Source organism: Budorcas taxicolor, chromosome 2 (assembly GCF_023091745.1).
Source record: "Budorcas taxicolor isolate Tak-1 chromosome 2, Takin1.1, whole genome shotgun sequence".
NCBI classification, from domain to species: Eukaryota; Metazoa; Chordata; class Mammalia; order Artiodactyla; family Bovidae; genus Budorcas; species Budorcas taxicolor.
In genome coordinates this window covers 24,716,496-24,823,993 of record NC_068911.1, presented here as the reverse complement: position 1 = coordinate 24,823,993, position 107,498 = coordinate 24,716,496, and the positions used below count along the sequence as shown (strand labels likewise).

Here is a 107,498-nt window from a genome sequence, read left to right as displayed (position 1 = left end):
AAATGCTAGCATGCTGTCTCACCCAGGAAAAATACAGGGACCTGAAGTCAGGTCTCAGAAGCCCAGAAACGGAAAGGGTGGCTCTGGGCAGCTGAAAGCAACCATGCAGAGAAGAAGCAGGTGGAAACTGACCCTAGTGCTGCTACCTGACTCTCAGCACTTTCATTCACTCATTGCTGCTGCTGCTGCTAAGTCGCTTCAGTCGTGTCCGACTCTGTGCGACCCCATAGACAGCAGCCCACCAGGCTCCCCCATCCCTGGGATTCACTCATTGATCAGTGTTTATTGAGTGCCTACTCAGTCCTGGACTGGGGACACACAAGGATAAGCAAAGCCAACTGGTTGTCATCTGTATTAGTCTACTTGAGCTTTTATAACAAAGTACCATGAGCTGGGCAGCTTTAATGAAAGAGATTTATTTCCTCCATTCGTCATCCTGTAAATCCCAGATCAAGGTGTTGGCAGGATTGGTTTCAGTCTGAGGCCTCTCCCCTTGATTTGTAGGTGGTTACCTTCTCATGGGTCTTCACATAGCCCCTTCTTTGTGCATGTCTGTATCCCAATCTCTTCTTATAAGAACAATAGTTATATTGGATTAAGGACCCAAATTTATGACTTCATTTTTGCTTAATCACCTTTTTAGGCCCCCATTGCGAATACAACTACCTTCAGAGGTCTGGGGGTTAGGACTTCAGCATGTAAATTTTAAGGGGACATAATTTGGCCCATGACACTGTTGTAGCCACACGTTCCAGGAAACAAACTCACTCAGAAGGACAATGCAGATAGTGGAGTGCAGTTTATTACACCAGCGGGTCCAAGGCAGAGTCTCCTCTTGGCCAAGGACCCCGACCAGTTTTTGTGAAAACCTTATATACCCTAGGTGTACATGCCGAAACCCACCTCCCCAAATTCTCAGAAACTAGTCTGAACAAAGGAAAATAAATATACAGTCAAAGGTAACCCGTGATTCATATGCCTTAGGCCTAGGTAGTTAACAGTGGACAATTATCAATAGACCTGTGGTCATACCCTAATAAGCATAATAAAATTTATGATTCTATTCGGTTACACAGATAATTAGGGTATTCTTTTAGGTGACGGAGAGTCTAGGTATGAGCCCTGGGGCTCTTCCATCAGTGGGGGAGTGGGGAGGGGAAGATCTGGTTTTCTAGTTGGTATGTCATTTCCATAGATACTGGGCATATAGATCAAAGTCCATAGTCCAGCCCAAGATGGAGTCCTGCTTTCAAGATGGAGCCTGTTCTGTCTGTTTCCTCCTTCATTCCCCCCTCTTGATACTCTTAACTCATAGTATGAGCATCATTCATAGGGATATATTGCACCCTAGCTCTCCGACCACCAGTTTGGGAGAATGATACCAAGCTTTGGGTTACGAAGCTCATAATACATTGTAAAATGCAGGATCCACAAAGCAGAACTATCAAGGCAACTATAACAATGGTAAATATAGTTTTCCACCAATCACCCTTCACCCAAGATAGGACTGAAGTTCAAAAAGGAATATTACCAGCAGACACAGCTTTTACCTAACCTTTCATGTCATCTAGGGTGGCTGATATATTGCCAGATAAATCAGAAATATATACACAACATTCAACTTTAATTATTAGCATAGGTCCCTCCTTGTGCTGAAACTGTGGTTAGTCTCAAGATGATACCGGCAAGTCCTTGTAGCAGCAGTTGATTGTAGAGCTTCATCTCTTTTTCTTCTTTAAGATGATCTTGGTTTCACAGGGATCAGTGGGGTCCTTTTTTATAGTCCACTTGGCATCCTCCAGGTCTGTGTGGTATGCTCTCTACACCCTCACATTGTGGATCCAGGGAGTGACACCTGCAACTTTAACTGCTATAGAGGTGGTTAGAACAACAGTATATGGACCCTTCCAATGTGGGGCCAAGGAGTTGTGTTTCCAGTCCTTGACCCACACCCTTGTACAAACTTAGTTACCTGATTTATTACCTTACCCAGTTGTTCCATCTGCTGTGAAATCTCATCCCCCCTTACCTGAGGCAAATTTGTTGACACCTCTTTTATTATGGGAGGGGATCTCCCATACACAATTTCATATGGAGAATAGCCATGGGACCATGGTGTCACCCTGAGTCTGAGCAGAGCCATTGGAAGCAAGTCCACCCAGAAGCAGTCAGTCTCTATGATCCATTTGGAGAGCGTCTCTCTAAGTGTCCGGTTGGTTCATTCCACCATTCCAGAACTCTGGGGCCTATATGCTGTGTGTAGTTTCCACTTGATATTTAGAGTTTGCATACCTGTTGAATTAAGTTAGCTACTAAGGCAGGGCCATTGTCTGGTCCTATACTGGTTGGGAACTCGAATCTGGGGATTATTTCTTGAAGCAGACAGCGAGCCACTTTATTTGCTTTTTCAGTTCAGGTGGAGAAGGCCTCCACCCATCCTGAGAAGGTACATACCATGACCAGTAAATAATGGTAGTGTCTGCAGGGTTTCATCTCAGTAAAGCCCACTTGTAAATGTTCACAGGGTAGAGTGCCTGTTAACTGTATTCCTGGAGGTTTTTGTTTACATCCAGGGGCAGCACTGACCTGTGAGCAAGCCGAACAGCCCCAGGATTCCATTCTACATAAGGAGGAAAGTCGTAGAATTAAGAAATATTTTTAAATTAATTCTTCCATTCTGTCATATCCCAAGGGAGTTGCCTGGTGTACCTAAAATACCAGTGTGGGGGCTAATGTCTTGGGTACCAGTAACCTGCCATCCAGCAGTTCCCACCAACCTTTTTCATTTTTGGTGGCTCTTTCTGCTTCAGCCAGCTGGTCTTGGGCTGGGGGATACTGTGGGACTGTCGAAGTTAACTCAGGCATTTTTGAGAGTACAAATGTTCTAATAGATCTCCCACCAGCAGCCCCAAATTTCTCAGCTGTATGTTTTGCAGCTTTATCTGCTAGTCAGTTTCCCCGTGTTTGTGGGGTGTCTTCCTTTTGGTGACCCCAACAATGCATCACTGCTACCTTTTCAGCTTCCCATACAGCATTTAATAGAGTCAAGATTTCTTCTTTGTTTTTAATATCTTTTTCACTAGATGGCAAAAGGTTTCTCTCCTTATACAGAGCCCCATGTACATGTAGTGTGGCAGAAGCATATCTGGAGTCTATGTAAATGTTTGTCTTCTTACCTTTTGACAGCTGGAGGGCCCAGATTAGAGCATATAGTTCGGCCCATTGAGCAGGCTAGTGTGATGGCAGAGAGCTAGGCTCAACGATGGTTTCTTCCATGACTACTGCATATCCTGACAGTCACTGTCTTTGTTTCACCAGGCTGGTGCCATTGGTGTACAGGACCAAATCTGGGTCTTGGATTGGCTGGTCTCTCAAGTCAGGTCTGCTGGCATAAACTTCTTCTAGGATTTCCTTGCAATCATGTGAGGGCTCACATTCTCCCACAGGAAGGAGAGTGGCCAGCTTCAGGGCCTGAAGTATGGCTCAATATTAAATGGGTGTTCTCACATAACAGTCCCTGGTATTGAGTAATCCAGGATGTCAAAAGCCATTTAGAGGGGTTGCCCTCACAAGAGAGTGTTGACTTCATGCAGGACTTACAATCAAATCTTGGCCCAAAGTCAGCTTAGTTGCCTCCCAGACTAGAAGGCAACCACAGCAACTGCCCACCATCCTGGCCACCCAGTGGCAACATTGTTCAGCCGATTTGAGAGATAAGCCACAGATCTGTCCCATGTCCTATAGTCTGGGGCAACACTCCCATAGCCATCTTGTCCTTTTCAGTCGCGTAAACACTAAATGGCTTAACAAGGTCTGGCAGGCCCAAGGTAAGTGCTGATGTAATTGTACTGGGTTTGAGTTCTAGTACCACTGAGACTTGTTGTTCTGCAAGCCCAGGGGGGTTGTCTTCCACCCAGACCTCAGGGAACTGTTGAATTAACTTTCTCTCTCTCTCTCTCTCTCTCTCTCTCTCTCTCTCTCGACTGTTTAGTGAGTCCGGTTTCCCTTCCGGGTGGTTGGGCAACCTCCATTCATCTCAAGGGGTTACTGAGAGTGAGAGTAAATAGGTGGTTGAGCCCACTCGAAGAGTAGATGTTTCATTTGGGGGGGGGGGGTCACTTGTGCCCCCCAGTTTAGACAGCAAGTCTCTTCCCAACAAAGGTACTGGACATTCAGGGATGTATAAAAATTCATGAGTCACTTGGTGTCCCCCCCATCTGACATTTTTGGGGTAGGCTTGAGACACAAAGGCTACATTTATCACCATCTGAGACCCAGCGGCCTCTCTATTGGTGTATAAAGTCTATAGGCTTTGCACAGTCTTTTGTAGAACTCAGAGGGTGATTCAGTTTCCCTTTGAATCACTTCAGAGGGTTTTGCCATATTCATAGGTTTTCAGGCCCCCCTCTTGAGGCTTTGTAAAATAACTGCCCATTATTTCTCCAGGTGGCCCCTCCCTTCCTCTGTTTTACAATCCCATTTGGGCCTCTCATTGGGGGTGGCTAGTTCTGCCCACCACTGCGGGTTTGCAGTACCCCTGATGTCATTTCTCTTAACCATTTTCTGGCCTCAGTTAGGATCCTGTATCTTTCCTCAGTGCTGAAAAGGGAGACTAGTAGTTGAATTATATCATTCCATGTAGGGCAGTGGGTTCAAAAAATAGTCTCCATTAGCCTAATCATGGCTTGTGGCTCCCCCAAGTATGGTGGAGTGTGTGTCTGCCAGTTTAATACATCAGTGGAGGAAAATGGCTGGTAATAATAGGCTACAGGGGGCTGATGGTAGTGCCCACATGTGTCCTGAACTGGAGCTGCTGTAGGTCTCTGAGGGGCATCTGTAGTGGGGTTCTTTCCCCCTGTTCCTTGGCAGAGTGCAGCCTCTGTCTAATTCTTGTGTTTTCTTTCCCCTTCCCATCAGTACTCACCGGGAGAGGTGGATACAATCTAGGAAGTCTGGCTGAGGTAGAATCGCGGGGGTGTTGACCAGAGGTCTCCATTGCTGAGATCAGAGCCTGCTGAAATGGCAGCTCTACGATCTCTGGGAGAGCAGGCGGAGGAGCAGCAGCTGCTTCAGGAACTTCCCCTGGCCCTGGATCGGGCATTAAGGCACCCTCCGGTCCTGGTGGAGCACTGGGTGACAGGGGCGTCATTATCCAGTATGGGGGAAGAGTCAGGTCATCCCCATCCAAATCCTGTAGAATTTCCTTTTTTTATCATCAGTCATTTTTTGTGCCATTAATATTTTTCCCTTTCCCTTCTGGATACAGAACCTTGTCCAAGTAGGATGGTCTTGAGCTAACCCTAGCCATGAGTCAGTATATGGATATTGATCTGGGTGTCCTGGCTCTCCTGTGACTACTGTATAGACTGCTTCCACTATTTTTAAGTTTATGGTGTCCTCTGGTGGCCATCATATTCCCATAGGGGGCTTCGACCTCACAGAGTCTGTGGAGGTGGTTAGGTGTCATCTTCACCCCATAGTCTACTCCAAACCCCTTCTTTGAATTTCCAATCATGCACTCCAATACAGTTGCCTTAGATTTACTTCCCCCCATCTTGCTTACCTTCTCAGACCTTCTACTTTTCCTTTTCATTCAGTCTACAAAGTTCTCTGTACCCTATGTACTTCTGATATTTCTACTCAATGAAACACTTATATTGCCACTCCGCCTCCTTCCTAATTGGGATGAGAAGAGCCTTACCTTCCAGACCCCAGAGGGAGAAGGGGGATCGGCGTGTCTTCACCTGCCAGTTGGCATGGCCAAACCGGAACACCGCGTGGTCCAAGACTGTTTCTCCCTTAACTTTTAAAGTCCATTCTGCCTTGATGGGTTTGATAGGTGCAGATGAAAACACAGATGGGTTAAATGTCCCACATCCCAGGCCATCTCCAGAAAAGCCAATTCGTACTCACTTATGTATCCCCCACCTTCTAGCCTGACAATTCCAAGGGGATCAAGAGTTTTACAGCAGATGGGACACCTCCTTGGGGAGGGCAGAATACGAGCACACAAAGACCAAATTTCTTCTCCTAACAATCCCTTGGCGATCGCTTGGTAATAATTTTCCCTAAGACAGCATGGACACCACCTCCTAAATGACATTCACAAGTTTCCTTCCTAAACCCTAACACGCTCGTCAACCTGTGCACCAAGCAATTGCCACCACCTGCCTCTTCCAGTCTCCTGTGGGTCCATGCCCCTTCTAGTCCCTCCCAGGGGGGTGATCAGGCCCCCTCTTCCACCCTGATGGGTGGGTTCCTCCTCACCTGAGCGCTCAGTTCCCCTGCTGCCATCCACTACCTGCTAACATGAAAGGTCCGGGCATTGAGAAGCAGAATCCTTCCAGAAGGGTGAGATGCCATCCCCCTTCTAGAAGATTCGAGCTGCAAGGCCTTGGAGTACTCCCAAATGGGAGTTTTCTCCTCAAAGTGAGGAGTTTTCTGGCCAATGCACCAAATGTTGTAGCCACACATTCTGGGAAACAAACTCAGAAGGACAATGCAGATAGTGGAGTGCAGTTTATTACACTAGCAGGCCCAAGGCAGAGTCTCCTCTTAACCAAGGACTCCAACCAGTTTTTCTGAAAACCTTATATACCCTAAGTGTATGTGCCCAAACCCACCTCCCCAAATTCCCTGAAACTAGTCTGAACAAAGGAAAAGAAAGACACAGTCAAAGGTAACCCGTGATTCATATGCCTGAGGCCTAGGTAGTTAATAGTGGACAATTATCAATAGGCCTGTGGTCATACCCCAAAAAGCATAATAGAATTTATGATTCTATTTGGTTACACAGACAATTAGGGTATTCTTTAAGGTGACAGTGAGTCTAGGTACGAGCCCTGGGGCTCTTCCATGGGGTGGGGGGGGGGGGGGGGGGGGGGCGGGCGGGTCTGGTTTTCCAGTTGGTATGTCCTTTCCGTAGATACTGGACATATAGCTCAAAGTCCACTGTCGGGCCCAAGATGGAGTCCTGCTTTCAAGATGGAGCCTGTTCTGTTTCCCTCTTCAACACTACCCTTGTGGAGTTTACATCTAATGGTGAGGTTGATGTTATCCATCAAAGAATAATGCAAATAAAGCTTGGATATGAAAAATGTCGTGAAGCAAAGAGTACTGTTAAAACAGAGATTGGGAGACTGATCAAGAATAGAGAGGACTCAGGGTTTCGAGATCAATTTCTATAAGGAAGTTCCCAGTGAGCTGGTATCAAAGGAAAAGTGAAGTAAACTAAGAAAATTAGGAACGAGCTTTCTGAACACAGGATACAGCATGTGCAAACAGCTTGGTTTGGAAAAGACAGGTTTCGTGTTTCTAATAACAGCAGCTCAGTTGAGCTGAGTACACTCAGCTCAATTCTAAATTTTTAAATTCTCAACCATCCTGTCGGGCAGGTATTGATAATACTCTCATTTTATAGATATGTCAATTGAAATAAAAATGCATGTAAAAACTGTAAATTTCAGTTTTATTTGGAGGCTTCCTGAGGATTATAGCTCAGGGGCAGTCTCTCAGATTGTTCTGAGGAACTGCTCAGAAGAGGTAGGGGGGAGATCAGTATATATACGATTTTGGTGAAAGGGTATGTGCACACAAGTGCGCATCTCAGCATAAGATTGCTGCTAGTCATAAGGAAAAAATATCTCAGTTACTGATTCACGATTGATTCAGGATAGTCTGGTTTAGGAATTTTGTTCTTCTGTGAGTGCTAGGGAGACACTGAAGGTTTGCAGCAGAGAAACATACCTCCTAAAACTTCAGTAGTCCTTAAAAAAAGAAAAAACTTGTTTTTATATCTTTTCTTTACGACATTCCTGGACTGGGCAAATTTGCTTTATTATTGTGTGAAGGTGGAAGTTCAGAGGACTTTGGCAATTTGCACAACAGCTAACAGGAGGGGTCACCAGAGGCAAAGAAAACACGCATGTCCAACTCACATCACCAGTGCTCTAGTACTGAGGCTTGTAGTCTTGGTTGGGTGCTCCTGGAATTCCTAATAAGCTCCAAAATGTCAGTTCCCTGAAAGCCTGGAAATCACACCTGGCGAGGCAGCACTTATCATTTCTGTCATTGTGGTTACACTGCTTTCTTCTCTAAGCCTCAGCTGCCTTGCATGCTGGGCTGATGTTCACTGGGCTCCATTTCCCTACACCCTGGGCTGAAGCAGTATGTTCTCCACTTGTATTCAAAGCTCTCCACTCAGGGCCCTTTTCCACACTTCAGTCTGAACTAGGCAAAGATAATAAAAGGTGGAGAAAACTCAGTTCCCTTCCCTTCCCCTTAAGACCACTCACCCTCCCTCTCCTCCAACACAATGAGGCCCTCAGGCTACTCTCACAGTAGCCTCAGTCCAGTTCCGCTCCAAAAAATAAGAAGCAACCTCTCAACTGCCTTACCATAGGGAGCCACCAGCACACTGACTCAAAAATCATTGGTAGTGAGGCAATAGCAAATGTTTTCACTTCATCAGCAATTTATTCCATGCTAAGCATTGTGCTAGAGGCCCTGCTGAAATCCTCACCTCAATCTTTACTCATTCCTATTCTACCATTAGGATTGTAGCTTTAGCCACACACCATCTGTGCTGGAAAGCAACTCACCTTTCAATGCACACATATAAACCATAAGCAATATACTATGCATTAAAAGAGGAGTCTGTAGTTCTGGTAGTTTTTTTTCTAATGCAGATTGTCAACTACAAATTGGCATTTGCTCTCTACTTCTACAAGGGTTAAATCATGTGCTGCTGTGGCTGATGACCTTCAACAAGCCCAAGAGGGAGTTTAGAGTGGAGATTAAGACTGAGACACTCTGTGCTTTGGAAAACTGACAGACTAGGTCTTCAGATAGTTTGATATTTTTAGGAGAAGATTGTAATGAGCCCAGTTCTTGCGTCTCCTCTTATCTGGAAAAGCACTAAATTCCTTTGTTGCAGGGAAAACCCCATTCTGGCTTCCATGTTGGAGCTGTTTCATTGACTTGCTTTCCTTTGCTTTTGTTATTATAATCATACAAAATGTCCTGCCTCAGAGAATCCTGCCCTTCTGCCTGACTGTGGCACTAAAGTGCCTTTTTTTCAGCTCACAGAGAAATAATCTGATCCTGCCACCTGTGAATAGCTGCAAGAAAGAAGAGATTAATACTTCCCTTCCCTGAGGCTGGCTGTTCCCAGAGACATTTTGCAAGACTTATGGCCCTTTTTTCTCATTGTTTCTCTACTTTGCCTTTTGGCTTTATTTTCTCACACCACGCCCCCTCCCCCCGCCCTCCCACCTGCCATCTCTGTTCTATAAAAGAATCTGGTATCCAGCCTCTAGTAAGATGGCTATTTTGAGATACTACTCTTCAATCTTCTCATTCAGCTGGCTTTCCAAAGTCATATTCCTTGCCCCAATTCCTTGCGTCTCAGATTCATGTGGCAAGCAGAGTGAGCTTGCAGAGTGAGCAGAGTGACATCTGCTCCTCATGACTAACTAAATCTTTTGCAAAAATATGTGCTTGATTACATGAACTTCTCCTTCACCAAAATCACATATATATTGACCTTTCCCTGTCTATCTCTTTGGAGCAGTTTCTCAGAGCTGAGTGCTGTCCTGAGACAGCTCTGAGAAACTGTTCCAAATGTTGCAGAGAAGAAGCCAATTCTGACTTCATGTTGGAACCTGTTTCTTTGGCTTGCTTTTTGTTGCTTTTGTTATTTTATAATCATACATGTGAAGTGAAGTGAAGTTGCTCAGTCATGTCTGACTCTTTGTGATCCCTATGGACTGTAGCCTACCAGGCTCCTCTGTCCATGAGATTTTCCAGGCAATAGTACTGGAGTGGATAATCATACACAGAGACTTGCTTAAAAGGAGCTTACCCGTCTACCTATTTGTAAACTAAAGTGCCTATGTTCACCTTATAGGGAGATAAGTGACCCTGCCAAACTTTGAACAGAGGAAATTAACACACCCCTTCCAAAGACTCCCTTGGAGATGTTTTGCAAGACTGAAGACCCTTTCACTTTACTTCCCCACAGCCTCTCCCTCTCTCTTCTGCCTTTGGACTTTAGTTCCACACTGCTTCTTTCTCTCTGACTCACCAAAGGACTTGGCATCCAGACCCCAGGCTATTTTGAGCACTAGCCTGCTATTTTCTCGGTCAGTGACTCCCTGAATAAAGCCTCTTCCTTGCCTCAACCCCTCATCTCTCAGATTTATTGGCCTACTATGTGATGAACACAGTGAGCTTGGACTCGGTAACACAAAGAGGTGAGGGAGTTCCATGCAATCAAGTGTTTCTTTTACAAAAACTTTTCTGTTAGTTAAGAGGAGCTGGTGTCACCATGAAATGATTTAGTGCTTTTCTGAAGAGGAAAAGTTAAAATTTTACATAACCTCCTGCTTGTTCTGCCTCTGTAACTCAGCTTGCTCCTTGCAAAGTCTGGACCACACAGGTCACATAGGCTCAGAAAGTGGGGACTTACAATACTAGGAACTGAAGCTTATCTTATTCACCCTTATCCTGCTCTTTGCAATTGCCCGGTCCCTGCAAACATGCTTAATCATCCCTGTCCATGTAAAGGTCAGGCATGTCCCTCCCCATCTTGACTGCTGCTCCTGAGCGCCAAACCCCTTAGTTTAAAACAGCCTATTGGCAGCTAGTGTTGCCCACTATAGACTGTCTATAAAAATGCTTGGTTCAGGGCTCACAGCTTGGAGTGTTAACTCCTCTGGGCCCACTGGTGTAATAAACCTGATTTCTCCAACTCTCCAAGTGTGGTGCTTGGTTTCTTGATTACTGGTTTCTGCAACAATTCTGGAGGCCCCAGGGAGATTCCAACCATGCCAGCCCCTTGAGCTGCCAAATTGGTGGCTCAGCCCAGGCTGGAGCGAAGGAACCTGAGACAAACAAGGGCCACCTGACAGTATTCTGGGTCCTCTTTCAGACCGGTGTTCTGACTCTCTAGAAGGCTGAGCCCTGACTGGACTCATTGGAGGGATAGAACAACCTACCAGGAATGGCCACAGGATCAGGTAAGGCCCCGGGGCCAGTCCCCAGTTAGGTCCTACCCCAGTGGGTAGAAGAGGAGACTGATACCTCCCAGGAGGTACCTCCCAGAGAAACTGAGCTCCCAGGATAGGAGCATCAGATAGGGAGAACTGAGGACTCAGGACAAGGGAGGCATTGTGACTGATGACCTCCTTGGAGCTCCCAGGAAGGGAGCAACAGTTAAGGAAACCTGGGGACTTGGGAGAAGGGAGGCATTGTGATAGCCACTGCATGATTGTGAGTGTATGATTGCCGATTGAACACAGAGAAAATTTTCCCTTTGGAAACTGCAAAACCAATTCTTTTTGCATATGCAGTTAAAAACAACTAGCTTGTTAAAAGCCCTGCCTAGGAAAAAGCTTGAAGTTAACCATTTCCATGTCCTTGAAATACACAGCCTGCTTTGCCTGAGACCTCAGCCTTGAGCAAATTACAACTTCAAGCAAAGAAAAAAAAGGAGTCAAAGAGATATTTTAAATTTCAAACAGAAAACTATAAGATCTCTGTCTGTCTGTCTGGATTTATGTATGTCTCAGTGTATGTCTTTTTTTTTCTTATAATATTGTTGAAGTTGTACATGAGTTCTAATTTAATTGGCCTAAAGAAAAGTAAGCGCTTACAAATCAAACTATTCTAAATACAAGAAAAATTAACCTAAATAAATTTCAGGTTAATGTAAACTGGGAACTATTCAATATTAAATATCTAGTATTAATGTTTGTTTGCTAATCTAATAAGGAAGTAAGAGGCATGTTTTTAATAAAGAAGATATGAAAAACAAAATTACATTTTAAAAAGTGAAAAGAAAGTAGGTCTGACTTACAGGTGGTTGTTACAGAAAGTAATTAAAAGGTTTATGGAAAATGGACCCTAAAAAAGTTTTGTGTGTGGTTAGGACTGACTAAGGAGAAGGCAATGGCAACCCACTCCAGTACTCTTGCCTGGAAAATCCCATGGACGGAGGAGCCTTCTAGCCTGCAGTCCATGGGGTTGCGAAGAGTCTGACACGACTGAGCGACTTCACTTTCACTTTTCAGTGAAGCTCTTCAACAGCTGAAAAAGTATATCCTTTTAACAGAGACAGGCCAAATTCAAGTTTTGCATCCACTTACTTTAAACTCATTTATAGCAAACACCCTCTTCCAACAACACAAGAGAAGACTCTACACATGGACATCACCAGATGGTCAACAGCGAAATCAGGTTGATTATATTCTTTGCAACCAAAGATGGAGAAGCTCTATACAGTCAACAAAAACAAGACAAGGAGCTGACTGTGGCTCAGATCATGAACTCCTTATTGCCAAATTCAGACTCAAATTGAAGAAAGTAGGGAAAACCTCTAGACCATTCAGGTATGACCTAAATCAAATCCCTTATGATTATACAGTGGAAGTGAGAAATAGATTTAAGGGCCTAGATCTGATAGATAGAGTGCCTGATGAACTATGGACAGAGGTTCATGACATTGTACAGGAGACAAGGATCAAGACCATCCCCATGGAAAAGAAATGCAACAAAGCAAAATGGCTGTCTGGGGAGGCCTTACAAATAGCTGTGAAAAGAAGAGAGGCGAAAAGCAAAGGAGAAAAGGAAAGATATAAGCATTTGAATGCAGAGTTCCAGAGAATAGCAAGAAGAGATAAGAAAGCCTTCTTCAGCAATCAATGCAAAGAAATAGAGGAGAAGAACAGAATGGGAAAGACAAGAGATCTCTTCAAGAATATTAGAGATACCAAGGGAACATTTCATGCAAAGATGGGCTCGATAAAGGACAGAAATGGTATGGACCTAACAGAAGCAGAAGATATTAAGAAGAGGTGGCAAGAATACATGGAAGAACTGTACAAAAAAGATCTTCACGACCCGGATAATCATGATGGTGTGATCACTCATCTAGAGCCAGACATCCTGGAATGTGAAGTCAAGTGGGCCTTAGAAAGCATCACTACGAACAAAGCTAGTGGAGGTGATGGAATTCCAGTTGAGCTCTTTCAAATCCTGAAAGATGATGCTGTGAAAGTGCTGCACTCAATATGCCAGCAAATTTGGAAAACTCAGCAGTGGCCACAGGACTGGAAGAGGTCAGTGTTCATTCCAATCCCAAAGAAAGGAAATGCCAAAGAATGCTCAAACTACCACACAATTGCACTCATCTCACATACTAGTAAAGTAATGCTTAAAATTCTCCAAGCCAGGCTTCAGCAATATGTGAATCATGAACTCCCTGATGTTCAAGCTGGTTTTAGAAAAGACAGAGGAACCAGAGATCCAATTGCCAACATCCGCTGGATCATGGAAAAAGCAAGAGAGTTCCAGAAAAACATCTATTTCTGCTTTATTGACTATGCCAAAGCATAGTGTGGATCACAATAAACTGTGGAAAATTCTGAAAGAGGTGGGAATAGCAGACCACCTCACCTGCCTCTTGAGAAATCTGTATGCAGGCCAGGAAGAAACAGTTAGAACTGGACATGGAACAACAGACTGGTTCCAAATAGGAAAAGGAGTACGTCAAGGCTGTATATTTTCACCCTGCTTATTTAACTTATGCAGAGTACATCATGAGAAACGCTGGACTGGAAGAAACACAAGCTGGAATCAAGATTGCCGGGAGAAATATCAATAACCTCAGATATGCAGATAACATGACCCTTATGACAGAAAGTGAAGAAGAACACAAAAGCTTCTTGATGAAAGTGAAAGAGGAGACTGAAAAAGTTGGCCTAAAGCTCAACATTCAGAAAACGAAGATCATGGCATCCAGTCTCATGGGAAATAGATGGGGAAACAGTGGAAACAGTGTCAGACTTTATTTTTCTGGGCTCCCAAATCACTGCAGATGGTGACTGCAGCCATGAAATTAAAAGACGCTAACTCCTTGGAAGGAAAGTTATGACCAACCTAGACAGTATATTCAAAAGCAGAGACATTACTTTGCTGACTAAGGTCCATCTAGTCAAGGCTATGGTTTTTCCAGTAGTCATGTATGGATGTGAGAGTTGGACTATGAAGAAGGCTGAGCGCGGAAGAATTGATGCCTTTGAGCTGTGGTGTTGGAGAAGACTCTTGAGAGTCCCTTGGACTGCAAGGAGATCCAACCAGTCCATTCTGAAGGAGATCAGTCCTGGGTGTTCTTTGGAAGGAATGATGCTAAAGCTGAAACTCCAGTACTTTGGCCACCTCATGAGAAGAATTTACTCATTGGAAAAGACTCTGATGCTTGGAGGGATTGGAGGCAGGAGGAGAAGGGGACGACAGAGGATGAGATGGCTAGATGGCATCACTGACTCGATGGACGTGAGTCTGAGTGAACTCCAGGAGTTGGTGATGGACAGGGAGGCCTGGCGTGCTGTGATTCATGGGGTTGCAAAGAGTTGGACAAGACTGAGTGACTGAACTGAACTGAAACTGTATTTACCTTTAAAATATTTTGTTAACTTTGGCTAAGTAAATAACTATTATTTCACAGTAACTTTTATGATCTACCTGACTGAGTGTTATAAACCCTTTTGACATTTATTGACAAAACTTCCTAAATATCTTGACTTCTAGCTAACTTTGGGATGCTTCAGAGGGCCCTTGAGACATCCCAAAGAGCTATTAAGCTAGCTTGGTTCATTTGACATGTTAAATTACTTGGTAAGTACTGTTAAATGGGTGATAAATCTTTTCACACTATACTGTATGGTTGATGTTACTAATACAGATATCCTAAAATTAAATGAAATTCATATCGATCTGATATCCCCTGATAAAATATGGTCAACTATAATTCTAGTTATCATGTTAAAGTGTTATAACCATGTTTCTTTGTCAATTGCAATAGAATTACATTTTAAACACACCTTCTATGGTTTTACTCTCATGCCTTTAGAAAAATACTGCTAATTCTTCAAGATTTATGAAAAAGACTTTCTAAGATTTAACAGATAAACAAATTTTGTTATTTATAGTAAGCTGGTACCAGACTGAGATTTGATCTTCTCTCTGTTTAGAGAACAAAGTTTTCTTAAAATACAGCTTTCAACAACATATTATGAATTGTTTGCCTTTAAGTGATTTATGTTTGTTTTTAAAATCTTTTTGTTACTTTGGCAAAGTAAATAAACATTATTTAAGATTATGGTACATGTAGACAAAGCCCATTCTGCTTCAACAACAACAAAAATAACCCATCACAGTTAGACTTTTGCTATCCTGATGTCCTTAAAAGATGGCAATAGTTTGGTCCTACATCAGGAAATTAAAAATGGATGAACAACAGCTGAAAATCAAAGAACCAGGGCTACAGGAAATCCAAGACAACCGCTTGGCTTTTCCTGGCTCCCTGACTGACTGCATTTTTATTTGATGGGAGAAAGCCTTACCTGGCTACAGTGTTAATGCCTTCACAATGAATTCTCCAGAAAAAGAAAAAAATTATGTTTCACTGAATATTAAATTCTAGTTCTTTTAATTAAGGCCTGTGCTTACTAATACTCACTTATGAGATAGTTCTTTGTTATGTTACATTGCTAAAAGGCTTAATTAAATTATTAAAAAGGACACTCATAGATTTTTTCTAAAGCTTATCTCAGTAACCAATCTTTGGATAAAGGTCAGATGATCCATGATGTACGACCAGGAGTTTAACACTTGTCTATAATCATTTAAATGAGTCAGATGAACTGGGATATACTGGTCTATATCCTGTTAAAGTTCTTGACTTAAATAAATTCTTGCTTGTGACTTTACTAATAACTGCTAGCTATATTATTTTCCATGTAGCTTGCTTCAGAAGATTATTTCTTATGTTACCAAATGTGTGACTGAGCCTGTGATAAAATGCTGATATGCAGTTCCATATGAGATCAATAATTGTAATAATGTAACTCTAGATATGGGAAGAAGCAACAAGAGGAAATATTTTCCTACTCCAAGAGGCTAGTTTAAGACAGGTATGGTCCAGAGACTTTTGCTGCTTACAAGGCCTGGTCTAGTGACAATACATTGAGTGGCCTGTTAGTAGAATCTTTGTTAGACCTGGAAATGAGCCTTCCCAGCACCATGGGACACAATGACTATGAAATGCCCCCAAAACATGGTCAAATATGTGGCTATGAAGGGGCCCTGCTGACTGGAAGTTGGCCTTTGCCAGCTGCCTCTACAAAGATTAAATATGACCACTATAAGATGCTGACCTTCAACACCCCCTTGAAAGGAGTTCAGGGAGGAGATAAAAAATAAGGCATTCTGTGCTCTGGGAAAACCCTGGAAAAACAGGCCTTCAGATAGTCAGATGTTTTCAGGTAAAGATTTTTATGAGTCCAAATTCTTGCATCTTCCCATATATAGAGAAACATTAATGTCACAAACCAGTGTCTGGACCTGGTTCTCCTGGCTAGCCCCCCTAGCAGCTTTCCAACTTCTATTAATCTTAACTTTCTTAAGTTTGTTTCTCCAAGTAGTAGTACGACAAGAATACCCCCAGCCAACACCCAGACAGTGCTAGAACAAGCTGCCTTATCATTCTGTGGACTCTCATCTCCCTCTGTAAATGCACCCCAAGGTCCTCAAGCTATTTATCCCTTTGATATCTTACATGGGAGACCACCCCTAATAATAAAAATGCTCAAGGGAGACCACCAACAACTAGCTGAACTGGAGGTGTCCCAACATCTCCAGGCCCTGGAAAAGTCTTCTGCCATATCACCCGAGAAAACTTAGAAAGGACACCCAGTCCTTTGGGCAATTGGGTTCATTCCTATCAGCCAGGAGATGAGGTCTGATTAGAGGATTAAAGGTCTGATGAGGGTTAAAGACTAGGGGAAAAAACCACTTCAGCCAGTTTGAACAGGCCCTCACATGGTCATCCTGGCAACCCCTACTACTGTTAAAGTTATAGGTGTCATCCTGCTGTAGCCACGTGTTCCAGGAAACAAACTCACTCAGAAGGACAATGCAGATAGTGGAGTGCAGTTTATTACACCGGCGGGCCCAAGGCAGAGTCTCCTCTTAGTCAAGGACCCCGACTAGCGTTTGTGAAAATCTTTTACACCCCATGTGTATGTGTCTGAACCCACCACTCCAAATTCCTTGAGACTTACATAAACCAAGGAAAATACAATTCCAATAACCCCATCATTCACTTGCTGTGTGCTCATGTGCTCAAACTGTCAAACAATTAGCCAATAATCAATAAACCCAAGGTTACACTCCGATAGATACAGAAAAATTTATGGCCTGTCTGGAGGAAGGGGTGATAGTGTATGTTTTCTCTTAGGCAATGAGTAATCTAGATATGATCTTCAAGGTTCCCCTGTCTTGAGGGGGTCTTATCCTTCTGTTGTTGTTTTCATAGGCGCTAAACACAGAGTTCAGAGTCCATTGGAAAGGTGGCTGAGCCTAAGATTGAGTCCAGGTCCTATGAATTCCTTCTTCAATCCCTTGGATCCACCATACCAGAGTCAAGAAGGCAGCTACTTCCTGTGATGGACACCTGGAAAGCAGTTTGGGACCCCCAAAACCTCCTCAAATTCCAGTTCTAAAGACAATGGCCCTCATACACGAAGGATGCTGAGCCCTACTCTAGTCACTCCAGAAGCTGACTAGTCAACACACGGCAGAAGCTTGAGGATTCTTCAGCCTTGCTCCAGCCACACTCTGGCAACTGGCTGGTTAACACACGGCAGAAGCTTGAGGATCTGGCTATCGAAATATCGATGGATTTTCGTTGTCAACTCTGGTCTCTATCCCTAATCAGTATTATTGCTGTGCTTTTCATTACAGGACCAACTAGACACCCTGGCTGAGATGGTTTTACAGAATAGGGGAGGGCTAGACCTACTGACAGCTGAAAAGCGAGGACTCTGCCTCTTCTTGACTGAAGAATGCTGCTTTTATGTAAACCAATCAGAAATAGTCAGGGACATGGCCCAAAAGCTAAGGGAACAAATCATAAAAAAGAGAGAGATACTAGCTAATTCCTGGGGTGACTGGAACAATGTCTAGAGCTGGGCATCATGACTTCTCCCTTTAACAGGTCCTCTCTTCATGCTTTTTGCAGCGCCCTTGTTTGGCCCTTGTATTCTCAATGAGATTACCCAGTTCATAACCTCTTGCATTGAATCTATAAAGTTACAAATGATAATAGCTCAATATAGCCCCCTAAACAATGGGGAGCTCTGAATGTCCTACCAAAACATGAGATGATGTTTTCTACAATGAGTGGTAGAAGTACCAAGAGAGGGGAATGAAGAAGAAAAGTTAAAATTTTACATAACATCCTGCTCATTCTGCCTCTGTAACCCAGCTTGTTCCTTGCAAAGTCTGGATCATGTAGGTCACATAGTCTCAGAAAGTGGGGACTTACAATACTAGGAACTGGAGCTTATCTCACTTAGCCTTGTCCTGCTCTTTGCAATTGGCCAGCCCCTGCAAACATGCTTGATCAAGCCTGTCTATGTAAAGCTCAGGCATCCCCCTCCCTATCTTGACTGCTGCTCCTGTGCTCAAAACCCCTCAGTTTAAACCAGCCTATTAGCAGCTAGTGTGGCTCACTAGAGTCTGTCTATAAAAACTCTGTAACCCCTTTGTTCAGGGCTCAGAGCTTGGAGTGTTAACTCCTTTGGGCCCACCGGCATAATAAGCCTAAGTTCTCCAACTCTCCGAGTGTGGTGCTTGGTTTCTCAATTACTGGTTTCTGCAACATTTCTAGATGTAAGAAGACAAAAGGATTAGTTGCCTCATTCTCCAAAAGCATTAGTTGCCTCTTTGAATTCCCTCTAGTTCTTGTTGAAGGTCAATAGCTACAAGAGCACAGGGTTCAATCTCCACAGGGGGAGATGGCAAATGCTCTTGGCAAGTGTCAATTTGTAGTTAGTTGACAACAACAATAAAATAATCATGACCATGAAAATTGCTCTTCTAAAATCCCATTGTGAAACCCACTTTTGGGAAAACTGATCCAATCCAATTTGAACTATTATAAGATGAAAGAAAGAAAAGTATTATAATCTCCTAAGAAGAAAGTACTATAATCTCCATTTAACAGGTTCAGTTCAGTTCAGTTCAGTTCAGTCGCTCAATTGTGTCCGACTCTTTGCAACCCTATGAATCGCAGCACGCCAGGCCTCCCTGTCCATCACCACCTCCCAGAGTTCACTCAGACTCACGTCCATCGAGTCCGTGATGCCATCCAGCCATCTCATCCTCGGTCGTCCCCTTCTCCTCCTGCCCCCAATCCCTCCCAGCATCAGAGTCTTTTCCAATGAGTCAAGTCTTTGCATGAGGTGGCCAAAGTACTGGAGTTTCAGCTTTAGCATCATTCCTTCCAAATAAGTCCCAGGGTGGATCTCCTTCAGAATGGACTGGCTGGATCTCCTTGCAGTCCAAGGGACTCTCAAGAGTCTTCTCCAACACCACAGCTCAAAAGCATCAATAAGGAGCTCAGCCTTCTTCACAGTCCAACTCTCACATCCATACATGACCACAGGAAAAACCATAGCCTTGACTAGATGGACTTTAGTCAGCAAAGTAATGTCTCTGTTTTTGAATATATTGTCTAGGTTGGTCATAACTTTTCTTCCAAGGACTAAATGTCTTTTAATTTAATGGCTGCAATCACCATCTGCAGTGATTTTGGAGCCCAAAAAATTAAAGTCTGACGCTGTTTCCACTGTTTCCCCATCTATTTCCCATGAAGTGATGGGACCGGATGCTGTGATCTTCGTTTTCTTAATGTTGAGCTTTAAGCCAACATTTTCGCTCTCCTCTTTCAATTTCATCAAGAGGCTTTTTAGTTCCTCTTCACTTTCTGCCATAAGGGTGGTGTCATCTGCATATCTGAGGTTATTGATATTTCTCCCGGCAATCTTGATTCCAGCTTGTGTTTCTTCCAGTCCAGAGACTGAAAAGTAAAAGTGAAAGTTGTTCAGTCGTGTCCAACTCTGTGACCCCATGGACTATACAGTGCATGAAATTCTCTGGGCCTGAATACTGGAGTGGGTAGCCTTCCCCTTCTCCATAGGATCTTCCCAACCCAGGGATTGAACACAAGTCTCCTGCACTGTGGGGGGATTCTTTACCAGCTGAGCTACCAGAGCCCAGTTGTTCAGTCACTCAGTCATGTCCAACTCTTTGCCACCCCATGGACTTCAGCATGCCAGGCTTCCCTGTCCTTCACTATCTCCCAGAGTTTGCCCAAACTCACATTCATTGAATTGGTGATGCCATCTCATCCTCTTTCACCCTTTCCTCCTCAAGTCTTCAATCTTTCCCAGCAACAGGGATAGCAACCTGTATAGTTGCATAGCAGCCCCTCACTCTTCCCACCCCTTTTCCTGTCAGGAATTGGGAAACCCTGCCAAGATCCCTTTAAACCTCTCCAGTGGGAAAACAAGACTTTTAAAATTCTTGTTAAAATACAAAGTTTAACCAGGTACATTTGAAGATCTAATTGGCTTTATTCAATGATTCATGAACAGGGCACAATCTCATCTAGCAATCTGGAAGGTGCTCCCAGGGTAGCATGAAACAGGTTTTCATAGGGAAAATGGCGGAGCAAGGGAGCTATTAAGGAAAGAGAAGAAAGGATTATTTTTAGACCAGGACATCTTTTAGCGGAGAAGGAAAGGCAAGAGCAAGCGTTTTGAGAGTGTTAATAGCCTCAGTAGGGAGGCCAGACAGAGGTCCCCAAGTGACAGGAGGAAATAAACTGCACGTGCAGACATTTTTTTTTTCTTTCTCTCTTCTAATCCTGTGTTGTCATGGTGAAACCTGATCCACCTGAACTTAACTTTATCTCATACCTTGAGCTAACGAATGCATTTGTCTCATGGAAATGTCTTCCTTAAGCTATGTTAATGAACTATGTATTTGCTTGGAAATCTGCCTTTCTTCAAGATTCACTTTTGGCTCCAGATGACTCACCTTGAGTGAGTCAATTGGTGCCACTCTCTCAGGTTTGAGGCATTTCTTTTCTCTAAGTAGCAGCTTGCTAATAGGTATATAACTCCTTGCTAAAAATTAGCAAGGGGACACTCCTGTCCCCTTCTGATGTCTACATCAGAAGTTTTCACCATCTCTTTCATACTTTAATAAAACTTTATTACGCAAAAAGTTCTGAGAAATCAAGCCTTGTCTCTGGCCCCAGATTGAATTCCTCTCCTCCTTAGGGCACGAATCCAAGTGTTCATGGCTTGTGGCAGCAACCTTTCAGTTTTATCTGCAGATTCCTCTTCTTCCTCTGACAGGTATAGAAGGCCCATCAAATTACCTCATTGGTGCTGATAAAAAAAATTCCAAACTCATTGGTTAAGATTACATTTCTGGTAAACGTTGAAACTATAATTAGGCCAGGTATTAAATCTAGATTTGGCATCATGGCTTTAAAACAAGTGATGCCATTTGGGGCCTGTGGTTTTTCCCTTTAACAGCCTCTTCCTCCCTCTCAGAGTCTGCCCCTGCCCTTTTCCTACTAAAATTCCCTTTGTTCTCCACTTTTCCTCTTCTTCTACTGAAGGCTCAACTGAACATGTGGTTCAGCTTTTAAAGTCATTCCTCTTATAAAGCTCCCCTGGACCAGCCCCTGTAGGAATCTTCTGGGGATCCCAGAGTACCCTACCTAACTTGATGGTGGCAGGAATTATCATCAAGTCCAAGCTTGCTCTGCTTGCCACACAACAGGCCAATAAATTTGGAGATGAGATTTTGAGGCAAGAAATAACCGAAACAGGAGAGAAGAAGGCAGGGGGCACAGTTTAAAAGAACGACAGAGCCTGAGGACATGACATAAACTGACTAGAACCAAATCAGCCAAAGATGACAATTAGTCTACTTCCACTACACTTTGAACCTCAGTGTAGTCTTATCATAAACATCAGCAAGCTAAACGACGCAGCCATATGCACCATGACACTTCCAAGGCTATCAAAGACCAAAAAGCAGGCACTGGGTAGCCCAGTTCCTGGAAATCTCCATCCTCTCCACAAAATAACTGGAATAATTCTCTCACACATTAGCCTATGAAATTACCCAGCCCATAAAAGTTAATCATGCCATATTTCAAGACCACTCTTACCTTCTGAGATGGCCCACATTCTGTCTGTGGAGTGTCTAAATTCTTTCAGTGATGAGACATCAAGAACCTGAGCTTCATTAAGTCCTTAAACCAAGTGTGTGATCTCAGTTGAAAGATGGTCTTAGCTGAATTTGAGTCCCTGTCAAGTGGGTTCAAGTTCCAGTCTGAGGTGAACAGTTTCAGCTGACGACCGTGAAGGGACTGTAATAAGGTTAGAAAATGTGTAGAGTTAGGTTTTGGTCCTTAACAGGCCTGTGGGATGTCATGAACCAGATGTACTGGGGAGGACACTCTGCAAGTGTCTGCTCATTTTTGACCAGCGGGTCAACTCCATGTGCTTATGCATATCCAACAGCATGTCCAGGACAGAACTGTTACTTTCTATACTCTTCTGCTTGACTCTCAGATTTTTCTCTTACATTCTTGCATTATTGTTCACTCCTGTTCGCTTTCTTTCTTTCCTTCCTTCCTTCTTTCTTTCCTTCCTTCCTTCCCTCCTTCCTTTCTTTGTTTTGTTAACCCTAGAAGATCTGTGTGACAACCAAAATGTACTTTTTGATTGCTTTTATTCCCCTCCCTCTGACCCTTACAATTGCTGACTCTTTATTTCCAACTTAGAGCTAGACCAACTCCTGCACATCATCACCACCACTGGGAACATCTTCTGTGCCATTTATTTGTGACAATATTTCAGGCACTGACACCTGATTGGGAGACTACTTTGAAAAGGATAACATTTAAAATTGTAAGTACAAATTTTGACTGAATTGCATGGTGGATTTTGAATTAATAGTGAAATTTTAGATAGCACAGAAGTTAGAGACATCACCTTAGGGTTGAGTCTAAAATGGGTCAGGGTGCATCAATCCTGGCCAATACCTCTCTGGACCATGTACTCCAGGATGGGGAAAGAGTCAAACAACAGAAATTGAAAAAGAAAAAATAAATATTATGTTATGCAATCAGATTTCACCACAATCAGTTAGGAAATTTAAATAGAGTGAGGTACTGTATGTTCAAATTATCATGACCTTGCATGTAATGTTGGCAATGGAACCCAAGGGAAATTTAAGGCATGTGTGTAGCTTGGAGGGATAATTCAAGAAAAGACACAGAGAACATTTTAACCCTATGGAGACACCCTATGGACCATACATTACACTGGGTGGAAAGAAAGTATTAGTCACTCAATCAAGTCTAACTCTTTGTGACCTCATGGACTATAGCCCACTAGGCTCCTCTGTCCATGCAATTCTCTAGGCAAGAATACTGAAGTGAGTTGTCATTACTTTCTCCAAGTTAGCTTTCTGATTGAATCTAGTTCTCCTGCATTGCAGGCAGATTCTTTACTGTCTGAGCTACCAAGGTACACTGGGTGCAGAAAAAGACATCCCTGAGGCAAACCCACAATGGAATTACCAGTTAATCCTATTGATAGAGATAGATGGGGCCATATGACTAACTGTTTAATAGGAGGTATGAAGAAACTTATGATAAAGTTTACTTATGGTAAACTTATGGTAAATTATTAATTGTAAAAAATGAAAGAGATCCAGCAAGGACAAAATGAAAATCCTGTAGTCTTCTGGGGGAGATTAGTAGAAATATTTAGGAAGCATACAAATTTGGAGCCCTCCTCCCCTGAGGGATAGCCCCTTTTGGCTATCTATTTTGTAGCCCAGTCTGCCACAGACATCAGGCCCAAAATTTAGAAAGCATCTGCTGGTCCTCAGACTCCAGTGAATGATTTGTTCCAATTGGCTAATTTAACTCTCAATAACAGGGGTATGACTGAAAAGACTGAATGCAGCCAGAGAAATATGCACGCAGAACAAACCCCCTTATCTTCAAAGACTTTTCTTTACAACTCTTGTGTGATTACCTCCGGACCTCCAGGAGACATTTCTGAGAACACACGGTTCCCACAATTCCCCTCTTCTTGTTTTCTTTAATGAATGCTTCTTTGATCTTCTTGTCAGAGGAATAGTGTTAGCATCACCTCAGTGTGGATGAGCTGAGAAAACAAGGTAATCAATGCTCTGACTAGAAATAAAACACAAAACAATATTATGAATAAGATGAAAGAAAAACAACAACAAGATTTTAGATTTAGGGAGGAGAACCAGTTTTTTAGGTTGAACCATGTAGCTATATCTGAGAGGGTTCGAATAGTAACATCTCAAGAGTGTTGTTGAAGGGATTGAATCTACTGATGAAGGATGTCTTGTAAATGTAGGACAAAGTCATTAAGTATAGCCTCTGATTTTGGATCTATCATTGATGCAAATTATTCCAGACTTCAGAATAATTACGAGCAAAATAAGGTGTTAGACACACATGAGAAAACATGCTGTCACAGTCTAACTGTGATCGAGTCCAAAGAGCACACTGATGCTCACCAAGCCTAAAACTACAGCTTCCAAAGCTGCAAGTCAAGATAAAACCATTTGATCCATTTCTACTTGTTCAATAAAGTCAGAAGCTATATTAGTCATAAGAGTCTATAGCTGGTTGACAGTTTTTAAGGAAATAGAAAGGGCAGTGGCAGGAGTTGCTGCAATAGCAGTTGCTGAGGTAATGATAGCTTATGGTGAATGATGTCAGATTCATGATCTCGGAAGAAGATTTAGCTTCAGGACCAAGAACCAGGCTTGATCACGCAAGACCTTTTGTGTAGCAGGGTTTTATTAAAGTATGAAGAGAAACAGAGAAAGCATCTGACATAGACATCAGAAGGGGTGCAGAGAATGCCCTCCTTGCTAGTCTTAGAAAAGGGAGTTATATACTTTTTCAATTGGTTATTCAGTTCAGTTCAGTCGCTCAGTCATATGCGAATCTTTGCGACCCCATGAACTGCAGCACGCCAGGCCTCCCTGTCCATCACCAACTCCCGGAGTTTACCCAAACTCATTTTCACTATATTGATTTTTCCGATCCATGAACATGGTATATTACTCCATCTATTAGTGTCCTCTTTGATTTCTTTCAACAGTGTTTTATAATTTTCTATATATAGGTCTTTAGTTTCTTTAGGTATATATATTCCTAAGTATTTTATTCTTTTCGTTGCAATGGTGAATGGAATTGTTTCCTTAATTTCTTTTTCTACTTTCTCATTATTAGTGTATAGGAATGCGAGGGATTTCTGTGTGTTGATTTTATATCCTGCAACTTTACAATATTCATTGATTAGCTCTAGTAATTTTCTGGTGGAGTCTTTAGGGTTTTCTATGTAGAGGATCATGTCATCTGCAAACAGTGAGAGTTTTACTTCTTCTTTTCCAATTTGGATTCCTTTTATTTCTTTTTCTGCTCTGATTGCTGTGGCCAAAACTTCCAGAACTATGTTGAATAGTAGCGGTGAAAGTGGGCACCCTTGTCTTGTTCCTGACTTTAGGGGAAATGCTTTCAACTTTTCACCATTGAGGATAATGTTTGCTGTGGGATTGTCATATATAGCTTTTATTATGTTGAGGTATGTTCCTTCTAGTCCTGCTTTCTGGAGAGTTTTAATCATAAATGGATGTTGAATTTTGTCAAAGGCCTTCTCTGCATCTATTGCAATAATCATATGGTTTTTATTTTTCAATTTGTTAATGTGGTGAATTACATTGATTGATTTGCGGATATTGAAGAATCCTTGCATCCCTGGGATAAAGCCCACTTGGTCATGGTGTATGATCTTTTTAATATGTTGTTGGATTCTAATTGCTAGGATTTTGTTAAGGATTTTTGCATCTATATTCATCAGTGATATTGGCCTGTAGTTTTCTTTTTTTGTGGCATGTTTGTCAGGTTTTGGTATTAGGGTGATGGTGGCCTCATAGAATGAGTTTGGAAGTTTACCTTCCTCTGCAATTTTCTGGAAGAGTTTGAGTAGGATAGGTGTTAGCCCTTCTCTAAATGTTTGGTAGAATTCAGCCGTGAAGCTGTCTGGACCTGGGCTTTTGTTTGCTGGAAGATTTCTGATGACAGTTTCAGTTTCTGTGCTTGTGATGGGTCTGTTAAGATTTTCTATTTCTTCCTGGTTCAGTTTTGGAAAATTGTACTTTTCTAGGAATTTGTCCATTTCTTCCACATTGTCCATTTTATTGGCATATAATTGCTGGTAGTAGTCTCTTATGATCCTTTGTATTTCTGTGTTGTCTGTTGTGATCTCTCCATTTTCATTTCTAATTTTATTGATTTGACTTTTCTCCTTTTGCTTCTTGATGAGTCTGGCTAATGGTTTGTCAATTTTATTTATCCTTTCAAAGAACCAGCTTTTGGCTTTGTTGATTTTTGCTATGGTCTCTTTTGTTTCTTTTGCATTTATTTCTGCCCTAATTTTTAAGATTTCTTTCCTTCTACTAACTCTGGGGTTCTCCAATTCTTCCTTTTCTAGTTGCTTTAAGTGTAGAGTTAGGTTATTTATTTGACTTTTTTCTTGTTTCTTGAGGCATGCCTGTATTGCTATGAACTTTCATCTTAGCATTGCTTTTATAGTGTCCCACAGGTTTTGGGTTGTTGTGTTTTCATTTTCATTAGTGTCTATGCATATTTTGATTTCTTTTTTGATTTATTCTGTGATTTGTTGGTTATTCAGAAGCGTGTTGTTCAGCCTCCATATGTTGGAATTTTTAATAGTTTTTCTCCTGTAATTGAGATGTAATCTTAATGCATTATGGTCAGAAAAGATGCTTGGAATGATTTCAATTTTTTGGATTTATCAATATTAGATTTATGGCCCAGGATGTGATCTATCCTGGAGAAGGTTCCGTGAGCACTTGAGAAAAAGGTGAAATTCATTGTTTTTGGGTGAAATGTCCTATAGATATCAATTAGGTCTAACTGGTCTATTGTATCATTTAAAGTTTGCATTTCTTTGTTAATTTTCTGTTTAGTTGATCTGTCCATAGATGTGAGTGGGGTATTAAAGTCTCCCACTATTATTGTGTTATTGTTAATTTCCCCTTTCATACTTGTTAGCATTTGTCTTACATATTGCGGTGCTCCTATGTTGGGTGCATATATATTTATAATTGTTATATCTTCTTCTTGGATTGATCCTTTAATCATTATGTAGTGGCCTTCTTTGTCTCAATTCACAGCCTTTATGTTAAAGTCTATTTTATCAGATATGAGTATTGCCACTCCTGCTTTCTTTTGGTCTCTATTTGCGTGGGATATCTTTTTCCAGCCCTTCACTTTCAGTCTGTATGTGTCCCTTGTTTTGAGGTGGGTCTCTTGTAGGCAGAATATATTAGGGTCTTATTTTTGTATCCATTCAGCCAGTCTTTGCCTTTTGCTTGGGGAATTCAACCCATTTACGTTTAAGGTAATTATTGATAAGTATGATCCTGTTGCCATTTACTTTATTGTTTTGGGTTCGGGTTTATACGCCCTTTTTGTGTTTCCTGTCTAGAGAATATCCTTTAGCATTTGTTGGAGAGCTGGTTTGGTGGTGCTGAATTCTCTCAGTTTTTGCTTGTCTGTAAAGCTTTTGACTTCTTCATATTTGAATGAGATCCTTGTTGGGTACAGTAATCTGGGCTGTAGGTTATTTTCTTTCATCACTTTAAGTATGTCTTGCCATTCCCTCCTGGCCTGAAGAGTTTCTATTGCAAGATCTGCAGTTATCCTTATGGAAATCCCCTTGTGTGTTATTTGCTGTTTTTCCCTTGCTGCTTTTAATATTTGTTTTTTGCGTTTGACCTTTGTTAATTTGATTAATATGTGTCTTGGGGTGTTTCGCCTTGGGTTTATCCTGTTTGGAACTCTCTGGGTTTCTTGGACTTGGGTGATTATTTCCTTCCCAATTTTAGGGAAGTTTTCAACTATTATCTCCTCAAGTATTTTCTCATGGTCTTTCTTTTTGTCTTCTTCTTCTGGGGCTCCTATAATTCGAATGTTGGAGCATTTCCTATTGTCCTGGAGGTCTCTGAGATTGTCCTCATTTCTTTGAATTCGTTTTTCTTTTTTCCTCTCTGATTCATTTATTCCTACCATTCTATCCTCTATTTCACTAATCCTATCTTCTGCCTCTGATATTCTACTATTTGTTGCCTCCAGAGTGTTTCTGATCTCATTTATTGCATTATTCATTATATATTGACCCCTTTTATTTCTTCTAGGTCCTTGTTAAAACTTTCTTGCATCTTCTCCAGGCTATTTATCTGTGATTCCATTTTGATTTCAAGATTTTGGATCATTTTCACTATCATTATTTGGAATTCTTTCTTGGGATTCCCTACCTCTTCCTCTTTTGTTTGGTTTGGTGGGCATTTCTCCTGTTCCTTTACCTGCTGGGTGTTCCTCTGTCTCTTCATCTTGGTTATATTGTTACGTTTGGGGTGGCCTTTCTATATTCTGGTAATGTGTGGAGTTCTCTTTATTATGGAGCTTCCTCACTGTGGGTGGGGTTGTATCAGTGGCTTGTCAAGGTTTCTTGGTTAGGGAAGCTTGTGTCAGAGTTCTGATGGGTGGAGCTGGATTTCTTCTCTCTGGAGTGCAATGAAGTGTCCAGTAATGAGTTATGATATGTCTATTCTTTTGGAGTAACTTTGAGCTGCCTGTATATTGAAGCTCAGGGGTGTGTTCCTGTGTTGCTGGAGAATTTGCATGGTATGTCTTGCTCTGGAACTTGTTGGTCCTTGGGTGGTGCTTGGTTTCAGTGTAGGTATGGAGGTGTTTGATGAGCTCCTATCGATTAATGTTCCCTGGATTCAGGAGTTCTCTGATGTTCTCAGGATTTGGACTTAAGCCTCCTGCTTCTGGTTTTCAGTTTTATTTTTATAGTAGCTTCAAGACTTCTCCATCTATACAGCACTGATGATAAAACATCTAGGTTAAAGATGAAAAGTTTCTCCACATTGAGGGACACCCAGAGAAGTTCAATCTCTAGTGTCAACCACCATCACACCAGAGTTCTCGTGGAACCGTGCCCTCGGCCCACAGCATCGGCTGGAGGCCTCAGGGATGAAGACCACCTCTCTCTGCAGAGGGTCCTCAGGTGTCATCTCCTCTCCACAGTCAAGCTGCCCTTTCCCATCATGAGCCTTTCCCCTCGGGGCCTCATCAGCCCTTCCTCCTGGCCTGACTGGGGGCACCAGGGCCTTGCTGGCAGCTCTTCATAAAACAAGTCCCAGAGGGCTGCAGACCCACCACACAGTGTGGATACTGGTCCTGCTGGGACAGGTAGCAACCACAGCAGAGCTTTTACACCAGCCTTAGGCCCTGGCGCTCAACAAAGGCTCGCAGTTCCTTCCAGTCCCCTTGCCACCTCACTAAGTCAGTGTAGCATACTGTGCCAGGCCTGTGAGCGGGTTGACATCTGGGCCAGGAACCCAAGGACTCACCTAGCACTCACTAGACTGCAGTCAACATTACAGTGATGGCGAGGAAGATGTTGAAGTTCAGGCAGAGAGTGCAGGTCCCATGCTCCTCAGGGCCTCTGGGGCCCTTCAAAGCGTTGGTAGCCTGCAGCCTGAACCAAGGCCCCAACAGACTGAGGTGAAGCGATACTTGGTGGAGTGCCACAGGAAGGGAGGTGGAAAAGTCTCTCAGACTGCCAGAAAGCCCTGTTACAATCTCTTTTGTGAGCAGAATACCAAGCTCTGGCTTTGAGACCTAGGATCCTGAGAGGCAGTCGCTGCCTACAAAAGCTGGATCTGCTGCCAATAATTTACATTTTAAGATAACAAAATTAGCCATAAGCTTTTCAAGAAGGAGAAACTGTCCTCAAACAGGATCCCTAAACTGAGCTGTGTTGTTATGTAATCATCAGCTCCAGGCTTAAAGAAAAAAAAAATGTTTGTCCTTTTCTGCTTCTTGAGAACCTCAGACCCCTATCTCCTCCTCAAGAACCCCAGACCCCTCTCTCCTCCTGGGGACCCTGGACTTCTTATCAACCTACCTAGGAATAGACTCTCTCAGTAACAACTATTACGGAAACTTTTAGAGCACCTAAAAAATATTTTTTATGCTGAACTAGATTGGAAAAAGTTTGAACAATTTGAGCTAGGAGAGAACTGCCATGCCAGGGTTGATCTAAAGTAACAGGTATCCAAGTTTGGGCTTGTCATTTCAGAATAAAAATACATGAGTGATTAACTAAGAGGGAATAGTTATAACATGGAGTGAGAATAGTTCCAAATGGTAGAGTTAAGGAAAAATTAGAAAGGGTAAACTTATAAGCAAGTGCAAAGATGTATGGTCTGATGGTGGAGATATTAACATGGACATTCAGGTCTGTAAAGTGCCAAATGAAATGACTGTGGTTAAAGGTTGCAAGGCCTTGCCATAAAACCTGTGAGAAGAAAGGAAGTGCAAGATGCCACATGAGGATCTTAGTAGGAGAGTATTGGAGAAGGAAATGGCAACCCAATCCAGTGTTCTTGCCTAGAAAATCCCATGGACAGAGGAGCCTGACAGGCTAAAGTACATGGGGTTGCAAGAGTTGGACATGACAGCAACTAAACCACATTGTAATGGTGCATATTTTTATTGAAGTACAGGTCCTGCAAATCCGGGATTCCATAAAAGATCAGCTTTGTTTTAGTAAAAGGGAAGAAACAATTCCAAATCTGACCATGCCAAGTTCTGTTACTATCTTGAACTAATATCTTTGAGGACCCCAATTTTCTACAGTATAACTATCAGTCAGGAGGAGCTGTGGGGAAATATTGCAAGATAGGCAGACGTGCCAATTAAATCTGTCAAACTGTCCCGTATCCACCCAGGCTTGAGTACATAATGGGATTGATGGTTTAGGGTGAGACATGCCAGATGTTAGGTTTCCTAGGGAGCCAGCAGTAAACATAAAGGTCTGATGTTTAATGGTAAGGATTCAAGATCCTATTTGGGGGGATCTTATCATCTTATTCATATAACATTGAGTGTTGGTGTAAACACATATCTGTGCATTTGTTGAATTAGTTATGCACAAGGGTCAATGTGACGCATTGATGGTCCAAGGAGAATCTACGGTGTGCATAGGTAAAGGAGACGGAGGAGAAAGCTGTTCTCCCCCAGAAATGGTGGTGTCATTGTCAGAAATAAGAATTTCTGGATCTTCCCATGTGACAATAGAGGATTAAAGGGGGGTTCATTAAATGAGCCCAGTATGTATAGTTATTATTAGGTAATGTATGAGCAGGAAACCTAGTGAAAAACAGAAGTAAAAAACTAACCCAAAACAGCCATACCTTGTGGGCAGAGTGAGCAGCTATAGTGGCTAGAAGGGAAAGCAACATGTTTTCAGGAATAATAGGTGTGCCAGTATTAGCAAGAACTACTTCAGCTCTTGAAGTAAGACATTTAATATCACCCCAAGGAATGTCAGCAGCTGGTGGAAGATTATTCCTCAGTCTTTTTGGAGGAGGCATGCTAGGAGAAGTCATTGGGGTGTCAATAGACAAACAACTGGTAATGGATCTTGAAGTCCTTGGCACCAACTCATGATAAGATTTCACACAACGGGCAAGGATCCTAAAGTGAACCTAATGAAGACAAAACAGCAACATATCTTTTTCCCCATGTTAGTAACTTAACAGGTCCTTGCCAAATAGGAGAGGGTGGTTGTTTAGAAAGTATCAGAGGGTATTCTTGAGAACGTGGAGGAGGAAAATGTCTAGCAGCAGCTGATTGTGAAGAATTTTGGGAAACTGACAAGTGATTGAGTGAATAAGGCAACATATAATCATTCCCTAGGAGGCATTAATTCTTTCCTTTTCTGTTTATTTAAAAATAATTTCAGTAGTCCATTTGTGCATTCAATAATGGCTTGCCCAGTAGGGTTGTGAGGAACACCTGTGATGTGTTTAATATCCCATAGACAAAAGAAATCCTGAAGTTTGTGAGATGTATATGATGGCACATTATCAGTTTTAATAGTTTGAGGATGCCCTAGAATAGCAAAACATTCAAGAAGGCGGGCTCGCACATGATGTACTTGTTCTCATTGCGCAGTAGCCCACAAAAAGCCTGAAAAAGTATCAGTAGTTATACGTACAAAGTGACATGGTTTAAATGGAAGATAATGAGTCACATTCATTTGCCATAACTCATTAGAAGAAAGACTGTGAGGGTTAATGCCAGCTGCAGGGAGAGAAGGAATTAATAATTGACATGTGGGACAGACTTCTCTTCTCTCTCTGGCTTCCTGTAGGGTTGGAGCAGAGAAGGCAATGGCACCCCACTCCAGTACTCTTGCCTGGAAAATCCCATGGACGGAGGAGCCTGGTAGGCTGCAGTCCATGGGGTCGCAAAGAGTTGGACACGACTGAGCAACTTCACTTTCACTTTTCATTTTCATGCATTGGAGAAGGCAATAACACCCTACTCCAGTACTCTTGCCTGGAAAATCCCAGGGACAGAGGAGATTGGTGAGCTGCCATCTATGGAGTCGCACAGAGTCGGACACGACTGATGTGACTTAGCAGCAGCAGCAGGGTTAGAGCAAATGGTTTATGTAGTGCCTTGACACCCTGGTGGAAGAATTGATGTGATTGAAAAGCACCAGTAAACAATGATTCTACAAGGAATCGGCTCACTGATTCCCAAAACAAGAGCTCCAGGAAATGGTGTATGTCCTCGAATATGAGCTATAAAAAAGGGATGTTGTCGTTTAGTTAAAAGAGTTTGAACAGAAACAAAGGGAGAGTAACAGTTTATCTATTGAAGTATTTAAGATAGAATCAGGCATCTTGTCGAATGATACTGACAACATGAATGGAATCTGTTAAGACATTAAAGAAAGTTTGTGAGAAAGTTTGTAAAGCAAGCAAGACAGCAGTTAATTCAGAACATTGCGGGGAAGCTGGTAAAGATCTTTTTTCATCCTGAGGTTTCCTTCCAGGTTACTATTCCTTGAGCTTGATTGCCATCTGTATAGAGGGTGAGTTTGATTGCCATTTGTATAGAGAGTTAGGAATAGGATGCTTAGAAATAATAAGATTGTAAAATAGAAATTATTTTATCCATCAGCAAGTTGTAAATAAATTCTGATAAATAAATAAATCTGATAAATAAATAAAATCTGATATGGAAATTTGAAATTGTTCATTAGTTTGATAAAATGATTCCACATTTTCTCTAGATAATCCCATATAAATAGTTTGTGGATCTGAGCCAGTAAGGCAATGGAGATGTAAGCGTCTTTGCTGTAATAGATGTAGTCTTGCCTGCAGATAAGGAAGGATACAGTATTTTGGTTGATTAATGTATCCATTCAATGATTTTTATCTCTTTAGGAAAGATTTGAGCAAGTATTGCTGTAGGAGTATGTTTTGTAGAAAGAAGAATCCATGAAAAAGGATGTGAAGGAACACACCTGTCAAGAAAATGTTTAGCATAAGCAGTGCTGAATTGTAATAAAGCATAATGTTGAGGAGAAAAACAGCGGGGTGAAATAAGGTCTTCATTTCCCTGTAATAATTGAAAAAAAAAGGAAACATTGCATATGTTGGGATGCCTAAGCTAGGTCGTATCCAATTTAAGTGACCCAAGAATTGCTGTAAAGAATAACTTGTTAATGGTTCTGGAACCTTGAAAGAAAATTGTAAAGGAGCAATTGTTTTCTGTAAAATTTGAAAGCCAAAATATTTCCATGGGGACATGCATTGGATTTTCTCTGGAGCTATAATTAATCCCTGTGAATTCAAATATATCTGTAATGAAGAAAGAATTTCTGTTAACTTTTGTGGTGAAAAGTGAGCTAAAAGAATGTCCTCCATATAATGATAAGTATAGGCATCAGGAAATTGTTGTTGTAATGGCTGTAGAATTAGATCTATAAATCTTTGACACATTGTGGGGCTATTCACCATACCTAAAGGCAAGTATTTCCATTGATATCATTGTAAAGGACAATGATTATTTTAGAACTGAAAATGCAAATTTCTGTTTATTCTCAAGATGTAAGGATATGGTAAAAGAGCAGTCCTTAAGATCTATAATTATTATAGCATGATCTTTTGGAATTAGAGAAGGGGTTTAGAATACCTGGTTGTAATGAGCCCATTGGTTGCATCTGAGCATTAATTGCTCTTAAATCATGAATTTAAAGCCATTTTCCTGATTTGGGAGGATAATAAAGATGGCAGTATTCCATGGACTCATGAAAGCCTCTATATGTCCTGCATCTAACTGTTCTTTAACCAATTGTTTTATATGCCTATTTTTTTCTTTAGTCATGGGCCACTGCTCTATCCAGATAGAGGGGCCATCAGTCCAGATAATGTGTAATGCTGATATAATAGTAGTAGCCCTTAGGATAAATTTGTTTGCAATTTTAGTTGACACTCTTGCAATATATCTCATCCCCATAAAGTTGTAAGAATATTCATGACATAAGGATGGTTAATAGCAACATGCCCTTCTGGATCTGTACAGAGTTTTGGAAAGGTGCTTTGATAACCTTCTTGGAATCCCCCAACACCTAACATTTGTCCATGGACCTTTCTTAAAGGCCAGTGGGAGGGCCATTCCTGTTTTGTGATGATAGTTACATCAGCTCCTGTGTCTATTAAACCCTTGAAAGAAAGGTCTTAAATTTTGAGAGTTAATGTGAGGTGGTTTGAGTCAATTAGCATAGTCCAGTAAGCCACATTCATAGATTTAAAACCTCCTTTCCTAACTGCTTTCTCTGTTAAGGGCACAAAACAGGGCAAGAATAATAATTGTGCAAGTTTTGCCCCTTTCTCTACTGCCTGATAAGTATGTGAGAGAGCCATAATTTGCCTATTGTCTGTGTAATTACAATCAATTACTCCTGGCAAATTATGAATATCTTTCATAGTTATGCTGGAGCAGCCTAAAATAATTCCAACTATACCTTTAGGTAGAGGGCTAAAAACTTCTGTAGGAATACACTTAACTTCATTGATAATATCAAAAGTACAACTTTCAGTAATAACAAGGTCCAATTCTGCACTGCCAATTGTGGCAGCATTTAAATCTGAGATTAGTTTTCATTTTGAGCCATCTTGGTGTTCAGAAAGGGATTGTTGGGATTCCATTCTGGGACATTCATATTCCAAGTCTGTTTTTTATTTGTCCCCTGTTTTTGCTGCGGGCCCGTGGTTGGCCTCTTCAGTAGTTTCCCGACAGAGGCTGTCCCTTATCATTGAATTTGGAATGGCATTGACTAGCCTAATGGAAGCCCTTATTGCAATGAGGACATTTTTTAGAAGGTTTTTTTGGACCGGAATGGCAGGTTTTTTGCATATGTCTACATTTGCCACAGTTAAAACATTTTTGAGGAATTAATGCAGTGGCCAGCATAGCAGCTTTATGGGATTCTGTTCCTATATTTTAACAAGCTTTTAACATTTCTGCTATATTAGTTGTTGGCAAATTACAAATGGGCTGCAAGGCTTGTTTACAATCTTCATTTGCATTCTCATAAGCTAATTGTATTACTCTTGCTTTAAATAATCTTCAAAATGGCTTCCCTGTTAATGTAGATATGCTTATGGGAGAAGGACAGTACATGACTGTGGCTGCTCAAACTAATGTGGATGCTCCAACTTTTACACAAACCTCTGAAGCAGCTCGTAAAGCTTGGCTTTGTTTACCTGATCTTACCGTCCCACAGAGATCATTTTCTACTATAAAACAAGGAGCAAATGAACCTTACATGAACTTTGTAGAAAAATTACAAAATGCTATTCACTGACAAATTGAAAATTTGGAGGATCGGATTAACACTGCAATTAGCTTGAAAAGTGAAAGTGAAAGTCGCTCAGTCTTATCGGACTTTTTGCGACCCCATGGACTATACAGTCTATAGAATTCTCTAGGCCAGGATACTGGGGTGGGTAAGCCGTTCCCTTCTGCAGGAAGGATCTTTCCAACCCACGGATTGAACCCAGGTCTCCCACATTGCAGGCAAATTCTTTACCCACTGAGCCACAAGGGAAGCCCAAGAGTACTGGAGTGGGTAGCCTATCCCTTTTCCAGGGGATCTTCCCATGCAGGCGGATTCTTTACCGACTGAACTATTGAGGAAGAGGGCAGATCTTCCTGCAAATAAAGTTCCACTTTTATTAGAAAGAAATAGATGAGAATGGTTAACAGTAGTTAGGTCCACATAATAGCCTCAGAATCTGTTTTTCTGTTTGTTTTCCTCTTTATCACTGCTGCGTCTGTTTAGTTACGTCTGACTCTTTGTGACTCCATGGACTGTAGCCTACCAGGCTCCTCTGCTCATGGGATTTCATAGCCATGGTCACTGTATTGTCCTTCTCCCATAAGCATGTCTACATTAACAGGGATGCCATTTTGAAGATTATTTAAAGCAAGACTAGTACAATAATCTCTATATCCTTGTAACCATAAGGAGCATTGAGCAGTAGGTAAAGTCATTTTTACAAGTGCCTGCCAATCCCAGGGAGTTATTTGGTACCCCCCACCTGTACTTTCTATAATCCCTTTAGTAAATGAACTAGAGATGCCATTGTCATGAATACTGTGTTTCAGTTCCTTAAAAATATTAAAGGGAAGAGATTCATGAGGAGGAGGTTGCCCTGTCCTGAAAAGGACAGGGAAAGCATCAATAGTCCCTTCCATCTCTACACCTTCTCTAACCATGTTTTCTACCAGAGAACATTGAGAAATGTTAGGAAGTGATCAAGCAAGTCCTTGAGTAAATTCATGAGCTGGTAATGTAGTCTTTGTTGATTCTGTACAGTTGGGTTTAGACATAATAGGAGGAGGTGGTGGAGATGCCTCTGGCAGAGGAATAAAATCACCTCAGATAGGCAAAAGACACCACCCTTGTGGCAGAAAATGAAGAGGAACTCAAAAACCTCTTGATGAAAGTGAAAGAGGAGAGTGAAAAAGTTGGCTTAAAGCTCAACATTTGAAAACGAACATCATGGCATCTGGTCCCATCACTAGACTTTATTTTGGGGGGCTCCAAAATCACTGCAGATGGTGACTGCAGCCATGATATTAAAAGACGCTAACTCCTTGGAAGGAAAGTTATGACCAATCTAGATAGTATATTGAAAAGCAGAGATATTACTTTGCCAACAAAGGTTCATCTAGTCAAGGCTATGGTTTTTCCAGTGGTCGTGTATGGATGTGATACTTGGACTGTGAAGAAAGCTGAGTGCCGAAGAATTGATGCTATTGAACTGTGGTGTTGGAGAAGATTCTTGAGAGTCCCTTGGACTGCAAGGAGATCCGACCAGTCCATCCTAAAGGAGATCAGTTCTGGGTGTTCTTTGGAAGGACTGATGCTGAAGCTGAAGCTCCAGTACTTTGGCCACCTCATGCGAAGAGCTGACTCATGGAAAAGACCCTGATGCTGGGAGAGATTGGGGGCAGGAGGAGAAGGGGACGACAGAGGATGAGATAGCTGGATGGCATCACCGACTCGATGGACGTGAGTTTGAGCGAACTCTGGGAGTTGGTGATGGACAGGGAGGCCTGGCGTGATGCGATTCATGGGGTCACAAAGAGTGGACACAACTGAGCAACTGAACTGAACTGAAGGGAGTTTCTCGCTCTTCTATGGCAGAAACAGCATGAATTCCAAGTGTTTACATGCAGTTCATTTACAATACCTACACCATTTCTTAACCAATGATCTACTTGTTCCCAATCAGACATTTTCAAAAAAAACTTCTTGTGGATACAAAGGACAAGTATAAATCACCTTAAGAAGTTTAGTTAAGTCTGAGTCAGAAACCTTACACCCAGCAGCAGTAAGCAGAAAGGAAAGCTGATACTTATGTGAAAGCTGTTGAGGAAAAAGAGAATTAACCATAACAGAAAGAGAAAGTGAAAGTACTGTGCCATCTAGAAGACTTCCTTCCATCGCTAGCCTTAAAGACCATAGTTCCTACCTGGATAAGCAGATATCCTTTTCCCTTGCTGGGGCTTGAGGAACGGGTGTGAAGCAAACCGCAGGTGGTCCCTGTTTGGGCACCAATTGTGGCCATTTGACACTGAATAATTCTCACAAACACACAGGATTATGACGGACAGGACAGGGAGAGCTCCCAGAGAAGCAACTCCCCAAGAACTCACTAAGTACACATTTTATTGGTAATTTATCTGTAGTCTTTAACGAAGAGCAGTAAAGCAAAACAGAGACCTGAACTTAGGGATTAAGGAGACTTCCTCCTGGAGGTCTGGAGGTAATCACATGCAAGTTGTAAGGAAAAGTCTTTGAAGATAAGGGGGTTTGTTCTACGTGCAGAACAGCATCTAACTAATGCTGACATGTGAACCAGAACATCTAACTTAAGGGTAAGGGAGAGAAATCAAGAAAGAAGGAATGAGTGTAATTAAATTCCAGGAAACATTTCTGAGGAAACAGTAAAACATGGTTCCCACAGTGTGGTATTAATAGATGTATGTTGCTGCCAAAATTATTAGTAATTCATAAAAGAACTCTATTCAGTTGGCTGAAATGAACTCAAATGCTTATATAAATACTCAGAAATATAATACCAGCCAGTTGGCTGAAATGAACTCAAATGCTTATATAAATACTTAGAAATATAATACTAGCCAGAATAAGTTTACAGTTCACCAGATCTAGGAAATATTCAACATTAAACTAATACTTGATGTTGAAGGTGGCTTAAGCTTGCTGCTTTGATTTCTATAGATTCACTAATGTAAAGTTACTTCCCTAGTACTTAGGTTTACTGGAGGCCAAAAAGACTATTATGTCCATTGAAAAACTGTTGGCACTAGAAGTAATATGAAATGAAAACAAAGATGTTCAGAAAAGTGATGAAACTGCAATCTGAGTTCTTGTTCACAGAACTGAAGAATAAACTTCGTAAATACACAAACACTCATGGTAGCCAATAGGGTTTATTTCAGACAGAGAAAAGTACAAAACTCTCAGCATAGACACTGAGAGGGGGTGAAGTGCCCCAAAAGGTGGGAGTTGCAGCAGTTTATATCCTTACTAATATTGAGTAGTATACTTTTGATTTGTTTTTACTTTCAACGTATGTCATTTGTAACCAATCAGCTTAAAGGTCACAGTATTTAACTAGACATTTTTACTGCTTCTTCTGGTCCTTGGATTCTTAGTTTTCTTAGACATTAAGTCACCATCTCACAACCTTTTCTCATGACCCTCCAGCCATTTTACAATGGACCACATGTGTGGGGTAAAGATTAAAGATCACTAGTTGTTTTTCCCTCAGGCATATGGAACAGAAGTTAATTACTACCCATTCCAGGATTTGAGTGCTGTTGATTTATCAGACCACGGACACATTCCTCTGAGAGACAGAAATTTGGGACAAAGGGTATAATTTTAGGTTAATGGAATAGGATTTTTATTGAAACAGGCCAAGGTCTCAGAGTTCGTAGGAACTGCCTAATAATGTCTACCTCAGTAAGATGTATGTTTTCAATAAATGAAGGTGGGAGGAATTTTTAAAAATACAAAAAAAGTTGTGAATGATCAGGATTTTCTAAGATTGGGTTAAATTTATTTGGGTAAAGGGATTTTGTTGAGACTGGGTTGAGATAAGACTGGATTTGCTTTCTTCCAGAGTTTTATTGAAAGATTGCTTTTAATAACAGATAAGTATTCTCTCATAGTGACCTATGATTTTATTTGACCAATTTTTAAAACTTTTTGGCAAATTTCACACATACCAAATTTTAATTAAATTTCTTTTGATTTCCAGCTTATTTGGGGATGCTTTAGATGGCTCTTGCAGTAACTCAAAGAGAAATGTTTAACTCTGTTATTTGGTATGTTATGTTATACATCAGTTCAGTTCAGTTATTCAGTCATGTCCGACTCTTTGTGACTCCATGGATGCCAGGCTTCCCTGCCCATCACCAACTCCTGGAGATTGCTCAGACTCATGTCCATCAGTCGGTGGATGCCATCCAATCATCCTCTGTCATCACCTTCTCCACCTGCCTTCAATCTTTCCCAGAATCAGGGCTTTTCCAATGAGTCAGTTCTTCTTATCAGGTGGCCAAAGTATTAGAGTTTCAGCTTCAGCATCAGTCCTTCCAATGAATATTCAGAACTGATTTTGGAGCCCAGAAAAATAAAGTCTGACACTGTTTCCACTGTTTCCCCATCTATTTGCCATGAAGTGATGGGACCGGATGCCATGATCTTAGTTTTCTGAATGTTGAGCTTTAAGCCAACTTTTTCACTCTCCTCTTTCACTTTCATCAAGAGGCTCTTTAGTTCCTCTTCACTTTCTGCCATGAGGGTGGTATCATCTGCATATCTGAGGTTATTGATATTTCTCCTGGCAATCTTGATTCCAGCTTGGGCTTCCTCCATCCCAGCATTTCTCATGATGTACACTGCATATAAGTTAAATAAGCAGGGTGACAATATACAGCCTTGATGTACTCCTTTTCCTATTTGAAACCAGTCTGTTTTTCCATGTCCAGTTCTAACTGTTGCTTCCTGACCTGCATACAGGTTTCTCAAGAGGCAGGTCAGGTGGTCTGGTATTTCCATCTCTTTAAGAATTTCCCACAGTTTGTTGTGATCCACACAGTTAAAGGCTTTGGCATAGTCAATAAAGCAGAAATAGATGTTTTTGTGAAACTCTCTTGCTTTTTCGATGATCCCAGCGGATTTTGGCAATTTCGTGCTGGGCTTAAAGAAAATATATCTTAGGCGAAATAGATTGTTACCATAACAACTTAGAGCTTAAGAAAAAATATCTTATATGACTAAGACGAGGAATGTAGAAAAAAACGTTTGTCCCTTCCTCTTCCTCAAGGGCCCTAGACTCCTTATCAACCTACCTAAGAATTAGCTCTCTCACTTGTCAGGGAGTAAAAATCTCTGGATTCCTGATCTAGGGATCCCAGAGGTAGGATAGCTTTTTTTTTTAAGTCAGTATGGTCTGGAAGGGTCTTCCCTGGTGGCTCAGTGGTAAATAATCTGCCTACCAAAGCAGAAGATGCAGGTTAGATCCCAGCGTCAGGAAGATCCCCTGGAGAAGGAAATAGCAACTCACTTTAGTATTCTTGCCTGATAAATCTCATGGACAGTGAAACCTGCCAGGCTGTAGTCCATGGGGTCCCCCAAAAATTGGACATGACTTAGAGACTAAACAACAACAATGGGCTGGAATCCTCACACGGCTGTCCTCTTGATGTGGAACTATTATAACTGCTTCCATAGCCTTTCTATGAATCTCTTTGATGAGGAAGCACTTTTTTGTAACTGCACCAGAGTACAAAAATATCTATAAATGGTAACAGACTTAAAAGACATGGTTAAGAGAAACAAGGTAAGAGAATCCCAAGTAAGATGGTAGGTGTTGAAAGAGGGCATCAGAGGGCAGACACACTGAAACCATATGCACAGAAAACTAGTCAATCTAATCACACTAGGACCACAGCCTTGTCTAAATCAATGAAACCAAGCCATGCCTGCAGGGCAACCAAAGACGGGTGGGTCATGGTGGAGAGATGTGACAGAATGTGGTCCACTGGAGAAGGGAATGGCAAGCCACGTCAGTATTCTTGCCTTGAGAACCCCATAAACAGTATGAAAAGGCAAAATGATAGGATACCAAAAGAGGAACTCCCCAGGTCATTAGGTGCCCAATATGCTACTGGAGATCAGTGGAGAAATAACTCAAGAAAGAATGAAGGGATGGAGCCAAAGCAAAAACAATACTCAGTGGTGGATGTGACTGGTGATAGAAGCAAGGTCCGATGCTGTAAAGAGCAATATTGCATAGGAACCTGGAATGTCAGGTCCATGAATCAAGGCAAATTGGAAGTGGTCAAACAAGAGATGGCAAGGGTGAACACTGACATTCTAGGAATCAGCGAACTAAAATGGACTGGAATGGGTGAATTTAACTCAGATGACCATTATATCTACTACTGCAGGCAGGAATCCCTCAGAAGAAATGGAGTAGCCATCATGGTCAACAAAAGAGTCTGAAATGCAGTCCTTGGATGCAGTCTCAAAAACGACAGAATGATCTCTGTTCATCTCCAAGGCAAACCATTCAATATCACAGTTATCCAAGTCTATGCCCCAACCAGTAATGCTGAAGAAGCTGAAATTGAACGGTTCTATGAAGACCTACAAGATCTTTTAGAACTAACACCCCAAAAGGATGTCCTTTTCATTATAAGGGACTGGAATGCAAAAGAAGGAAGTCAAGAAATGCCTGGAGTAACAGGCAAATTTGGCCTTGGGATGCGGAATGAAGCAGGACAAAGAATAATAGAGTTTTGCCAAGAAAATGCACTGGTCATAGCAAACACCAGCTTCCAACAACACATGAGGAGACTCTACACATGGACATCACCAGATGGTCAACACTGAAATCAGATTGATTATATTCTTTGCAGCCAAAGATGGGGAAGCTCTATACAGTCAACAAAAACAAGACCAGGAGCTAACTATGGCTCAGATCATGAACTCCTTATTGCCAAATTCAGACTTAAATTGAAGAAAGTAGGGAAAACCTCTAGACCATTCAGGTATGACCAAAATCAAATCCCTTATGATTATACAGTGGAAGTGAGAAATAGATATAAGGTCCTAGATCTGATAGATAGAGTGCCTGATGAACTATGGACAGAGGTTCATGACATTGTAAAGGAGACAGGGATCAAGACAATCCCCATGGAAAAGAAATGCAAAAAAGCAAAATGGCTGTCTGGGGAGGCCTTACAAATAGCTGTGAAAAGAAGAGAAGCGAAAAGCAAAGGAGAAAAGGAAAGATATAAGCATCTGAATGCAGAGTTCCAAAGAAGAGCAAGAAGAGATAAGAAAGCCTTCTTCAGCAATCAATACAAAGAAATAGAGGAAAACAACAGAATGGGAAAGACTAGAGATCTCTTCAAGAAAATTAGAGATACCAAGGGAACATTTCATGCAAAGATGGGCTTGATAAAGGACAGAAATGGTATGGACCTAACAGAAGCAGAAGATATTAAGAAGAGGTGGCAAGAATACATGGAAGAACTGTACAAAAAAGATCTTCACGACCCAGATACTCACGATGATGTGATCACTAATCTAGAGCCAGACATCCTGGAATGTGAAGTCAAGTGGGCCTTTAAAGCATCACTAGGAACAAAGCTAGTGGAGGTGATGGAATTCCAGTTGAGCTGTTTCAAATCCTGAAAGATCATGATATGAAAGTGCTGCACTCAATATGCCAGCAAATTTGGAAAACTCTGCAGTGGCCACAGGACTGGAAAAGGTCAGTTTTCATTCTAATCCCAAAGAAAGGAAATGCCAAAGAATGCTCAAACTATCGCACAATTGCACTCATCTCACACGCTAGTAAAGTAATACTCAAAATTTTCCATGCCAGGCTTCAGCAATACGTGAACTGTGAACTCCCTGATGTTCAAGCTGGTTTTAGAAAAGATAGAGGAACCAGATTGCCAACATCTGCTGGATCATGGGAAAAGCAAGAGAGTTCCAGAAAAACATCTATTTCTGCTTTATTGACTATGCCAAAGCCTTTGACTGTGTGGATCACAACAAACTGTGGAAAATTCTGAAAGAGATGGGAATACCAGATCACCTGACCTGCCTCTTGAGAAATCTGTATGCAGGTCAGGAAGCAACAGTTAGAACTGGACATGGAACAATACACTGGTTCCAAATAGGAAAAGGAGTATGTCAAGGCTGTATATTGTCACCCTGCTTATTTAACTTCTATGCAGAGTACATCATGAGACATGCTGGACTGGAAGAAACACAAGCTGGAATCAAGATTGCCAGGACAAATATCAATAACCTCAGATATGCAGATGACAACACCCTTATGGCAAGAAGTGAAGAGGAGCTAAAAAGCCTCTTGATGAAAGTGCAAGAGGAGAGTGAAAAAGTTGGCTTAAAGCTCAACATTCAGAAAACTAAGATTATGGCATCTGGTCCCATCACTTCATGGGAAATAGATGGGGAAAAAGTAGACGCAGTGTCAGAGTTTATTTTTTGGGCTCCAAAATCACTGTAGATGGTGACTGCAGCCATGAAATTAAGAGACGCTTACTCCTTGGAAGAAAAGTTATGAGCAACCTAGATAGCATATTCAAAAGCAGAAACATTACTTTGCCGACTAAGGTCTGTCTAGTCAAGGCTATGGTTTTTCCAAGTCATGTATGGATGTGAGAGTTGGACTGTGAAGAAGGCTGAGCGCCAAAGAATTGATGCTTTTGAACTGTGGTGTTGGAGAAGACTCTTGAGAGTCCCTTGGACTGCAAGGAGATTCAGCCAGTCCATTCTGAAGGAGATCAACCCTGGGATTTCTTTGGAAGGAATGCTGCTAAAGCTGAAGCTTCAGTACTTTGTCCACCTCATGCAAAGAGTTGACTCACTGGAAAAGACTCTGATGCTTGGAGGGATTGGGGGCAGGGGGAGAAGGGGACGACCGAGGATGAGATGGCAGGATGGCATCACTGACTCGATGGACGTGAGTCTGAGTGAACTCCGGGAGCTGGTGATGGACAGGGAGGCCTGGCGTGCTGCGATTCATGGGGTCGCAAAGAGTTGGACACGACTGAGTGACTGAACTGAACTGAAGTATCTGTTATAGTGTAATTGATAATGAAACTTGGTTACAACCACCAAAATTATAAATGATTATGTATAACATGATCCTGATCGTCCAAAATCACTACAGATGGTGATTGCAGCCTTGAAATTAAAAGATGCTTGCTCCTTTGAAGAAAAGTTATGACCAACCTGTACAGCATATTAGAAAGCAGAGACATTACTTTGCTAACAAAGGTCCGTCTAGTCAAGGATATGGTTTTCCAGTAGTCATGTATGGATGTGAGATTTGGACTATAAAGAAAACTAAGCATAGAAGAATTGATGCTTTTGAACTGTGTTGTTGGAGAAGACCCTTGAGAGTCCCTTGGACTGCAAGGAGACCCAACCAGTCCATCCTAAAGGAGATCAGTCCTGGGTGTTCATTGGAAGGACTGATGCTGAAGCTGAAACTCCAATACTTTGGTCACCTGATGTGGAGAGCTGACTCATTTGAAAAGACCTTGATGCTGGGAAGGATTAAGGGCAGGAGAAGAAGGGGACAACAGAGGATGAGATGGCTGGATGGCATCACCAACATAATTGACGTGGGTTTGGGTAGACTCCAGGAGTTGGTGATGGACAGGGAGACCTGGCGTGCTGCAGTTCATGGGGTCCCAGAGTCGGACATGACTGAGCGACTGAAATTAACTGAGTGATTACACAGCAAAACTACATCTTGTTCAAGGGTGTGTTTTTCCTTAAGCTATCTACTAATGATTGTATAACAACAATGCATCTTGCTCAAGGACGTGTTTCTGCTTAACAGGAAAACTGTCCTTTTGGCTAATCTTGTTATCTTAAGATGCATGTTGTGGAAGTGGATCTGGTAAGATCTTTACAACCTTGAGATTTTTTTTCTTCTTTTGATCTATCTAACCAATTGAAAAAGTATATAAGGCCTTGCTAAGACTAGCGAGGGGGGCACTCTTTCTGCCCCCTTTTGATGTCTCTCAGAATCTTTCTCTATCCCTTCTCACTTTAATAAAACTTTTGCCACACAAATCTCTGAGTGACTGAAGCTGTGTCTTTGATCCCAAAGTGAAATTTTCTCCTTCTCAGAGCACAAATTCAACACTGTTCAATGTAACCTATCACAAGCAAGATCAATGCCCCTACTCAGCCTTGAAGCAGATGGACCATCACCCTTCTACTTCCCATAAGAATATGAGAGTAAAATCTCTGAGGTGGAAATGAAACAGGAGAGAAAGGAGCAGGGCACAAACTTTAAATGTAGCTTGAGGATAGGAAATAAACCAATTAGGACCAAATGGGTCCAAAATGGCAGATAAAGAACTTGAGCCTCAGTACACACTCGTTAACCTTGAGCCTCAGTTATCAATAACACATCAGAAAGCTCAATGACACACCCCCAGGCACAGTGACACTTCCAAGGTCGACTATCAAAGACCAAAAAATGAGTGGTGGGTGGCCAAATTCCTGGAAATTTCTGACCCTTCCCTGAAGTAGTTGGAATAATCCTCCTACTCTTTAGCCTATGAAATCACCCAGCAAATAAAAGCTAACCATACCATATTTCAAGGCCACTCTTGCCCTTTGAGATGGTCCATACTCTGTCTATGGCGTATGGAAGTGGAAGTGTTAGTCACTCATTCGTATTCAACTCTTGGCGACCATGTGAACTGTAGCTCTCCAGGCTCCTATGTCCCTGGACTTCTCCTGGCAAGAATACTGGAGTGGGTTGCCATTCCCTTCTCCAGGGGAATCTTCCTGACCCATGGCTATGGAGCGTTTCTCTCTAAATAGATCCACTTCTTACTTATCACTTTGTCTCTCACTGAATTTCTTCTGCAATGAGACACCAAGAACCTATGCTTCATTAAGTCCTGAAATCAGGTAAGTAAGCTCGGTTGGAAGACCATGGGTTTTGGCTGGGTTCAAGACCAGCTACATGGGTTAGAGTCCCAAGCTGGATTTTGACCAGGTTTGCATCCTGGTACATGGGTTCAAGTACCAGTCTGAGGTGAATGGTTTCATACCAACTATTCAGAAAGCTGGCTGACTGAGAAGATGGCAGACTAGTGTCCCAAAATAACCATTTCATTGGGGTCTGGATGTCAATTTCTTTCATAGAATCAGAGAGGGAGAAGCAATGAGAAAATGGAAAGGCCATTTATTTTGCAAAATATTTCACTGCTTAGTTAGCACTGGGGAGGGGATGTGTTAATTTCTCATTTTCTGCATTCACAAATGGGCAGGGTCAGATTGCCTCTTTGTGAGCTGAGCAAAGGCCCTTTAATTTAATCATCAGGCAGAGGGGCAGGGTTTCCTGATGAATGGTGTAGTAAACACTGACATTTCTTCTGCATGAAATTGGAAATCATTGGTAGTGCTGAGTAGACCTGTGGCCTATCTGACCTCTGACCTACCTTTAACAGTATTTACAATGAACCTAATCATTTTACATGTTATTGGTTGTTTCACATCCACACTGGGAGAGATCTGGCTAGGTTACTCTGTGTCCATCTGAGAGCAGCAGTTAATAAATATTTGTTGATTAATTGACAGGGACAGATATTTCCAGGGAGACAGGGTTTGAATGGCTTATCCTGGGTAATTTGGTTTCACAAATGTCTAAACCAAATGACCCTGTAGGCCCTTTTGCCTCCATTTCTGGGAAGACAAATTACTTCTCTTACAGTTCCTGAGAAATCTGTATGCAGGTCAAGAAGCAGGAGTTAGAACCAGGCATAGAACAATGGACTGATTCATAATAGGAAAAGGAGTACATTAAGGCTGTATATTATCACCCTGTTTGTTTTAACTTAAGGCAGAGTACATCAAGTGAACTGCCAAGCTGGAGGAAGCTCAAGCTTGAATCAGGATTGCCAGCAGAAATATCAATAACATCAAACACACCAATGGCACCACTCTAATGGCAAAAAGTGAAGAGGAAATAAAGAGCCTCTTGATGAGGGTGAAAAAGAGTTAAAAAGCTGGCTTAAAACTCAACATTCAAAAAACTAAAATCATGGCATCCAGTCCCATTATTTCATGGCAAATAAAAGGGAGAAAAGTGGAAATAGTGACAGATTTTATTTTCTTAGCCTCCAAAATCACTGCAGACGGTGACTACTGCCATGAAATTAAAAGATGCTTGCTCCTTAGAAGAAAAGCTATGACAAAACTAGACAGCATATTAAAAAGCAGAGATATTACTTTACTGATAAAAGTTCATATAGTCAAAGCAATGGTTTTTCCAGTTGTCATGTACAGATATGAGAGTTGGACCATAAAAGAAGGCTGAGCATCAAAAAATTGATACTTTTGAACTGTGGTGCTAGAGAAGACTCTTGAGAGTCCCTTGGACTTCAGGGAGATCAAACCAGTCAATTCTAAAGGAGATCAACCCCAGATATTCATTGGAAGGACTGGTGCTGAAGCTGAAGCTCCAATACTTTGGCCACCTGATGTGAAGAGCTGACTCATTGGAAAAGACCCTGATTCTGGGAAAGATTGAAGGCAAGAAGAGAAGGGGATGACAGAGGATGAGATGGTTGGATGGCATCACCAATTCAATGGGCATGAGTTTGAGCAAACTTTGGGAGATAGTGAAGGACAGAGAAGTGTGGCATGCTGCAATCCATGAGATCAAAAAGAGGCAGATATGACTCAGGGACTGAACAACAGCAATCGCTGTTCCCAGGATCACGACTCTCATTCTTCAATTGTGCTGCATCCAAGTGTTCAGCAGGAAAGTTAACACACCCAGGTCCCCTGACCAGGCTGCTGTGTGAATTTAAAGACCCCTTCAAATCACTCCCATTGTGATTTACTAAGTGCATACTATGTGCTATGCACTTGGTTCATTTTTTAGCTATTGGAACTTTTAAATAAAAACTCAAATTTGAATATATGTATTTTTAAAGGCCCACTTAGACCTATTTCAAATCAGACTAGCTCTCCTCTCCAGAAGAAGCCCAGGCTAGCAATTTCTGATACTAGAAGTTTTGTAAACATGGTCATGTGCTAGGTGCTTGATGTACATTATCAAGTTCAATCCTTAGAGGTACTTTAGCCTTATCCCCAGTTTTCAGATGAGAAGACTGAATCTTGTGGTGAGGCAAGGGTAACATGACTTCTTCAAGAGCACACAGCTCAGGAATGGAGGAGCCCAAATTCAAATCTAGACATACTTTAAGCCCCTGATCCCTAATCTTGAATCTTAGTGTATAGTCATGAATGAAGAGATTGGCAACCACTGGAGATAGAGAGCCAAAGAGTATTTGTACACAGAAGAAAGGTTGACTGGTACAGAAGAAAGCACGAATCTCAGGAAGAGAGGCATTTGAGGCACTGAAAACAGCAGTGAGCAGGAATGGACTGGGACTACAGTGAAGTCTGCATCCCCTTCCCAGTGCTTGGAAGTAAGTGAGGCAGAGGTGAGAGGCCTCGCTGTCTCTGATGGACACTCAAGACAGAGTGGGGAGCCTTTAAAAGGAGAGACGACAACAGGAGAGATAGCTGATCATTTTGAGACTCTGGGTGGCTAGAGAGAGCCTGACATTCTCAGGAGACTTCCAGCACTGATGACAAGGTAATCCTTATGTCTTGCCATCAAATTCCTTCAGAAAGCCTTATCTCCCTTTGTAAGCAGATTCACCTAGTTCTTTACAGAGCCTTAGTAGGGACAGCAACTCAGCTGTCTTACTCTGCAAGATCCAGGTCTCCACTCCAAGTATTTTCCTACTGTTTATAGCAAATAAGTCAAAATAAAGGGAGTGACTGGAAAGAAGAGAAGGACATGCACAGCTGTCCTCATGGTCTTGGTGCTCTGAAACCTCTCTGTTGGTAGGTAGTAAGAGGGCACAGAGCAGTGACAGCAAGAGGGATTTAGGGCATACAATGAGGAGAATTCCTGGAAGAGAACTGAGTCTCATGACTGTGATGCTGAGACATTCAGAAATAATTTTTGCAGGGTATTTAAGAAAGGGTTGACACTTTCAGGACTGGGGTTGAGGGCTAGGTGGTGCAATTCTATGAATTTTCCAGAAAGGGTATCTCTTCCCAGGACACAGTTGCTTCTCTATATTAGCAGGTTTTTCTACGTGAATTATTTCTAGGCTTTCCCAGAGAAAAGCAAATTGCTTTGGGTATCCTCTCAAGGTATATCTCCTCTTCTCTCCCTGTTTTGCTAAAAGTTTTCACAATTATCTCAGGTTCAAAGAATTTGGTAGCAAAATAAGCCATTTGTTATAGACAAATAAAACCAATATTTATTAGAGACTTATTTAGCTTACTTTCAATATTACTAGCATTAAAAGAAAAGAGAAACAGAAACAGCAGAGGACATATCAGCAAATTGGGTTTTGCCAACATTCAGACTCAAACAGCACTGGGAAACCCCATGTCACAACACATCTGGAATCCCAGTTGAGCAAAGGTCCCAGGCAGCGTGTCTGCTCCCTGGGTGAGATCTCGAAGATTGTAGTTCTGGTTTCCCACATATAATCCCAGGATGCAAACTGGTATCATCATCAATCTGTGAGCAAATTGCAGCTCTAGTTTCGTGTTAATGCTGTTTGTTTTGGTCTGTAAATCTTGGAATGTTGCTAAATCCGGGGAATGGTTGTCCAGACCTCCACCAGGAACTTAACAAATTGCATGATCCACTTCCTATCTCTCTATTGTGCCTCTCTTCTGACACTCACAGCAGGTATGGCTGACACCCACAGCAGTAGTCAGGGCCGTGGCCAGGTACATCAGAAGCAAGGTCAGAGGCCTGCTCTGCTGTTTTGCCTCTGGAGCCTGAACGAGACTACTCCTATCTGATTTCTTTAACATCCCCCTGGTGTCTCGGAGAGTAAAGAATCTGCCTTCAATGTGGGAGACCGGGGTTTGATCCCTATGTTGGGAAGATCCCCTGGAAGAGGGCATGACAATGTACTCCAGCATTCTTGCCTGGAGAATCCCTATGGCCAGGGGATCCTGGTGGGCTATAGTCTGTAAGGTGGTAAAGAGTTGGACATGACTAAGCAACTAAGCACAGCACACAATGCTCCCCAGACCCTATACCCTGGCTTTGCAGGTATTTAAGCCCCTCTGGCTCCCCTAGTTATCCCCTGATTTGGGTCTCTGTCACTTGTGCCCTCAGCATTGCAAGGTAACTGGCACCCTAGTCTTGCCCCTGGCCTGTTAGCCTCCAACGGAGACATCTGTGTTTTGGGAACTCCCATCCCTGCCTGTCATGGGGCTCTTTTAGTAGATGGGTGGCTGGTAGCCAGCACATTGGAGAAATAACTCAGAGTGGGCATAGGATACAGGGGAACAGGTTAGAAAGCTCTGTGGCATCAGGGAAGATCTGAGAAGATACAGAAGCCAAGGTGGCTGGAGATACTTTTCCTTTGGAGGGTATTCCTGGAAAACAGACTGTCTCAGCATCTCAGAGCCTCCTGTTTTCCAGGTCTAATCTCAGACCCTGAGGATTCACTGTGAGTCAGCAGCTTGAGTGTGTTTGAGTTTAGGGTTCCAGACCTGTGTCTGAGACTGATTTTCTGCAGAGCTTTAAGCAAGTTACTGTTCCGTTCTGAGTTTTTATATTATCTACTCAATGATCTGGAAAGGTCTTTGTTTTTCTGACCCTCTGACTCAAACACAGCTGCATAAGCACTAACATTCACTGAGATGTACAAGGTGGCAGGCAGAGTGGGATACTTCACTGAGACAGAGAAGATGAGGTGCTTAGCTCTGAACAAAGCATGTTTGGCAGGCCTGTTAGACATCTGAGGAGAGAGGTCAAGCTGATTAGTGTGCAGGAGAGAGATCTAGGCTGGAGACACATGAATGGTCATCAGCTAGGCAATTGGGTTTCAAGCTATGATAGCGGATAGAATCATGCACTAAGTGTGAATAAAGGAGATGAAGAGGAATCATTAATAGGGATCAAGAATAAGAGGAAAATCAGGTGAAGGAAAGGGCTAAAGGAAATGAGAGGACAGGATGTACATCAACTCTGTGTGAGTTCTGTTCCTGCCTTCCTGTCAGGAGTTCCTGTTCATGTTGGAGCATGAACCTGCTGTCAGTTTTGTGCATAAATCTCCTTTTGATCTCCTGGATTGAAAGACTAGTTTCTGGCTGGCTCCAAGGCTGTAGGACTGTGAAATCCATAAACATAACTAGGAGGACTGGTGTTATCTCGAGTTAGCCTCAGTTAATGATTAGCTGTGCCCTCTTTGAAGGCTGTAGGGATTCTCGAGCTATCTGCCTGATTAGCTGTGCCATCCTCCAAGGCAACAGGGTTTCTGGTGCTGTCTGTTCAGGAGGGAGTAGACCAAGAGATCTCCAGAGAGACTTCCTTGAAAGGACTTGGCAGGTGAGCAGGTTGTGAGGAATGAATAGATGGAGTCATGCTTCATGATGGCACTATCCAATCTTTAGAAGTCACGACTGGTGAGTAGAATGACAATCCACCAGGAAAAGCAGTCTGCAATCTCTAGGGACCAAGAAAGGTCTGCCAGGTCCTAGTGAGGAGGCAGCAGTGGGCAAAGAAAAGGGAGCGTTTAGCACAGCAAAAGGGAAGGACTGGGGTGGCTGGGAGAAGGGTGGTCAAAATGGGATGGAAATTGGGTGGTAGTCAGGGAAGGAGGCCTCTAAGAGGACGTGAGGCCGGAAGAATGAGAATGAGCCAGGTATGGAAAGAGAGAGGAATCAGCAGGTAGAAAGGCAAAAAAAATTTCCTGCCTAGGAGCTGGTAAGGAAATCTTCACTTTTTGTTCTTTTAGAAAATAAGAGAGGAAGGTCTTTAAGAGACCTTAAGCATTCTGATTGCTACTGCCCAAACAACAGGAAGTGGGAATCTGACCAGCTGGAGGAACTACTGGCTGGATTCCTTGCGTCAAAGGTCATTACACTTAAATTCTGCAGCCCTCATCAAGGTGCGCATGTTGGAAATCAGAGACCAGTAGCTTTTGAACTACTTTTCCTAGAGCCAATGCAGAGACAGAAATGAAAATCACAACAGTTAAAATTTCTAAAGTGATTCTGTTTGTCAGGTCCTGTGTGCTGAATACGCAGTACTCAAGATATCTCAGTCAAGTATCAGTTAAAGAAAACAAATGCTGCTTGTATTAGTCAGTTTTTGCCATGATAGCAATCATCCTGAACATCTCAGATGCTCATATCCAAAAATATTTTCCTGTGGGTCTGGAAATTATCTGTGGCTATACTAGGCTCAGCTCAAGTCCACATGCATTCTGGGACCCAGGCTGGGGTAGGCTCACTTGGGATATGCTGTTCTCATGGCATTGGCAGGAGGACTCTTTACCATCTGAGCCACCAGGGAAGCCATTTTCATGGCAGAGGGCATAAATGCAAGAATCTCTGACCAAGTACACAAGCACATCCACTCATATCTCATTCTCCAAAGCATATCCTATGGACAAGCCAAAGTCAACGAGAGGTGCATACACACTCTTCTCCAGAATGCACACGGAGTTGCTGGTAATAACAATCCAATCTATCACACTGCTGTGTCTTAAGCACAAAAGGATTTATTATGTGGAATTGGGTGTTCACAAAATTGTCAGAGGTGCTGGAAAAATAGGATTTAAAGCAGGTGCTGTGTTTTTGGAGAATGGTACATCAGAAGGTGACTGAGATAGATGCTGACTTCTGGTTCACTCATAATCACAGCAAATTAATTTCTGGAAGAACCCTGTAAGGTTGGAATGGGGCTCCTTAAGCAACTGCTGACAGTACAGAAAGACTCACCTCTGTCTTTTCCTTCCTTCATAGGTTTGAACATGTATTGGCGGCGGCAACTCCAGGCACTTTGCATCCTATGGAGGTCTCAGATGTCCAATCACACTATCTGCATTCATACTAGGCAACTGGCATCCCTGCAGTGGGGACGCCAGGAAGTTCCAGCCAAATTTAACTTTGCTACTGATGTGATAGATCACTGGGCTGGCATGGAGAAGGTAATGGGGTGGAAAAGAGGCATACAGTTGGAAAATTTGGCTGAGTTCACTAGTCCATCCTTTCATTCAATAAGTGTTTGTTAAGTACTTATTATGCGTCAGGCACTATAATGACCTGTGAACAAGATGTCCATCTTCCATTAAGGTGCATAGGGTACGAACAAGAGAACATGAGCTTGGCAGAAAGAAGGGTTCAGGAAACTGATGCATGGTGGAGCAATCTGGGAACCACCACACCTCAGGCAGCTTGAACACACAGCCGACCTGAACATACTCCATGTTCTCTCTTGTGACCTCCCAGGGTGAAACAAGGACTAGCGAGTTGGAGTCATAGAGGAAGTAAATTTGTATTTAATAAAAGAAAAATCAGCATTCTCTTGTTAAATCAGCATCAACCAAAGACTGAGTGGGTCTTCTCAGAAAGTTATGTGTCCTTGTCATTAGGCATACACAAGTAGAATGATTATTAGGCTGGGAGTGTCAAAAGGATTCCAACATGGGACATCAGAGAAGTGAGTAATGCGAAAATTCCTAAATTTTCTTTCCTAGCCTGGACTTCCAGAATTCTGCTCCATTCATTGCTGACACTGTGATTGACTTTACCTGAGTTCAGTGTACCTTTATGGAAGATGAAAGGATTCATCCTGGCTAGGGTAGCAGAAGAGATGGTTCTGTTAGCATGGGCTTAAAAGAATGATGATCAAAGGAAATCATAGTTGTGATGTTGTGATGTCTCAACACCATGACATAACTGTAGTACAGAAATGGCAAATGCCAGGCCTCTAGGCTAAACATGGCCCATGGTGCAGGGCTCTCTAAACAAAACAAAACAAAACAAAAAATTGGTAAACATTTTAAAGTTGAAATTTTTCAGATAAAAATTTAGATTTCTGGCTTTTCTTTTGAAGTTATACTTCTTTAGAATAATGAAAGAGGTCTTTACTACCATGACTCAAAATCTTGAATTCATAAAATAAGTAATTTACTAAATATATGTACACTTCAAAAACAACAAATTTCCATTGAAAAACACACTGTCAGCAAAATTTTAAAACAATGACAATCAGAGTAAAGATATGCAATTCATAAAAGAGCCAAGAGTTAATAGCTCTAATGCTAAAAGAGCTCCTAGAAATCAAGAATAAAAAGATGCAATCAAAAATAGATATGGGCAAATATATAAAAACAGTCCACAGAAAAGCGAACTCACAAGGCCCTTAAATATAAGAAAAAATGCTCAACCTCACTCATAGTAAGAGTTACACAAAAGAAAACTTCACTGAAATAATATATCTTACTTACTAGTTATATAAAAATTTTGTCAACATACTCTGTTGACAAAGCTATGAGGAAATAGACACAGGTACTGATCAAAGTGCAAAAAGAGTCAACCCTTATAAAGAGGAATTTTGAAATACCTAATACAATTACAAACAAATTTTCTCTTTGGCTTGACATTAGTGCTTTCAAACTATGATATGGAGACCCTGAGGATTCCTGAGACTTTTCCCAGGGCAATATGTAAAATGAAAACAATTCAAAACAAAACTAAGACAAATTGAAACTCTTGTGCAACACTGGTGGGAATGTAAAATGGTCCAGCCATTGTGGAAACAATATATTTCCTCAAAAAATTAAAAATAGAGTTACTGTATAATCCAGTTTTTCCATTGTTGTGTATGTACCCCAAAGAATCAGAAGCAGGGTTTTGAAGAGATATTTATACACCCAAGTTCATAGTAGTAGTATTCACAGTAGCCAAAATGTAGGAACAATCCAATGTCTATCAATGGACTAGTGGATAAATAAAATTGGCATATTTACACAACATTTTTTTAAAAAGAATGAAATTCTGATATATGATACACCATAGATGAACATTAAGTGAACTAAGCCATATACAGAAGGAGAAATATTGTGCAATTCCATTTATATGAGGTACCTAGAGCAATCAAATGGCAACCCACTCCAGTGTTCTTGCCTGGAGAATCCCAGGGACGAGGGAGCCTGGTGGGCTGCCGTCTATGGGGTCGCGTAGAGTTGGACACGACTGAAGTGACTTAGCAGCAGCAGCAGCAGCAGCAGAGAAATCAAATTCAGAGACAAAAAGTAGAATAGTAGCTACCAGGGACTTGGGAAATAAGGGACTGGGGAGTCATTGTATAATGAATACACAGATTCAGTTTTAGACAATGAAAAAGTTCTGGAGACAAATGATGGTTGTGATTACACAGCAGTATAATAAATGCATGCCACCAAATTGTGTACTTTAAAAATGGCTAAAATGGTAAATTTTATGTTATGTATATTTTACCATGGGCTTCCCTGGTAGCTCAGTTGGTAAAGAATCCACCTGCAATGTAGAAGACCCTGGTTGGATTCCTGGGTCAGGAAGATCCCCTGGAGAAGGACATGGCAACTCACTCTAGTATTCTTGCCTGGAGAATCCCCATGGACAGAAGAGCCTGGCAGGCTACAGTCTATGAGGTTGCAAGAGTTGGCAATGACTGAGCAACTAAGCACAGCATATTTTACCACAATAAAAAATAAACAAATGCATAGAGATAGATAAATAAATCTAAGATAATATTTGCTTTTCTAATTCTCATTCTCTCATAAGAATACTGTGTCATTTTCCAGAGGCTACAACAAAGTAAATACATAAAAATAAAGGAATCCAAATGTCTTCTATTAAGGAAGATATTAAAAAGATTTGCAAAAATATAAAATGATGCCACTCTTCTCATTATATTTTGTTTGTTTTAGAAAGTATACTTACTTCTTCAATAAAACATATCTTATTTGTGTTAATATATGATGGACTTATTACTGTTATATTTAAAAGCTGAAGCTCCAATACTTTGGCCACTGAAAGCGAAGAGCCAACTCACTGGAAAAGATCTTGATACGGGGAAAGATTGAGGGCAGAGGGAGAAGGGGATGACAGCAGATGAGATGGTTGGATGGCATCACCAACTCTGGACATGACTTTGAGCAAACTCCAGGAGATAGTGAAGGACAGGGAAGCCTGGCGTGCTGCAGTCCATGGGGTCACAAAGAGTTGGACTTGACTTAGCGACTGAGCAACAACAACAACAACAATAATGGATCTATTCACACATGTATACAATTTCTCAGTTTAATTTCTAACAAACATTGAGAGATATTATTAAAGCACTTATAAATAAAGCTCTTTAGGATTGTAATACTTCTTAAGAGTGTATAGGAGTCCTGGGATCAAAAAGCTTATTAAGCACCACTGCAGCAGTTCCAAGATGGGAATTTATTTTACATGCTTGTGTACCAGCCCACCTTAATCATTAGACCTTCTCTTTCTTCAGGCTGGCAAGCGACCCCCTGGCCCAGCCCTGTGGTGGGTGAGTGGCAATGGGGATGAGGTAATGTGGAACTTCAGCCAACTGAGTGAACTCAGTCAACAAACAGCCAACGTCTTCGCAGGGCCATGTGGTCTGCAGCGTGGGGACCGTGTGACAGTGGTGCTGCCCCGAGTGCCTGAGTGGTGGCTGGTGATCCTTGGCTGCATGCGAGCAGGTTGGTGATTGACCACCTGAGCTGGGCACCGTCTCCCTTGTGAAAGAAACTGCAATCATTCCTCCCAAAAGATGCCCCCTCCACCTATCATGTGGTCCCTCGTCATATAGAGACATCACTCTTCTTCCATTTATTTAAGCAAACAATGCCCTAAGCACTATGCTAAAAGGTTGCTAATACAGAGTAAACGAAACAGAGTCTATGTATGGGACTCACAAGTCTCTGGAGAAAGACAGCTGCTTTAAATTATTAATTGCATATACAATTATTAAATCACAGTTTTGATAAGTGGCATGAGGTTCTATAAGAACCTATACAAAATGTTTGTCAAACTATGACCTATAGGGCAAATCCAGCCCACAGCTTGTTTTTAATAAATAAGAAGTTTTGTTAGAACCCAGTCATGCCCTGTTTGTATACTATCTGTGATTGCTTTTGAACTATAATAACAGACTAACATAGTTTGGACAGCGAGCCTCTGGCACATAAAGCCTAAGATATTTGATATTTGCTTGGCTTTTTGTAGAAAAAAAATGCTGATCTTTGCTGTAACAGGAGACCCAAACAGACTAATCTGAGAGGTTTACAGAGGTCTTAGTAGAAGTAGTATTTAGTCTGAGAGCTGACAGACAAGTAAGATTTGACCAGGAAAGGAGGAAGAGAGGAGGAGTGTTCCAAGCAGAGGGAACAGATGAGGGGAGGGAAACCTGAAAATTATGAAAGAACCTGGAATGATGACTTGTGTGCCTACAGCCCAGGCGGCAAAAAGAAAGTAAAGGCAAATGGGTCTGGAGAGATGGACAGGTGCTAAACTGGCAGAACCTCGTAAGCCATGGCAAGGGAAGGGTACTGGGTCCTTATGCAGTGAGGAATGGAAACCATAAACTGATTGCATGACATGACTATTTTCTGAATATAGATGGTGACTCTGGATGGTACATGGAGAATGGGATGAAGGAGGGAAAGAATGGGGTTGGGGAATTCAAATAGGAGACAAAGAATGATAGCGATTTCAATTTGGATGGGGAGATAGAAGTGGAGTTAAGTGGTTGGCTTTGAGAAAACTGATCGCAAGATTTTTTTGATGAATGACATAAGGTAGAGGAAGAAGTCGTGTAGATGGAGAAGTCAGAGTCACTCAGGCAACTGGGTGGATGCAGTGGTCTTTTTCACAGTGAGAAGCAGCTATGGGGTATCAGGGAAAGATGACAAGTTCAAGTTGGGAGCTGTTGAGTTAGGGGTACCCAAGTGATGTTCAAGAAGCAGGGAGAAGTTCTAGTTATAAGATAAACGTGTCGTAGGTATATAATATAAAACACGATCACTATAGTTAACAATATATATTGTAGAGAGTAGATTCTAAACATTCTCATCACAATTTAAAAAATAAGTGTAATCATGTATAGTGATAGATGACATAAGATAGTATTTATTAATTATTCATTTTTATTATTTATTTATTGTGGTATTCATTTATAGTATATAGGTATATCAAATCATTAAGCTCTATACTTCAAATAGATAAATTCTTATATGTCAGTTATATCTCAATTTTTTAAATATAAGGATAAAAAGGAAGGAATAAGAAGTGAATAGCTGGGATTTAAGGGCATAACATCTGAGATGCAGACAGAAATTTAAGAATTATCAATTTTTAGATATAAGAGATGAGAAGTGGAAGCGCCTCAAGAAACACCAGTATCCTTCATTTGCGACTTATCTTTCCTGGCCTTCTTCACACACAACAAGCATTCTCATCAGTAAGGAGGAAAATGTGATTGTGGTAAAAAAAAAAGTAAGAGTTATCAGAGGAATCTGAACACAGCTATAGAAGCAGGTAGTCCATGGGAGGAGTGAGCAGGCCGTGGGAGAAAAGTGACACAAACTGACACACTGACAGATAACGGTCTGAAGGGAAGGAGAACTCAGAGCGGGAGATGGAGGGACAGTTGAGGTGGTAACAGGCCTGCAGTGTGGATCCTGAAGTGTCGAGAGTGGGAAAGAGTAAGCCAGAGGTGGAAACTGATAACCAGGAAGAGCAAGCGAAAGCAGCTTTATGAAAGGTGAGAAACAGTCTAATTATTATCCAGAAGAATAAAGCAAAGTCATAAAAGTCTCATCAAGATAGAAAACAAAAGCCTAGGAGTGCTCTTCCCAAAGAAAATTCAGTGTCCCATGCTTGAGATAATCAGGACCTTGAGCACCGTGGTATCGCATGGACAATTCCAAGTTCTTTTAAGGCTCTAATATTTTAGTTACTATATATGATTGTTTGGATATAGCAAACTTCTATAGGGCAGTGTGTGTGTGTGTGTGTGTGTGTGTGTGTGTGTGTGTGTTAGTGGCCTTAGACTACCAATGGTGTAACATGAGGCAATTGGGTTTCTCTCAGTCTCAGTAGACTCCTTACAGCTCTGACAACTCCAGGGACATCTGTGTTTAAATCAGTCTCTAGTCCCCAGTTCCTTTATTATTGATACTCCCCATTGGTTATCACCACCCCTACCTCCCCTAACCCAGCTTCTCCCCACTGGCTGTTCATATTAAAATTCTCTAGGGGAGAAATCAACCATCATTTCCAGTTCTCTCTCTAAGCCATTTGACTTTTTCCAGGCCTTGTCTTCATGCCCGGGACCATCCAGATGAAAGCCAAAGACATTCTCTATAGGCTGCAGGTTTCTAACGCCAGGGCCATTGTGGCTGGGGATGAGGTGGCTGAGATAGTGGACACTGTGGCACCGGAGTGCCCTTCTCTGAAAACGAAACTACTGGTGTCTGAGAAAAGCCGGGATGGATGGCTGGACTTCAAGACACTACTGTGGTGAGTATCTATGTGTCCTGTTGTTTAGTCACTAAGTTCTGTCCAGTTCTTTTGTGACCCCATGGACTATAGCCCATCAGGTTCCTCTGTCCATTGGATTTCCCAGGCAAAAACACAGGGGTGGATTGCCATTTCCTTCTCCAGGGGATCTTCCCAGGAGAACCCACATCTCCTGCATTGGCAGGTAGATTCTTTACCACTGAGGCACCAGGGAAACCCATCAACCTGTCTTAGCCTGAGCTTTTACCAAAGATGGAAACCTGCACTTATGTGCAGATTCTTTATTTGGGAAGTCTGAGGAGCAGTGTGTAAGATGTGGGAGAGGTAAGCAGGAAAGAAGTAAGAGTTAATACAGAGTTTATTATCTGTATTATTGGGTCACTGCACAGCAGAAGTGGGCCTTGGCCTGCAGGGACCTTTTGAGGAACACACAGAATGCCTCTCAGGATTGTCTACTAAAGGACTTACAAACATTGACCCATCAGCACTTAACCTCCATTCATAGAGGGCTGCCCAGAGATGTTATTTACCCCACACTCTGGGCTGCACATACATGCGTGCAGGATAGGCTCAGAGTCCCATGCCGTGGTGGTGACATAGAATGAAGGCCAGAGGCACAGAGTGCCTCACCTCACTGTGGCTCGCAGTAGAAGCAACAGCAAGTTGGTTGGAACTCACCTGGACCTTTTGACTGTGTCGAATAAGAGGTAAAGCTAAGAGTGTATGTGGTAAAACACAGGAGATGGCTGATACACAGAGTTTATAGACTCCTTCCCCATCTTTTGCATCCCTAAGTGAGGCGGCCAGCAGTCTATAACATGATTGGCCAGAAGAATGAGTCTCCCTTTCATATATCTGAAATCTCCACACTAGAGACAATACCTTAGGAAATTCCTAGGGAGAGTGTAAGCTTTTTCTTTCTAATGTTATAGTCTTTAATATAACTGTCAGGGAAATAGACAACATAACAGCAGTTTTGAGAGACTCCAAAGAGGAGTAAATGCTTCTAGGGAACAGAAGAGGGAAGATTGGGAGAATTTACACTAATTGAGCATCTCCTATGCACCTGCTGTCATGCTGTGGCTTCCAACAACAAGCAAATAAACATTCACTGAATTCTCAAAGCAAGTTGCCATTTCTCAATAACTCTGAGATGGGTGTTATATTGATCCTATATCTCAGATATGGAAAATGAGACTCTGAGAAGTTAAATAAATAATCTAGAGTGACATAGTTAACAAAGTATCAAACTTGAGTGGTGTTCAAACCCAAGTCTGACTGACTCAAAGTCTCACAATCTTATCCACTCATAAGCCTCCTTTCTAGAGTGGGTCAGCTGACTTGCCTCTCCAGTATGAGGGGAGATGGGAAGGCATGAGTCACCAAGACATCTGGGGTCCAGGGCAGATCTTATTAGGTGACAATCTGTGTCACTGTTGTCAGGAAAGCATCTACTACCCATTGCTTTGTGGAGACTGGGAGCCAAGAAGCAGCTGCCATCTACTTCACCAGTGGAACTAGTGGCCTTCCTAAGATGGCAGAACACTCCCACTCAAGCCTAGGATTAAAGGCCAAGATGGATGCTGGGTAAGAAGAGTCCTTTCTCTCTGGAAATGACATGACCAGGCCTTGAGATTTTTCTGATCTCAAATTCAATTCTCTTGAAATAAATAGGTTACCATGTGGTACTTCTGAGAAACAGAGTTGGGAAGCGGGCAAGAGGGAACATTGCTTAGCAAGCTGGGTATCCAGTGACCCGTGGTCGAATATTTCTGTCGTAGATAACAAGGGATCACAAAACCTCTTCAGTGCTTTGAGCAGTGTCTCTACTAGCTTGAGTGATTAGCACGAGGTTTATATGCATTTTTTCGCAAGACTGATCTGTATCTTGTCCTTTGGAATGTTAGTAATTTTCTTTGATGCTGTCCACATTCCAAGAGCCTGTCTTTGTCAGTAGCAAATTACTTTTCAAATTCATTAAACAGGGATCTGTAATTGGATTAATAAGGTGAACTGAGATCTCAGAATTTCTGTATCTCAGATCTCAAATTTAGGCTTTTCTTTCACTCTACATCAATCTCATCAGTGGAGTCAGAAAATAGTGTGCTAAGATTGTCATGAAATTATAACCAGAGATCTTGATCTTTTCAGCTGATCCTGCCTGCCATGTTAATTTTATTATTAGAACTAGAAAAATGCTTTAATGCAAAAACCCTCGAAAACTTAAATGTCATATCTATGAGCCTATGGCATCAGAAAATTAAAAGTTCATAGAAATTATTTAATAGAAGAGCTACAGTAAGAAAAACATAGTTTCAAAAGATGGAAATATAAATAAATGTAGCTAATATATTAAATTCCCACTCACCACTCAAAATTTGATTCCATTTGGCTAAGACCTAATTTCTCTACAGAGCTGGCTGTGGGTGAAAGTAGCAATCATCTTGAGGATGGGACATATTCTATGGTAATTCCCAGCCACAAGGAAGTTCTTTCTATGTGGCTTAAATTACTTTTGCTTTCAGTTCAGTTCAGTTTAGTCGCTCAGTCATGACTGACTCTTGGTGACCCAATGAGTCACAGCACACCAGGCCTTCCTGTCCATGACCAACTCCCAGAGTCTACTCATACTCGTGTCCATCGAGTAGGTGATGCCATCCAGCCATCTCATCCTCTGTCATCCCCGTCTCCTCCTGCCCCCAATCCCTCACAGCATCAGAGTCTTTTCCAATGAGTCAACTCTTTGCATGAGGTGGCCAAAGTACTGGAGTTTCAGCTTCAGCATCATTGCTTCCAAAGAAATCCCAGGGCTGATCTCCTTCAGAATGGACTGGTTGGATCTCCTTGCAGTCGAAGGGACTCTCAAGAGTCTTCTCCAACACCACAGTTCAAAAGCATCAATTCTTCAGCACTCAGCTTTCTTCATAGTCCAACTCTCGCATCCATACATAACCACAGGAAAAACCATAGCCTTGACTAGACAGACATTTGTTGGCAAAGTAATGTCTCTGTTTTTGAATATGCTATCTAGGTTGGTCATAACTTCCCTTCCAAGGAGTAGTTCAGTTCAGTTCAGTTCAGTCGCTCAGTCGTGTCTGACTCTTTATGACCCCATGAATCACAGCACGCCAGGCTTCCCTGTCCATTACCAACTCCTGGAGTTCACTCAGACTCATGTCCATTGTGTCAGTGATGGCATCCAGTCATCTCATCCTCTGTCATCCCCGTCTCCTCCTGCCCCCAATCCCTCACAGCATCAGAGTTTTTTCCAGTGAGCCAACTCTTCGCATGAGGTGGACAAAGTACTGGAGCTTCAGCTTTAGCATCATTCCTTCCAAAGAACACCCAGCACTGATCTCCTTTAGAATGGATTGCTTGGATCTCCTTGCAGGCCAAGGGACTCTCAAGAGTCTTCTCCAACACCACAGTTCAAAAGCATCAATCCTTCGGCGCTCAGCCTTCTTCACAGTCCAACTCTCACATCCATACATGACCACAGGAAAATCCATAGCCTTGACTAGACGGACCTTAGTCGGCAAAGTAATGTCTCTGCTTTTGAATATGTATCTAGGTTGGTCATAACTCTCCTCTAAGGAGTAAGCGTCTTTTAATTTCATGGCTGCAGTCACCATCTGCAGTGATTTTGGAGCCCAAAAAAATAAAGTCTGACACTGTTTCCACTGTTCCCCCATCTATTTCCCATGAAGTGATGGGACTGAATGCCATGATCTTAGTTTTCTGAATGTTGAGCTTTAAGCCAACTTTTTGACTCTCCTCTTTCACTTTCATCAAGAGGCCTTTTAGCTCCTCTTCACTTTCTGCCATAAGGGTGGTGTCATCTGCATATCTGAGGTTATGGATATTTCTCCCAGCAATCTTGATTCCAGCTTGTGTTTTTTCCAGTCCAGCGTTTCTCATAATGTACTCTGCATATAAGTTAAATAAACAGGGTGACAATATACACCCTTGACATACTCCTTTTCCCTATTTGAAACCAGTCTGTTGTTCCATGTCCAGTTCTAACTGTTGCTTCCTGACCTGCATATAGGTTTCTCAAGAGGCTGGTCAGGTGGTCTGGTACACCCATCTCTTTCAGAATTTTCCATAGTTTCTTGTGATCCACACAGTCAAAGGCTGTGGCATAGTCAATGAAACAGAAATAGATGTTTTTCTGGAACTCCCTTGCTTTTTCAATGATCCAGCAGATGTTGGCAATTTGATCTCTGGTTCCTCTGCCTTTTCTAAAACCAGCTTGAACATCTGGAAGTTCACGGTTCAAGTATTTTTGCTTTAAGACAAGCTTAATACTTCAAATTCTGGCCTAGAAAGAGAAAGGTTACAAGTGTCACTCTGCATGAGACCCTCAGTTGTGCTCAGGCAATTCATGATGCTCGAAAAAAAGAGAACCAGCCAAGGTCTATGCAGCCAAAGTTCAATTTGCAGGCAAGGCCACTTTTTAGACTATCCACTTAGGTGTCTTTCGTTAGTAAACATTTCTTAAGTGGTTACCACTGGCCAAAAGCTGTACTCAGTACTGGAGTTAAAATGGAAATGAGACCCAGTTAGCTGTTCAGTCATGGGAGCTGGAGTCACACCTGAATAGGCACCTGCTGGTGATGGACAGGGAGGCCTGGAGTGCTGCGATTCATGGGGTCGCAAAGAGTCGGACATGACTGAGTGACTAAACTGAACTGAACTTGAGATAGGATGTGTGGATAGAACAACTCTCCTTTCCCCTGCTTGCTTATACCTTAACATACCTATAAACATACGCAAACATTCAGGTACACAACACTCCTCTGCACACATACCTACCTCTACCTACGTATAGACATACTCATGCTCCATCCACACCCGCATGCGCTTACACATGTTTTTCCTCTATGTTGTCAGAAAATGGACAGACCTGCAAGCCTCTGACATAATATGGCCTATATCAGACACAGCTTGGATAGTGAATATTTTGGGCTCACTTCTGGAACCCTGGACGTCAGGAGCATGCACATTTATCCATCTCTTGCCAAAGTTTGATCCAGTGATCATTCTAAAGGTAAGAGAAGATCCAGTTTGCACCAGATGGTCAGAGTGAACCCATCTTGAAGTTTCTTTCAATTCATCTAATTTTTACTAATCTTGGCCATGCAGATAGAAGGTGTTCAGTAAGCAAGATGGAAATGGTTCCTGCCCTCATGCAATTCATGGTCTGGGAAAGGAGACAGACACATACACAATTAAAAGGACTATATTCAGGAGACAAGCATCATGGGTCATTCCTTCACTTAACACATATTTAATGGGCCCTTGCTCTGGTATGAAGTGTCAGATAGATGACAGTGAACTGAGTGTAAAACAGAGGGATGGACTACTAGAGATGATGCCGTCATTGTGCATGTCTGTGTATGTGTGTGCCTATAGTGTAGCCATTTTAAGCGTGTAGCTTGGAAATGATTTACCTGTGTTAGACATTTTATTAATCATTCATGTTGCTTTACAGAATTCCATAGAATGGGTGGCTTAAACAACAATTATTTCCTCATTATCCTGGGAATCTGAGATCAAGGTGCTGGTATAGTTGGGTTCTTGGTAAGAACTTACTTCTAGGCTGCCTTCTCACTATATCCTCATATGATAAAGAGAGTGAGCCCTGGTATTTCTTCTTTTTCTTATAAGGACAATAATCTCACAATGAGGGACCCACCCTCATGACTGCATCTAAACCTAATTGTCTTTTGAAGGACTTACTCCTAAGTACCAACATATCAGGGGTTAGGGCTTCAACATATGGATTGTGTGGGGACACAACACTCAGCCCATAACAGATAGCCATGTAATCACCATCAGATCAAGATATAAAATGTTACCTGCATTGCAGAAAGAGGCCATACCCCTCATGTCATTGTTCACACTCCATAGATTATTCATTGTTAACCTCTATCACCATAGATTTACTTTGCTTCTTCTGGAACTTCATGTAATCTTTTGTGCCTGGCTTCTTTCACTCAATATATTTTCTGTGAATATTGTCCATATTACTGCACATATTAGAAGTTTGTATAGTGTTCCCTTCTGTGGATCTATCACAGTTTCTCTTACCACCCTATTGTTGGTGGACATTAGGGTCATTTTCAGTCTGGGATTATTATCTATGAGGAATTTTGAAGAATAAATAAGAGTTCTTCCTGTGGAACTTGAAGGGGTAACCATTGAATAAAATCTACAAACTGCATGATCCTGGAGCAACAAAGCAATGGAAATAGGCTCATTTTGCTTGCAAAGGCACAACCTATTTGGACTTCATTTGTGACAGAGTGGGCAATTAACACTCTGGGGCCTCCAGATCTCTGTAGCAGTTAATGACTCAGATTTCTGTTTGGCTGGCAGCAGAGATACCAGGAGCAAACTGAGGCATAGATGACATCTTCAAAGGTCAAGAGACCAGGCAAGTTCTGCAGTCTCTCAAGAGATTCTCTTTATATGATTCGGTCATTTTCTGTTTTAAAGAAATTCTTATTCTGTCTCCTTCCACAAAAAGATTTGAAGTAGCTTTTGTAAAGAGCAATAAATAGAAAAAAGTATGGAACAAATGTAAAATTATAAAGCCTATTAGGAAAATATAGGCTGAACATGTGGGGTGAATGAGTGGGAAGACTAAGGAAAGGAAGCGAATAAGTAGGTAATTGCAAATAAATGGGTAAAGCAAATAAGTAGATAATTGCATGTTGAGCTTCCTGTAAGGCAAGGCAATAAGGGAAGTGAGATAATTTTCATCTCTTATACCAATACGTCAAAAGCACCCAGAGGAGGAGGAGGAAAACCTTTTTCTGCACCCTGGAAGCTCCGGAGTCTTGCACTCCAGCAGGGCAGAGGAAATGCCAGCTCTCTCCAGGCCCTGGACAGAAAATAGTCAAGAATAAAAGCGAAGGTTAACCATTCAATATCACAGTAATCCAAGTCTATGCCCAGACCAGTAATGCTGAAGAAGCTGAAGTTGAATGGCTCTCTGAAGACCTACAAGATCTTCTAGAATTAACACCCCAAAAAAGTTGTCCTTCTAATTATAGGGGGCTGGAATGCAAAAGTACGAAATGAAGAGATACCTGGAGTAATGGGAATATTTGGCCTTGGAGTACAGAATGAAGCAGGGCAAAGTTTAATAGAGTTCTGCCAAGAGAATGCACTGGTCATAACAAACACCCTCTTCCAACAACACAAGATAAGACTCTACACATGGACATCACCAGATGATCGGCACTGAAATCAGATTGATTATATTGTTTGCAGCCAAAGATGGAGAAGCTCTATACAGTCAGCAAAAACAAGACCGGGAGATGACTATGGCACAGATCATGAACTCCTTATTGCCATATTCAGACTTAAATTGAAGAAAGTATGGAAAACTACTAGACCATTCAGGTATGACCTAAATCAAATTCCTTATGATTATATAGTGGAACTGAGAAATAGATTGAAGAGACTAGATCTGATAGACAGAGTTCCTGATGAACTATGGACAGAGGTTCATGACATTGTATAGGAGACAGGGATTAAGACCATCCCCAAAATGGCTGTCTGAGGAGGCCTTACAAATAGCTGTGAAAAGAAGCCAAAAGCAAAGGAGAAAAGGAAAAATATACCAATTTGAATGCAGAGATCCAAAGAATATCAAAAAGAGATAAGAAAGCCTTCCTCATTGATCAGTGCAAAGGTATAGAGGAAAACAATAGAATGGGAAAGACTAGACATCTTTTCAAGAAAATTAGAGATACCAAAGGAACATTTCATGCAAGAGAGGCTCAATAAAGGACACAAATAGTATGGACCTAACAGAAGCAGAAAGTATTATAAGAGGTGGCAAGAATACACAGAAGAACTGTACAAAAATTATGTTCATGACCCAGATAACCATGATGGTGTGATCACTCTTCTAGAGCCAGATATCCTGGAATGTGAAGTCAAGTGGGCCTTAGGAAGCATCACTATGAACAAAGCTAGTGGAGGTGATGGAATTCCAGTAGAGCCATTTCAAATCCTAAAAGATGGTGCTGTGAAAGTGCTGCACTCAATATGCCAGCAAATTTGGGAAACTCAGCAATGGCCACAGGACTGGAAAAGGTCAGTTTTCATTCCAATCCTTAAGAAAAGCAATGCCAAAGAATGCTCAATTACACTCATCTCATACGCTAGTAAAGTAATGCTCAAAATTCTCCAAGCCAGACTTCAGTAATACATGAACCATGAACTTCCAGATGTTCAGGCTGGTTTTAGAAAAAGCAGAGGAACCAGAGATCAAATTGCCAACATCCGCTGGATCACTGAAAAAACAAGAGTGTTCCAGAAAAACATCTATTTCTGCGTTATTGACTATGCCAAAGCCTTTGACTGTGTGGATCACAATAAACTGTGGAAAATTCTGAAAAAGATGGGGATACCAGACCACCTGACTTGCCTCCTGAGAAATCTGTTTACAGGTCAGGAAGCAACAGTTCGAACTGGACATGGAACAACAGACTGGTTCCAAATAGGAAAAGAAGTACATCAGTGCTGTATATTGTCACCCTGCTTATTCAGCTTATATGCAGAGCACCTCATGAGAAATGCTGGGCTGGATAAAGCACAAGCTGGAATCAAGATTGCTGGGAGAAATATCAGTAACCTCAGATATGCAGATGACACCACCCTTATGGAAGAAAATGAAGAACTAAAGAGCCTCTTGATGAAAGTGAAAGAAGAGAGTCAAAAAGTTGGCTTAAAGCTTAACTTTCAGAAAATGAAGATCATGGCATCCAGTCCCATCACTTCATGGGAAATAGATGGGGAAACAGTGGAAACAGTGGCAGGGTTTATTTTGGGGGGCTCCAAAATAACTGCAGATATTGACTGCAGCCATGAAATTAAAAGATGCTTACTCCTTGGAAGAAATGTTATGACCAATCTAGATAGCATATTAAAAAGTAGAGATATTACTTTGCCAAGAAAGATCCATCTAGTCAAAGCTATGGTTTTTCAGTAGTCATGTATGGATGTGAGAGTTGGACTATAAAGAAAGCTGAGTGCCAAAGAATTGATGCCTTTGAACTGTGGTGTTGGAGAAGACTCTTGAGAGTCCCTTGAACTGCAAGGGGATCTAACCAGTCCATCCTAAAGGAAGTCAATCCTGAATGTTCATTGGAAGGACTGATGTTGAAGCTGAAATTCCAATATTTTGGCCACTTATTGCAAAGAACCGACTCATTTGAGAAGAGCCTGATGCTGGGAACTGTGAAGGCAGGATGAGAAGGGGATGACAGAGGGTAAGATGGTGATGGCATCACAAACTCAATGGACATGAGTTTGAGTGGGCTCCAGGAGTTGGTGATGGACAGGAGGAGGCGTAGGGTGCTGCATGGGGTCACAAAGAGCTGGACATGACTGAGCGACTGACTGCAAGTCACTGTGATTAAGATGGTCAGCAGGCTTTGAGCGAGATGCCTTCAAGAACAGTGTGGATGCCAACTAATGGATAATTAGGGAGCATCTCTGAGTAAAAACTCTACACCTTAAAACATACTAACTCTGAGAGTTTGTGTAGGCAACAAACTAGGCAACCAAGAGAGGAACAGGGAAGGAAAGAGAACCGTGATTTATGAAGGCGGTGATAGACTAGAGAGTTGTTTAAGAAAATGGCTATTTTAGCAGAACTTGTAGACTCATAGTTAGAGGGATTTGTTATGAGAAAGTAGATGAGGTAAACTGTACAAATGTACTCTTGTGATTACCCTTGGATGAAAAAGAAACATTTAGTTAAAATTGGTGAATAATTTTAGCATTTGCAAGTTGAGTCCTATTTTCCTTATAAAATATTTTTTTATTCTGAAAAAAAAAAAAAAAAGCACCCAGAGGAAATAATTACATGGTGTGTTAACATTAGCAATTTTTTTAGATGTTTTGTCTAACCCATTCTTTGTAATAAATTCTGTACAAAGCAAAGCATGGAATGAAGGTGGTATTATTGTTGTTTTTCAGTCTCTCAGTTGTGTCTAACTCTTTTTCAATCCCATGAATTGTACCCTGCCAGGGTCCTCTGTCCATGGGATTTCCCAGGCAAGAATACTGGAGTGGATTGCCACTTCCTTCTTCAGGGTATCTGCTAGACCCAGGGACCAAACCTCTGTCTCCTACATTGGCAGGTAGATTTTTTACCATTGAGCCACCAGGGAAATCCATGAAGGTGGTATTTCTAAAAAGTATAGGCTGCAAATGGTAGTGCTGCTATTTGCTGATTGTGTGACTTCAGGCAAGTTGCTCAACCCTCTGTTGTTGAAGGTTGATAATACAAACTCCATCAGGTTATAGTGGGAATTAAATGAGAGAGCACAGGGCCTAGCAAGTATTCAGTAGTACCTTATTTTTCATAGCACTTCTGTAAAGTCTATAGATGCTTTTAACTTTAAAAAGCACTTTCTACCTGAATTATGTCCCAAAAAATATTTTGGGGAAAATAAGGCTGGGATTCAGTTCAGTTCAGTCATTCAGTTGTGTCCAACTCTTTGCGACCCCGTGGACTGCAGCATGCCAGGTTTCCCTGTCCATGACCAACTCCCACAGATTACTCAAACTCATGTCCATTGAGTCAGTGATGCCATCCAACCATCTCATCCTCTGTCGTCCCCTTCTCCTCCTGCCTTCAATCTTTCCCAGCATTAGGGTCTTTCCAAATGAGTCAGCTCTTTGCATCAGGTGGCCAAAGTATTGGAGTTTCAGCTTCAGCATCAGTCCTTCCAATGAACACTCAGGACTGATTTCCTTAAGGATTGACTGGTTAGATCTCCTTGCTGTCCAAGGGACTCTCAAGAGTGTTCTCCAACACCACAGTTCAAAAGAATCAATTCTTCCACGCTCAGCTTTCTTCATAGTTCAACTCTCACATCCATACATGACTACTGGAGAAAGCATAGCCTTGACTAGATGGACCTTTGTTGGGAAAGTAATGTCTCTGCTTTTGAATACGCAGTCTAGGTTGGTCATAGCTTTCCTTCCAAGGAGAAAGCATCTTTTAATTTTATGGCTGCAGTCACCATCTGCAGTGATTTTGGAACCCCCCAAAATAAAATCTGCCACTGTTTCTACAGTTTCTCCACCTATTTGCTATGAAGTGATGACACTGGATGCCATGGTCTTTGTTTTCTGAAAGTTGAGCTTTAAGCCAACTTTTTGACTCTCCTCTTTCACTTTCATCAAGAGGCTCTTTAGTTCCTCTTCACTTTCTGCCATAAGGGTGGTGTCATCTGCTTATCTGAGGTTGTTGATATGTCTCCCGGCAATCTTTATTCCAGCTTGTGCTTCATCCAGTCCAGCCTTTCTCATGATGTACTCTGCATAGAAGTTAAATAAACAGGGTGACAATATACAGCCTTGACGTACTCCTTTTCCCTATTTGGAACCAGTCTGTTGTTCCATGTCCAGTTCTAACTGTTGCTTCCTGACCTGCATACAGATTTCTCAAGAGGCAGGTCAGGTGGTCTGGTATTCCTATCTCTTTCAGAATTTTCCACAGTTTCTTGTGATCCACACAGTGAAAGGCTTTGGCATAGTCAATAAAGCAGAAGTAGATGTTTTTTCTGGAATTCTCTTGCTTTTTCGATGATCCAGCAGATGTTGGCAATTTGATCTCTGGTTCCTCTGCCTTTTCTAAAACCAGCTTGAGCTGGTTGGAAGTTCACGGTTCACGTATTGTTGAAGCCTGGCTTGAAGAATTTTGAGCATTACTTTGCTACTGTGTGAGATGAGTACAATTGTGCTGTAGCTTGAGCATTCTTTGGCATTGCCTTTCTTTGGGATTGGAATGAAAACTGACCTTTTCCAGTCCTGTGGCCACTGCTGAGTTTTCCAAATTTGCTGGCATTTTGAGTGTAGCACTTTCACAGCATCATCTTTCAGGACTTGAAAGAGCTCAATTGGAATTCCATCACCTCCACCAGCTTTGTTCATAGTGATGCTTCCTAAGGCCCACTTGAGTTCACATTCCAAGATGTTCGGCTTTAGGTGAGTGATCACACCATTGTGATTATCTGGGCCATGAAGATCTTTTTTCTACTTTTCTTCTGTGTATTTTTGCCACCTCTTCGTAATATCTTTTGCTTCTGTTAGGTCCATACTATTTCTGTCCTTTATTCAGCCCATCTTTGCATGAAATTTTCCCTTGGTATCTCTAATTTTCTTGAAGAGATCTCTAGTCTTTCCAATTCTATTGTTTTCCACTATTTCTTTGCACTGATCACTGAGGAAGGCTTTCTTATCTCTCCTTGCTATTCTTTGGAACTCTGCATTCAGATGCTTATATCTTTCCTTTTCTCCTTTGCTTTTCACTTCTCTTCTTTTCACAACTATTTGTAAGGCCTCCTCAGACAGCCATTTTACTTTTTTGCATTTCTTTTCCATGGGGATGGTGTTGATCCCTGTCTCCTGTACAATGTCACAAACCTCTGTCCATAGATCATCAGGCACTCTGTCTATCAGATTTAGTCCCTTAAATCTATTTCTCACTTCCACTGTATAATCATAAGGGATTTGATTTAGGTCATACCTGAATGAACTAGTGGTTTTCCAAACTTTCTTCATTTTAAGTTTGAATTTGGCAATAAGAAGTTCATGATCTGAGCCATAGTCAGCTCCTGGTCTTGTTTTCGCTAACTGTATAGAGCTTCTCCCTCCTTGGCTGCAAAGAATGTAATCAGTCTGATTTTGGTGTTGACCATCTGGTGATGTCCATGTTAGAGTCTTCTCTTGTGTTGTTGGAAAAGGGTGTTTGCTATGACCAGTGATTCTCTTGGCAGCACTCTATTAGCCTTTTCCTTGCTTCATTCTGTACTCCAAGGCCAAATTTGCCTGTTACTCCAGGTGTCTCTTGACTTCCTACTTTTGCGTTCCAGTCCCCTATGGTGAAAAGGACATCTTTTGGGGGTGTTAATTCTAGAAGGTCTTGTAGGTCTTCATAGAACTATTCAACTTCAGCTTCTTCAGCATTACTGGTCGGGGCATAGACTTGGATTACCATGATATTGAAAGGGTTGCCTTGGAAATGAACAGAGATCATTAACCTATTGTAAAACTAGTCTAAGGAGTTTCAAAACTTAACCTCCACCAGTTAAGACCACATGGTTGGTTTGTAATAGCAGCTAATCCTCCTTTGGTGACTGGAGGTTTATATAATTCTAGAGGTGAGTTCATAGGGACAAGCCAGTCAATTGCCAGGAAGAAGCAGCCTGATTTGACCAAAAAACAAAAAAAACTGTGCTCGACTTTTTTCTGTAATAAAAAAGTGCAATCATTTATCTGTCATTTTTGGTTTGAGCGTTCATGAAAATCAGGTTCATTTGGCCTGAAGTAGATGCATTAAAGAAGCTAAGCTTTAAGTCTACAGCTTCATAGACCATACCCATAACCACTGTGCTACTGATTAAGTTCAACTCTCTTCTTCCAGGTTCTGTCCAGCTATCCAATTAACTACATGATAGGTGCACCCATTGTTTATCGGATGTTGCTACTACAGGACCTTTCCAGGTGATGGGGATTTTGGGGTTAAGAGCCTCTGGTCTATTGGCCACACCTTGCCTCTGTGACATACACGTATGTGTATTTATGTGACCCTCTGAGCATGCATAGCCCCCAGTAAGTCAACCTCATTGTCAAAGCACCTAGAATCCAGCTCTAGGCTTAAGCAAAGTCTGGTTCAAGGGAGGCTCAGGAGAACACTGATCTCTCTTCTTTTCCTCAGTTACAAGTTCCCACATCTAAAGTGTTGCTTCAGTGGCGGGGAGACCCTCCTTCCAGACACTCTGGAAAAATGGAAGATCCAAACAGGACTGGACATCCTAGAATTCTATGGCCAGACAGAAACGGTAGGAAACTTGCTCTAGGAAACCATGGGCTGGTGAAACTTATGAGTTTCAACGGCTCTTTGATAATAAAGATATGAGCCACCATTTATCATATATTTATTCAATAAATATAAATATTTATTAAGCACCTACTATGGGGGAGATATTGGCAATTCAGCAGAAATAAAACAGACAAAGTTCCTGCTCTCATGGAAATTACATTCTAGCGGTCATGGGGGAGAAAGATATAAACAGATAAATGACATGCCAGATGGTGAAAAGTTCTACAGAGACAGGTGAAGCAGGTAAGGTGAAGAGAGGTGGGATAATGGCCTAGTGTTTCAGGTGGTGTCATCAGGAGAGTCCTCTATAGCGGGGGAATGTTTTGGCAGAGACTTGAGTTTATTACATGTGTCAAGCAAATGTCAAGCTGCTCAGACTGAAGTAAGAGATGGAGAAGAGAACCCACTAAGACCCCCGCCCCCATCTCATCTGCTGAGATATCTTCTTGGAACTTTTGGGGTCCCTTGAGCTCAATGTGGACTCATGTTGCTCCATACTATGCCACTTATCAAAACAACCTGGGGAATACTTCCCCCAACTCTTTTCCCCAGTGTTCTTACTTTGACTCTCAGTACTTATTGCCTCCTCTATACTCTTGACCCTCCTCTATACTCTTCTATCCATATCCTTTTATGGTTAATGGGTCCCCTGAACCATTAGAGCTCCTGAGAGGGCTCATGGCAGGACCGTGATATGGAAGAACATTACAAGTGTGGGTGAGGACAATGGAGTTACAGCTGGGCTTCTAGCAATTCACAGGAGACCATGTCTGGGGACGCTCCTTTGGACACCAAGATCTCCATAGGAGAATATTCATCTCAGGATTCAAGCAGAGCTCTCCTTATGGAAGAGAATTTAATCCCACACTGTATTAAAGGATTTTGGTATCCATAGTCCCTTATTAAAGTGTGACCCGGTTCCTCTTCCCTGTGGCAAGGTCAATCAGAAGCTTTTCAAATACTTTAGTGAAACCTCTAGGATGGAGGTTCCAGGAAAAGGGAACAAGCCAGAGAAAAGGGAGAGAGGGAGCTACCAAACATGAACCAACTACAGGACTGTGTCAGGACCTGCTCTGCTGAATCTTTTTTACCAATCTGTCTACTACTTTCCACAGGGACTCACTTGCAGAGTTTCCAAGACAATGAAAATCAAACCTGGCTACCTGGGAACTGCAATTCCCCATTATGATGTGCAGGTTTGTTAGGGGTATTAAGGAGGGAGGGTACATATATGTATATATTTTTTCAGCAATTTACTTATTACATTGTCCAAAAATAATAAACTATAAAAATATTAAAATAATATTTAAAAAGGAGGGTGGGAGGAGGGAGGAAGGGAGGATAGGGAGAAAGGAAGTTATTCATACTCTAATCATCCAGGAAAAACCACTTTGAATAGCTGGAAAATTAGTTAGCTAGTTAGTTAGTTATATAAATATACACATTTACAAAAATAGGGGTGAATTTTGACATACAATTTTGTGACTTTATTTTATCATTAAGTAATCTTGGGTGGCCATCTTTTCAGGTAAATTAATACCTATCTACAGCATAATTTTTAATTACCACATAGCAATAGATAGTATGGTTCCACCACTCTTAATGCCTTTTGTTAGTTAATAGATGATTTCTAAAATTTTCGCTAGTAAAATCAACACTACAATGAATATGCCATAGCTAAAATTTTGCTTCTATCCTTTATTATTCTTTGGGCTAAATTCTAAGATATAGAACTTATCTATATGTGTCTATGTTATATATATATATATATATATATATATATATATATGCATATGTGTTTAAAGTATAACAATTTACATTCTAGTCAGTGTTATGTGTAATTACCTGATCCCTGATATCTATGATAATCATTTATGAAGACTGCTTTTTAGCATATTAATTAATTCTCACATAATTTGGTGAAATAAGCTATTATTATCTCTGTTTCACAGATGAAGACACTGAGACATAGAACTTAGGTAACACAAAGTCAACTAATAAAGTATCAGAGTCATAATTTGAACTTTAATCTATCTGATGTCCAAGTCTGTGAGCCTCAAAAATAATATATAAGAAGTAAAGAAGTATAGTGCCATTATACTTCATGAACTCCTAAAACTACAAGTATCTTCCCAAGATCATCTGGTCCAGTCTCACTAAGGGGTTGTACCTAAACTGTTTCAGGCAAATGGATTAAAGATTTGGGCTTAAAGTTCTTGGCTTCTCTTGGTTTCCAACTCTTTTCAGTCACCACTAGAGTAAGATGATCTATTTGATCAGCTCTTTCATGTTGCCATTCAAGTTGTCTATTGTTATGCAAACCATTCTTCCAATCTACTTCTTCCTCCAGGTAATAGATGAGAAGGGCAATGTCCTGCCACCTGGCACAGAAGGAGATGTGGGCATCAGAGTCAAACCCATCAGACCTATAGGCATCTTTTCTGGCTATGTGGTGAGGAAAGCTTGCTCATCCCCCTCTGTCTCCTAGTGCAAATAGTGGGTTCTGAGAGGCATGAGGGGAGTTCCCACCTCCCGAGAAGCATTGGTAAGAAATAGGGACAAAGGGACAAAAGACAAAAAGTGTCTAGGAAGGAGCACTTTGCCTAGCAAAAAGCCTAGTTATTCACTCCTGCTTTTCTTAGCCTATCGTTAAGATTCCAGCTGATGAATTGTCTTTCTCACAGTAACCCTTTTCCACTTCCGAGAGCTGTTTTATGATAGAAAGTTTATTGCCCCTGAATTATATAGAGCAGCATTCTTCCAAGGGCAGTACTGCCCCCTCTCTCAAGTACCATGCCCCTGCTCTATGCCAATGATCTCCTCTAGAGCCATGCAAGGTGCTTTACACTAAGACTTCACCATAAATTAGAAGCATTCCTATCTTCAGATCTTGAAATATTAAAAATAGGTGACCCTCAGATCCAACTGCCCCACTCTATGGGTGAAAATGGTGAAGTCAGAGTTTACAAGACTCATTCAAGTCCACCACAGTGAACAATGGGCAGGGACTTCTGACACCAAGATGATTAAATAATAAAGTAAATAATCCAAAAGTTACAGTTGCTGTGATTTATTGCAAGCTTACCACATGGCAAGCACTCTCCTAAAGAAGTTTATATACTTTAAACTTGTTTAATCCTTTCAATTACCCCTTGAAGTCCTTGGGCCCAAATTACTTGAGTTTAAAATACTGCCTTACTAATTGCTGTGTGATCTGGGACAAGTTACTGATCTCTCACACCTCAGTTTCCTCAGATTCCTCTTGTTTTTTCAGATCTTTAATACCCTAACTTCCAAATGAAGGAGTTAAGCTATGAATTCCCTATGCCACCTTTTAACCCAGAGATCAAACATCTACTCTAAAGCTCACACCCCTACCCTTGAACAAAATATAGAGATATTCTGACAAGGGGCAAACCTCAATTGTTCTCTCTGCTCATAAACAGGTACTTCAATTGAACAGAGGGGTTCAGCCATTACAGAAATATGCACATTGACCCAAGTCCGGGCAGCTTGTTGGTGTATCTCTAGAACTTTCATATCTAACAATCTGGACCCAAGAAAAATGTCTAATAAATCTTGACGCCCTTGAATGGTGTCATGGGGTGGAGCAGGGGTTAAGCTGACCACTAAAGGAAAGGTTGAATCCATTGGGGGAAAGGCCCTAGAGCATGGGCAAATGGATTCATTAATATTAGCCATCAAACTGGACCCCAGAGGAGTAAGTGAGAGACTCTGGGTGGAATAAATAAAAGGAGAAGTGCCAATTCCACCTGTTCAGGGAAGTCCTACCATGTGTAGTAATTCAAGTTGTAAAATGAACAATCTGCACTCTGGTGATGGCAGGCCTAGGGCAGAGGATTTAGGCTTTGCAGGTATAATGACTGTCTTTCTGTGGTCACCAGGACAATATTGAGAAGACAGAAGCCAACATCAGAGGGGATTTTTGGGTCCTGGGAGACCGGGCAATCAAGGATCAAGATGGATATTTCCGATTCATGGGAAGAACAGATGATATCATTAACTCCAGTGGGTAAGCTTGGTTTCAGGGCAGGAAAAGGGTAATCCAGTTCTATATTCTGTCTGATTCTAGACTTCTGAGCTGAGCTAGAGGTTGAGTGTCCAGTCTTCTCTGAAAGATAGGTTTTTCTACAGGTACCGGATTGGGCCCTCAGAAGTGGAGAACGCACTGATGGAGCACCCTGCTGTGGTTGAGACAGCTGTAGTAAGCAGCCCGGATCCCATTCGAGGAGAGGTGATGGGGGAACTGCGGCCTGGGGGTGGGGGGTGGGGTTGGTGTACAGATGGTAGTTAAGAGTATGAATTCTGGAGCTAGACAGTCTGGGCCTAAACCTTAGCCCTGCTGCTTTCTAGCTGTGTGTCCCTGGACAAGTTATTTAGCCTTTCTGTCTGAGTTTAACCATATGCAAGATGCAAAGCTGTTGTGAGGATTAAATGTGTTAATATTTGTAAAGTGCTTGAAACAAAGTCTGACCTGTAGTAAGTACTATACAAAGTCTATCCTTTGGGACTGCAGATATTCTATCCTGTTTGGCATTTGAATCAGAATCTATTCCCTGACTAGAACAGAGGAGGAATTTAAGCCAAGATAGAGCCTTTGAGGCATGCGGTTTTTAGTGAGAGGAAGAGAGGAAGAAAGGCCCCTATAATGCCAAGGTTAATGAAATAAGCCCAGATGAAATCTAGAAGAGCTTGTGTATGTGAAGGAAAATTTAAGGTGGAAAGACATGGGTTGATGTCCAGGGTGAAAACTGATAATATCATACACCTGGCAGGTGTGGGAAATATCATAGGCTCAAAACCCTGGGTGCCAAGCACTGAGCTAAGCACTGTATATGATTTCTTTTTATTTCCCATGAATTAAATATGGAAGTTGGATCTCTATTTTATAGGTTGGCAAACTAGCTTGGAGAGGTTAAACAAATCTTTTAGGTTTAATGTTCCCAGCCTTTATTTTCCTCTCTTCTAACTAACTTTTTCCCATCACACTCTATTGTCCCTGGGATATGAGGTAATCCTGGTCTCAATCTACAGTCCTACATGCTCATCAATAAACAACTTGAGAGAGAGTTGGAATATTGGCCATGATTGTCCCCAGGTCCTACTTTTCCCTTGCCCCAGATATCTGGAGGTGCAAATGAGGGGATATAAAGGTGGTGGCTGTGGTGGAAGTCTTGACATTGATTATCCCAGGGGATAACGATGCACTCTGATCATTCTCTGGGCCTTCATCCTTGCTGTAGGTAGTGAAGGCATTTGTGGTTTTGGCCCCACACTTTCTGTCCCATGACCCAGACGAGCTCACCAAGGAGCTGCAACAGCATGTGAAGTCAGTGACAGCCCCATACAAGTACCCAAGGAAGGTAAGGCCTCTGGATTCCCATGTCCTTCCCCCTTTATGTAGGGATGGAGATATGGTTTTCCTCTTGTAGTTCTCTTTTTCAGGGTGAGGACCAAGCCTTTACTCTAAAGCTCTGCCTGATTATGACCAAGAAAATCCAAAAAGACAGTCCAGTAATTGCCTAGATGCCTGAAAATTGGCCTTTAATTCACTCTGAATTGAAACTCAGATTCTGCCATGGGAACAAGTTCTAGCCAATATCTGGTTCATATCCCTACACTTGGCATTGAGGTCTTGCTATATTTTTCAAGATTCTCTCATTTGCAAGTGACAGAAATTCAATCTGAAGTGTATTGCTCACACAGTTGTAAAGTCCAAGATTGGGGAAGCTTTGTTGTGGCTGATAACAATCATTAAGATGGTATGGTCAGGGATGTCTTTTTTCATTCCTTAACTCTTCTTTGTTCTGTATTGGCTTCATTTCTTGAATTGTGCTCCCTGTGAGATAGTCCCCAGGAGCCCCAAACAGTTTTAGCAGCTTAGATAATCTCAGTAGAAAAAAAGCATCTTTTCCCTCAAAGGCACTAGCAAAAGTCTTCAAGTTCATTCTCACTGGACCAATTCAGGTTATGTGCCCATTATTAAACCAATCTTTATAACCAGAGGAATGGGCACTCTGATTTGCCAGTTCTGAGTCATGTAATCAGCCCTGAGCAAGTACAAGAAGGATGGGAGAGAGGGCTGCCCTACACCCCTGATATGGACTCGGTGGGCTCACCACAATAAAAAGAACTGCTCTTACCAGAAAAGGTAAAGAACATAGAATACATTCTCCCTGTTTTCAGCTATTTTTACACTGGGGCAAGAAACTAAGGCATGGAGATTGAGGTAGAAATGGGTATCCCAGGTTCTGGAGCTGGGTACAAGATAGAAGCTTGCTGAAGGGAATGAAAAAAGCATTTATGTGTCTGGGGTAGACACAAACACACAAAGACACTATACTTTTTAAGTGGTAAGACTTACACATCTCAGATTCTTAGGTAACCCAGATTTTCACTGATGCTTTGTCAACACAGGCTAATTATCATGTGTGGGTTTTCTGAGAGGCAAACTCTGGGAAGGAACTTAACATGCTAAGGTTTATTAGGGAGTGCTTTGGGATCAACACAAGGGGAAGGAAACAGAAGGGAAGAGAGAGGTGTTTGCTGTTGTTCATTCGCTCAGTCATGTCCACTCTTTATGATCCCATGGACTGCAGCACACCAGGCTTCCCTGTTCTTCACCATCTCCCAGAGTTTGCTCAAACTCATGTCCATCGAGTCGGTGATGCCATCCCAACCATCTCATCCTCTGATATCCCCTTCTCCTCTTGCCTTCAATCTTTCCCAGAATCAGGGTCTTTTCCAATGAATCCAATGAGTCTTCACATCAGGTGGGCAAAGTATTGGAACTTCAGCTTCAGCATCAGTCCTTCCAATGAATATTCAGTATTTATTTCCTTTAGGATTGACTGGTTTGATCTCCTTGCTGTCCAAGGGACTCTCAAGAGTCTTCTCTAGCCCCACAGTTCAAAAGCCTCAATTTTTCATCACTCAGCCTTCTTTATGGTCCAACTCTCACATCCATACATGACTACTGGAATAATCATAGCTTTGACTGTATGGACCTTTGTTGGCAAAGTGATGTCTCTGCTTTTTAAGACACTGGTTAAGTTTGTTATAGCTTTTCTTCCAAGGAGCAAGTGTTTTTTAATTTCATGGCTGCAGTCCCCATCTGCAGTGATTTTGGAGCCCAAATTAATAAAGTCACTGTTTCCATTTTTCCTCCATCTATTTGCCCTGAAGTGATGGGACCAGAATGTTGTGTTTTGAATGTTGAGTTTTAAGCCAGCTTTTTCACTCTCCTCTTCCACCTTCATCAATAGACTCTTGGTTCCTCTTTGCTTTCTGCCATTATGGTGGTGTCATCTGCATATCTGAGATTATTGATATTTCTCCTGGCAATCTTGATTCCAGCTTGAGCTTCATCCAGCTCAGCATTTCGCATGATGTACTTTGCATATAAGTGAAATAAGCAGGGTGACAATACACAGCCTTGTCATACTCCTTTCCCAGTTTTGAACTGGTCCATTCTTCCATGTTCAGTTCTAACTGTTGCTTCTTGACCCACATTCAGGTTTCTCAGGAGGCAGGTAAGGTGGTCTGGTATTCCTGTCTCTTTAAGAATTTTCCAGTGTGTTGTGATCCACACAGTCAAAGTCTTTAGTGTAGTTAATGAAGCAGAAGTAGATGTTTTTCCGGATTTCTCTTGCTTTCTCTATGATACAACAGATGTTGCCAATTTGACCTCTGATTCCTCTGCCTTTTCTAAACCTAACTTATATGTCTGGAACTTCTCAGTTCATGTACTGCTGAAGCTTAGCTTGAAGGCTTTTGAGCATTACCTTCCTGGCATGAGAAATAAGAGCAATCATGTGATAGTTTGACCATTTCTTGGCATTGCCCTTCTTTGGGACTGGAATGAAAACTAATCTTTTCCAGTCCTGTGGCTACTGCTGAGTTGTTGATTTGCTGGAATATTGAATGCAGCCTTTTCACAGCATCATCTTTTAAGATTTGAAATAGCTCAGCTGGAATTCCATCACCTTGACTAGCTTTGTTCATACTAATGCTTCCTAAGGCCCACTTGACTTCACACTCCAGGATTTCTGGCTCTAGGTGAGTGATCACACCATCATGGTTATCTGGGTCATGAAGACCTTTTTTGTATAGTTCTTTTGTGTATTCTTGCCCTTTTCTTAATATCTTCTGCTTCTGTTAGATCCATGTTGTTTCCGTACTTTATTTTGTCAGTCTTGGCAAGAAACTTTCCCTTGGCATCTCTGATTTTCTGGAAGAGATCTCTAGTCTTTCCCATTTTTCACCCCAGACTGTCCAGCAAAAATGGGTTTATGTGACAGCAGCAAAGATTGAAATTCAGAGTCTTGAACTATGGCAAGCCATGTGCAAGGAAAGGAGGTTTCTTTTGAAGAGAAGAAAGGGAAATTAACAAGGCTATAGTAAACAGAGTATCCAGGGGAGGAACTGAAAGTTCAAAGTATAGTGTCTTTTCATTGGCTGAGTTGTGACAGTCTCTCATTGGCAAGAAGAGGAGGTTAAGATTTACTGGAATTGAAGCAAATGACATCTGATAAGAAAGCTTTCCCAAGATATTTGGACCAGTCTGGTAGAAGGCTGTCACCAAAGCTTTGATGATGACATACTATTTCAAATGAGCCTCAGTTTCTATGAACTTGATAACATATGGATTTATTTATTTTTATAAATTTATTCATTTTAATTGGAGGCTAATTACTTTACAGTATTGTAGTGATTTTGCCATATATTTCCATGAATCAGCCACGGGTGTACATGTGTTCCCCATCCTGAACCCCTTTCCAACCTCCCTCCCCATCCCATCCCTCTGGGTCATCCCAGTGCACCAGCCCCGAGCACCCCGACTGGCGATCCATTACACATATGATAAACATATACATGTTTCAATGCCATTCTCCCAAATCATCCCACCCTCGCCCTCTCCCACAGAGTCCAAAAGACTGTTCTATACATCTGTGTCTCTTTTGCTGTCTCGCATATAGGGTTATAATTTCCATCTTTCTAAATTCCATATGTATGCATTAGTATACTGTATTGATGTTTTTCTTTCTGGCTTACTTCACTCTGTATAATAGGCTCCAGTTTCATCCACCTCATTAGAACTGATTCAAATGTATTCTTTTTAATGGCTGAGTAATATTCCATTTTGTATATGTACCACAGCTTTCTTATCCATTGTCTGCTGATAGACATCTAGGTTGCTTCCATGTCCTGGCTATTATAAATAGTGCTGCAATCAGCATTGGGATACACGTGTCTCTTTCAATTCTGGTTTCCTTGGTGTGTATGTCCAGCAGTGGGATTGCTGGGTCATATGGCATTTCTATTTCCAGTTTTTAAAGGAATCTCCACACTGTTCTCCATAGTGGCTGTACTAGTTTGCATTTCCACCAACAGTGTAAGAGGGTTCCCTTTTCTCTACACCCTCTCCAGCATTTATTGTTTGTATACTTTTGGATAGAAGCCATTCTGACTGGCATGAAATGGTACCTCACTGTGGTTTTGATTTGCGTTTCTCTGATAATGAGTGATGTTGAGCATCTTTTCATGTGTTTGTTAGCCATCTGTATGTCTTCTTTGGAGAAATGTTTGTTTAGTTCTTTTGCCCACTTTTTGATTGGGTCGTTTATTTTTCTGGAATTGAGCTGCATTAGTTGCTTGTATATTTTTGAGATTAATTCTTTGTCAGTTACTTCGTTTGCTATTATTTTCTCCCATTCTGAAGGCTGTCTTTTCACCTTGCTTATAGTTTCCTTTGTTGTGCAAAAGCTTTTAAGTTTAATTAGGTCCCATTTGTTTATTTTTGTTTGTTTGTTTGTTTTTAATTTTAATTTTAATTTTTTTTACTTTATAATACTGTATTGGTTTTGCCATACATTGACTTGAATCCACCACAGGTGTACATGAGTTCCCAACCCTGAACCCCTCTCCCATCACCCTCCCCATATCATCTCTCTGTGTCATCCTAGAGCACCAGCCCCAAGCATCCTGTATCCTGTATCAAACCTAGGCTAGCAATTCATTTCTTACATGATAGTATACATGTTTCAATGCCATTCTCACAAATCATCCCACCCTCTCCCTCTCCCACAGAGTCCAAAAGTCTGTTCTTTACATCTGTGTCTCTTTTGCTGTCTCGCATATAGGGTTATCATTACCTTCTTTCTAAATTCCATATATCTGTGTTAGTATACTGTATTGATGTTTTTCTTTCTGGCTTACTTCACTCTGTATAATCAGCTCCAGTTTCATCCACTGTTAGGTCCCATTTGTTTATTTTTTAATCTGTAATATATATATATATATATTTTTTTTTTAATCTTTAATTCTTACATGTGTTCCCAAACATGAACCCCCCTCCCACCTTCCTCCCCATAACATCTCTCTGGGTCATCCACATGCACCAGCCCCAAGCATGCTCTATCCTGCATCAGACATAGACTGGCCATTCGATTCTTACCCATTTGTTTATTTTTGTTTTTGTTTCCAATATTCTGGGTCATAGAGGATCCTGCTGCAGTTTATGTCGGAGAGTATTTTGCCTATGTTTTCCTCTAGGAGTTTTATAGTTTCTGGTCTTACGTTTAGATCTTTAATCCATTTTGAGTTTATTTTTGTGTATGGTGTTAGAAAGTGGTCTAGTTTCATTCTTTTACAAGTGGTTGACCCGTTTTCCCAGCACCACTTGTTAAAGAGATTGTCCTTTCTCCATTGTATATTCTTGCCTCCTTTGTCGAAGATAAGGTGTCCATAGGTGTGTGGATTTATCTTTGTCCTTTCTATTTTGTTCCACTGATCTATATTTCTGTCTTTGTGCCAGTACCATACTGTCTTGATGACTGTAGCTTTGTAGTAGAGCCTGAAGTCAGTCAAGTTGATTCCTCCAGTTCCATTCTTCTTTCTCTAGATTGCTTTGGCTATTCGAGGTTTTTCGTATTTCCGTACAAATTATAAAATTATTTGTTCTAGTTTTGTGAAAAATACCGTTGGTAGCTTGATAGGGATTGCATTGAATCTGTAGATTGCTTTGGGTAGTATACTCATTTTCACTATATTGATTCTTCCAATCCATGAACATGATATATTTCTCCATCTATTTGTGTCCTCTGTTTTCTTTCACCAGTGTTTTATAGTTTTCTATATATAGGTCTTTTGTTTCTTTAGGTAGATATATTCCTAAGTATTTTATTCTTTTCATTGCAGTGGTGAATGGGATTGTTTCCTCAATTTCTCTTTCTATTTTCTCATTGTTAGTGTATAAATGCAAGGGATTTCTGTGTGTTAATTTTATATCCTGCAACTTTACTATATTCATTGATTAGCTCTAGTAATTTTCTGGTAGAGTCTTTACGGTTTTCTATGTAAAGGATCGTGTCATCTGCAAACAATGAAAGTTTTACTTCTTTTCCAATCTGAATTCATTTTATTTCTTTTCCGGCTCTGATTGCTGTGGCTAAAACTTCCAAAACTATGTTGAATAGTAGTGGTGAGAGTGGGCACCCTTGTCTTATTCCTGGCTTTAGGGGAAATGCTTTCAATTTTTCACCATTGAGGATAGTGCTTGCTGTGGGTTTGTCATATATAGCTTTTATTATGTTGAGGTAAGTTCTTTCTATTCCTGCTTTCTGGAGGGCTTTTTATCATAAATGGATGTTGAATTTTGTCCAAGGCTTTCTCTGCATCTGTTGAGACAATCATATGGTTTTTATCTTTCAATTTGTTAATGTTGATGTATCATGTTGATTGATTTGTGGATATTGAAGAATCCTTGCATCCCTAGGATAAGCCCACTTGGTCATGATGTATGATCTTTTAAATATGTTGTTGGATTCTATTTGCTAGAATTCTGTTAAGGATTTTTGCATCTATGTTCATCAGTGATATTGGCCTGTAGTTTTCTTTTTTTGTGGCATCTCTGTCTGGTTTTGGTATTAGGGTGATGGTGGCTTCATAGAATGAGTTTGGAAGTTTACATTCCTCTGCAATTTTCTGGAAGAGTTTGGGTAGGATAGGTGTTAGCCCTTCTCTAAATTTTTGGTAGGATTCAGCTTTGCAGCTGTCTGCTTCTGGGCTTTTGTTTGCTGGAAGATTTCTGATTACAGTTTCAATTTCCATGCTTGTGATGGGTCTGTTAAGATTTTCTATTTCTTCCTGGTTCAGTTTTGGAAAGTTGTACTTTTCTAAAAATTTGTCCATTTCTTCCAAGTTGTGCATTTTACTGGCATATAGTTGCTGATAGTAGTCTCTCATGATCCTTTATATTTCTGTGTTGTCTGCTGTGATCTCTCCATTTTCATTTCTGATTTTGTTGATTTGATTCTTCTCTCTGTTTCTTGATAAGTCTGGCTAATGGTTTGTCAATTTTATTTATCTTCTCAAAGAACCAGCTTTTAGCTTTGTCGATTTTTGCTATTGTCTCCTTTGTTTCTTTTGCATTTATTTCTGCCCTAATTTTAATATTTCTTTCCTTCTACTAATCCAACCAGTCCATCCTAAAGGAGATCAGTCCTGGGTGTTCATTAGAGGGACTGATGTTGAAGCCGAAACTCCAATACTTTGGCCACCTGATGCGAAGAGCTGACTCATTTGAAAACACCCTGATGCTGGGAAAGATTGAGGGCAGGAGGAGAAAGGGACGACAGAGGATGAGACGGTTGGATGGTATCACTGATAAAATGGACATGGTTTTGGGTGGACTCCGGGAGTTGGTGATGGACAGGAGGCCTGGCATATTGTGGTTCATGGAGTCGCAAACGGTCGGACATGACTGAATGACTGAACTAAACTAACCCTGGGGTTCTTCATTTCTTCCTTTTCTAGTTGCTTTAGGTGTAGAGTTAGGTTACTTCTTTGACTTTTTTCTTGTTTCTTGAGGTAAGCCTGTACTGCTATGAACCTTTCCCTTAGCACTGCTTTTACAATATCCCATAGGTTTTGGGTTGTTGTGTTTTCATTTTCATTCACTTCTATGCATATTTTGATTTCTTTTTTGATTTCTTCTGTGATTTGTTGGTTATTCATCAGCGTGTTGTTCAGCCTCCATATGTTGGAAGTTTTAGTAGTTTTTCTCCTGTAATTGACATCTAATCTTGCTGCACTGTGGTCAGAAAAGATGCTTGGAATGATTTCAATGTTTTTGAATTTACCAAGGCTAGATTTATGGCCCAGGATGTGATCTATCCTGGAGAAAGTTTCATGTGCATTTGAGAAAAAGGTGAAATTCATTGTTTTGGGGTGAAATGTCCTATGCTGCTGCTGCTGCTGCTGCTAAGTCACTTTAGTCTTGTCCAACTCTGTGTGACCACATAGATGGCTTCCCACCAAGCTCCGCCCTCCCTGGGATTCTCCAAGCAAGAATACTGGAGTGGGTTGCAATTTCCTTCTCCAATGCATGCTTGCACACTAAGTCACTTCAGTTGTGTCCAACTCTATGCAACCCTATGGACAGCAGTCCACCAGGCTCCTCTGTCTACAGGATTCTCTAGGCAAGAATACTGGAGTGGCTTGCCATTTCCTTCTCTGAAATGTTCTATAGATATCAGTTCAGTTCAGTGCAGTCGCTCAGTCGTGTCCGACTCTTTGCGATCCCATGAATAGCAGCACGCCAGGCCTCCCTGTCCATCACCAACTCCCGGAGTTCACTCAGACTCATGTCCATCGAGTCCGTGATGCCATCCAGCCATCTCATCCTCGGTCGTCCCCTTCTCCTCCTGCCCCCAATCTCTCCCAGCATCAGAGTTTTTTCCAATGAGTCAACTCTTCTCATGAGGTGGCCAAAGTACTGGAGTTTTAGCTTTAGCATCATTCCTTGCAAAGAAATCCCAGGGTTGATCTCCTTCAGGATGGACTGGCTGGATCTCCTTGCAGTCCAAGGGACTCTCAAGAGTCTTCTCCAACACCACAGTTCAAAAGCATCAATTCTTTGGCACTCAGCCTTCTTCACAGTCCAACTCTCACATCCATACATGACCACAGGAAAAACCATAGCCTTGACTAGACGGACCTTAGTCAGCAAAGTAATGTCTCTGCTTTTGAATATACTAACTAGGTTGGTCATAACTTTTCTTCCAAGGAGTAAATGTCTTTTAGGTCTAACTGGTCTATTGTATCATTTAAAGTTTGTGTTTCCTTGTTAATTTTCTGTTTAGTTGATCTATCCACAGGTGTGAGTGGGGTATTAAAGTCTTCCACTATTATTGTGCTATTGTTAATTTCCCCTTTCATACTTGTAAGCATTTGCCTTACATATCGTGGTGCTCCTATGTTGGGTGCATATATATTTATAATTGTTATATCTTCTTCTTGGATTGATCCTTTAATCATTATGTAGTGTCCTTCTTTGTCTCTTTTCACAGCCTTTATTATAAAGTCTATTTTATCTGATATGAGTATTGCTGCTCCTGCTTTCTTTTGGTCTCTATATGCGTGGAATATCTTTTTCCAGTCCTTCACTTTCAGTCTATATGTGTCCCTTGTTTCGGAGGTGGGTCTCTTGTAGACAACATATATAGGGTCTTGATTTTGTATCCATTCAGCTAGTCTTTGTCTCTTGGGTGGGGCATTCAATCCATTTACATATAAGGTAATTATTGATAAGTATGATCCCATTACCATTTACTTTGTTGTTTGGGGCTCGAGTTTATACACCTTTTCTGTGTTTCCTGTCTAGAGAAGATCATTTAGCATTTGTTGGAGAGCTGGTTTGGTGTTGTTGAATTCTCTCAGCTTTTGCTTGTCTGTAAAGCTTTCGATTTCTCCTTCATATTTGAATGAGATCCTTGCTGGGTAAAGTAATCTGGATTGTAGGTTTCTCTCTTTCATCACTTTAAGTATGCCCTGCCACTCCTTTCTGGCCTGAAGAGATTCTATTGAAAGATCAGATGTTATCCTTATGGGAATCCCCTTGTGCGTTATTTGTTGTTTTTCCCTTCTACTCTTAATATTTGTTCTTTGTGTTTGATCTTTGTTAATTTGATTAATATGTGTCTTGGGATGTTTCGCCTTGGGTTTATCCTATTTGGGAGTCTCTGGGTTTCTTGGACTTGGGTGATTATTTCCTTCCCCATTTTAGGGAAGTTTTCAAATATTATCTCCTCAAGTATTTTCTCATGGTCTTTCTTTTTGTCTTCTTCTTCTGGGACTCCTATGATTCGAATGTTGGGGCATTTAACATTTTCCTAGAGGTCTCTGAGGTTATCCTCATTTCTTTTAATTGTTTGTTTTTTTTTTTTCCTCTCTGCTTCATTTATTTCTACCATTCTATCTTCTACCTCACTTATCCTATCTTCTGCCTCCGTTATTCTACTGTTGGTTCCCTCCAGAGTGTTTTTTTTTAATCTCATTTATTGCATTATTCATTATATGTTGACTCTTTTTTATTTCTTCTAGGTCCTTGTTAAACATTTCTTGCATCTTCTCAATCCTTGTCTCCAGGCTATTCACCTGTAACTCCATTTTTGTTTTCAAGATTTTGGATCATTTTCACTATCATTATTCTGAATTCTTTTTCAGGTAGATTCCCTATCTCTTCCTCTTTTGTTTGGTTTGGTGGGCATTTATCCTGTTCCTTTACCTGCTGAGTATTTCTCTGCCTTTTCATCTTGTTTATATTGCTGTGTTTGGTGGTGGAGGGGATTTCCATATTCTGGCAGTTTGTGGTTCCTCTTTATTGTGGAGGTTCCTCACTGTGGGTGGGGTTGAACAGGTGGCTTGTCAAGGTTTCTTGGTTAGGGAAGCTTGTGTCTGTGTTCTAGTGGTGGGAGCTGGATTTCTTCTTTCTGGAGTGCAATGAAGTTTCCAGTAGTGAGTTTTGAGATGTCAGTGGGTTTGGTGTCACTTTGGGCAGTTCCTGGGTTACTGGAGAATTTGTGTGGTATGTCTTGCTGTGGAACTTGTTGGCTGTTGGGTGGTGCTTGGTTTCAATGTAAGTATGGAGGCTTTTGGATGAGCTTTTATCAATTAATATTCCCTGGAGTCAGGAGTTCTCTGGTGTTCTCAGGTTTTGAACTTAAGCCTCCTGCCTCTGGATTTCAGTCTTATTCTTATAGTAGCTTCAAGACTTCTCCATCTATACAGCATTGATGATAAAACATCTAGGTTAATGATGAAAAGTTTCTCCACAGTGAGGGACACCCAGAGAGGTTCACAGAGTTATATGGAGAAGAGAAGAGGGAGGAGGGAAATAGAGGTGACCAGGAGTAGAAGAGGGGGAATCAAAAGGGGAGAGAGCAAGTTAGCCAGTAATCAATTCCTATATGCTCTCCACAGTCTAGACCCCTCAGAGGTGTTCACGAATTTACACAGAGAAGAGAAGAGGGAGGAAGGAGACAGAGGTGACCAGGAGGAGAAAAGGGGGAATCAAAAGGAGAGAGACAGATCCAGCCAGTAATCGGTTCCCTAAGTGTTCTCCACAGCTTGGCACACGCAAAGAGATTCACAGAGATGGGTAGAGAAGAGAAGGGGGAGGGAGCGGGTGGAGGCGACCTGGTGGAGAAAAAGGAGAGTCAAAAGGGGGAGAGAGCAATGAAGCCAGTAATCACACTCCCACGTAAAAATGGGTACTGAAGTTTGGGTTCTTAAAGGTACAAAATAGATAACAAATACCAAAAGGCAAAGATTAAAAATCTAGAGTAGAGGTTAGACTCTCAAAAATACAATATTAAAGAAACAAAACAAAGTCACAAACATTATAAAATATATATAAGAAGTTTTCTTTAAAAATAGGGTCTTTTTTTGCAAGGTAATAGTAGATTATAAAAATGAAAATTAAAGGAGTAATAGAGGACTTAAAACTAAAAAGTTTTTTAATTTAAAAAATGATAGTAGTAAAAATATATCTAGGAATTTCTCTGGAGCTGTTGTGGACAGTGTGGGGTCAGTTCAGTTTCAGATAATTCCTTGATCTGGCTTATACTTCTCAAGATTTATGCTGCTGCTGCTGCTGCTAAGTCGCTTCAGTCATATCCTACTCTGTGCGACCCCACAGATGGCAGCCCACCAGGCTCCCCGATCCCTGGGATTCTCCAGGCAAGAACACTGGAGTGAGTTGCCATTTCCTTCTCCAATGCATGAAAGTGAAAAGTGAAAGTGAAGACGCTCAGTCGTGTCCGACTCTTAGCAACCCCATGGACTATAGCCTACGAGGCTCCTCCATCCATGGGATTTTCCAGGCAAGAATACTGGAATGGGGTGCCATTGCCTTCTCCATCTCAAGATCTATAGGCCCCTTCTAATGTAGTTGGTGCTAACTACCGGGTTTTAATCTATTGCACCTGTCACTTCTAAAGTGGTTCCCTCTGTTTATTTTAGCTTCTTCTGTTTGTTGGTCTCTTCAGTGTTTAATTTCCACCCTGACACAAGGGGGTGAAGGTGGTCACTTATTTAGGCTCACTTTTTCAGTCGTGCTGTGGGGAGGGAAGGAATACCGCAAACAAATATCACTGGTGTGTATGGGGAGTCTTCGCAGTGTTTCAACCACACTGGGTTTGCCCCCACTCATGGCGTGTGTACTTTCCTGGCCTACACTGCTCAGGCTCCAGGTTTCTCTGCCAGAAACTGTCTGAGCCGGGCCCTAGGTTGTGTGCATTTTCCAAGTCTAAGCCACTCAGGTTCAGGATCTTGAGTACACCCCAAAGGTGCAGATTCAGTTGGGCTTGCGTTTTGTGCCCTTCCCAGGTCTGAGCAGCTCAGGTGACCAGGTGCTTGCTGAGTGCAGTCATACCCAGGTGGGCAGTGGGTCTTATCACCTCCCCCATCCCAGCCACTAGGTTTTCTGGGTGTACAATGGGCGTGCCTTCTCAGGTGTGCGGTGTGTCTCTTCTGGGGAGCTGATCTCAGGCTGTGACCCTCTGGGCAGATGTCAGCCATTCAGAATCCCAAGAACTCTTGGTTAGCAATGGAGCCTCTTTGCAGTTTGGTAAAGGATGCCTCTCTGGGGTCATGATTGACCCTTTCCAGCTCTGGCTGCCTCTCAACCATCCCCCCCCCCACCCCCTTCCTGCTTGTCTCTGGTGGGAATGGGCTGGTCCAAAACCTGCTAGCTCTCCTCTGGTATTTGCTCAGTCCTTTGTTCTGTGAGTGGGCCTGGCAGTGCCTCAAGTTAGGGCTTTTCACAGGATAGTTCTCTCTCTCTCTCTCTCTCTCTCTCTTTTTTCTCTCTCTCTCTCTTTCTATCTCTCTCTCTGGCTATCCCACAGTTTGAGTTGCTATCTCATGTTAGTTCCCTCAGATTGTCTTCAGGACATGCTGGTCTGGTCCTTACCCTAAGCAATGTAGCCCTTGCCTCCCTGTTCAGCCCCCGCTTGCTGGTGGTGGCTGTGAGTGCTGGGAGTTGCCGTTAGGCATGTAATCTGTGGGTTTTAATTATTTATTTATTTATTTTTCCTTCCAGTTATGTTGCCCTCTGAGATTCCAGGATTCCCCACAGACCCTCCAGTAACAGTGTTTCTTGGTGTTTGGAAACTTCTCTTTCAAGACTCCCTTCCTGGGATGGATCTCCATCCCTACCTCTTTTGTCTCTCTTTTTATCTTTTATATTTTGTCCTACCTCCTTTTGATGACAATGGGCTGCCTTTCTGGGTGCCTGATGTCCTCTGCCAGCTTTTGGAAGTTGTTTTGTGGAATTTGCTCAGCGTTCAAATGTTCTTTTGATGAATTTGCGGGGGAGAAAGTGGTCTCCCCATCCTATTCCTCTGCCATCTCAGGACCGCCCCCCAACATATGGATTTAATAAACAGAAACTTCAACTAAAATAGAATTGAAAGACCAGAAAGGGAAGTTATTATGAGAGCTTTAGAGGCTCTGGTAGGACTGAGTTGTTATTTAGTTCAAATTAGAGCTATCACTATTTATCAAACCAATAATTATTGAATTTTCAATCTTGTTTTCTTTTTTATGAGGCCAATCATTTGGCTTCTGTAGCAAGTTTTTCTAAATTATCATTTGGGGAAATACTCTTTGTATCATGACAGCCATGTCATGGTGAAGGGGCTTGTGTAACTCAATGAAGCTATGAGCCATGTGTGTAGGGACACCAAGATGGGCAGATCATAGTGAAGTGTTCTAACAAAATGTGGCCTGCTGGAAAAGGAAATGGCAACTCACTCCAATATTCTTGCCTTGAGAACCCCATGAACAGTATGAAAAGGCAGGAAGATATGACACCAGCAGATGAGCACCCCCAGATTGGAAGGTGTCCAATGTGCTACTGGGAAAGAGCAGAGAGCAATTACTAATAGCTTCAGTAAGAAAGAAATGACTGGTCCAAAAAAAAAGAAATGATGCTCAGCTCTGGATGTGTTTGGTGGTGAAAGTTAATTCTGATGCTTTAAAGAATAATATTGCATAGGAAACTGGAATGTTAGGTCCATGAATCAAGGTAAATTGGATATGGTCAAGCAGGAGACAATAAGATTGAACATAGGCATCTTATGAATGAGTGAAATAAAATGGATGGGAATGAGTGAATTTAAATCAGATGAACATTATATCTATAACTGTGGGCAGAAATCCCTTAAAAGAAATGGGGTAGCACTCATAATCAACAGAAGAGTCCAAAATGCAGCGCTTGGGTGCAGTCTCAAAAAACAACAGAATGATCTTCTTTCATTTCCAAAGCAAGCCATTCAACGTCACAGTAACCAAGTTTATGTCCCAACCTTTATGCCAAAGAAGCTGATGTTGAACAGTTCTATGAAGGCCTACAACACCTTCTAGAAATGATACCAAAAAAGACGTCCTTTTCATCATAGGGGACTGGAATGCAAAAGTAGGAAGTTGCGAGATACCTGGATTAACAGGCAAGTATAGCCTTGGAGAACAAAATGAAGCAGGGCAAAGGCTAACAGAGTTTTAGCATGAAAACATGTTGGTCATGGCAATGCCAATTTCCAACACATGAGCCAAATCTGCATAGAGATATCACCAAATGGCCAATACTGAAATCAGATTAATAATATTCTTTGCATCCAAAAATGGAGAAGCTCTATACTGTAAAACAAAACAAAACAAAACAAGACCTGAAGCTGACTGTGACTCAGATCATGAGCTCCTTATTGCAAAATTCAGTTTTAAATTGAAGTAGGGAACATTTAAGCCATTCAGGTATGACCTAAATCAAATCCCTTATGATTCTAAGTGGAGGTGATGAGTAGATTTAAGGGACTAGATCTCATATACAGAATGCCTGAAGAACTATGGACAGAGGTATGTAACACTGTACAGGAGGCAGTGACCAAAAGCATCCCAAAGCAAAAGAAATGCAGGAAGGCAAAGTGGTTGTCTGAGGAGGCTTTACAAGTAGCTGAGGAAAGAAGTGAAAGGCAAGGGAGAAGGGAAAGATGAATGTAGATTGAATGCAGACTTTGGGAGAATAGCAAGGAGAGATAAGAAAGCCTTCTTAAGTGAACAATGCAAAGAAACAGAGGAAAACATAGAATGGGAAAGACTAGTGATCTCTTCAATTTTCTTGAAGAGATCAAGGGAACATTTAATGCAAGGACGGCCATGATAAAGGAGAGAAATGGTAGGGACCTAAGAGAAGCAGCAGAGGAGATTAAGAAGAGGTGACAAGAATACACAGAACTATACTAAAAAGGTCATAATGACCCAGATAACCACAATGGTGGTCACTCACCTAGAGCCAGTCACCCTCAAATGTGAAGTCAGGTGGCCCTTAGGAAGCATCACTACAAACAAAGCTAGTGGAGGTGATGGAACTTCAGCTGAGCTATTAAAATTCTAAAAGATGATGCTGTGAAAGTGCTGCACTCAATATGCCAACAAATTTGGAAAACTCAGCAGTGGCCACAGGACTAGAAAAGTTCAGTTTTCATTCCAGTCCCAAAGAAGGGCAATGCCAAAAAATGTTTAAACTACTGTACGATTGCTCTCATTTCACATGCTAGCAAGTTTAAGTTTATGCTCAAAAACCTTCAAGCTAGGCTTCAACAGTACATGAACCAAGAACTTTCAAATGTACAATATGGGTTTAGAAAAAGCAGAAGAACCAGAGATTAAATTGCCAACACTTGTTGGAACATGGAGAAAACAAGAGAGTTCCAGAAAAACACTACTTCGGCTTCATTGACTATGCTAAAGGCTTTATGTGGATCACAACAAACTGTGAAAAATTCTTTAAGAGATGGGAGTACCAGACCACCTCACCTGTCTCCTGAGAAACTTGTTTGCTGGTCAAGAAGAAATAGTTAGTACTGGACATGGAACAACAGACTGGTTCAAAATTGGGAAAGGAGCATGCCAAGGCTGTATATTGTCACCCAACTTATTTAACTTATACGCAAAATACATCATGTGAAATCCTGGGCTGGACGAATCACAAGCTGGAATCAAGGTTGCTAGAAAAAATAGCAACAAATTTAGATATGCAGATGATACCACTCTAATGGCAGAAAGTGAAGAGGAACTAGAGTCTCCTGGGGAGAGAGAAAAAGCTGGCTTAAAACTCAACAGTCAAAAAAGTAAGATCAAGTCCCATCACCTCATGGCAAATAGATGGGGGAAAGTGGAAATAGTGACAGATTTAATTTTCTTAGGCTCCAAAATCACTGCAGATGGTGACTACAGCCATGAAATTAAAAGATGCTTGCTCCTTGGAAGAAAAGTTATGACAAACCTGTGCTGTGCTTAGTCACTCAGTCGTGTCCAACTATTTGAGACCTCATGGACTGTAGCCCGCCAGGCTCCTCTGTCCACAAGGGAAGAATACTGGAATGGGTTGTTAAGCCCTCCTTCAGGGGATCTTCCCAATCCAGAAATTGAACCGTGGTCTCCTGCATTGCAGGCAGATTCTTTATCAGCTGAGCTGCTCAGGAAGCCCATGACAAACCTAGATAGCATATTAATAAGCAGAGACATCACTTTGCTGACAAAGGTCCATATAGTCCAAGCTATGGTTTTTCCCTTAGTCATGTATGGATGTGAGGTTTGGACCATAATGAAGGCTATGTGTGTGCTAGTTGCTTAATCGTGTCTCACTCTTTGCGACCCCATGGACTGTAGCCAGCCAGGTTCCTCTGTCCATGGAATTCTCCAGGCAAAAATACTGGAGTGGGTTGCCATTCCCTTCTCCAGGGGATCTTCTTAACCCAGGAATCAAACCCAGGTTTTCTGCATGACAGGAAGATTCTTTACCATCTGAGCCACCAGGGAAGCCCAAGGAAGGCTGCATGGTGAAGAACTGATGCTTTCAAAATGTGGTTCTGGAGAAGACTCTCGAATGTCTCTTGGACTTCAAGGAGATCAAACCAGTCAATCCTAAATGATATCATTGGAAGGACTGAATGTTCATTGGAAGGACTGCTCCAATACTTTGGCCATTTGACGTGAAGAGCCAACTCATTGGAAAAGACCTTGATGCTGGAAAAGATTGAAGCCAAGAGAAGAAGGTGGCAGAGGATGAAATGGTTAGATAGCATCACCAACTCAAGGGACATGAATTTGTGCAAACTCTGGGAGATAGTGCAGGACAGAGAAGCCTAGCATGCTGCAGTCCATGGGGTCACAAAATGTTGGACAAGACTGTTGAACCACAACAGCAGAACATCTAGAGAACTTGATATCATCCACATCAGCCTTTAGGATTTGTGACAAATCCTAAGTAAAACCCTGAGTCATTATGGTCCAGGTAAATTGCTTTTATTCCCAGGTAAGGCAAAAGGTGTTGGCTGGCTTCATCAACTAGAATACTAAAGAACAGACTGCATAAATATTAAAGAATTTGCTCCCAGTGGGAATGGATATTAGTAGTGATGAGGGTTAAGGACAATAGGGTATGGGATAATAATGTTGTTTATTATTTGGGAGTCCTGGACAAATCTCTGCCCTCCTCTTTCAGGTTTTTCCACTGGTAATATAGAAATATGCAAGGGTAAGTCCAAGGAGAAGGAGAAGGAAATGGCAACCCACTCCAGTGTTCTTGCCTGGAGAATCCCAGGGACACGGGAGCCTGTTGGGCTGCCATCTATGGGGTCACACAGAGTCAGACACGACTGAAGTGACTTAGCAGCAGCAGCAGCAGTCCAAAGATCATGTGACTTTGAACCTTTTAATCTTCTATTCAGACGTTATATCTTGCAGAGCTTCTTTACTTTTAGATATTGATTAATTCTGAGAAGAGGTTTTGAGGGATCTATTAGAATCTTGATGGGAGGTGCACTGTGAATTTTGCCAATATCAGATGGAGATTTTGCTCATTAGGAAGTTGGGAATCAACCAACAGGGACAGATGATCTGTGTTTCTAGAATTAGTTGTAGTACCATCAGACACAGAGCAAAAAAATCATTCACATAGTTGGCTTCTTTGATGACTACTGTCAAATTCTAGAATTATTGGTTCCCTTTTTTGAGAAAGAAATTCTGATATGATACTTTTCTAAGAAGTATCAGCCTAATAAATGGGTAGGGGCGGAGACACTAAGGGGGAAAGTGTATGTTATTTCTCAACCAGCCTGAACAAAGGGAAATAGATTCAGAGAGAAGAATCTCTTGACATTCATCAGAGATTCCTTTTAATACTCCAAGACAGGGGATGCTTTATAACAGTGTGATTGAGCACTGAGAGTATGGCTCCGGTGTCAGTTAGGACTGGAATGTTAGTCGCTCAGTCATGTCCAACTCTTTGCAACCCCATGGATTTTAGCCTGCCAGGCTCCACTGTCTATGGAATTCTCCAGGCCAGAATACTGGAGTGAGTAGCAGTTCCCTTCTTCAGGGGATCTTCCCAATCCAGAGATCATTCAAGCTTTTCCCTATTAACAGTTTTCACCCAATACTGAGCTTGGCATTTACTGATGAGCTGATATAAGTTGGAAAAACCAGATTAAGCTTGAGTGACTATATTAAATTACTCAGCAAATTTGTGAGGCTCTTTGGTTACTTTAGGAAAATCTTTGACTATGGCTTATAGTTCCGCTTTAGTTCAAGGAATAAAAGAAATTAAGAGTTTAGCTTCTGGATCCTCAGAAGGCTTAATTTTGAAGGAGCAGATATTGATTTATTCAGAGGAAAATAGGGTAGGGAGAATTTTAGGGAAAAGGGAAAGTTTGGTGAGAGAATTAGCAAGAGGGAACTGAAGATATGGTGGAGGTGTGGCAGGCATAGAAGGGAAGGAGGAAGATGGTGCTGTAAGTGGGGCCAGAGGAGGAGGGACTGTGTTAAAGCAATAAGACAGTCCCAGAGACTGAGACTGGGACAAAAAAAGCCAAGGAAGAACAGCCTTAGGCTTCAAAGGGGACTTTATCTTTCTTTGTTTACTTGCTTCAGTTAATTTTAAAATCTGATTTTGCAAAGAGGCAATTTGAGACTCCTGATAACATTTGAAAGTCTAAAAACACCAGTTGAAATAGATGTTCCACTCAGTTTTGGAAATTTTAGAGCTGTATTTGTCCAATTTGGTTTTAAGAAAAATAAGTTTGAGGTTTTCAAAAGTTCCCCATAATAACCATTGATATTCTCAATTGTCTTTGATTAAGTCAATTTATATAGTTAGAAATTAGCATGAATGAAGACTGTGGTTTTCAAACATAAACTAGACGAGGGTCCTTGGTGTCTGGGAGGGGCAAGGTGAAAATACTTAGATGACTGGGAATTCTATTTCCCAGAGGCTTTTATGTAGGAAGGAATAATTTTCAAACAGTTGGAACAACTCAAACAATCTTAATTGCCTGGAGGCCTAATGCCAGCCAGTTTTGAGGAACAGTCTGGTCCCTGAACTGAACTGTCTGGTCCCAGAGGAGGTACATCACAAGCAGCTCAGTGCAGTTCCAATAGAACAATCCCTATTCCAAAAGGGTTGGGTCAAAGGTTAAGTCTGCACAATTCTGATTAACTAACCCCTGTTCCCAAAGAAGTAGGCTCAAGTCCAGTCAGTTCTAGAAGAAACAGTCCTGATTTCAAAGAGAATCATGCCAAAGGTTAGCACGGTTCCAACTGGGACAGCCTGATTTTAGTATTAGGCTAAAGTTTCAATGGAGCACCCACACACAGAACAAGGCCTTAACTAGAAAGGATGAAACCTTTAAGTAGAACCTGAATAAAACCTGAGGAGCTTCAAAACACAAAGAGGGTAGAAGCTCAAACCCAAGAGAAAGACTTATCCTCAAACTCCAGGGCAGAATGTGGAGATGCACTATTATGTAGTCTTAATAAGGGCTTCAGCCAACTCTATGAGGAGTTCTGAAGCTAGGATAACTTTTCCCAGGGGAAGACAGGGAGAAGGGTCTCTATGCTCATGTAGGTTGGGTTTGGATGCAGGCTGCCCTGGGAAGAGATAATTCTCCTTTATTGCTGCTCTCCCCAAGGTGGTTTGGCAGTGGGGGAGTAAGTCTTTCATTCCCGCATCAAAGAATCCATCACACAGAATTTCAACCTCAACCTGATAGTGAGGCATTACAGCAGAGTCTGAAATCAGACTGTTCCATTCAAAATTCATCTCCATTACTTTTCTGAACAATTACTCTGTGCCTCAAATTCCTTATCTGTAAAATGGGCTAGTGGTGTTACACCTTCACAGTTGTTAAGATGAGTTAACATTAATATTTGTAAGGCATAATGCATTTGGAAGAGTGACCAGCACATTAGTAAATATTTCATAAGTATTTTAAACAGGAGACTAGAAATCCAATCATAATATAAATTTTAAATGTAACAGTATCTTAGAGGATCAGGTGGAGTGGTACTATCCCACAGTATAACACTGTATTATTCAATAGATATGTCTCCTTTCTCGAGTGTCTTATCTAGAATGCCCTGGGCAGCAGATTTTTTCCACTTCTTCCCTCCTTCCTGTGACTATATCTTTCTGCTTCCTTCTTCATGATATGCAGAGTGGTTTTCTTCTTACCGTTAAACCCAGATCTCCCCTGACACTTCCTTCTACCCCCATCTACATCCAAGTGGCCAAACATTAAATATTTTAGGTCATACTGTCTTTATTGCAACTCTTCACTGATACTGTGAAAGCAGCCAGAGACGATTGTCAATGAATGGGTGGGGATGTGTTGAAATAAAACTTCATTTACAAAAACAGAGGAAGGCTGAATTTTGCCCAAAGACTATAGTTTGCCAGCTCCTGCTCTCTTCCATTGTGATTTTAACAAACTCCTTCAACAAAGTCAGTCTTACTTTATGGAAGATTCCCATATCAGGTGCTAAGATGCTTTTTCTTTATCTGTATCCCTGTTGTTGGGGCTTCTCCAGTGGCTCAGTGGTAAAGAATTCACCTGCCAATGCAGGAGACGGGTTCATCCCTGGGTCAGAAAGATCCCCTGGAGAAGGAAATGGCAACCGACTCGAGTATTCTTGCCTGGGAAATCCCATGAACAGAGGAGCATGGTGGGCTATAGTCCATGGGGTTGCAAAAGAGTTAAACACAACTTAGACTAAACAGCAATCCTTTTTGTTATTCTTTGCATTAAACCCAGACCATCTGACTGCTAGACCAAAGACCTGGCAAGCTGATCCATATAGTGGGAGGTCAGTTCAGTTCAGTTCAGTCCCTCAGTCATGTCCTACTCTTTGCGACCCCATGAACTGCAGCACGCTAGGCTTCCTTTCCACCTTTCAGCTCCTGGAACTTGCTCAAACTCATGTCCATTGAGTTGGCGATGCCATCCAATGATCTCATCCTCTGTCATCCCCTTTTCCTCCAGCCTTCAATCTTTCCCAGAATCAAGGTCTTTTCCAATTCCTGGTTCTTCACACCAGGTGGCCAAAGTGTTGGAGTGTCAGCTTCAGCATCAGTCCTTCTAATGAATATTCAGGGATGATCTCCTTCAGAATGGACTGGTTGGATCTCCTTGCAGTCCAAGGGACTCTCAAGAGTCTTCTCCAACACCACAGTTCAAAAGCATCAATTCTTCGTTGCTCAGTTTTCTTTACAGTCTAACTCTCACATCCATACATGACTACTGGAAAAAACATAGCTTTGACTAGATGGACCTTTGTTGGGAAAGTAATGTCTCTGTTTTTTAATATGCTGTCTAGGTTGGTCATAACTTTTCTTCCAAGGAGCAAGCACCTTTTAATTTCATAGCTGCAGTCACCATCTCCAGTGATTTTGAAGCCCAAGAAAATAAAGTCTCTCACAACTTCCATTGTTTCCTCATCTATTTGCCATTAAGTGATGGGATTGGATGCCATGATCTTTGTTTTTTGGAATGTTGAGTTTTAAGCCAACTTTTTCACTCACCTCTTTCACTTTCATCAAGAGGCTCTTTAGTTCTTATTTGCTTTCTGCCATTATGGTGGTGTCGCCTACATATCTGAGGTTATTGATAATTCTCCCAGCAATTCTAATTCCAGCTTGCTATTCATCCAGCCTGGCGTTTCTCATGATGTGCTCTTCATAGAAGTTAAATAAGTAGGGTGACAATATACAGCCTTGACGTACTCCTTTTCCTATTTGGAACCAGTCAGTTGTTCCATGTCGGGTTCTACAGTTGCCTCCTGAACTGCAAACAGATTTCTCAGGAGGCAAGTCAGGTGGTCTGGTATTCCCATCTCTTTCGGAATTTTCCACAGTTTATTGTGATCCACACAGTGAATGGTTCTGGCATAATCAATAAAGCAGAAATAGATGTTTTTCTGGAACTCTCTTGCCTTTTTGATGATCCAGCAGATGTTGTCACTTTGATCTCTGGCTCCTCAGTTCAGTTCAGTTCAGTTCAGTCGCTCAGTCGTGTCCGACTCTTTGCAACCCCCTGAATCGCAGCACGCCAGCCCTCCCTGTCCATCACCAACTCCTGGAGTTCACTCAGACTCACATCCATCGAGTCAGTGATGCCATCCAGCCATTTCATTCTCTGTCGTCCCCTTCTCCTCCTGCCCCAATCTCTCCCAGCATCAGAGTCTTTTCCAATGAGTCAACTCTTCGCATGAGGTGGCCAAAGTACTGGAGTTTCAGCTTTAGCATCTTTCCTTCCAAAGAAATCCCAGGGCTGATCTCCTTCAGAATGGACTGGTTGGATCTCCTTGCAGTCCAAGGGACTCTCAAGAGTCTTCTCCAACACCACAGTTCAAACGTATCAATTCTTCAGCACTCAGCCTTCTTCATAGTCCAACTCTCACATCCATACATGACTACTGGAAAAACCATATCCTTGACTAGATGGACATTAGTCAGCAAAGTAATGTCTCTGCTTTTGAATATGCTATCTAGGTTGGTCATAACTTTTCTTCCAAGGAGTAAGCGTCTTTTAATTTTGTGGCTGCAGTCACCATCTGCAGTGATTTTGAAGCCCCCCAAAATAAAGTCTGACACTGTTTCCCCATCTATTTCCCATGAAGTGGTGGGACCAGATGCCATGATCTTCATTTTCTTAATGTTGAGGTTAAGCCAACTTTTTCACTCTCCTCTTTTCCTTTCATCAGAAGGCTCTTTAGTTCTTCTTCACTTTCTGCCATAAGGGTGGTGTCTTCTGCATATATGAGGTTATTGATATTTCTCCCAGCAATCTTGATTACAGCTTGTATTTCTTCCAGTCCAGCATTTCTGGCTCCTCTTCCTTTTCTAAATCCAGCTTGAATACCTAGAAGTTCAGAGTTCATGTACTGTTGAAGTCTGGCTTGGAGAATTTAGAGCATTACTTTACTAGCATGTGAGATGAGTGCAATTGTGCGGTAGTTTGAGGCTTCTTTGCATTGCCTTTCTTTGGGATTGGGATGAAAACTGACCTTTTCCAGTCCTGTGGCCACTGCTGAGTTTTCCAAACTTGCTGGCATATTGAGTGCAGCACTTTCACAGCATCATCTTTCAGGACTTGAAACAGCTCAACTGGAATTGCATCACCTCCAGTAGCTTTGTTCGTAGTGATGCTTTCTAAGGCCCACTTGACTTCACATTCCAGGATGTCTGGCTCTAAGTGAGTGATCACACCATCATGATTACCTGGGTCATGAAGATCTTTTTTGTACAGTTCTTCTGTGTATTCTTGCCATCTCTTCTTAATATCTTCTGCTTCTGTTAGGTCCATACCATTTCTGTCCTTTATCAAGCCCATCTTTGCATGAAATGTTCCCTTGGTATCTCTAATTTTCTTGAAGAGATCTCCAGTCTTTCCCATTCTGTTGTTTTCCTCTATTTCTTTGCATTGATCGCTGAAGAAGGCTTTCTTATCTCTTCTTGCTATTCTTTGGAACTCTGCATTCAGATGCTTATAGCTTTCCTTTTCTCCTTTGTTTTTTTGCCTCTCTTCTTTTCACAGCCATTTGTAAGGCTATTTATTTCACAGCCATTTTGCTTTTTTGCATTTCTTTTCCATGGGGATGGTCTTGATCCCTGTCTCCTGTACAATGTCATGAACCTCATTCCATAGTTCATCAGGCACTCTATCTATCAGATCTAGGCCCTTATATCTATTTCTCACTTCCACTGTATAATCATAAGGGATTTGATTTAGGTCATACCTGAATGGTATAGCGGTTTTCCCTACTTTCTTCAATTTAAGTCTGAATTTGGCAATAAGGAGTTCATGATCTGAGCCACAGTCAGCTCCTGGTCTTGTTTTTGTTGAGTGTATAGAGTTTTCTCCATCTTTTGCTGCAGAGAATATAATCAATCTGATTTCGGTGTTGACCATCTGGTGATGTCCATGTGTAGAGTCTTCTCTTGTGTTGTTGGAAGAGGGTGTTTGCTATGACCAGTGCGTTTTCTTAGCAAAACTCTATTAGTCTTTGCTCTGCTTCATTCCATATTCCAAGGCCAAATTTGCCTGTTACTCCAGATGTTTCTTGACTTCCTACTTTTGCGTTCCAGTCCCCTATAATGAAAAGGACATCTTTTTTGGGTGTTAGTTCTAAAAGGTCTTGTAGGTCTTCATAGCACCATTCAACTTCAGCTTCTTCAGCATTACTGGTTGGGGCATAGACTTGGATTACTGTGATATTGAATGGTTTGCCTTGGAAATGAACAGAGATCATTCTGCGGTTTTTGAGATTGCATCCAAGTACTGCATTTCGGACTCTTCTGTTGACCATAATGGCTACTCCATTTCTTCTGAGGGATTCCTGACCACAGTAGTAGATATAATGGTCATCTGAGTTAAATTCACCCATTCCAGTCCATTTTAGTTCGCTGATTCCTAGAATGTCAGCGTTCACCCTTGCCATCCCTTGTTTGACCACTTCCAATTTGCCTTGATTCATGGACCTGACATTCCAGGTTCCTATGCAATATTGCTCTTTACAGCATTGGACCTTGCTTCTATCACCAGTCACATCCACAGCTGGCTATTGTTTTTGCTTTGGCCCCATCCCTTCAATCTTTCTTGAGTTATTTCTCCACTGATTGCCAGTAGCATATTGGGCACCTAATGACCTGGTGAGTTCCTCTTTCAGTATCCTATCATTTTTCCTTTTTCTACTATTCATGGGGTTCTCAAGGCAAGAATACTGAAGTGGTTTGCCATTGCCTTCTCCAGTGGACCACATTCTGTCAGACCTCTCCACTATGACCCACCCATCTTGGGTTGCCCCGCTGGCATGGCTTAGTTTTTTTGAGTTAGACAAGGCTATGGTCCTAGTGTGATTAGATTGACTAGTTTTCTGTTAGTATGGTTTCAGTGTGTCTGCCCTCTGATGCCCTCTTGCAGCACCTACCATCTTACTTGGGTTTCTTTTACCTTCGACGTGGGGTATCTCTTCATGGCTGCTCCAGCAAAGCACAGCCACTGCTCCTTACCTTGGATGTAGGGTATCTCCTCACCACCACCCTTCCTGACCTCAACGTTGGATTGCTCCTCAACCCCTCCTGCACCTGCGCAGCCACTGCTCCTTGGACGTGGGGTTGCTCCTCCCGGCCACTGCCCCTGACCTTGGACTTGGGATAGCTCCTCTCAGCGGTTCCTGCACCATCGCAGCCTGGCACTCTCGGCCGCTGCCCTTGACCTTGGACATGGGTAACTCCTCTTGGCCACTGCCCTTCGGGCATGGGGTCCTCCCGGCTTCTGCCCCTGACCTCAGACGTGGGGTAGCTCCTCTTGGCCATGCTTAGTGCACTGGTCGCAGCCGCCCACATTTAGTGCAGCCTGGTATCTCTAATTTTCTTGAAGAGATCTCTAGACGTTCCCATTCTATTGTTTTCCTCTATTTCTTTCCATTGATCACTGAGGAAGGCTTTCTTATCTCCTATCTCTTATTTTTATCTTATATCTTATCTTATCTCTTTTATCTTACCTTTTCTCCTTTGCCTTCTCTTCTAATTACAGCTATTTGTAAGCCCTCCTCAGACAACCATTTTGCCTTTTCAAGGACAGACAAATAGGAAATGACTGAGATGGAATTCAAAACCAGATCTTGTAATTCTTAGATACCTGTTCTCTCTGGTCTACATCAATAGCCATACCTAATATTTTTGAGTATTTACCCTGTTGGAGAGGAAGAAAATTTCCTGTACCTTTCTAGGTTCTTCCTGCTGGTCTAAGTATTAAATCAGTATGGGACAGATTAATAGGAGAAATCAAACACAAATTTAGTCATGTATTCTTGGGAGAGACTCAGGAAAACACAATAACTCACCAAAAGAGTGAGAACCCTCACCTTAAATACCATGTTCAGCTGAAGACAAAACATGATGTTGGGAGTAGTGGTTTGGAGACCTCAAAAGGGTGTTAGGCAATTCTAATGGAAATGGGAAAGCAAATATTTGGTAAATAAATATTTTCTGAGCTGTACAGATACAATGGGTCACAGAAGGACATTGATGTCTAGGCCCTGTTGAATGTTCCCCACACCCTAGACCATATTCTTTGCAGAGATATCTCAGGAACAAACTATTTAAACATTTTAAGCAGTTAAGGGGTAAGTAACAAGAAAAGCATCCTGAGTCTTCTATTTCTTAAAAATAATAAGCCTAAATTAATCCTCATGCCCAAGAGACACATTTTAAGCTGGCAAATTTTCTTCCCCTATAACCTCATGCAAGAATATAGTCTGTGTAATTGCACTTTTTTTATCACAACAAGTCAACGAAGTCATTATCCTTCAGGCTATTCAGTGGGAATACTGAGTCTCAGAAAAACTAAGTGACCTGACCAAAGCCAGGCACATGGTGAAGGAAAGGCTGAAGCCCAGAGAGTCTGAGGTAAAAACTCAGATGGCTGTTTACTGTGTCATGTTGCATCCATCATGCTGCGTCTTCACTCTTCTAGAGAATGTCAGAGACCAGCTAACTAATCTTTATGTTTAATCTCTTGTCCTTGTCCCAGAACATTTTCTGAAGACTTTTATCACACAAGGGGTTTCCCAAGGGACTTAACCAGGATCTGTCCTCACTTACCTGGAGCCTTTGGCCTCCAGAGTTTCCTCTCACTCTATAGCAATTCCTCTGAAAAATCCAACTCATTGGGTCACAAATAACCCATTTTGAACTGATCTTTTCTCAACAGATAGAGTTCGTCTTAGATCTGCCCAAGACCAACACAGGGAAAATTCAGCGGGCAAAGCTTCGAGACAAGGAATGGAAAAAGTCTGAGCAGGTCAAAGTCTAGTGATACCTGCAATGTGCTTTACCTTGGATCCTGTCCTTCTTCCCCTTTAATTCCATTTGGGTCATCTGCCTTCCTCTGGGGGTATGAGATTCTTTGTGGCAAAACATGATCTGATTTTTGTCTTTCCTTGGTTATTATTTCAAAATCTTACCATGATAGATATTGAAAAAAGAAAAAGAAAGGAGGAATGAGAAAGAGAGGAAAGGAGAGGAGAACAGAAAAAAAGGTGGGGAAAGAAGAAAGAGAAATTAAAATAGCAATAAAAAGAAATTGAAAAATAAGAAAAGGAGGGAGGGATCATAAGATGGAGGCCTGGAGGAAAGATGGAAATAATTAGAAGGAAGAGAAAAAGAGGAAGAGGAGAAAGGAAGAAATGAAGGAAAGAAAGAAGGTGGGAAGGTAGAAAGGGGAAAAAACAAAAGAACTCAATAAAATATCAATAGTAAGAGAAAATGATAAATAAAAATGATGGGAGACAGGAAGAAGGGGAGAAAGGGAGGAGAGAAGGAAATTTTTAGTTTTCTCCCAGAAATAGATAGTGACAAGAATCATGAAGAAAACTGAATCTTAGCTAGGAAACAAAAGGCTATAACACCCCATCACATTCCTAGGAAGAGGACAAAATCTCCATACAGAGAGGCTTGTGAGTATGGTTGGAAAATTATAATCACCCTCAAGTAACTTCAAATTTGGGGGCAGTCATGACCAGAGGAGGGGAAACACCATATATTGAGCATTTGCCACATGCAAAGCACTGTCCATGCAAGCCATTTCACAAATACTATCATGTCTTATCTCAACATGGCATCTACAGATTTCAGATCATGGCTATGAGAATAGTGCAGGCACCTCAAAAGGGTGGCCCTTCTCCCATGGCTTTTGTCTCTCTTTTTTTGTTATCTAATCTTCCTAGAATCAATAATAAAATCATTTTAAAGTTAAGACCCTAAGGGTTATCTTTGGGGAAAAGAAAGAAGTTTTGTTGAAGAATAAGCCACAGAGTCAGTTCCTGAGACTTCTGGATCCCAGAGCCAGGGATCCAGAAGAGGGGTAAGGACTATGAGGGTTTTACCTATAACTAAGAGATAGAAGGTGAATCTTCCTAACAGATTAAAGTTTAAAGTGAGTTGGAGAAGA

The 107,498-nt window shown here is 41.6% G+C and overlaps 1 protein-coding gene across 1 annotated transcript; it reads left to right on the top strand.

Moving 5' to 3' along the window:
* Positions 1–53,374: 53,374 nt before the first annotated feature.
* On the top strand, positions 53,375–106,361 carry LOC128069277 (acyl-coenzyme A synthetase ACSM2B, mitochondrial-like). Its single transcript, XM_052662582.1, has 13 exons — positions 53,375–53,551; positions 56,893–57,103; positions 59,717–59,924; positions 61,368–61,511; positions 64,818–64,974; positions 73,384–73,463; positions 73,678–73,801; positions 74,958–75,038; positions 76,193–76,294; positions 77,748–77,875; positions 77,998–78,097; positions 79,107–79,226; positions 106,260–106,361. The coding sequence occupies exons 1-13, from the start codon at positions 53,375–53,377 to the stop codon at positions 106,359–106,361; spliced, it is 1,734 nt and encodes a 577-aa protein (XP_052518542.1).
* Positions 106,362–107,498: the final 1,137 nt, after the last annotated feature.

Excerpts from the sequence above, each read along its gene's own strand:
- LOC128069277 (XM_052662582.1), top strand. The coding sequence starts at position 53,375 with ATGTATTGGCGGCGGCAACTCCAGGCACTTTGCATCCTATGGAGGTCT. Across the intron at positions 53,552-56,892 it reads ACTGGGCTGGCATGGAGAAG|GCTGGCAAGCGACCCCCTGG; the intron begins GTAATGGGGTGG and ends CTCTTTCTTCAG. Across the intron at positions 77,876-77,997 it reads GATATCATTAACTCCAGTGG|GTACCGGATTGGGCCCTCAG; the intron begins GTAAGCTTGGTT and ends GTTTTTCTACAG.